The 127500-nt window shown below is 43.9% G+C and overlaps 8 protein-coding genes across 9 annotated transcripts in view; 2 read left to right on the top strand and 6 right to left on the bottom strand.

Moving 5' to 3' along the window:
- Positions 1–9859, bottom strand: part of LOC311312247 (ras-related protein Rab-3C-like) — a gene marked incomplete at both ends in the record, with an annotated part of 21447 nt that extends 11588 nt beyond the window's left edge. The window contains 2 exons of the mRNA XM_084442132.1: positions 8573–8782; positions 9836–9859. Of these exons, the coding sequence (XP_084298258.1) occupies positions 8573–8782; positions 9836–9859 (234 nt within the window). The remainder of the gene's footprint in view (positions 1–8572; positions 8783–9835) is intronic.
- A 10147-nt stretch (positions 9860–20006) lies between these two features.
- On the bottom strand, positions 20007–28318 carry ca9 (carbonic anhydrase IX; the record flags this gene model as incomplete). Its single annotated transcript, XM_084442594.1, has 12 exons — positions 20007–20114; positions 20533–20626; positions 20862–20885; positions 21227–21313; positions 22015–22138; positions 22615–22772; positions 23092–23158; positions 23306–23398; positions 23659–23801; positions 24064–24234; positions 25200–25225; positions 28182–28318. The coding sequence occupies 12 exons, from the start codon at positions 28316–28318 to the stop codon at positions 20054–20056; spliced, it is 1185 nt and encodes a 394-aa protein (XP_084298720.1). The 3' UTR covers positions 20007–20053.
- Positions 28319–38512: 10194 nt separating this feature from the next.
- On the bottom strand, positions 38513–49072 carry dcp2 (decapping mRNA 2). 2 transcript variants are annotated; one of them, XM_084442130.1, is made up of 11 exons: positions 48806–49072; positions 48290–48441; positions 47812–47939; positions 47586–47684; positions 47226–47378; positions 46946–47058; positions 42886–42990; positions 42410–42536; positions 41841–41930; positions 41604–41655; positions 38513–41474 (listed from the first exon to the last, which is right to left on the bottom strand). In XM_084442130.1, exons 1-11 carry the CDS (start codon positions 48856–48858, stop codon positions 41326–41328), a joined length of 1221 nt encoding a protein of 406 aa, XP_084298256.1. In that variant the 5' UTR covers positions 48859–49072; the 3' UTR covers positions 38513–41325. The 2 variants fall into 2 exon arrangements, with proteins under 2 accessions (XP_084298256.1, XP_084298257.1); XM_084442131.1 differs by lacking the exon at positions 41841–41930.
- A 2511-nt stretch (positions 49073–51583) lies between these two features.
- reep5 (receptor accessory protein 5) lies at positions 51584–55999 on the top strand. The gene is made up of 5 exons (XM_084441915.1): positions 51584–51736; positions 52041–52134; positions 53946–54084; positions 54846–55014; positions 55632–55999. Exons 1-5 carry the CDS (start codon positions 51619–51621, stop codon positions 55679–55681), a joined length of 570 nt encoding a protein of 189 aa, XP_084298041.1. The 5' UTR covers positions 51584–51618; the 3' UTR covers positions 55682–55999.
- A 1993-nt stretch (positions 56000–57992) lies between these two features.
- On the bottom strand, positions 57993–85198 carry chd1 (chromodomain helicase DNA binding protein 1). Its single transcript, XM_084441568.1, has 37 exons — positions 84951–85198; positions 83026–83113; positions 79925–80132; positions 79588–79713; positions 79281–79339; positions 79030–79179; positions 78557–78831; positions 78144–78369; positions 77827–77927; positions 77566–77744; positions 77060–77184; positions 76552–76768; positions 76131–76220; positions 75750–75940; positions 74778–74966; positions 73091–73253; positions 71316–71468; positions 69915–69986; positions 69624–69773; positions 69216–69364; positions 68675–68771; positions 66138–66233; positions 65681–65857; positions 64819–64979; positions 64658–64699; positions 64415–64548; positions 64124–64262; positions 63270–63420; positions 63046–63168; positions 62205–62348; positions 61705–61974; positions 61459–61590; positions 61032–61210; positions 59582–59681; positions 59381–59432; positions 58879–59125; positions 57993–58558 (listed from the first exon to the last, which is right to left on the bottom strand). Exons 2-37 carry the CDS (start codon positions 83076–83078, stop codon positions 58189–58191), a joined length of 5490 nt encoding a protein of 1829 aa, XP_084297694.1. The 5' UTR covers positions 83079–83113; positions 84951–85198; the 3' UTR covers positions 57993–58188.
- A 3893-nt stretch (positions 85199–89091) lies between these two features.
- Positions 89092–89664, bottom strand: LOC311312630 (transmembrane protein 217-like; the record flags this gene model as incomplete). Its single annotated transcript, XM_084442593.1, has 1 exon — positions 89092–89664. The coding sequence occupies one exon, from the start codon at positions 89662–89664 to the stop codon at positions 89092–89094; it is 573 nt and encodes a 190-aa protein (XP_084298719.1).
- A 5187-nt stretch (positions 89665–94851) lies between these two features.
- On the bottom strand, positions 94852–104546 carry st8sia4 (ST8 alpha-N-acetyl-neuraminide alpha-2,8-sialyltransferase 4). Its single transcript, XM_084442257.1, has 5 exons — positions 104477–104546; positions 101762–101899; positions 99772–100029; positions 98134–98427; positions 94852–95387 (listed from the first exon to the last, which is right to left on the bottom strand). The coding sequence occupies exons 2-5, from the start codon at positions 101869–101871 to the stop codon at positions 95108–95110; spliced, it is 942 nt and encodes a 313-aa protein (XP_084298383.1). The 5' UTR covers positions 101872–101899; positions 104477–104546; the 3' UTR covers positions 94852–95107.
- A 20896-nt stretch (positions 104547–125442) lies between these two features.
- Positions 125443–127500, top strand: part of pam (peptidylglycine alpha-amidating monooxygenase) — a 67961-nt gene continuing 65903 nt past the window's right edge. The window contains exon 1 of the mRNA XM_084441781.1: positions 125443–125573. The gene's annotated coding sequence lies outside the window, so the exon portion shown is untranslated. The remainder of the gene's footprint in view (positions 125574–127500) is intronic.

Genomic DNA, 127500 nt, shown 5'->3' with positions numbered 1-127500 from the left:
ATATCTCAGTAACGTTTTGATGCATCATAACCACATTAGGCACACTCATCGGGGACAGTCCCGTGACCCCTGTCACCAAGTCTATGTCGACACCTCGAACTCTCTAGCGCCACCAATCTGTCAAAGTTGGAAGTGCGTCTATTCTGCGTTTATTTGTATTCATTACTGCATCAAATCCTTGAGAAATTCTGCCAAGCTTAGAATAACAATAATTGCGCACCCTTTTGAGGCTACACTCCCAGCATCCGACTTCCATTCATACTGCTGTGCTATTGGGAATGTGTGGCACCAAATGGCCTCAAAGAAGTTATTTCAATTCACCAGGGCTTTGATGATTCACCGACAGAAGCAAATTACAGTACCAAGACAAAACCTGTAGATAGCATGTTTCCCTTTGTATTCACACAATTCCGCCCCACCTCCACCTTTGAGGTCATGTTTACAGTAATCATGATTCATTATGTCCTGGTGTTGAACTTGATGCAGTAACAGTGGCTCAGACTAGAGCCTGTTTGTCGTGGACTCTTGTTTTCATGGCAGGGAAAATAGTAAGTACTTGAAAGAGCCTATAGACTTGTTGATGTTGTTTTGGAAAGCGATGTATGTCATGACCAGAGGTTGGCCTCATTTGAAGAGTTACAGTACAGTACATTATATTGAATCGTGAGCCATTTGAGCAAAGATCGCACATAGATACAGACACCCCAATGAGATGGTAAGTGGATTCAGACCTCTGTTCTGAAACAGAAACATTGGACAGAGAGACAGAAGTCAGGCTGTGGTGTGCAAAGCTCAACTGGGACTCGAACCTATACAGCAGACACGGAGATGAGAGGAGGATGAGGAGAGATGAGGACACCAGACAGGGCAAATGGTTTAGTTTTTTTTAATGATCACCATGGCAGCAGCCAGGGGCACACTCTAATACCATCTGACACACAAGACAGTGTGTTCTAACCAGCTTTGACTTTGAACAACCTGATGAAACAAGTTAATGAATGCAATCCTTCAGCTCCAGTATTTACTATCCTCTAATCTCTTCCAGTCCACCTTCACCTCGTAATGTGTTTATTGTGTCTAGTCCTCTCATCAGACAGACTCTCCTCTCGTCGGCCGCACCAATGTGACCCGCAGGGGTGACGTGGTTGCGGGCACCGACAAGGTTGAGACGGGAGATGCTAGACAGTGACTGCTGCACTCACATGATCTCTACAAGGCCCGGGCTATAGCCACACTCACGTGATCTCTACAAGGCCCGGGCTATAGCCACACTCACGTGATCTCTACAAGGCCCGGGCTATAGCCACACTCACGTGATCTCTACAAGGCCCGGGCTATAGCCACACTCACGTGATCTCTACAAGGCCCGGGCTATAGCCACACTCACGTGATCTCTACAAGGCCCGGGCTATAGCCACACTCACGTGATCTCTACAAGGCCCGGGCTATAGCCACACTCACGTGATCTCTACAAGGCCCGGGCTATAGCCACACTCACGTGATCTCTACAAGGCCCGGGCTATAGCCACAATAAGGATGGATGACAACAATCCTGAAGGTGGAGTGGAGGAGAGAAGAGAGAGTAGAGAAGAGGTGAAGGTGAAGGTGAAGGGAGATAGGAGTGACTATTATGGAGACCTATCCTCCCGTCAGATGGTTTGATCCATTTGTATAATGGGGTTCTTAAATCTGTCAAAGACAGAGACAAATTGTAATGCAATCACTGAACATGTTCTGTGCTTCGATAACAGGACCAAGACATAGTGAAAACCGAGCTAGCCAAAGTGAACTTAACCAAATATAATATAATAATTGTATAAACCGTAAGTGCACACTTTGCATATTACATTAGGTATGGTTCTCCAGATAAGAAAAATAGATAGTATCTTGGAAAGAACGACAAAGGCCTATCTGGATGAAGCTCACAAGACTGCTACATTAGAAACATATCATTCAGACAGAACCCTCCCTAACCCACGTTCACCTCGATCCTTACGCAGCACAAAAGGAGCTAATCGGGCAAAATCTGTTTCCTGTGGGACCTGCTGCCCGTGAGTGAAGAGCCTCACCAGCGCTGCGGTCATTATGGTGATAAAGTCTCATTAGTTAATGCCCCCCCTCACCCCACCCTCCATCCCATCTCTCTAGCCTGGCCACACTATTAGAAAAAAGGGGCTACCTAGAACCACAGAACCTCCCTTTGGAAGAACCCTATGAAAATATCAATTTTTAGTTCAAGGTACAGTAGAACCATTTTGCCGAATGCCCGAAGCAGCGTTCGATTAGCCCAGCGTTCAGATTCATGTAGCCTGGCACTGCTCCAAGCCCGTCTGGCACTGCTCCAAGCCCGTCTCAACCACCAGGAGGTGTCTATTGATCCTACAGCTCGGTCACAGACCACACCCCCCTTTTCTCCTCATTGGACAGAGACATAAATTAGACGGTCTGCCATTGGTGGGCATCGAGATGGATGGATGAGGACAGATGGACAGACAAGATTGTCTTGCGCAGAGAAAGGGAGGAATGTAACTCGGGCAAGGAAAAAACGCTGAGAGACAAAATGGGCTGATATAGTGCCTGAGTGCCATTTTGAGATTTACGTTGAAAGAGTGAAGCTAATTTCTCAGGCTGACAACCCAAGGGTGGAGAGTAAGAGAGAGAGAGAGAGAGAGAGAGAAAGAGAGACAGAGAGAGAAAAAGAGAGAGAGAGAAAGAGAAAGAATAAACTTACTATGAAAGATGGTAATCTCAGTGGTTGAGCAATGAGTGATTGAGACAGTGTAGAAATTCTGTTGAATATAGAGCCTTATCAAACAAAAACTGGCCTCCAAATTCTAATGTTGCATTCATGTATGACTGAATTTGCTTGCTGGGATTATCTGAAGTGAAACTATATTCAATACTTTTGCCACCAGTTTTAGTACAGAATGGTCCTATTGAACTCCCAAACCCAGCGTAATATCTTGAACAGTCCCTAGGCTGCTGAACTGCTCAGTTTGAAATGATGAGGATAGACAGCATGAAAAAAAGCTTATACAGTTATGGAGCTGAAATTCCACAACAAAATGCGGTCTGAGAAACGGAGAGACGATCAGCCCCGATCAGCTCCCTCACGACCCATCCTGACTCGCTCTCCTCAGCTCTCCCTCTCCGCTACACCCTCCCCTCTCTACTGTATCGAATTTCTCTTCCCCACTCATCCACCCCCTTCCTCCCGATCTCCCTCTCTCTCTCTCTCTCTCTCTCTCTCTCATGAGTGCACGCCACCCCCCCACCCCCCCACCCCCGAGGTAAGACAACGGGGGTTATATATAGCTCAAGATGAATAGACAGTCACACTCTCTGCCAGCGTACAGCTTACCCAGTCTGTCAACGCAGGACTGGATCCTGGGCAGGAAACCTCTCTTTGAAGCATTTGGTTGAATGTGGTCGTCCCTTTGCTTCCACACACAATAGAAGCCTCCGGTAGGACGAGGCTTTGGCCAGGGTCATTCACCTCAGACAGGTCATGTGCTACTAACGGTTTTGGTCGAAGAACAAGTCAGTGATGATTTAAAAAAAAAAAAAAAAGTGAGCTGAAGGAGAATGTATTTTATAAAGTTATCAAGAATGCTATACGCAAATGTTTTTACATCGCACACTGAATGGTGTAATTTCAGCGACTCATACCCCAATAGATGAAGTGATATAGAACAGAACTGGCATTTTCATTTCTACTGTATCAAACCCACATTTTTAAAGAAAGAATTCAATAAGAATCCAGTGCTAGAATTCTATCAGTACCACACTTTGATTCCAAAGATGATGGAGCTGACGTTTTTTCACTGTGCTTTCTGGAACAAATCAGCCATCTTTGAACGGCTTAGGACCCCCTGGTGTTGAAGTTAAATGATGAACCAAGTGGTCAGTATTGGGCATGCCAGCTGGACACTGAAAGGCAGAGGTGATCTATATCTAATCACAGTGTCTTAAACTGGGAAAAAGGGCTTGGAGACTATAGCCACAGATGCCAATTGTTAGGCAATCAGGAATCGCGTTTAGGGGAACTAATGAGCTAAAACTGGCCTACATTTTAGCATTTGAATGTCACATTAATGGATGCACATTCAGAGGGGTTCATTATAGCGATTGACAGACATATTCCTAGTTCGCTTTGTCACTGAAATAAAGTGGTAGAGAATACAGTATAGAGACGTCCATGTGGGGTAAGAGGCCTTTTAACAACCAGACAACTGCTGTTTGAAATGTTACTTAACACTGTGTAAGCAGAGGATGTCAAAATAAATGCAGGGAGATTAAACAGGTGGGCCCAACATATACGCACACCTCTTTGGAACAAAAGATGCCTTCAGGAAACAAACCAGCAGCTCTGGAGAATGCCTGGCCCGTTGTGTGCCAGAGAGTAATGATGAGAGATGAGAGGATGATACACACACAGGAAGCTGCTGCTGTGCTAGCCCAGAGATATATATAGGATGACATATCCCAGAACAGTCAGCAGGCACTGGACTGCTAGAGCAGAACTAAGCGCTCTCTTTAGTTGGCTGACTGCCCCCCCTCTCTCCCTCTGAACATAGTATATACACTACAGTAGTGACCCGTGTTTCTGGGGATTCAACAAGACATGTTTGGGCATGTCTGCAGGTGAACACAGCAGTTGGAAGGAATCAACGGCTTGACAATGATTTGAATCAGGGGTGGTACTGTAATGCTAGGCTACGCCAACAGGAAGCAGGACTGCGCTGTGCCCAAGTGAAGAAGAGTGTGAGAGTACTGTATTGTTCATTTAACCTTTATTTAGGGTAGGTAATGACAGGGAGTCCAACTGAGAACAAGGTCTCTTTTGCAGATGAAAAAATAATCAATAATGGCTTATTGTGAAGGTCATTATTTCCATTTGAATTATTGTGGTACTTCAGCGGCTAGATACTTATTCTACAGCAGTCAACAAACCAAGTGTTATATCAACACAAATGGAATATGATGGTTCTGCTCCATATCTCACCACAGATTCAGCTTCAGTAAAAGTGATCTCGCCACCTTTTCAGCCCTTGTACCTTCCTCTGTAACACTCCTTAAAGCCACGCTTTCCATGATTATAGATGTGAAAGCAAATGAATGATCAATACCAATAACAGCCCCAGAGAACCACCAAACCCGATTCCCGACCCCCCACGTCCGGTAAAAGTTGTGTTACACTCCCCACAAAATCTGTTAACCGTCAGGGTAGGGCAACCCAGCCCCGGGGCAAACCACTAGGCTAGTTAGCCGGGTGCTAAAGCTTCTCAAAGATCAATCTAGTACGTCTGGTTCTACTCCACTACTCTGCATAGAAAGAAAGAGAGGTCCTGCACATTGTCCTCACTGGCAAACTCAAGAAGACAAGAAAACAACATTTCGGTCCACCAACCTTCGTCAGGTCCACTACTCTGCGCCACACAGCGCTTGCCCTCATGTGTCAGCCTGTTTCCATGGTTTCAGGCCATGCCAGGCCCTGGTGGCAGCAGCAGGGCCAGTCGGGCGGTGATAGTGAATGGTGAAGGGGAGCTGTGCCCAGACAGGGAAAGGTTGAGGGGTGCCACTGGTTTACTCTCCACTACCACTTTAATTTCCTGTCCTTGTCTGCTTTTGACGATGTTGTGAATGTGTTTGTGGACACTGAACCTTGTTGGGAGATTCTCGCAAACTGGAGTGGATGGGCTTTTTACTGGTCTTGAATCCTAATGTAGTGTTCTGAGTTGCAGCATGCAGTGCATGTTCATTTGGATGACTGATATCTTCAAAAAACCTTTAAAGTCGAACTGAAATGAAAAAAACATTCTGTCCCATTTTGGTTCACATAATTGGTCATAGTGTTCACCTATTCAACGATGTATGCCGAAAACGGTACACTAGGTCACGTGCAACGATGACAACAGGTACCTTAGATATTAGGCCAATAATCTCACAACATCCACCCGTCAATCAACGCTATCCTTCTATCGAATCTGTCTAAAGTTCTTAAAACCCGTCCACTTGTCAATGTTCCAATCAAATTCCTCTAAACACATGTCCCACCCTCATAGCTTGTTTGCGTCGGAAATACGTCAAACTACGGAAGTTAGATGATCTCAAACGTCCGTTTCAGTGCGACTTTAAAGACTATGCTAGATCCGGTGATCCTCATCATGCTAGACAGTAGTGTGAGCATTTCATTGTACATAATACCCTATTTTGTATATATGACAAATACAATTGTATTCTACTAAAATACCCATGTGAGAGACATCAACAACTGGCCTAGTTTCCAATGTGTAGCTACCACCTGGCTAATGGCATGCCGCCATTTTGTGCCAAAATAACACCAACATCAGTTGCAGTTTATGTCATATCTACTTGGTTCTATGGGGAGATTGGGGTAGCAGATTTATAAAAGAAATGTGTACTGTCTAGCTGACTGTAATGTAAACCTATGAATGGGAGAAGATTGTTTTAAGATGTTGAGGATTTTGGTTAGCGTCATGCATCCAATTATGAGCAAATGTGAAGAGCTGCACGTGTGTCTTGGCTTCCAGAGTGAAAGCCACTGTGCTCTTTAGCAAATCAAATGATTCATCCACTGACTACGATTTGGTTTGAACCTCAGTTTACTGTATAATCAACACAATTAAATATATTGAGGTTGGGGCATAATTAATGTTATGTCAGCATTTTAGTGGACATTCCATCCCAGATACTTAATAGACATTGATTCTGCAGGAGACAGTGAGCAGTCCAATCAATATGCTAAGTTGGTGTAGTGAATTAGCAGCAGGGTTAATTAAAACACAATGTGACCTGGGTCAGTTATGCTGTCGGGTAAAATTAAAAGCTCACCATGTCATGAAAAGGTATCATCTCATCAGTGAAGTAATTAGGCTTGATAACAAAAACATCTTGACTTTTGCGTATAAGTCAAAGTACCTGTAGGACTGTATAAGGATACCGCATCTACAGTAGAATAGTGGAAAACCCAGATAACTACACAACATTCTCTCTCCAGCTTTTATCTTTAAAAAGGCATTTTTTTGTAATGAGAATTGGTTCTGTAATAACTTTCCTGTTGGATAGAGATTAGTTCCTCTCCTAAACCAGCCTCACTCCTAGATTAGTTCATCTCCTAAACCAGCCTCACTCCTAGATTAGTTCCTCTCCTAAACCAGCCTCACTCCTAGATTAGTTAATCTCCTAAACCAGCCTCACTCCTAGATTAGTTCCTCTCCTAAACCAGCCTCACTCCTAGATTAGTTCCTCTCCTAAGCCAGCCTCACTCCTAGCTTGGGAAGAGACGACTGATGAAGATAACACAATGAGAGGGCTAGACAGAGAATAAGGGTTCTACCTAGAACCATAAATGGTTCTTCGGCTATCCTTGTGGGAGAACTATCTAAAAAACAGGTAAACCATGTAGGGAAACCACAAGGACAAATGAAGGCCTTTACAACATCTGCTAAACATCATACATCACACATACAGTACACAACACCTCTCTCAACGTGTTCTCACACATCCATACCGTATGCAGCACCTCGTTTGACATGCATGCTTTCAATCACACAAGCAGAGTTTGACAAGTGCATTGGTGCCATATTGCAAAGGAAAATAAATATAATTCCTGTCTGTGTTCTGTGTTACCATTTGGAGAGGCAATCAGTCATGTACCATGCTATGTCTGCACTAATACAGGGGGATGTCTCTCTCTGCCTGGGATCCAACATGACTCATCTACTGTATCCATCAATGTCTAGCTTAATGTACCACCTTTCAGAGGAGCTGACAGCAGACACCCACATGGCAAATGTCTCTCATTAACATAATCATTGGAGACAAGACCTTGTCTGATTGTAAAGACACAACGTGATTGGTGGCGTGCAAATTTCAATGTTAGGAACAATTTGTATGTTCCTTGCTGATCCTTGCTGTTTTGCCAAGGAAGGGGGAGTTTTCAACATTAGGTCCTCTAGCATTGAGGAAGCTGATTGGGGAAGACTACCAAACATGGATCATTCAGAGTAATGACACAGTTACCTGCTCTGGTCATGACAGAAATACCTACCTACAGTAGGTAACCTAGTAGGCTACTTTCAACACGACACACAGCCATGATCAGACAGCAAGGAACCAGAGCCCACCACGCCTTATCACACACCACCAGGTTAAAGGTGCTACAGATAACATTTGTGTGTAGATGAACCATTTAAAACGAACAACAACCAACATCCACAGAGCTTTTAGAAATGTGCAGAATAAAAGTACTGCTTTCCCACCCCAAATATGATTGATTCTGAATGTAGGGCTATCATTAAAAAAAATATGACGGGTCCAAAATTAAGTGTTTGAGGTTTGGTTACCAACTTCTCACTTCTAATAAGGCTTGTTAGCCAATAGTATTAGGACGTTGGTACAACGTGTAATCTCTGTGTCGGGAGCAATCAGGAATCAAAATACCCTGGCTCCCAAGCCTTGTTAATATTTCATATATTAATGATTAATTAATATGATAATGATTCATCTACATAAAAAATGTTATCTAATAGCACCTTTAAAGACTTACCCATATCTGAAGCTTGATCCGCTTGTCGTTCTTGTAGACTGTTTTCACTTTGAAATCAATCCCCACGGTGCTGACGAACGCTGAGGTGAAGGAATCATCAGCATAGCGGAACAGAAAGGAGGTTTTTCCAACACTGCTGTTTCCGATGATCAGCAGTTTGAACATATAATCAAAGTTCTGGTCCGAGCCCTCTTTCTGTGTTGCAGCCATCTGCAAAAACAAAGCCGGGGGTGTGTGAAAACCAATCGCTTCTCAAAGATTAGAGTGTCTGAGCTGACTACACCTGAGTCTTTGATGTCAGTATCTCATCATCAACATCCATATACACTTTTCAATTTTAAAGCTATGGGCGATGCTAAAAAATAAATAAAATAAAAGCCTATATATTATGTCAAAGCAACCTGACAACCCATGCTAAGCATCCATAGGAACCCAGCTGAAGCTAGCAAAGAGGCTGCATCATTCACATCAACCCTTCAGAATATACAGGTTACATTATACAGTAGTCTACCTTTATACAGGTTACATTATACAGTAGTCTACCTTTATACAGGTTACATTATACAGTAGTCTACCTTTATACAGGTTACATTATACAGTAGTCTACCTTTCACAACATTCTGGTCTGGTAGACTCTGCTAGACAAACTGCTCTACAAAATAATGGCATCTAAATTATACAGTTCTACAAAATTATACAGTTCTACAAAATAATGGCATCCGTCAAATTATACCATTCTATCACTGGAACAGGTGATAGAGTACAATATATATATATATAGTATTGAAGATGTTATTTATGCTTTAGGATTGTATGGTCAACTAATGTGCAATTCAAGATGTGATGCTCTAGGAAATCTATTTCATATAATTTGTTAAAATATTGTAGATAAATAGTCCTTCCTACTTTTAGTAAACAATTACAGTGGGGAATCAATTCTAAAAAGCACTCTCAATAGCCTACATAGATTTTCAGAATGCTTCACATGACCACCCCCACCCCTACATGGTGTCAGGGTGTGTTTTCACCCTTTATTCCCCTTATTTACAGGCTGTCTGCCCACATATCGACAGCAATAGAAATGTGCTCATATATTTATAAATAGGTAGTCGACCCCCACTCGTTTTCAATGTACGGTTTTATTCCCAAGGCAGTATCGCCAGATGCGCGTGATTACCATAATTGCTGAGTTCTAAAAAATAATGCACACACATAATAGGCGACAATGTCTGTATAAAATATGAAATAAAAACAAACTCTTACCTGCATAGGTGCGTCCTGGCGCATAGCCTACTATACTCAAAGCCAAACTGGTTTCCAATGTGTCTGATGTGATTTCTCGGATGGTATCTACCTCTCAGGGATGCTCGGTGCCTCCCTTGCCCTCTGGGTTTCAGATACCAAGCTGTCCGCTTCATTCAGCTCGCACGGGAGCGCGCACAGGCACGCGACTGCGCGCGTGAACAAACCTTTGGAGGATTGATGGGAAATGAAGTCCTTGATTTCTACAGTGGTTCAGAAAGCAACGTCTATGGGTTAGGGAAACATAAAACATATAGCACAGATGAGCCTATAAGCATCACTGATACCACACTCCCAACCATAATGCAATGTTAAAATATTTAAATGTGCAATAGTCCTACTAGAATTAGTGATCAATCTGTGCTTATGATGAAGTTTATTGCATCCAATAATAAGACCATTGACTTCATATTTGACAAAATCGAGCCGTATATCCCTACTCGTGCAACCACCTTTTGACAAGTGTGGGGCTATGATGTGACTTGATGAAGAGCTGTGATTGGGTTAACGTGTAGAGAGAGCGGTCATGGGTAGGTAGGCTATACCGGTCTGGTCATGGGTAGGTAGGCTATACCGGTCTGGTCATGGATAGGTAGGGTATACCGGTCTGGTCATGGGTAGGTAGGGTATACCGGTCTGGTCATGGGTAGGTAGGGTATACCGGTCTGGTCATGGGTAGGTAGTCTATACCGGTCTGGTCATGGATAGGTAGTCTATACCGGTCTGGTCATGGATAGGTAGTCTATACCGGTCTGGTCATGGGTAGGTAGTCTATACCGGTCTGGTCATGGGTAGGTAGGCTATACCGGTCTGGTCATGGGTAGGTAGTCTATACCGGTCTGGTCATGGATAGGTAGTCTATACCGGTCTGGTCATGGGTAGGTAGTCTATACCGGTCTGGTCATGGATAGGTAGTCTATACCGGTCTGGTCATGGGTAGGTAGTCTATACCGGTCTGGTCATGGATAGGTAGTCTATACCGGTCTGGTCATGGGTAGGTAGTCTATACCGGTCTGGTCATGGATAGGTAGTCTATACCGGTCTGGTCATGGGTAGGTAGTCTATACTGGTCTGGTCATGGGTAGGTAGTCTATACCGGTCTGGTCATGGATAGGTAGTCTATACCGGTCTGGTCATGGGTAGGTAGTCTATACCGGTCTGGTCATGGATAGGTAGTCTATACCGGTCTGGTCATGGGTAGGTAGTCTATACCGGTCTGGTCATGGGTAGGTAGTCTACCCCTACGGTCTGTGTAGAGTGACGGTAAAGCCCTTTTTCCCCATAAACGCAGAGGGCATTAGGTTTATGTTTAGGGTTGAATTAATGGTTAAATTAACTAATTAATTTAATTAATTAATTAATTAAACGCAGGACTCTGTCACAGACTCGAATCGAGAGTTTCGCTAGTTTTTTTCCGGGTTTTTTCTCTCCAAAAACAGCAGTTCAGATGTGTGCCAGTAGCCTACCAAATGCGTATGCTATTACATTTCTCGACGCTCTACCAACAAAAGAAACACGGAACTCGGCTGTCTGATGGAAGACCAAAGATTATTAGACTAAGTAGCCTATTGTTGACATATGGCGCCCTCTAGCGTCTATAGGGAGCATAGAAAATACAAGTAACAGGCCTAGAACAAATAAACTGACGATTCAATGATAGATTTATGCAGTAGGGTAGGCCTATTATAGATGTATGCAGTAGGGTAGGCCTATTCTAGATGTATGCAGTAGGGTAGGCCTATTCTAGATGTATGCAGTAGGGTAGGCCTATTCTAGATGTATGCAGTAGGGTAGGCCTATTATAGATGTATGCAGTAGGGTAGGCCTATTATAGATGTATGCAGTAGGGTAGGCCTATGCCTAGACACAATAAGACCACCGTCTTTAATCATGATGCATTAATTGATGAGAACATGCACATGCTGGAGATTCAAGTAGGCCTAGGTATGGTCCATAATATAAAGAACTGTAAGAATTATATAGTGTTGGTAGCCAAATTAAGTCCAGTCATGTGGCTTATGAATATTCTATCACCAATAAATGATCAATGTGTAGGATATTAGTGCATTTCCCTAACATAACAAACCTTGTATCGTCACAGGGTGATGCGTCACTGGAGGACTCCATCGACATTCTTCTAGAGGACAACAGCTCCAAGTCCTTCCACCATCACCAGGATAACGGCATGATAACCTTGTGGATGTCCACCATTTTGTCAGGGGTCTATGGGTTGTGGGCCATGTTTTGTATGCCAGGGCTGAAAGTACCCTTTCGGATGAAGGTAGCCACCCTCAATCAATGTTCTGATTGATTCCAACAGCATTGCATGGCAAGTACATTTCCTCAGCCTGGTCTGATGGGTCTGAAAATGAGACAGATGTGATTCTGAGTAGACTTGTGCATGTATGTGTACATTGTGTAGGTACCATTCTTGCCTTCAACCCCAGAGCGAACCATGAACGTTATGAAGCTTCTCCAGGGCCGTAAAGGGCTGCTAGCTGATCTGGGGTCAGGGGACGGGAGACTGGTATGTCTATAAAACTCATTAAAGAGGACCTATTATAAAAAACATTTGGGTCTCTGATGGGCCTACCCATACACTGTGAAATATATAACTTTTTTGTGGCCATCTGCCATCTGAAATGTCGATTTCCAGTTTTCATGGTTCTTGATTTCTGAATCAAATGTCTTTGCTACAGAGCTGTCCATGTTCCAGGTGTTGGAAGCTTCCTCAGTTGGGTTCAAGTGCACAGGCTTTGAGATCAGCTCTCTGCTCCTGGCTTATTCACCCAGCAGAGTTTGGTGGAGGGGGATACCACACACAAGAAAATAATAACGTAGCTCTGTCATGTCATGGGACAATTCAACACTCATTTTAGTTTATGTAAAAGAAAGACCTACAAAGGCCTTACAATTAGTAAATGTACTGTTCAGCTTAATGTACATATGATTAATAGAAACCATTTTACCATTTAATGTGAAAACGTTTATTTGTCATTTGCCATTAAATTAACCTGTATTATTTGAAATCTACCACATGATGGCGCCACAATTCCAGCTGCATGATTGGGTTAGCTAATGTTCTATTAATACATCCATGCTAACGTCACACTACAGCCCCAGAGCTGCACCAGACAGACTGATCTCCAGACACCTGCTGCATGGGAAGCAAGAATGGAGGAAGATGATCCGATGTGTAGCAGGCTACGCTCTCCTTCTACATTAAAGAGCTTCACATACACACCAGGTCCATATCACTGGTCATGTCTTCACATACACACCAGGTCCATATCACTGGTCATGTCTGCTGGTTAGAGCGTGTTCATGCAGAGATGGTAAACCACTAAGTAGGTATGTGAGTTACTCTGTAGGGAATGTCCATGTTGGCCAATGAGTGGCCCTTTATCCCTCCTTACATCCTTCCTTAAACCCTGAGCAAGGCCTCTCTTTCCAGGAGAGTGCACAGGAATGTGAAACCTTGTGAAGGATTTACCTGGAGCCCCTCACTGTTGTGGGCAGGGGAGACACAGAGCTCATTAACACACATCAGCCCCGTCCCGATGATGAGAGGATCTGCAGTGGAGAGAGAAAGAGCGCATAGAATAAGAGTTATTTTCATTCCCCGGCTCAAGGTGATATGTGATTTGAAACTTGTGGGCAAATAAAAAGCATACCCTTTCTAGCAGGCGATTTACCTGTAGATACAGGCTAATGTTGAAATAATACCTATATTCATTCATCATGCAATATGTTCAACAGCACAATTATGTTAAGCCTGTGGTAGAAAAACAGAGAACTGTATACTATTGAATACAATGGCTCTTTATTGTCAGATGGACATGCTCCTTGCTTTGCCCCAGAACAGGCTGCCTCTACTACAGGGTACTGGGCAACGTGTACAACTAGCTAGCCAGTTGATCAACATGATCACGCACCTCACAGCCCTCTGCCCGTCTGGATACACCGATATCCTGCTGATGGATGTGTGGGCCTTCCTTTCCTCTGGAGTCTCCCTGCCCAACCTATCCCTGCTCCACACACACACACACACACACACACACACACACACACACACACACACACACACAGAGCCACACACACACACACACACACACACACACAGACACACACACAGACACACACAGACACACACAGACACACACACACAGACACACACACAGCCACACTCATTGCTTACCCGCTGGATACTGAGTGCTGGACAGGAAGACAATAAAAGCTTGTCTGATGTTATTGTGTAGAAACATGTAGGTTGTATTACCAACCACTGCAAAATCATTAGTGGGGTTCATACTGTAGAAATTCTGTATTTAACTTAACAGTGTTTTATTTGTTGTGTAACAGCACAACACACACACGCACACATACTGTACACACTCTCTCTCTCTTTCTCTCTCTCTCTCTCTCTCTCTCTGTATAGTACAACACTGCAAAATGTCATTGAAACGCCCTTCTCTTCGAATGTCAAGTGTCTCTTACACCTTCACCAGGGTAATATTTGACAGGAGTTTGGCACCATCTGCAAAGCACGTCACCCTCTGTGGGCCTACACTGTTCTGTTCAGCTTTGCCTGACTGAAGTGCCAACAAGTTAGGGCTAGATATCTAATATCAATGTATCAGACACACTGGTATCACAAGTTTCCACAGTCACACACCAACGCATTTCTATGTTGCTGCATGTGACCTGTAATATCCAAATGTGCCATGCTTGTGACTTACTGTACTATTCAAGTACTGTATGTAGATATTTGACTTTTTTATGGCTTGCTCACTTCCTAAATATTCAATATTCAATTCAATTCATGATTCAAGTGTTATGGAAGCAAACTACCAGGGATTTGTCAGTGTGAACAATGGAGGGAGAACTGGAAGTGCCAGCCAGCGTTAGGCCAAGACGCCCTCTGTTCCAGCTCAGCCAGCGTTAGGCCAAGGTGCCGTCTGTTCCAGCTCAGCCAGCGTTAGGCCAAGGTGCTCTCTGTTCCAGCTCAGCCAGCGTTAGACCAAGGTGCTCTCTGTTCCAGCTCAGCCAGCGTTAGGCCAAGGTGCTCTCTGTTCCAGCTCAGCCAGCGTTAGGCCAAGGTGCTCTCTGTTCCAGCTCAGCCAGCGTTAGGCCAAGGTTCTCTCTGTTCCAGCTCAGCCAGCGTTAGGCCAAGGTGCTCTCTGTTCCAGCTCAGCCAGCGTTAGGCCAAGACGCCCTCTGTTCCAGCTCAGCCAAGCCAACAGTACCAGTTTCAGAGACTGGTTTAAACTCGTAGCTCAACTTGAATGAGTTACTAGCTGATCATGTTCCAGACATGTCAGAGAGAGCTCCTACCCTCTGTGAATTCACACACACACACGCACACACACACGCACGCACGCACGCACACACACACACACACACACACACACACACACACACATACACATACACACGACAGATTCTGGTTCTTCCCAAGACTCAACAAAGATATCAAGTCCAGTAGTGCATGCCCTACCAGGCATCTCCAGTTAGGTTTTTATTTTGTTGCAGAAAAACGGCAAGTGCTGTTGTGAAGGGTGCATCATGGTCCAACCCATTACATTTTGGAGCAGATCCGAAGCATGGGTCGGGTCTACGGGCCGCCCAAAAACATCCGGTCATTCACCTCCATTTGAACCAGGATTACGCAAAAACTACCTGACAGATTTTCATGAAACTCTGTGGAGGGGTGTACCATGGGCTACTTTATAACCCATAACATTTTGGAGCAGATCTGAATCACGGGCCGGATCCACAAATGCCCGGAGTGCACGGGCCGGAGCTCGGAGTGCACCGCATTGCCCCCCACTGGCTGTGACCAATCCAGTCGTTTTTGGTGCGTAGCCAACGCAGCTAGTATAGCTCCCTCCCTTACTCCCTTACTCCCTCCCTCCCTTACTCCCTTACTCCCGACAATGTTGGCCTGCATCTCTGTGTTGTATCCCGCTCTTATTGTGCTGGATTAGCATTGGAAGTATTGGGACTGATGTGTCCAGGTGACAAGACCCATCTTAATTTATCAGACATTATTTCATGTCATTTCAATTCACAGATATTTGAGTGGCATGACTAGCTTCCGTCCTACCAGTCCTGAACAGAAACAAGCCAGCCATGCACATAAGCCAGGCTGGACCTGGCCTGGTTGGACTAGGATTACGCAAAATGAAAACAAAACTTAGAATGAAGCCAGCTCCCTGTGTGAGGGTGCTAGACATGGACATTATTTTTTGGACTAGGATTATGCAAATTATGCTTTTAATGAAACTCGGTGGAGGGGTCTAGCATGGGCCAATTTAGAACCCATTCAATTTTGGCACAGAACCACGAAATGCATTCAGGGCGGAGGTCTGTGCTCTCTGAGCACCATTTCTAGTTACATTGTAAAAGGAAGGGTTACCCAAGTTCCCCATATGAAGAAATCTGTCAGGATATGATTGCAAATTACATTAGAAAATGTCACAACTTGGCTAATACTGCTGGGATTACTGTGTAACTCAGCTAGCCTACAGTATGAACAATGTTTCTCTGAAAATACGGATCTCTTGCTGAAAAGCTCACCTCTGTCTAGGTTTACATCATTTCTTGTGAACTTTTTCTACAGACAATTCCCACCATTTACAAGGTTCTTCCTTGTACCAGTGCAGCTACGTTCTCACTTCCACAGAAGCTATGCAGACATATAGGTTGTTATTCACCATATTACATCCTGTTAAAAGACTGTTCATGCAACCAACGCTGGTGGAGTATTTACTGCATGTACCATAGATAACGAGAAACATTACAGCTGGTATGTTCTTGCCTCCCTCCCTATGAGATCTGTCCAGCGGTACAACATGTTCAGTTCTTTTGCATGTCCCTGTGGGCTATAAGCACTTTATCTCTAATGTATATATCAGCCCATTCTCTGACATGGAATGTGGTGGGGTCAAAATGAAAGACAGTGGCGGCCTAATCGCTTCACTGATGAATTATAGCAAGAGAATAGAAAACATACACATGCTCCCAAGATTCAACCAAAGTTCACTAGTTCATGCATTCATTTCATTCTGCTGCTCTATGCTCCTGCAGAAATAGAGCACTATGAAGTAACCTGTTGTGTGTCGGTGTCCTATCAGTCACCTACTCAGGGTCTGGATGACTTCACTGCCTGAAGAAATCACTGAACTTACTTCGCTAATACTATTGGCCCCACCATGCCCTTACCTCATGTTTTAGTACAGTATTTGCTTTTTGAATTGTTTTTTTGGTCATATTACAACATTCTTCTGACCTTATGGTGCAAGGATGACAAGGGTGTGTTCAACTTACAAACCACTATGATGCATGGCGCTCTGAAAACACAACGCTTCTTCCTGTAAGGCACTCTTGTTATCTGTCTATGGTTGCGTTTGAAAAGCAAAATACTATACTGTAAATATTAAGAGTTTCGACCTAAAAGCTTCACTGCTGAATGCATGTAGGAGCAGCGTTGAAATATTTTCATTAAGATTTAGAGTAAGGATTTAGATTCAAGTTTTATTTTATATGAAGTTTTCATCTCAACTGCAGTCATCTGTGAATTGACCCATGTCCTGAAGATTGGCTCATTATGTTCAAACGACAGTGTGATAAAGATGGCTGAGTGAGGCAGTTTAATGTGTTTTTAATGGATGATGGAGTCTGCTGGTCAGCCTCCCTCAGGGGACTGACTGACCGGTCAGAGGATCAGAACATCTTATCTCATTGTAATGTTTGTTTAAAGTAAAGGAAACCATGATGCCATAGAAACACTGGACTGTCCCATATCAAGAGGTGATGAGAAGCTTGTCTTTCCTATGAGGTGATAATGACATGTCTAACTTAATGGACGACTGGGTTATAAAGTACAGATTGCACCTCTATGTAGCCTACTGTTATTGGCCAACCATTTAGATGACAAAATATGACATGGCATGACATAACTAAGTCTAATGTAAGTTATAACATTGTTACAATAGTGTGGAAAGGTAATAGATGCTTCATGTGGCTAATATCTCTGACGTTGCTATACGTTTATAATGAAAGAGTGGATTCTAACATCTTTTGACCAGTTTTAGTACCATGACTGTGGCGTGTGCGAGAGGTATTGGATCAGTCGGCCACATCTGTTCTTCTAACGGAGAACTATATTTCAGGTACATACTGTAAGCTCATGTGTGTCTGTTTTCTGTTACACCCATGTTAAGCGGCATTCCTCAGTTCACATGCAATATTATTTATGTTCTGTCCAGCTCGTGTGTGAGATAGTACACGTTCACAGCGGTGTCATCCCGTTCTGGCTTCAGGCTGTGTGATCCCCTCCAGGCCAGAACGGGGCTCAAGATGTCCTTCTGAAAACTCATCTTCTCACATATGGAAGAAAGGCATGAGCTTAGTCATGAACATACTAATACACATTCACCCCACAGGGATTATTAAAGTTCATATGTATCTGGCCATCAACAAGGCTTGTGTCCCCTTGCGACGCCCTATATACGCCCTGCGCTATATAATGCGCTATATAAATAAAGTTTGATTTGACTTGATTTGATCTGTACCCCTTGCACCACTTACACAAGACCTCTGATCGTTCCACATACCTTAACGGCACACACACTGCACACACACACACACACACACGCACACACACTGCACACACACACACACACACACAAACTGCACTCACTGTACTGTAGCCTACATAACACCGCTCATCCACCACACTTCACTCTGCACACTTCCTGTGCATACTCTCACCACACCCCATTCTGTATATAGTACATATACTGAAATTGTGCCTCCTCCTTTATTTTTTATTTTTAACAGTATATCGTAATTTGTACATTGCACTGCATTTTGTTAAACCACTCTGTTTTTGGTACTGTATTTGGTACTGTATTTGGTACTGTTTTGCACTGTCATGTCTTATCCTGCACCCTGTCCGATGTCGTCTACAACAGCGTATGCCTTAACCCTAGTCACATTACTAGTATGTGTGAACAATATACATGGCAATAAACCCATCTTGAGTCTTGAGTACTAAGGCATTTTAGTGTGCCCCTCCCGGTTAGTACGGAACCATGTGAATGTGTGATATTGTTTTCCATGGTCGTCACAGTAGCCTGCTGTATGTAGTACCCTATACACACCCAACTGAACACTATTATAAGTGCACCAGTATGGTGCGGTAGTTAGATATGTAAATGGAAAAGAGGTATATGTGAAGTGTACAATGTGTAACTAATGCTTAGGCTCTAATTGGAGTTTATTTGAACTGTAAGTATAATTGTAGATATACTAAATGAAGGATGATCCTTAGTGTCAAAATACTTTAAAATCCTTTCCAATACTTCAGCTTTTGATTGAATCTGCCTGGAATGGGTAGTGGGTCCGTTGTGACAGATCGGTCAAGCACAGATCATTTCAAATAGTATTTTGATTCCAAATAGTATTTTGACCCAGATCTGAGGCTGATGGAATCAATAGAGGCGGATGCCAGCACACATTTCACAACAATATGACACATTTATTGAACATTTAAAGATCCAATTGCACTTGATCCACCATTGTGGTAGGGTGAGAGGTAACTTTAAGCAAAGTAATGGTATAAGTGAAACTGTGATTAAAATACAGCAGAGCATATTGCTTCATAAAATATGTAATTGACAATAAATACACATACAATACTCATAGAATGCATTGCTTACTTTACATGAAATCCAACAGAAGCAATATAATGTAACACTTTCACTTGCAACTCAAACATTTGGAACCAGTAGACATCCCAGTCAAGGTTGCTGACATTCTGCATCAAAACGTCATTTTTGTACATCAAACAGGCTGCAGCACTACTGTATTTGAACAAAATAGTATTATTTTCACCTGCATATTACCAACATAATAAATAGATCAAATTGTACACATTCATCCATAAACATTTTCGGTGTCTGTTATTGTAACTATCAAATAGCTACTGTAGCCTGTGTTTTCTGCAGAATAATTTAGCTACTTCAGCAAGTGTGCATTCAGAACAAACACAAACAAGACATTTATTCTATGTCTAAGAAAACTTCTTGGTTTGGTGGCCAATATGAATTCTCTGCTGATATGTGTGCTTTAATTGGCGTAAGGAATACTGAATATATATTGAATCATCTCCATCTATGCCTCCTCGTTGGTTGCTGGCTTATAGATAACATTCTGTCTTGAATCCTTTTTCACACTGCAAGGAGAAAAAACACATGGGATTAGTCAACAACAGCATGTAAGTCGACTGTATGACATAACAGTAGTCAATATTGACATATTGCATATGCAGTGGCTGTAAGTTTGGTACAGAGGGTCTAAGAACTACAAAGCAAAACTGAATTCTGGATACTAGAGGAAACAGGATCAAGAAAGCAGCAGACCTGATGTTATTCCTCTACAAACAGTCTCAGATGAAGGCCTTTTAGTTCTGTCATAAGCAGCTGTTGCTTCATAAATACACACTGGAATCTGTCCATTAGTGATGTATTGACTCACAGGAAGCTGATGTGGTTTCTATGGAATATCTGCCTGACCAACGACTGTCATAATTGTAGGAAGTGATGGGAACCCCACCAGAAATGAGAACCTACTCTAAAGTTACTCTGGCTTACCTGTAGTACTTTTTCCGTTGATGGTATGCATAGACAGTGAATGCAAGCAAGGTGACGGCGAAGAGACCTCCAAAAGCTATGGCTAGGATATCACCTGAAAATAAAGAGATTAACGAGATTTTTACAGTTACCTTTACAGGCCAATTAGTTCAAAGTACTCAAAGTACTCGCTTGTCATGTCTTTTGGCTATGACTTATCGGACAGTAGTCAGTGACAGAGATCTCATGACCACATGCTACACATTGGTTCACTCTATACATCGAATGTAGGTCCTATATGTCATATACAGGTAGGTCACACTTTTATGATTGTTGGGGGGAAAACGTACCTCGTGACAGGTCTTCTGTGGAACCTGGAAGACAAACGGAGAGACATGTCAGATGACCTGACCCCAAACACAAGACAACCACGCACATGACCGTATAGATTCTAGAGCAGAATAGATGGCGTTGGACGCAAGTCTTTGTTTAACTTCAGATATGGACAATCTACAGTGCATTGTAGCGCACCGTCGCTTGCTTTACGAATCAAAGCACTGAAATGAAAAGTCAAGATGGAGAGTAAACACACGAATCCAATTAAGTGGAGGGTAAATAGAAATAGTGAGATAAGGAGAGCTTGGCTACCATGTGGCACCTGGTCTAATTAAAGCAGCGGTCTGTTTTAAGCCTTTCTGGGCGTCGCCTGGCTTACCCAGGTATCCCGAGGCGGCGGCAGGGTGTACTTTGGAGGGATACGTCTCCGTCTCCGTCTCCCAGTCTGCAGAGAGACCTACACGACCTGCACAATATCACAAACGGTCATTGTTTATGTCAATCCATTATGTCAGTGTTTGATAAGACGCACACTGATATCAGTCAAATTATTCCACATCACTGGGAGCTTTGAATGTATTTTGTGCCTTTTTATCTGGATGCTAAGAAGCATCCATAAATGAGTTGGATTCAAGAGACATCTGTTATGTGACTTTAACACCAGCATGTAGAGATCCATTGTGAAGGGATTTACTCATTTCCTCGTGAACCAAAGGTGGTGCCAAAGTTTGTGGGTCTATGTTATCATGTTGTGGGTCTATGTTATCATGTTGTGGGTCTATGTTATCATGTTGTGGGTCTATGTTATCATGTTGTGGGTCTATGTTATCATGTTGTGGGTCTATGTTATCATGCAACACCCCTGTCTGTCTATTTGTTGTTTCTTTGTCCTCTAAGTGAGCTAAGTGTTCCCACCACTCATTCTTGAAAGCACTCTTGTGAAACGTTTTGTTGTGTTGTACCTGTGTGTGTGTGTGTGTGTGTGTGTGTGTGTGTGTGTGTGTGTGTGTGTGTGTGTGTGTGTGTGTGCATAAGCGCAGGCCGCAGACGAATATAATGCCCACAAAAACACCTCAGGATTGTAAGTGTTGTGCAACGACTGGGCCCTTTCTAGGGATATGCAGGTTACTCATTATTTATGTCAGAAGGTGTGAGGAGGTCATTCACCTCTTACGATAGGCTCAGTGAAAGAGGCCAGAACTCGTCTCCCGTGAAGAAGCTGCGGGGCTCTGAAGTTCTTGTTCAGGTGTTGACTCTGGCCTGCCTTCAGAGAGTCCTCCAGGGCCGCAAGCTGAAAGCACACAGCTACACGTTTGGCATCCATGTGAAGATCCAACTACATCTGTGAATTAGTCCGGTCTTACACTGACTAGTCTGCACTTGTAAAGCATTTTTATCCAACGCTTCACAACAGCCTCTCATTCACCTATTCACACACCGATGGCGGCAGCTGCCATGCAAGGTGTTAGCCTGCTCACTGGGAGAAATTTGGGGTTCAGTGTCTTGCCCAAGGACACTTCAACATGTGGATAGGAGGAGGCGGGATTCGAACCGCCAACGCTACGATAATTGCACAACCCGCTCTACCACTGAGCCACAGCACCACATGGAAAGCTTATGTGAACACAGCACTCATCAGTCAGGTTGACGTTACTGTCCTCCACCCTTGGACACAGACATTGATTATGCAACTGGCAGTTGGAACAGATCAGGAAAACATTCGTACTCGAATCTCATCGCTTGGTCGCTGTTGTGTCACAACCATACCTGTCTCCTGGACACAGTGATGGTGTCGTTGAACATGGTCCAGTTCACGGTCTGGAAGCAGGGCGGAGTAGTCAGGGACCCGTTGTATCTATAGAAACGCTCCAGGTTGCTGGGCAACAGGTGGCGCACGTTGAAGCCTTGGATCTCAGTTTCTGACTCTGGAAAAAGAGTTCGACAGGTAATCACTACACAACCCACAAGGATTTTACAGTGCAGGCTTCATTTTTCAGAGTTCTTTTAAACAGAATGGCTCCTCACGTGTTTAATCTCAACATCATATTCTCGGCCATGTTACTTAAAAAGCATGCTGAAGAATTGCATTTTAAAGCAGCAGCTTGGAAAAACTAAAATCTTTTCTTTTGCTCAGTTTTGTAACCTAGAAATGAATAAAGGATGGAGTGGCTAAGGACATTCCAAGAAGAAATGTAGGGATAGAGTTAGAGTTAGAGTTAGGGTTAGGGTTAGGGTTAGGGTTACCTTCAGTACTGACATTGGCGAGCGCTGACAGGATTTTCTCATAATTTTCATTTTCATACAGACCAACCTATGTAGAAGAAAAATCAGCTTGTTTGGATGGTTGACGGTCCGATTAAATAAATACAATAAGGACAATATCGATCACTATGTTCTCGTGTCACACCACGGGGCACATTACTGTCACCTCACTGTCCTAATATTTAAGGTCCCTTACCCCAATGAAGCCCCCGAGGACAGCCAGCCCGTCAGGCTTGCTGGCTGCCTCTGACAGATCGCCATATTTAGAGTTGTAATGAACCACGTGGATCTAGGAAGGAAGAGAGTGAATGAGTGAGTGAGTGAGTGAGTGAGTGAGTGAGTGAGTGAGTGAGTGAGTGAGTGAGTGAGTGAGTGAGTGAGTGAGTGAGTGAGTGAGTGAGTGAGTGGCAATGAGCAAACGAACGAACGAACGAACAAACAAACATACAAACAAAACAAACAAACAAACAAACAAACAAACAAACAAACAAACAAACAAACGGCAGTATATCCACCACACCATCTAGCCTTCCTCCCGGCCCTCCTCACCTCAGCAGGGAAGTGGATGTTGTCGATGGTGTGTTCTGACCCAGGAACCTGGACGGTTCCCCAGTGGAAATGCAGCTGGGCGGCCAGGTAGGCGTGGTCGAAGCCGCTGACTATGCGCATGGTGCTGGGTAGACTCAGCTGCACTGGGGTACACACACACACAGGAGGGCGCGTCACACAACATGGCCAGTCTGAATGACCTCGAAAGAAGCCATCGTTCTTTCTGGCATCGCAGGTTACTATGTCAGTATATTTGATGAGGCTCCCATTACAATGCGCCATCAATCATGCATGTGTAATCATCGAATTCTTCTCTTTGATTTGATAAGATCAAATGATTTAGTCTGATCACACTCCGGTCCACCTCCATGTCACACTGCTGGCCTGTGTCGGCCATCGACTCACAGGTGTGTCCGTTGTTCAGCAGCATCAGCGTGGGTCCGTTGGTCAGGTCATAGCCCTCCAGCGTGATAGGGGGCAGTCTGCGGTCATAGATGGCCTTCTTGGGCTCAATGTTAATGGGAGACTGGGATGTTCCACTGCAGTGCTGGAAGTCTGCAGACCAGGACTCCTGATCTGTTCAGGATGGAGGAGGAGGAGGAGGAGGGGGGAGGGGGAGGAGGAGGAGGAGGAGGAGGAGGGGGAGGGGGAGGAGAGGGAGGAGGAGGAGGAGGAGGGGGGGGAGGAGGAGGAGAAGGAGGAGGGGGAGGAGGAGGAGGAGGAGGAGGAGGGGGAGGAGGGGGGGGTGGGGGAGGAGGAGGAGGAGGAGGAGGAGAGGGAGGAGGAGGGGGAGGAGGGGGGGGTGGGGGAGGAGGAGGAGGAGGAGGAGGAGAGGGAGGAGGAGGGGGGTGGGGGAATGATTAACGTACACAATGACACTCAGCAGTGTGACTTAAGTTAATGATGAAACGTACACAGACACACGAGTCCTTCACGCATGAAGTTTTCGCTGAATGTGAAATAAGGATGATATCCATGACAAAACCAACACTGATTCTGAATGGAAGCCAGTAAAAATGTAATATAGGTTCATTCAAAAAGGGATGTATACAAACAGCAGACCCCATCTGACAGCTTCAGGTATTGTGGTAATGATTGAGGTAAACATACTACACAGTTTGACATACTCCCCTCTGGTTGGTGCTTTAGAGGAACAGATATAAGAGGTCCTTGGTCCTCAGCGCTATCAGCCTCCTCAGTAAAGTACTGAATGCTGCTTTTTAATGTTCTTTTATTGGCAAATTTCCAACCTTGGTTGGACAATAAGGTTGTACCTTATCTTATCTTTGAAGCATTCTTTATCGGAGGACATTCTTGTCATCTCATATCAGAAGAGTCTAGATGTTGATTAAGACGCTGGCACGTGGAGACCATATTGTGATCTTTCTTGAAAACACAATCCTATCTCTAACTGCAGATCTGATAACACCTTCCATAACTATAAGACTTCATCTATGTGAGAGTTTCAAAGTTATACTGTAGAGGACAGGACAGACTTTATTACAGGTTATTATTCACACAAGAGAATAAGCAATATTTACCGTCATATCCCCAGTGAGCGTGATGGCTACCTGACAGAGGGGGAAAAAGAAGAAAGGAATCAGTGATTTGTAAGAAACACGAAATGATCTCACATTTCTGTGCATTCAGTAATCTTAAATATTACTGTATAACAAGTCGTTATAACAAGTCGTTATAACAAGTCATTATAATTTATTAATTAACAAGTTTAACGTTAAGTTCAACAAGACATTTAAAGTTCCACCCGTTACTATAAAAGTGGCAGGTATCAAGCAAGGCACTCTAGCTGTGTAGAAGATGATGACTCAGATTTTTATTAGATATCTTGTAACTCTCACTTAGACTGCACACAGTCCCCACTGTATGGTCCTGTGTGAATGTGTCCATTATGAAGCCTGCCTCTAAGCCTTTCCTAGAGGGGCTCAGGCAGAGTTGAGCGGAGGGCTTTCCTTGGGGACACACAGGTCCCAACGGCCTGACTGCGAGGACATGGGTCATTGGTAGGTTACTTGGCACCTTTCACTGGAACTACAGAGCAGGCTATTCAGGAATCCCAGAGTAACCAGGGTCTGGATGAGGGACTGTGGGGAGACAGAGCTGCATTTCAATTACTTTTCAGAAATTGTGAAACATGTGGTGACTGGAAGAGGGAGTATCTGGGGGTGTATTTCTCATTTCTCACTCATGTTTCCTGGTATTTTATGTGATGGACTGCTTTCCCTGTTGCTCATGGCAACAAATGAATGTCCGGTGATAAAGAAATAATGACACAAAATAACGATGCTGTAAAATACTTCTACAAAATCCAAGGTGTGGATTATAAAGCTAACTATTATGTGTTCAGGGACCAATGGTACTTAACGCTACTTACTAAACTACTTGAGCAATTTATGTGAACAATCCCATTCAGTTTTGAGATTAATTTATGATGATGATGATGATGATGATATACCATTTTCACTTTTCCTTTTATAAATAATGAATACCTGTTGCCAAACTTCAAGTAAATTAGTAGCTTCTCCCACTACGAATAGCCACAGGGTATCCTCCATGCGTTGGCAGCATATCATAATGTCAATATTTGATCCAAATATTGTGAGTGCATCTTTTTTTATTCAACCAACTCTGTAGTTCAATAAGACATTGATTGTGCGCGATGTTTCCGTGGTAGCCACGTGGCTCTGACGTGTTTGGCACAGTGTGAGGAATGACTAGTGAAGTACAGGATAGCAGGATATTCTGAATCACGACACATACTGCCAGGACACAAACTACATGTCTACGAAAACGTAGCTTCTCCCATGTGGCACAAACGTGCTGCGTGATTCAGAATATGCAGTCCAGACTTTAACCATTTACAGTTAGGCCATATCCCTTCAGTGTGTGTCAATGCCAGTGAAATAAGTTCTAGTAAAGTAATAAAAAGTAAGTATTTTTAGTCATGCCAACCCATTTCGAGATTCCTAGAGTTGTTGCAATATACAGTACAAGTAAAAATAAAGGTTTGAAATGAGACATATGCTGAGATCACTGCTTCTGTAAGGCGAGCACCTTGTCAAACACACAAACCTGCTGTGACACTTTAATACATGGGATTGTTTGTTGAGCAAGTTTCAGCTCTTAGTAGCCTACCTAGGCTATTTGAAAAACCATGAAATAATTCCCTGCTTTTATGGAATAGAATTCAAGCACTGCAATGACATCGGTGATTATGTCATTTTAAAATGTCCCTCTAGTCACTCAGGGTGAATCTGCAGTCAGTTGCACAATAAAGGCAGTGAGGTAACAGCCTCTCCAGCAGGGAAACGTGAGCCCAGAGAACATCCATATCAGAGATGATCCATCATCAACACATTAGGATTCAACCTGTTTCTATTATCAAGTCGTCCAAAAACACTGTTACTCTGCTCATACTGTCAGTCCCATGTGTTTGGATCCAGCCGTTTGAACGTGTATAGGGTACAGTATATACACTAACGTGTATAGGGTACAGTATATACACTAACAAGTATAGGGTACAGTATATACACTAACATGTATAGGGTACAGTATATACACTAACGTGTATAGTGTGCTATATCATTGCTGGTCTCTGACAGTCTGATGGTGCATGGTTTTCTACTGGCAGTACTCCAAGAACGGCATGAATCCCTGTGACTACAGTACGTCCCCTACTTTCACACGTACACACACACTAAAGCACACAGAAGAGCAGCTCAAAGGTATTTCATTACGGATCAGCACTCACAAGTGTTTTTGAGACGACAGCACGATAACAGAGCATGATGGACTTTGCTATATTGGCTTGACCGCGCCTGGGGGCAATATAGCCAAGTCTGTCTGTGTATGTGGACATCTCATATTAATCTGGATATATGGACATATCATATTAATAACCTCTAATCTCCTATTAATGAACTCTAATGCCATAATAGCATAGGTTCCTTATCAGAACAGAAGCTACTTGTGGGTGAAAATATGAGTTATTATGATAGGGAGTAATTAAAAACGCTGTCTCTTTTCTTCATGTTCAAACACACACACACACACTCACACTCAGCAACAGCTTTCTCTAATCACTCTAACCGGCTTTCAAACATGCTTCATGGTCTCAGGGGATTTTCAAAAGCCAGATTTGAATGAAATACAATGAATGAATTAATATAAATGCACAGTATGTACAAATGAACTTGATCAGCTTCTCAATGCATTTGAAAGGGAAGTGAAAAGGATTCTTGAAATGCTCGCATCTGAAGATCAACTTTCCTGCATTGTTTCTAAACGTACTGGGAAAATGTGATATATCAAATCTTGACATGGTGAAATACTAAGAATAGCTTAAACATTATCCTTTGATATAATAGACTATATATTTCTATCCCACTGTCCGTACACTCAGAACAGCACAGGTGAAACGCTGTTAGTTTGAATAGCGCCTGTGTACTGTGAGCAGGTTTGGGGCGGCCGTGTGTGAGCAGGTTTGGGGGCGGCTGTGTGATCACTTACCCTTGGGATGATGCTCCTCGCTCTCCTTTTCACTGCTCCCTCCATCCTCCTCGGAGGAGGTCGAGGCCGAGGAGGACGAACTCAGCACCAGGCCGTGGAAGAGGAGGACGGTGAGGAAGATCGTCTGTAACATCTGGAGTTCAGGCACTTTCTAGTAAGGACCTCTGGGGTTATTCAAGTTGTCAGTCTAGGTTGTCGCCCAATCAGAGCTGCAGGTCCTTGGATAAGTTGTTATCTAGGTGGTCTCTAAACCCGGGTCATGTATCACTACCCAGTCAGTCTTTCACAGGAAGATCTTCAGTCAGAGGATAGTCAGCAATAGGTCAGGTCAATCAGGCAGGTCATCAATAAATATAGCAGGCAATCTTCAGTCTTTAGGCTTCCGTCTTCAAACGCTCTCCTTCCAGTGACCTGTGTCTCCTCAAGACTGTAGTGGAGCGAACTGTAGGAGCTAGTCACCTGGGCAGGGCCTTAAATAGGCAAGGCTGAGGGCGGTCCAACCAACGTTCAGGGCCCCAGGAGCCACTCAAGGTGCCAGTCAACCCCCTCCTCCCCCCTTCTTCCTTCCCTCTCTCACCATCTCTTCTCCATCTCACCACCCCTGCTTTTCCTCAGGCTCAATCAAGGTTATTATAGTTAACGAAAACTAACTGAAAAACAAAAACTAGGTGTGAAAAAACATTTTAGTTAACTGAAATAAAAATAAAAACTGGGCTTTACAAAAAAAATGATAACTAACTTTAAAGAACGAATTAAAATAAACCTAAACATTTAGAGAAAATGTTTTTATTTTTAATCTTTTTCATTTCATATATAAGCCTAGTATTTTGGGTGGATATGAAATCTATCCTCCAATTTTTGTAGCTATGCCCCCGCGCCGAAGTAACTCCCAGTAGTGTGGGCCAGATGGTTGGCTTCACATGGAATGAACTCAGAGATCAGGATGGTCTCACGAGGCTAGCGCAAAAGAAAAAACAAACGAAACTAATACTGAAACTAATAAAAACAAAAATAAAACTAGGCATTTTCAAAAAATAAAAACTAAACTAGCAAACCCGCTTTAAAAACAAATTAAAACTAAACTGAAATTGAAAACAAAAAGTTAAAATGATATAAAAATCTAATAAAAAAATAAAATAAAAAAACTAATGAAGAAAGCAACCCCCCCCCACACACACACACACACACACACGCAGCCTTACTTGGTTCTATCTAATCATTAGCGTAGCCCAAGCAAGAATGTCACTCCCTCCTCTCTTTCTGCTTGTCCCTTTCTTTCCCTTTTCTCTCTCCCTCCTCCCCTCATTCTCTCTCCCTCCCTCCTTCCCTCCCTCCCTCATTCTCTCTCCCTCCCTCCTTCCCTCCCTCCCTCATTCTGTCTCCCTCCCTCCTTCCCTCCCGCCCTCATTCTCTCTCCCTGTCCTTATAGCCATGCGCAAAGCCCAGACCCGTGTTCTACACAACATGGGATGGGATGACAACATGACAGACACAGAGCAGTGCTATTCAAATGATAACCTGTCCTGTCTCCCCTATGTAGCACCCAATAGAATTCAAAACCCTGCCCAAAATATCCTTTTGGTGGCTAATTCAGACAGTGAGTAGAAGTGACTCTGATGAATCATTCATGAATCATTCCAATGTCTCTGTACACTTCACCAGGAACATTTCATTGATGTGCAACTTTTATCATAGCATGGATGTGTCTATGAATGTGTTCTAACAACCATAGGGGTTTCCATCTGTGTGTTATACAGAGGACAAATAAAAACACGTAACTTAAAGGGACATTACACCCAAAAATACCAACCTCCCCTAATGAGTGGAAAACATATAGAATCTTATCTTTATAATTCAGAACAAATCTTTTGGATTCACCTTAAGGTGGAAATACATCAAGCTGACGGTCCAACGAAAACAGGGGGGTTCTAACCGTATTGGTTTGGTCGGGCAGCATTTTCGGCTTCTGTCTGGAGCTGTCTGGAGATGTCGGGAGCCAATTACTCAGAGAAATCGACTCCCGAAATGTTGTGACGTCGGAAGGAAATGAGGCATCAGCAAACAGGAAGAGGAGGAGCGAGCGGAATGGGTTGTTGCAATATTGTTGCGGAATGGGTAGTTGCAATGAAGTTTATGACAAAATGAGAATACCCCTGCATTTTCAAAATATCCAGAGAATTTGTTGGCTAATAATACGGATTACATTGTTGATACAGTAGCCATGGCACTGGGAGGCTCTATTGAAGACATAGATTAAAGTATTTCCTGAATACATTTCCTGATTTATTCACAACTAGATAGTCTGACAAAAACAGTGTTCTAACTATCAGGCATAGCTGACTAAAGCGGTGTTTATGAACAGCGGTCACGTGTGTTGGTACATCAGAGGACCTGAGATTGAACCCGGAAGGTGATAGTGGAAACGATACTGAGAAGTGATGCAGTGACACCCGACAGTTACATAAACACCACTTGAGCCATAAACACCAATGAAAAGCTAGCGATCCAATGTCGTGGGTGGGCGGTATCTATACTGAAGAATAAGTTTAACCAATTCAGCTCGGTTACACAAGCACATACTTACTTTTACTGATATCAATAGGATTTATTGTGAGGTAGAAATTATGTTTTTTTAATGGCAATGAAATGAGGAACCGTTTTGATGCAGTGGAGACTAGAGAATATGAGCAACTGACTGCAAACTTTTAGCTTTTCTAAAACATGGTGGAAAAATTCACTTTTTCAGTGCTTGTGAACATACATTTGGGTCTCTGGTGGGTCGACTAACAGTCCGTTTTTGTGGGAAGAAAAATTCAGAAGACAGATTTGACTCCTGTTATAATGACAGAACAGAACAAATTATTTTTCTTTCATGCCAGAAACTGAAATGAAAAACTCAAAACTGAAGAAACCCTTTTAACTCTGTTTGAACACTTGAACAACCAGCTCATCTGACTGTAAGATGTAGCTTTACCAATGTACAGTATGCATGTTCAAAATGTACTTGCCATGACACAGTTGTCTACTTGGGGTTCTCTAGATTAGAATGTGTCCGAAGTGGAAATAGCAGCAGCTCATTTGCATTACAGATAGAGACACATGAAACGTCCAGAACAGAACTGTAAGTGGTATTGAAGCACGCTAGAATACTTCATCTGAGTCATATTTCCAGCTAAAATATGTAAAGCCCTGTTTTGGGGATGTGAGACTAGGAGCATAACAGGGGACCTTTAATATTCCTATAGTACATGTTCCATAGTCAAACTCTCATTATGGGCAGGTTACAGCTGCATCATGTAGTTGTGAATAAATCAGTTGAATTCACAATACATGTATGCTTTCATCTCAGTTTTCAATAGAGCTTCTCAGTGGCTTGGCTCTGGAAATACAGGCTACCATCCTCTTTATTCTCATTGTCTCAATTCTCACATTCTTAACTGTCACCTCGGTTGACAGTTTTAAGAAGAAGTTCAAAACTTTTAGAACCTTGCTTTTGATTTATTTTTTCTCACTTTTTTGCATTTTATTGTACTTTATTATTCTTTTTGATCTTACTTTTTTTATGGTCTTCTATTTTTATTATGTCTATTTTATAATGCACTACTTTTATTATGTCTGTTATTCATGTTTCTGCTTATAATGTCTCCTTTGCACTTTGAACGGGATTTTATGTCATAAAAGGTGCTCTATAAATAAAGTTTATGATGATGATGATTATTATGATTATTATGATTATTATTATTATTGTCTTATTAGTATTATTGTTGGGGCGGCGGCTGTGGCTCAGTGTTAGAGTGGGTCGTCCAATGATCGTAGGGTAGGCGGTTCGAATCCTGGCTCCTTCTGTCCACATGTCGAAGTATCCTTGCGCAAGACACTGAACTCCAAATTGCTCCCAATGAGCAGGCTAGCACCTTGCATGGCAGCTGCCGCCATTGGTGTGTGAATGTGTGTGAATGGGTGAATGAGAGGGCACAAGACATGGTAAATGGACTACACTTGTATAGCGCTTTTATCCAAAGCGCTTTACAATGGCCTCTCATTCACCCATTCACACACATTCACACACCAATGGCGGCAGCTGCCATGCAAGGTGCTAGCCTGCTCATTGGGAGCAATTTGCTTCCCTTCGCTCATTCCCCCTAGCCTTGTGAGAACATTCTGATCTTGTGAGCTCACATTCAAGATGTTCTTTAGACCTATGTTATGTAATGTACCATCACCTCTTGGTTGAACCCCACTCACAACACGTTCTCAATGTCCTCCTCATGACCTAGTGATTGATTCAGTGTGAACGTGGGGGTCAATCGAGATACAGTCAAATCTACAGCTGCCGTGTCTGTGAAAAGAGTTTCGAAACGTTCTGTCTCATTCTAAGATCTAGATTGTATAACTGTAGTTTCTTTGTTGAACTATTATGTAATACTTTTGAGTCGCAATATATTTTGTGGCAGTATTTTACCAAATAAAGTGAGTGTGAAAAATGGTAACATGGAATATCTTCCAATATGATATTGAGCTCATCCAGTCCTCTCTGGGATACTACCCTAACCCTAACCCTAACCCTAACGCTAACCCTAACCCTAACCCTAACCCTAACCCTAACCCTAACCCCATACTGTGTGTTAAGCAGGCATAGTTTCAATTGTACACTTTCAACCCTGATATGACGTAAAGCATTCTGAGGCAAAACATTCCTTATTCTGTCAAGGCACCTTCGTCATACTTAATGTCATCTGAGGAAAGAACTAAACTCAGTGGTCATGAGGTGAACTGGAACATTTGTCTTTGTGGAATACCTCACATAAGCACTAAGCACTTTGAATTTCCCTAGTGTAATCTGAAATCTGCTGTACAAATAAAGTGGCCTTGACTTGCCTGATATCAATGGCTGTCAGAGGGTGACGTATGAATCAGTCACTAATATTTGAATGACCCCAATGTCATGTCAATACTTTGAGAATTTCATAAGGTTCCAATGATATCTCTTATTTCATTTTTTGGGTGACAGAAAGGATTGAACCACTTAGCAACTAGTTTGCAAGTTACCTTTCAGACTGTAAAACAGGTGGTAGATCGACCACAATGGTTCATCTCTGGGAAGAAGCTTGTGTTCTCAACTTACCTTTTTTAACTCTCTCACTCTCCTTTTGATACTGAGGGGGTGACATGATTCAGGCTTCAGGTGTTTGAGAGGTCAAAGGAGCACAACCAGACATCCCTGTACTGCAAGAGGCATTCTGGGAGACACAGGCCATTAGTATAGTATAGCTATTACTATAGAATATATCAGTCATATGCAAGAACAGCCTGCAGTGCGTTTTATATCCTGCTTGTCAAAAAAAAGAAAGATTTAGAGCTACCAATCATTTAATAGAAATGTGCTTTGTTCTTTATGTAGCAAGCCCCAGTAGACCCCTAGCATCGCCATCCTTTGCATATCTTAAAGTCGCACTGAATTAAAAAAAGCATTCTGTCTCATTTTGGTTCACATAATTAGTCATAGTGTTCACCTATTCAACGATGTATGCCAAAAAAAATACAAAATTCTACTTTTGTTGTAATCTTGTAATCTCAAAGTATACAATTTCTTACTTCCTGGAAAATGGTAGGTCACGTGCAATGACGACAACAGGTACCTTAGATTTTAGGCCAATAATCTCACGACATCCACCCATCAATCAACGCTATCCTTCTATCGAATCTGTCTAAAGTTCTTAAAACCCGTCCACTTGTCAATGTTCCAATCAATTTCCTCTAAACGCATGCCCACCCTCAGAGCTTGTTTGCGTCGGAAATACGTCAAACTACGGAAGTTAGATGATCTCAAACGTCCGTTTCAGTGCGACTTTAAGCTAAAGGGAACTATGGGCTTCAGGATAACAGTTAACAAATGAGAAAGACAAGTATTTAAGGGTGATATAGATAATATTTTTATGTAGACTAATCTTTTTTTTTTATCCAACCACAGAGCTTTTATAAAGGTGCGGAATAAAAGGGAGAAATATAAGATCAAGATTAAGATTTCTTTATTTGTCACCCAGTGGTGATGGGGCGGCAGTCGGTGGTTTTTATGAATTTATCATTTTAAACATTCTGACGGGTCCAAAATCAAAGTTTCTCTGTCTGAGATGTCTGAGGTTTGGTTCCCAGCTGTAACAAGGCTTGTGAGCCCATAGTATTACGACTTGGTACCATGTGGTCTCTCGGTGTTGGGAGCAATCAGCAGTCGTTATTCTATATTGGCTCATGAGCCTTGTTGAGGTTTTTTTTAAAATTCATCATTCATCTACATGAAAATGTTATCTAGGCCACAGTGGTACGCACTCTGCAGAGCGCCATCAAGTGGGCTGCAGAGGCAGAGGTAGCCTACTGCCTGAAATAAAATAAAGCTTGGTTATTTACAAAGCTAGTTATTTTTATATCTAAATGTACTCAAGAATTCACATATAAAAAATTCAAGTTAAAATGCATAATTTCAATGACCAGTTACGTTTGAATATCACCACGGCAATCATATCCGAATGTGTTCAGCTAACATAGCTTGCTAGCGAACATACCCTCGGATGCAAACTTTCCCTCGCCTTCGGATGCAAAAAAGTAACACACCAGCCTTTTTTTATCTCATTTGGGAAGGTGGTCCTCAGAATATTTTTAACAATCAAAAGTGGGCCTTAAGTTACAAAAGGTTGAGAACCCCTGATCGAGGCTATATCAACTTTAAAGTGCCAAGGTTTATTAAAAGTGATTTCATATATGCCCCTAGTATGCTGACTTAATCTGGGCTGGGCCGGTAGTTTAGAGAACCTTTTGGCCGGATGGCGACCAGATTAATTCAGTAGGGATATAGTTCACCACCATAAGTGCAACAAAGTACCACAGCACACTCAGTCAGACAGTTTCACAGTGCACTGCTCACACACTGGGTGAGCTGTCCACACTGGAAAAAAACACACTAGTGATTAGGTAACCAGTATCGTACACACGCTCATACACGTGTTCCACCATCTAAGATTCTCTGCTAAACTCCAATCACAATCCAGCTCTCCTCGCCTGCAGCCCACCCTACTGTATATGGCTGTAAGAATATGGTCAATAATAAAGAAGGGTCCGCACTCAAAACTATGTTTATGCTCTTTTAATTCATGATGGTGGACAGACCTGACAGACGCGTTTCGGCTCTGCCTTCTTCAGTGTTTAGCCTCATTCTGTAAGAATATGGGGAACATAATTTGATAACAACTTTATCTAAGATTTCAAGGACCTTATTATTTCGATGAACAAACATCCTATCCTACAGCGCTAACTGGCGGTGACTAGTGCTATATGCTACAGAGTAAACTACTGCTAGTAGCCACCACCAGGTGCCATCGGCTACATTCAGAAAACAGCAGGTCAAGAAGTGTAGTTTGCAGCTAACAGCAGGCCTACCCCTTTTTACACAGCATAGCCCAGCATAACAAGTGTAGCCTACTTGGAGAGGAGAGCTTTTCGCTGATATGAATAGGATTAAGAGCTGCATTCACAGTTGTAATCTCTCATTAAATTCATCTGCTTTCCTGAAGGAAGTTTTAATGAATAACCCCCCCAACTGTCCAGTTACACACGACCCAGTGTAAGACTTCCAGCTGACTGAATTGGCCCGATGGGTTTTAAAGGAGCAATATTTCTGCCAAATTGCTGAGGTACTGGGTGGGGCAGGTGTTTGCAACATCATATTCTTCTTCTAGTAGGCGTGTGGCCATTTTGGTCAGTAAACATCTTGCATTTAGGTCCTTTAACTATGTTAAAAATAGCCAAGGCCGCTATGTGATTGTCAAGGGAGAACTTTCATGTAAAACTGTAATGTTTATGGATCTAAACTGCCCCCCTGGCTACTCCCCTGGTTTTCTCTCCAAGGCCTTTGCACAGTTTGCTTTACTGGCCTCTGAGAACTTGTCTGTGGGAGGGCACTTCAACTGCCATCTTAATCCGTCTCTTGATAAACCTCCTCCAGGCATCTCTTTAGTTTCAAGGCAAGCCAGGATGCTTACTTCTATAACGGAGGGACACGTAGCTCAGGAGGTATAGCGGACGGCTGGGGATCACAAAGTCACCGGTTTGATCCCAGCCTCCTGAGTGTGCCGGATTGTCCTTGAGCAAGACATTGAACCCCAAAATCGCTCATGTGCGGCACGGTGGCACAGTACCTACTTCTGTCACCTTACAGTAAGGTCTGTGGGCCTTAGTTTGCATGTTCTTCCCATGTTCGCAAGGATTTCTCCTTAAAGAACCCCAAAATGTGCAGAAGAACAGATTGCTAACGCTGTCCGTCCCTGATAAACATGGACAGGAGCACTTGTTTGGCCCCCGGGTGCGTCCCATGCACGCCCCCTACTGGCTGCTTCTGACTGCCCTTGAGGGAAGGACGTCACGCCCCCTACTGGCTGCTTCTGACTGCCCTTGAGGGAAGGACGTCGGGGATGGGTTAAGAGCAGAGAGAGGTTTCCTCAGTAGATGCTCTAGTCATTCGTGTGTTTCCGCCTCCCTGCACCATGTGTGATGTGTGTTTCACTCCATGACAAATAAAAGATGTTTGTTTGTTTGTATGGAGGAAGGGAGCTTCAACCCACTGACTCAAAGTTTTACTTTTTTTCTGCCCCCCACAAATGTCACACTAGAATTGATTACCTTTTCATTCCTTCATTCAAAATGTTTCTAGTTTTATCATTTTATCATTGTCTTATCTGATCACGCCCACCTATATACAGTCTATTCTCTTTCTGACCAAACCTCCACACGTTTCACTCCAATCTTTTTATCCCTTACCTTTGTCCAGAAACAGAAGTTGAACCAATTGCAGCAAAATAGCTAACGTTACAGGAATCATCAGTGTAACTGCTTTAGCCACTGACCGCTACAATTAATGTTATGGAAGCTGCTGCTAATTGTTGTGAGCTCATAAGCTAACTGGCTATCTCGCTCTTATTGTGCTGGATTAGCATTGGAAGCATTGGAACTGATGTGTCCAGGCGACAAGACCTATCTTAATTTATCAGACATTATTTCATGTCATTTCAATTCACAGCTATTTCAGTGGCATGACTAGCTTCCGTTCTACCAGACCTGAACAGAAACAAGTCAGCCACGCACATAAGCCAGGCTGGACCTGGCCTGGTTTTCTCAAACATTTTCTCAGATTTTCAATTTTCACATTGTTTTTCTCAGAATTTTATACACAGTAGCCTACCTCATAATGATAAAGTGGAAAAAATATATAATTCTGCAAATTAGAAAAAAAAAAAAAACAGTCCAAACCCCTTGTCTCTAGTGCACCCACAGGGAGCTGGCTTCGTTCTATTTGATTTGCTCTATCCAAATTGAATGGGTTCGAATGTGGTTCATGCTACACCACTACACTAGCCGGTTCGGGGCTTGAGGGTTTATATAGACAGGTGTGTGCCTCTCCAAATCATGTCCAATCAATTGAATTTATCACAAGTCGACTCCAATCAAGTTATAGAAGCTCAAGGGTGATCAGTGGAAACAGGATGCACCTGTGCTCAAATTTGAAAGTCATACCAAAGGGAGTGAATACTTTTGTACATGTGATTAATTTTTTGTAATTTTTTTTTATATACAATTGCAAAATTGTATATATCGACTTTGTCATTATGGGGTATTATGTGTAGGATTTTGAGGGAAAATTAATGTAATTTAATTTAATCCATTTTGGAATAAGACTGTTACATAACAAAATGTGAAAAAAGTGAAGGGATATGAATACTTTCCAGATGCACTATATTGGACTAAAGACTATATGGACTTGTTAGTCCACTAGAAGGCATTGAGTGGAGAGGGGAGTGTTGTGGAGGTCCCAGAGTCATGAGAGGCAGGGGGCTTTTACCACATGGGAACATGCATAATGGGTGGGGGACAACATGACAAGTACATGTTGATTTTTACATTTTAAAAAACTATGCTTGGTGTAAAACTTGAGCCCATCTGTCTGTCAGTCTCCCCCTGTCTGTCAGTCTTAAGAGGGCATATATGTAGGACCCCATCTCATCTCTTGCCACTTGAAGTTGATATTGAAGTTGAAAAGTCCTGGGCATAATATCAACTGAAACAAGCTATGAGACTCTCATATCTCCCATATCCTCAGGGAGTTGTTCCTATCAGATCAGTGACCAATCCCTCAGGAGACGACGGAAGCCCGACGCCGTTCTCCTCCATTACAAGACAGACCGATCAGATGCCAAGACATGAGGAAGAAAGAGGCCATTACTGAGGAAAGCAGTGTCTTTATAGAAAAACAAACAAACGAAGGAAATGGCTTCTTGGGACAGATGCAAACAACATGTATACTGAACCCCCTTTCCAAACTATTCAACTGCATGTTTTACAATTTCAGTGCCATGGAATAGAGCAGCTCTGGTATTTGGGGGAAAAAATGTAAGAATGACTTAAGAGAAATGATCTTAGCCGATTAAAGTGAGAAGTCAAAAAACTAATGAGCATATAAAAAAAATAAAGGATGTTTCAACTTTCTTAAAAAACTAGACAATTTCTGACAAGCACAGTATCTAAAATCAACAAGATGATAGGTAATGATAAACAAATGTGGTCTGTTTTAGATGCTTCAAATGCATCCCACCAATGCAACTAACCAATAAAAAAGGGTCTCAATGTTAACCAAAGCATAGCCCTAATTTTTCATAGTGCCATTCAGCCCGTCACACGTCCCATAACCAACATCCACCATAAGGCCACAGTCTTTGCCAGAAGGGGCTGACAACTTGGTTAACAACACAGGAAAATTTTGGTAGCACTTTATTCTATGGAACAATGCATTGTGTCCCCCTAGAAGATAATACTGTATAGCATTTCTGACATCTTACACAACTGGTAACTGCCTAGCTGGTAGACTGAACCAATGCAAAACAAGTCATTCCTATGCTTGTGTAATTACAACTTTACCATGCAACTCCCAAAGTCAATACCTGATTAATAAAAGTACCATGAAATAAAGTGCAATCAAAATTCACAAATAAGAAAAAAAAAACAGGTGGACAGAAAAAAAGGTATCAACTCAGTTCAACAGTGCACAATGTTGGTACAATGAAGTAGGCCTACCACACAAGCTCATTAGGTACAGTAGGAGAGCATAACTGAAAATCTAAAACCTTTATTTTCAGATAAAAGTGAAGGTATATAACTTTTCTCACCAGTATTCAACGATTTTGTTCCTGTCAAAGAGTTTGGTGGTACAATACACAAACCCCCCTCCCCCCCACCGCTCACTACTCTCAAATACTGGCACAGACACAAAATGTTGTGTAGGCTAGTGCACCACAACGACACTAGGGAAATGGAAGTTGTATTTGGAAGAGGCCCCAATCCAAAATCAATGGGTTTTACCGAAACATTTTGACAATCTCAAAAGGGGTTCCTGTTGACACTCAGATTGTATCACTACACTGGACCTACAAACTACAAAATGGAGCTGCATCATGACACACCTCTCTTACATGACATTGCTGTTGTGGACAGGTCGACTTGAGTAACTGCTAAAACCAATCAACTGAATTCTGAGGTTAAAATATAGTCCTCTATATTGAGTTGCTCCAAACAGCTTGGTAAGTAGCCCTATAGGTAAATTGACTGTCAAAAAGTCATCAAAAGTGACCGTGTGATCGCCGTTTCATTAACATTTTCTCCGCCGCCAGACCCCACGCTATTTCAAAATCCTGGACACATAAAAGTCCCAATTTACTCAGCATTTTCACTTTCAGAAGGGCATGACAGATTAAACACAAAGCTTGAACTACACTCTCAAACATCATATTGCTCTCTTTGGGTTGAATCCTTACATGAGATCTATAGACATAACTGGATTTTTTCACTTCAATGAATGAACGTGTTAACGCACACAGGTCTCAAGTTAGGATTTGGTCCCCTTTTTTTCTTCTTAGCCTTTGTCTTTAAAATGTCTGCAATATAGCCAGGAGAAAACAGATGCCAACTTCCCGCTAGTGCAGATCAGATGCTTGGTAAATCAAAGCCCTTGTGTGAGCCGTCTAGTTCACAGAGTTGTCTGAGGAATTTTATCAGGAGCTGCTCTGCAACTCTGCCACTTGCCTCCCACATCAGGCTAGCTGCACACAGCTCTGCTTAACACCTCAGACAGGCTAGCTGCACCCAGCGCTGCTCAACACCTCAGACAGGCTAGCTGCACCCAGCGCTGCTCAACACCTCAAACACACAGACAGGACACGTAGTTACCTCACAGTTATGTGGAGGAGGAGTTACTTAGAGCTGACAATGATTACAACTGAAAACAATTGCCTGGCAAGACAAACATCAGGCAAAAAAGGGTCTTGTTCAGAAGGATCAAACGTTCAGAACTTTGCAGGTAGAAATGCAATGTAGCAGAGTTAACACGCAGCCTTTTCACGCTGACAAAAAGTGATGTCTTCTTTCAACAGGCATAGTAAATGACTGTTCTGGAACGTTCCATCCTCCTGAGTATTGAGCGAGACCCAGCTCTAGTACTTTGTGGAGAAAGCGTAGTACAGTACCATTCCTCATCCTCTCTTCAGATCACACAAGCTGCCTAGAAACATTAATGGGGAGCTCACTTGATAGTGGTGAAACTGACCAAAGTTGGAACTCAAGAAGTTCATAACAAAAGACACAAAAACACTGATGAGCTAAATTGTCAGTATCATAATATAACTCTTGTCCAATATCTTCTTAATTCTCATCTTATATCTCATCTTCTCATTTATTCAATCGTTTTACATTCTGTGAAAAATTCCCTTGGTAAAAACAGATGTAAACGTTCAATAAATCCATCTGAGCCGAGTCCCAACTTGAAGATCATGCACGAAGCTCAAACTGTTAACCTGCATCTCCCACCGACCTTCATTCATGACTCACTGTTACTCAGACCTAAGTTACATGCACAATTCTCAAGTTGGGATTCAGCTCTGAATGTATGAGACAATGCCAACTAGTTGACTTTTTTGGGAACTGAATAAAAACGTCAAAAACCTTTGTCTGAACACGCTTGCAAACCTATTTTGTCTCAACAATTCTTAAACCCCCTGAAACTGAACTGAAGCATTCATTCATTCATTCATCTGTCTGTTGGCCATTTCAGGAGTCAAAGCATTTCATGATGGCCTCCCTGTCGAACTTGAAGTTGAGGAAGGACCTGGAGGAGAGCAGGTGTTGGCAGTCTCCGTTCGAGAGCGCCTGGTGACCGTTGGTGTCGGCGCTGATGGGCTGTGGTAGTGGTACTGCGTCTAAGGAGAGAAGGACTGGTTATTCAAAGGCCGGGGGAAGCAGCTGTAACATGTTCAAACATCTAAGTTTGTCAAATGTTTTAATAGCGTCTCATAATGTTGGTTCTCAGAATACCAGTCCTCCAATACCTGTGTCAAAGTTGTCCTGTAGTCTCCGTGGTTGAAGTTTCTTCTCTTCTTTCTGTAAGGAGGTAAAGAATATAAAATCCATAAAAAGAGCAAATTTCAAATGAGTGAAATGGTCCTACTAATATAAAACGTGCACATCCAAACTGTAATTAGACTTAATGACAATAAATAATATATAAAAGGTGCCGTTTAAATATGAAGCCATAATGGGACTGAGCCGACTAGAGGTAGTTTCACCTGCTGGCTACTGACTCCATTTCCATTGGCCTTTTTCTTCAGGTTGGGAGAATCCTGCCGTTTCTTTCCATTGCCTTTCACATTTGGATTCTATAAGAAAGAGCGCATCTTAGAGATGGTTTGGGACGAGGTATTCTTGGGACATTAACACCACCATCTCCTTCAGGACAAGAACCACAGGTGAAGAGTGGATTCATGTCTCCCTCTGCTGGCGATACAGAACCACATCAAGCTGATCCACCGGGACCTTGGACCTTGAGTGATCTGGTGCAGGATTACAATCAGGGCTCCAGACTAACCTTCCACTTCTGACAACATTTTTCAAATGCTCTGGAGCCCTGATTACAACTGCGTCAGTGTTGCCCAGTCCAACAACTACTGGTGTCCAAGAACAGCAAAACATGTTTACTCAACAGTGTCTGACAACTGTAGGGAAAAGTCTGACTCTATAGGGAAAGGTCTGACTCTATAGTCATACCGCTCATGCTGCAGGGTTCTCCCAAAGAGATGAAAAACCTATAGGCCACCCCCCCCCCCCCCCCGCGCCTTTCCCGGTAGTAGAGACCAACCTTGGCTTTGAGCAGTTCTGCGAGCTCGTACTGGCTCAGCTGTCCAAGGGGCTTGGGTGGTTTGTGCTTCCCCCAGGCCTCCCCAGGAGAGGCTTCAGCAGAGACCTGGGCTCGTCTGTGCTTGGACCTGCAGTCAACAAGGAAACCCATCTGCATTCATACAGTGTTGAAACCTCATATCCACATTGGTGAGGGGACTTGGTGTGATTTTCTTGACATCCGGGGGGTTAAAGAGCCATTAAAGTAATGCTTTAGAAGATGGACCACTAAGAACACCTCTGTTCCATTCTACATGTATACCAGTATAGATGGCACAATCAATGTGCACCATCAATTGAATGGGAATTCAACATTCAACACATGTACATTACATGTGACGAATAAAGAATCTGAATTCAATATTATTGCCCTGTTTGACTAAAACTAAAACATACTGCCACCATGGCTGGGTTACAGACTGTCTGCTGGAGGCTCACCGGGTTTTGTCGAGGGATTTGCATGGAGTGCTTCCATTAGAGGCCAAATCATCCTCACTGTCTGTGGAATCTCCCTTCAGCTTGGCGATCCATTCCCTGAGTGGTCTGGGGATGGACAAGTACAATCAATGACCGTGAATAATGAATGCATCCCTTACATAGGCTGATGTTAGCGAAATACGATACTGTGAGTGCAACTCTGATTCACCTGGCAGCCATATTGGTCAGTCTGGGGTGCGGACGCGGAAGTGCCCGTTGACTTCAATGTTAAAAGTTTGCTGTAAAAACACCACTTCAAGAACCAAAATAGTCAAAATAACAGGCTGAATACACTATCGGGGTTACAAACTCATCATTACCAGACTCTGATTGTTTTTCACTGCCGTTGTTTTCGTGTTTGGAAATACATGGAGGTGAATGAGCCATAGTTAGCCGTCAGCTGCATTCACCTCCATGTATTTCCAAACGCGAAAACAACGGCAGTGAAAAACAATCAGAGTCTGGTAATGATGAGTTTGTAACCCCGATAGTGTATTCTGCCTGTTATTTTGACTATTTTGGTTCTTGAAATGGTGTTTTTACAGCGAACTTTTAACATTGAAGTCAATGGGCACTTCCGCATCCGCACTCCTCATTACGTCAGACTGACCAATATGGCAGCTGAGGTGAATAAGGCGAATGGGCCTGCATAGACAGTGAGAAAGTCCTAGGATAAAATATGTTTGCATATTGTATAGGTTACTAGGGCTGGCCCGAGTTAATTCTAGTATTCCACTATTCGTTCTGTAGGTTGGTATTCGGAGCTTCGTTTTCTGTATTTTATTTCAAAAAAGCTTTGCAATAGTAGCTCAAACTACAAGTCTCGGTATTGGGGCCAATACTGCTCTCATGTACTGTCCCCATACTACAAACCAGTACCAATGTCGTCATAACGTTACACTGAGTGACCCGCCAAAGCACCACTGAACAGAAGTGGATTTCGGCAATCGAATCAAATTGATAAAATTCAAAACAAGGCCAACTCTGAAGTGTGAGGCAGGGACTAAACACCATGATAAGGGATCTCCATCCTCTCATGATCAGACTCAACACTTTCTATGCACGCTTTGAGACCAACCACGGCCAGACACCCGTGTAATGGAAATTCAGTATTATTAACATATTAGACCTTAGTTGAAGTAATGTATCAGACTGTGCATTGTTTTGGCCAGTAAGAACTGTCCTCTCATTCCTTGCATAGAGAGAATATTGTGCATCTTCTGTACTATCTTGTTTGTAGAACTGAACCTTGATTGTCTTCGCTCACACAGTCCTCGTCGCCACCCTCTTTGTTGACAGAAGGAGAGGGCCGTGTGAGCGAGGCTATTTCTAGTGTAGCTGGAAAGTTCAAAGGTCGACAAAAGGAAAATCAACAGTGAAAATAGGCAAAGCCATTTTGAAGCGACCTTTCCAGAAATATCTACGGGATGAAATCAGACAGGAGGAGAGGATACAGGAGGTGAGGAGATGGGACAGGAGGTGAGGAAATAATACAGGAGGTAATAACACAGGAGGTGAGGAGGAGACAGGAGGTGAGGAGGAGACAGGAAGTGAGGAGGAGACAGGAGGTGAAGAAGGAGACAAGAGGCGAGGAGAGAGGAGACGGGACTTGAAATGGTTTGATTCACCTTTGTTTGGTGTGTGTGTGTGTGTGTGTGTGTGTGTGTGTGTGTGTGTGTGTGTGTGTGTGTGAACCGGTTGGGGGGGGGGATTTGTATTATAAATGTTTTCTTAATGACGGACCTTTGGATTATTGGGGGGGGGGAAATTCGTGGACCTTTAGAATTTGTATTTGAGCACCCCTGATCTAGAACATCTAGTGTATATAGAATATCTAGTGTATATAGAATATCTAGTGTATATAGAATATCTAGTGTACATAGAACATCTAGTGTATATAGAATATCTAGTGTATATAGAATATCTAGTGTTTATAACGTAACCACATGCAAATGTCAATATAAATTCCCCCCCGGGGGCTGTTTATTTATTCATATTCATATGCAGCATGTACACAATCCATCCAGACCGCTATCTTTATACTGTATAGGAATGGTAACTGTTATACATCATTTGAAAATTGAGTATTGGAGTATAACTAATGAGCAAAATCTAGGAGTCGGCAGCAACATTTCACTGTGACTGTTCATGTGACAAATAAAGAAATGTTGAATCTGCATCCGCATGATTGAAGAGTTGCTTGTGTTTCCTCCCTGATGGGAGACTGTCCATCTCAGAGCAGCCTCCTTGCACCTGAGTGTGTGTGTGTGTGTGTGTGTGTGTGTGTGTGTGTGTGTGTGTGTGTGTGTGTGTGTGTGTGGCAGGTTGAGCACCTGCTCCGAGACCGAGGGGGAGACCAATATCCCTTCTGATCATTAGGAACAGCGAAAATGCTTCTTAGACAAATATCTTAACCTTATTGTAAGTTAGAAACGGCCTAACAGGCTTTGTAAACGTGGCTCAAGCGCATGGGTGGAGTTGGGGAGAGAGCTGGAGCGAGCAGCTTATTATGCTGGACTACACATTTAATAGCAAACAGCCCAAAACATTTTTTAAGCCATTTCAAGTTTTTTATTGATTTTGGTAGGCTGTCATCAGCCTCTAGTTTATAGTGGTACAAAATAGATCTTTATAAAACCAAATTGGAGTGGTTTTCAAGAGTTTATGGATGTAGCCTATAGGGCTGGATTTAAAAAAATAAAAAATAATCGATTCTGAATCAATGATTCAGTATTGATTCATGAATCCCAAAATGTAAATTGTATTTAATGAATGAATAAATAAATGAAGGAATGAATAGTTCAGTCATTCATTCAATGATTCATTCATTCATTATTTTTTTGAAATCAGTATCGATACCCAGCCCTAGTATTGATGTGTTGCATAACTTGGCAGTCATGTAATTAAGGTTACAGCTAAAAATAAAAATAAAACATTTTTAGTAACGCTAACCGAATTGATATTGAATCAAATCGAATCAAATCGAGATAATCGATTCTGAACCTTGTGAATCGGAATCTAATCGATTCTTGAAATTGGAATGGATACCCAGCTATAGCCTACATTAGAATGTAGAAGTGAAACCTACATGTCAGAACGTGAAAGTGAAACCTAACTTGTCAACTTGTTGGAAGCTTGACAAGCACATGATAGATTAAACCCAGATTAAACCCACACGATTAAATCATGAACAAATACTCAGCTAGCAAGCTAAACAATCTAGCAAACTTACAATCTACAAGTAGCAGGAGGCTAGAGGGAATATGACTGTCTACTATGCAATCCGATGGCATGGCACATTGCTCAGCTTGTCACTGGTAGGCTTACTAATATAGACTAGCTGTCCCCAAGCTTTTTTGCACCACGGACTGGTTTCATATTGATCGCGGACCGGCAATCCGGAGGGGGGGCTTTATTTATGCCGAGATTTGGACTGGACCTATGATTAGATCAGGCACCTCGTTCTTAATTATCAAAATGAATTGTGTATAATATTTAACGGTATCTGTTCTGTCATTCTTTTATTTCCCAATGAAGTTACTCATAGGTCGCTTGCTTACCTATTTTGGATGCATGACAGAAAGACAGACATCAATAACTCAGGTCACGCGGTGACACTGGCTCCCCGTGTGAGATTTGTACAGTACAAGCATGGGAGTTGAGTAGGCTACATTGTGGTAAAATGTCAAAAGGACAGTTAAACTTCTTCTCACCAGTTGGAACCATAAGGGCAGGGCCAAAGTAATTTCGGTGTCATTCTTCAAGACGTTTGTGCATTTAGGTGTATGAACATCGCTTTTTAACACTGGCTGCCTAACAAAGTTCCCTCATGGAACAGTAGAGATTGATTGCTGCTGTGTGCTTGATGTTAGGTTGTTAAAAAGTACAAGTTTCACTAGACTTTGTCACCTAAGAGGAGTCATCAGGTGTAAGCCAGTATTTTAAATATACGGCTAGGTGTAGTGTTACAAATACATTACAATTACATGAGCAGATGACCCCTTTCTTGAGGTACACCTACCTTACAAAAGGAATGGCCATGAAAAACTTGTTAGGTGCGAGTCCAAGTTTAGACCTCGGAGTCATGTCACTCCTGTGACACGGTAGTTTTTCAATAGGGAACCACTCAATGTTCTAGAGAAATACAGAACAATAAAGTTTGATTATCAGTTTGAATGGTCAGAATCATGTTCATTCTGCTTAATGGGGAAATTCATCATTTCAATCACAGTTTGAATCAGTCAAGTCAGAAATAGGATGCATATGAAAACAGGAAGTGGAGATGAAGTAGAAGAGTTTACCCTTATTTCCTTCCGGGTTTTGGGGTTAAACTTGGTCTCCTTAGATACCCCTGGTATTATGTACAATCTGGCCAACTGATCTATGATCTTCTGCTCGATGTACGTGTCTTTGCAGATACGATCTCTGATATCAAAGCCTGTCTCCTCCAAAACCTTTTGGGGATAGACAAATATCAGACAGAGCAGCAAATGCATTTTGTGATTCTCTGGTATAGTTCAAACAAAAATATGCTTGTCAGTTATACAACTATTCATACAGTCACTATTACGAAGACTAAATATATGCAGCATATAATCTGCCTTCGCAGAATACATTCAAAAGTAGTGAAAGTCAAACAATGTTAAAGGCACTTTACTCACTTCTCGAACAGCACAGTCATGGGGAGCCTCATCCTCGTTGACCTTTCCCTTGGGAAAGCCCCACCCTGACTTGGCCAAATATCCCTGAACTAGTAACGCCTGCATTGGGGGAAAAATAAATTATACTGTACAGCATACAGTTTATATGAGCAAGTCAAGTACATGGATAAGAAAAACATAGCTCAAAGTAGGCCATCGATTTATAGTAGCCTCCAGTATTACTTACGTTGTGCAGAGTCTCGTCTAGAATAATTGCACCGTAGGTTGGAACACCCATCTTGTACTCTTTCCATTGCTCTAACACCCTCTGTACATCCCCCCCTTGGGGCAGCAAGAATGGACAATGATTAAAAAGTGCCACGAGGTCAAGGAGAATATGTACGCGTTTGACGGGGCAAACAACAATGGGCTGGGTTCGACCAACCCAACCAGTTCCATCAGCACATAATAATGTCATCATGCATTGCATAAGTCACACATTGAACAGCACAACCGTTGGCAATTTCCTTGCAACAAGAAATCTAGCCCTAAGGGTATTTTTACTCTGTCGCTTTGGCTAAAACCAAATTGTAATTGTATATCTGACAAGGAGAGATTAGATAAAAGGCTAATTGCATTTACAGTAACTCTACTATTGCATAATCCTCCCATGATACACATGATATCCTGCTTTATTTGGTGTCATTATTCCCACAAAAGGATATCAGCCTTAGCAAAGTCCCTTATCCCACACTGAGGCAGTCCTGGTGTGTTCTGCATGCAGAAGTCCAGGTAGAACCAGTGGGCCAGCTCGATCTGGAAGCACACGCGGATGGCATTGTCCCTCTCTTCACTCGGGATGTGGAGGATGAATCGACTGGAGAAGAGAAGGAGAGATTGTGGATAGATTGTGGTGGTCAGCACAGCAGTGAGTCTCGCAAATTTGCATACCGTGAAGTTGGGCCCAAAATCTCAGAGATGGGTGCATGGACGTGGATAACCGACCGGTTCTATAGTGCACCTCGACAAAATACAGCCTAGACAGCTACAGATCAAACATGGAGGAGCATGCACCGGGGAGGTCTGTCTGCACACGCAGATCACCTTTACCAACCCCAGACAGACAGATCCCAATAGCTCTCTACGCCAGAGCCAGAAACACAAATATATTTCACAAAACGGGTGCTCAGCATTTCCTATATATTAATAAACGAATGGTGAGGTTGCACTTGGTGTTTTACCTGCAGAGGTCGTCCAGCACGCCGGTGGGAATCTCCGCTCTTCTTGTTTCCATGTTGCAGATAAACACATCCCGAGCTCGCGCACCCCTGAAACACACAGCAGCGCGAGCGCACTACGATTCCCGCGCGGTGACGACGAAACGCATTCTGAGCCGCTCAGTCTCGACGGTTGAATGTTCAAGATCCGTAAAAATATAACCCTAAAGCCAAACAAATAAATACATATAGTTAGCTTAGCTAACTGGGCTTAGCTAAAAACAAACTCCACCACCGCGTAATCGAAAAAAGGGCAGCTGCGTGAACGCTGAAGAAAAGTTCTTCATCCAATCGTAAAGGTCAGAAGGCGGGTTTAATTTAAAACACGGAATGACATTGGACCTTTGTGTTGCCTGTCAAAATCTATTGTCCTATCAAATTGCACAACTACTCTGTCCTATCAAAGTGCACAACAACTCGGGCGCAACTTAACTTGGTTGGTTGACATATCATGGTTGGTTGACATAACAAGACAACAAGGAGGATGCACTGGCCGTGTCCGAAATGCATACTACCTGCTACTTGCTATATAGTAGGCACTATATAGTAGGCATACTGCATACTATATAGTAGGCGAAATACAGTATGCACAGTTTTGATGTAGCATGCTGCATCTCGCCTACTATATAGCAAGTAGTATGCATTTCGGACACGGCCACTGTGACTGTAATACACTGTAGGCCTACACACCACGCTGCTGGACACACTGCAGTACAGTTCAATTTCTTAGGTCAGTGATGACCTAAGAAATAACCAGCAGCAATCACAAGAAATATGATTGCACATAATTTTAATTAGCCTACATTACAATGATTTAAGGGTTTGCAGTATCCAGCACACCCTTAAACCCATAAGTAAACTATGCAATCACCAAAGAAAGTAAGCAGAAATAGTATCATAACCTCATTGTTTACAATAATATTTTGTATTGACAATTTTGGCAATTCGTGAATCAGATCTTAAACCCTTTTTTTCTTTAGGACAAACACGATCATAACCTGTGCTCTCTGAAAGTTGAAGACTGACCACACTTGACACAGTCATTTTATGAATTGTTTGAAGTCGAAGTGGGCTACACGACAATAATGATTAGCCTACATTACATGATATTACATTACAGTCGTTTAGCAGGTGCTTTTATCCAAAGCGACGTACAATAATTGCATTTAACGTAGGCTAGGTAGTGGAGGCTCGCCAGAACTCACAAGTGCATCTTCTTTCTAAACAAGTGACTGCGCATAATCTAGTGCTGAAGCCAAAGTGCAAGAGCAGCACAAATATGAAGAGGAACGATCCGGGTAGGCCCTAGTAGCATGGAGCTATAGTAGGCTTATAGACTACTTCTCGAAGAGGTGAGTCCTGACCATGGATGTATTAATAGACCCTGACCCTAACGCTGACCCCTGACCCTGCGGGGAAAGATGGCCAACGACTCTGCTGTCCTGACGTCATTACGCCACAGCGGGACCAGGACAGAGCAGAGCCGTGACCGCAGGACCCAGGAGCGACGGGGCTAGCAGAGCATAGTGAGGGGGGTACTTGACAGGGGCCTGGAGGTAGGAAGGACATTAGACACGCACAGAACCTAGGGCTCTTTAAGTCTCAGCTTAAAACGCACTTGTTTTCACTGGCTTTTGAGGCCTGATAGCCTACATCCCCTGTCCTGTTTTGTGTCCTGTCCTTTTATTGTTCTGTGATTATGTGCACTTTATTCTGTTTTTTGTTTTAGTTTATTTTATATATTGTACAGCACTTTGGTGCAACTTCGGTTGATTTTAAACGTGCTTTATAAATAAAGTTGACCTTGACCTTGACCTTGACCAAGGAGCTTTTCCTTTTATTGCCCTGTCAGTAGAGTTTAAACCGGATACGAGCTGTTACAGGGAGCAGCCAGTGTAGAGAACAGAGAAGGCAAGTTGTGTGGGAGAACTTAGGGTGGTTGAACACCAGGACAGCGGCAGCTTTCTGGACCATCTCCAGAGGTTTAATGGCTGAGGCCGGGGCCCCAGCAAGGAGAGAGTTGCAGTAGCCCTAGTTCAGGCCGGAGATGACCAGGGCCTGGATGAGCACCTGCGATGTGCTGTGAGGAAAGGGCGAATGGTCCTGATGTTGTAGGATTTGCCTTTTCCTCACTGACTAAAGGGGTTCATCCAGGCTCTTCATCTCATGCCTGCACTACGACAACTCCCTCCTTGTTTCTTCTGATTATTCCTCCATATCCTCTGGTTTACCCCGAATTAACGCATAACAAAAATAATAATAACCTATTCCTTACATTGTTATAATAAAATATAACCCGAGGCCTATTCAAAATGTGAAATTATGCAAAGGCTCGTCATCTCTCGCCTGCACTAGCCTACTGTAACTCCCAAAACAAATCCAAACAATTAGTTTCGTAGGCCTAGGCCTACTGTTTTTAAAAGAGGCTGTAGTATATTTTTATACTGTATTATACTGTATTATATCAATACATTTGTATTACTCTCATGTAGTAATCAATTTACTAAGAATAATGAATAAACTTCACTTTAGGTAGAACTGTGTTAACTTAAGTAGTTTAACATCAACATCTGCATTTAAAGGAAAATAATTTAAAGGCAAGAAATGTCATTTAATTCGCACTGTCACCAAAGCCAGGAAGGGTGTGGCTGCAGACATCGCAGTGACGTATGGCCCAGCAGGTTTGTGATAGGGCTGGTTCGGTTGCATGGGTGTCGCAGTTCAATAGCCCAACTCCATCCACTCTCCAGCGCACAGGAATAAAACAGCCCGCAGCCATGGCACAGGGAATAAAAGAGAGATTTGAAAAGTTCCTACACGAAAAGAACCTAATGACAGATGCATTGTCAAAGATCGAGGCGAAAACCGGAGTGAGCAGGTCCTATATTGCAATCGGTAAGTGTTTTTTCTCCATTCCGCAAAAGGGAGAAGGGCACAAGGGATCCTTTTTATAGAAGGAAATGAGGGTAGGCCTACGGTGGGTCGGTCGTGGCAGAAAGCTTCTCGTTCTGTCTGACAGATTTCAAGAATCAAAATGTAACCGATTCGATCTCAAATGTATTTGATCATCCATGGCTATTTAATAGGCTATATTCATTTTTCTCAATATGCCTATGGAGACATCGCTATATATAAATAATGTGACTAGAACGGAAAATGTACCAATAATAATATTGGCATTTCTTATGATTATCTGCAGCTGTCACTGGCTTCATCGCAATCTATCTGGTTATTGGGTATGGAGCCTCCCTATTGTGTAACCTCATTGGATTCGCCTATCCTGCCTACATATCGTAAGTTTATTTTGCATTTTCATCCAGTAGGCCTGTAACAGCCCCCCGTAACAGCCCCCCGTAACAGCCCCCCGTAACAGCCCCCCGTAACAGCCCCCCGGTAACAGCCCCCCGTAACAGCCCCCCATAACAGCCCCCCGTAACAGCCCCCCGTAACAGCCCCCCTAACAGCCCAAATGTTCCTGTTGCCCCCCTCATCCATAGCGGCGAGCAATTAACGGAGCATGACGTCATCCTTACCGAGCCCAGCCGCCCTACACGCGCACGGAGCTACGCGCACACGCACGAACAATAGCCTCATCCACGGAATTATTTTATTCTAAAATGCTCATAGACTACATTGTCTTTCAAAACAGAGTCAGAGAGAAACTCAGTCTCATAAAGTGCACTATGAATCATTTACATTCAGATTGCCGGAAGGATGTAACCATTTTCCATCGATAGAAGGTGCATGACAGCCTATCAGCAGGTTGCTTGAAACACAGGATGTCTCAAATGATGTGGCAATAGCAGCATCCAGGGAATCAAATATTGCAGTATATTCTTCACTTCCATTATGTTGTTACTTCAGTTTACTGGACGATTTGAACACATCTGTGAGGAGGCGGTGTGTCCTTAAGGACATCCCCCCACTAGAATAGAATAGAAAGTTTATTTGCCATGTGTAAGTACAGGTAGGCCTACATTATTGTAATCGCTTGTCCTACAGTAGGCTATCTTATCAGTGCTCAGTTCCTCATTCCAGTCCTAGGTACTCAGCTAGGCATTTAAAGGTCCCCAGTTACTCGAGTGGAATTGGTCCCCAGTTACTCGAGTGGAATTATTACATTGTTCTGGAACTGTTAAAACCAAAAACAGAATATCAAATCAATACATTAAGCGTGTCTGAGGAGAGAGTTTAACTAACTCTGTTATAATATAACAATAGTATTGTCACCATAGAGATTAATACTGATCATCGGTATGCAGGTATGTGTGTTAAAACCACCGTTTTTCTGGTTGAGTCATTGCCTCTCAGTGTGGAGCGTCTGAGAAGCTCACACACAGTCTCCAGTGAGTGATATCAAATGACCCCTCCTCAGGCTAATGTCTGAAAGTGTCTCTCAGACACATTTACAGCTGTTCGCTCTGCAGTGGCTAGTGCTCACTAATTGCCGTCTGGGAATGGTAGGACCAAATTAGGGTGTAGTGCCTCTGTTGAAGAGAACTAGGTGTATTGAGTCAGTGTTGCAAAAGACTGAGAACAGAGAGGAAACCCAGAGATACGCATGCCTAACCACAAAAACCCAAGTGACTAACTTCAGTCTTGTAATTAGCTCCACATGTCTGTACAAAGTTCAACTGGGCCAAGGCCTAGAAACAAGGCCTAATGGACAACAGTTTTTTAAATTACATTCTTAATTTGTTTTGTCAAGGAATAGTTTTCGACCTCTAGGCCAGGCCTACTGTGGAATCATACAATGCAGTACTATTCAAAGATAAGAATAGAATGCTCTGACTCTCATTTGGTATTCAAAACATCGACACATGGAAAGACTTATAATTTGTACCGCGCTCCTCCCGCTCGCAAGTCAGAGTACTACCATGGAAATGTTGCCAGGCTGTATGGTAATCATTATGGCCATTCTTTACATAACATAACTCCATTGTAGGCCTAGTTAGTAGGCTACAAACGTGAAATTAAAGGTAGTCCATGTTTTCACTCGTATTTTGAACTAAACGTGTCAGTGTCGCATAGTGTTTTACCATATGGTCATATATGTACATGATATGTATCAAGTTAATGTGACAGACTCATCCTTTAATTCCAGGATCAAAGCCATCGAGAGTGCCACCAAAGACGATGACACAAAATGGCTGACCTATTGGGTAGTGTACGGAGTCTTCAGCGTGGCAGAGTTCTTTGCTGACATCTTCCTGTCCTGGTTCCCGTTCTACTACATGGGAAAGGTAACGCAGTTGTCTTCTGTTTGTTTGTCTTAAGCCTCCGTTCCAACGTACAGCTGTCGTCTAATCCTTCTTTCTATTTGATAAGGATTATAATTCAAAGGATGATAAATTATTGTAGCCTATGAAGTGATTATTACCTCCGACATGGACAAACAAATGATTTGGGGCACTAGACTATAATTCATTCGAGGTTAAAAAGGGAACATTACAGTGTTGCTGCTACTGCTATGACAAGGCACAAGGTAAAGTCAGACAAAGGAGGAAATCACATGTAACTTGTTTGTAATAACACAGGTTTTACAAGAGCAGAGCAAGAAATAGGAAATGAACACCAGCACACTGAAATAGGCTCCCTTGTGGTTGTATTCTATTCCATAAATAAGGTCTTCATCAGACATACAACATGTTGCACAACAATAAGACAGCAAGGGAACATATTGAAATGTGCAGATCATTATTTCCTATCAGAATAGTGTGGGCCTACCGGATTAATTTAGGCAAAGTAGTTGATAAAATTAGGTATAGTATCACAATCGGAAGTGTTTTAGCATATCTAAACTGAATCCCTCATCTCCTTTCCTGATTAATATCTTGTGTCGGTGTGCAGGTCGTTTTCAACAGTCTCCATGGCAACGGATCTCATGCCCAACCAGCCAACAGCGCATTATTGAAACGAGCGCTCGCTGAGCCATTTTATTCGTAACCGCATTTCCTGAAAGTGGTTTTGTGAGAATGGCCCTCTTGTGTGTCCCCTGGTGTAGTGTGCGTTCCTGGTGTGGTGCATGGCCTCCACCCCCTCCAACGGATCCGTCCTGATCTACACACGGATCATCCGCCCGTTCTTCCTCAGGAACGAGGCCAAGATTGACAACGTGGTGAAGGACCTCAAGGAAAAGGCCTCAGAGGCTGCCGACAAATTCAAAGACGAGGGTGAGGCTGTCTTTTTTTTAAATGTTTGCGTTGTTGTTTTTTCATATTCAAAATCCCTCTGACGTACTGAGAGAAAAAAGGGAACCTCTGTTCCAGGAAGCAATCTTCACACGGAATTTATTGACAGTAAGATGCCGTGTCAAACTAAACCTCCTATATAGGATTTCTTTGATATTCTCTTTGCTTTTGCCTTTCAATGCTGTTATACTCAACTCAACCCTTCCCTCTGAATAACGTCATTACATTTGCATCATCTGCTTTAGATGTGACAGGTTGGAGGTTGTGCTCCAGGTACACCATGTATGTGTCAGAAAGCTGATGATAAGGTCATATGTTCTTCCAACTGAGTTACTATGTGCGATTTCCCAGAGAAAAGTAGTTCTGCGTTGAAGATGGCTTGAGGGTATTCAGTTGAAGATGCTCATTGGTCTATGATTGGGACTAAATCTGGAGCTTGTTTAAAAGTGTAACAGAACAGAAACCGCGGTGCTCAGCTCTTGATCTACCTTTTTCATTCTCAAATATTTGCATGTGTGGGACTCGCTATGGTGACATCAACAGTATGGTTGGGCTGGGGGTGGCCTCTCGCATCTTAGTGTTATCTTTCTGCCCTGCAGCCAAGAGAGCCACAGCAAACATCATGTTCGAGGAGAAGAAGAGCACCTAAGTCCCTCCGAAGGAGAAGAGTTCCCGTTCAACAGCATCATCTCTGGAGTGGACTGTGTGAATCGACTGAATAAATGTTGCCTTGGAATTTTTTTATTGTTTATTTTATAAATTATATGGGATAGTCTCTTGGTCTTGCACACTTTGTCTGTAAAAGATGCAATAGATGGTAATGTTATCCTCAAGTGATGTAAGCCATTTCCCTGAGACAATTCAAAACGTTTTAACTTTGCGTACCTTTCAGCTGAACAGAGCCTGCGATGTGATCCTCCCTGCAATGCTTCATGTTCCCAAATAAAGAAGAAACTTGCTGTTATTTTCTAATTGTTTTTGTCCATCTTTAGTGGAAGTTACTACAAGGCTTATGAAAGATACTACAAGGCTTATGAAAGATACTACAAGGCTTATGAAAGATGATTTTCTTTGTGTTCCAGAAAGTAGATTTGTTTGATTGTTTACTTTAATCACTTGGGCTCCTTTTCAGATTGGATTCATCATGTAAATCTATGGTCTTTAATCCAGAGTAACGCTGTTTCAGATGCATGTTTCACTAGCATGTAGGCCTCTGCACACCTGCTGCTCTTCAACTGTCTGTTAACTATGTCAACAATATTGCCTTAATTATACCTCTGCCTTCGGCAATTACAGTAGCTCCACCTCTGTCAATACATGCGCTGTGTACAGTAGATCAAGCCTCCACTGAATGGCACCTCCACCCTAGTGCTTGCAACCTACCTTGCTACTGTAACTGCTCTATAACTTAAAAATTCAATTCTCCTGGCTTTTTTTCCTTCAGTGTCTGATTTAGCTGATCTAAATGTCTAGTGCTGCTGGCAGACTTCCTTGTAGTAAACTAGGGTAGGGTTGGATAGTAGCCAAAGCCAGGGTCTATAGAATAAGTTCAGACAGATGCATTCTGGGTCATAGGTCACTCTATTGTGGGAGTGGGAGGCAACACTGTCACCTGAGAACGTTTTATGACAAAGAACAGAACGTGACAATTTCCCTCAGAACACCAAATAAGACCATGTAGACAACTGCAGATTACAAGTGAGTACAGTGATTGAGTTTAATGACTTTATAAACAACTATATAAAACAATTATCTTAAAAATCCATGCATTTCAGTGTAAATTCATTTTGAAATATAGAAGAAATCTATGTACAACAGTGAGAACTGTAACAGCATCATCACTCACTTGGGCTGTTAACCAGAAATACACTTGGCTGCATAGAAGATTTGACATTATTGCCTACGTAGAAAACAAAAGAAAAAAGGGAGAAAACAGGATTTCTGTAAAAAGACTAGTTTATTGGAGATCTATCAGGTGCCGCTAAGGAGTGACCCTTCTGTTCGCCTACCTCAGGGGGTAGTAAAGTGAGTGCTTTCTGACTCCTCAATTCACTTCAGACATGTATTTACAACTGAGCATTAACAAAAGAGACAGAAACCAAACTACTAGAAGTCACGTGAGAGGAAAAGACCAATGGAATAATTTCCCCAAGTTTACCAAAGTTACATTCTGAATAGCATTTATCATTTAAGATTAATTGTCGTACGAAAACTGACTCATTAATACAACTGACAAAAAGGCCTGAGTTGATGGGGAAAGGTAGAGTCATAATATAACAAACCCAAAAAGCCTGAGAAGGAAAAAGCCCGTTGATTTACTATTTTACAATAATTTACAGTAGTATCATTCTTGAAAAAGACATTTTCAGTTGCTCCAAAAAAAATCCGGATTATTTTACAGCTGAGACAGAAATTAAATAATTCAAGCACGATGGGAAAAGGAGAGCAAATGAAAGCGATGGGCGTGATGGTCGGGAGGAACACTGTAAACGAGGTACTTTGGAAGAAGAGCCCGAGTCCTTCAGACTGCTTTAGACCAGACCCTCTATAATGTCCACTCTTTTAACGTGATTACCAGACAAAATACAGGTGAACTTTTCTTCTTGATTTAACACTTCATTAAATAAGCGAGAACCACATTAAGCGTGTGTGAGAGACAACAGTCAACAGCGGGATCCAGTGTCGTGGGAGAACGCGGGGCAGCACTCAAGGTCGTGGGAGAACGCGGGGCAGCACTCAAGGTCATTCTGGGTCCTTTTTCAGAGTTTAAAAAGAAAAAGAAAGAAAAATAGGCATCTATTTTTTATAAAAATAATAAAACCAACTATGCTGCGACACCTATGGCACAGTGCAGCTTTAACTCTTAAATACAAAAATATGTTATTTGTCTGTCCCCCCCCCCATACCCCCCCCATCCACCCACAAACCCCCTGCCCCGCCCCCTCATTGTTCCTGGGACATGTGGCGCCCCGTTGGAGTGGAGTCCACCGTCGCACTGAGCAGTCGGATGAGTGCGTAGTACAGCTTGTATGTTTGTTTGTTTAATCCACAGTCCCCCATAAGGCATTTCCTGTGTTCATGTTGAGTCTATGGCTGATACCTCTGCCGCTAGGCTAGTCCGGTCCAGGCCAGGCCAGGAGGCCCAGGCAGGTGCTGTTATGTCTTGCGGCTGCTCCAGATCTGCTCCGGCGTGCTCTTGTGGTCCGACGAGTACTCGAAGGGCGAGCGGTGGCCCATGGGGGAGCGTGCGTCGTAGGGGGAGCGCTGGTCGCGGGGGGACCGGGGGCCGCTGGCCGACGCCCGCTGGTCCGACTGCCAGTCAGAGTGGTAGCGGTAGGGGTCCCGCGACGAGGACTTGTGGTGGTCGGAGCCCGAGCGGTGGTCGGCGTGGGAGCGGTGGTCCGGGTGAGAGCGGTGGTCGGGGTGGGAGCGGTGGTCGGGATGGGAGCGCTCCTTGCTGTCTATCCGGTGGTCTCGGCCGGGGCGGTGCTCGTCCATCTTCCTGTGCTTGCTGTCGCTGTAGTATCTGAAGCAGAGGGGGAGGAGAGAGAGCTGAGATCATGTTTACCTCACAAGCCTGGTATTCCAAGGGTGAACTGGCATCTGAAACGCACGGCTATGACGCTCCACAATAGAATCACACTTGAGCTGTCATTTGCACTTGAAGCTTTCAAAACTGATAGTGATGGATCACATGATATACACGAAGCAAAGCATAGTATTAGTATAAAACATAAGACATTATGTAAACAAAAATGCACCGTGTAGCCTTGCATGTTCTTGTAGCCTATGTATGCATGCATATAAAAACAGACAACAAACCAACATCCTGGCCTCCTGGCTCACCTGCTGTCCTGCCGGTCCGACCTGTAGTGGTCTCTGTCTCGGTGGTCCTTGCCGTTGCTGAAGGAGGAGTAGGGCCTCTTCCTGGAGTCCCCCCCCCCGGAGGCCTTCCTGTAGGGGTCCGAGGGCGTGTGGCGGTCCTTGCTGCCGCTGTGCTCGTGGTAGCGGGACGGGGGGTGGTGTCTCTCCGAGCTGTAGCTGTCCCTGCTGCTGTCGTCCTGGTGAGAGTTGTCCTTTAGCCTCTCGATGTCTGGGGCGAGGAGCAGGAGGAGGACAGAGAGGAGATTAGACGTACAGACAGATGTGACATGCAGTCTAGTCACTATCAGATATGAGAACACGGTCTCAAGTTGAACACACCGAAGTCCTTTAACTTGTGGCCATGAATGCATGTATAAGAAACCAACCTTTCACTCCATGAAAGATTCACAACTGATTCATCAAATCAAAGGTGAGCTGGGCATGAACTAGTGTAATGTATAGATGGAGAGAGAAGGATCCGTACCTGCGTGTTTAAAGCCATGAGTATTTACAGTGCTAGTGTTCTGATCTGCTGCCTGTGAGAGAGGAAGAGACGACCCATAAACCACCGCAATCACAACACAATTACAGAGAGAGAAGATAAACAAGCTGGACATGTTAATCACAATGTCACTTCCTACGGCCGGCACTAAATCCTGAAGCCAAAACAAAGAGTTGAACATACCTGAGCATTTTCTTGCCTCTTCTTGATTGCATGCTTATATAGTTTATGCAATTTCCTTGCATCGAATTCTGTGAACTTTGAAACAAATATCCACAGGTTTCTGCAAGAGAGAAATACATTTTTGGTAACACGTTCGACCTCAGCAAACAAAATGTAGTACTTTGCCCTTTAAAACTGTTGCCCTTTAAAATACAGTGCCACACCACGAGATACTTTGTGGAAAGGGGTGAAATTGCGGCAGTTTGAAAATCTAGGTCAACTCAAATCTGGTCATGAGGAAATGGAAATGGCACAATAGAGCATCTCAGTGACTCATCATGTGCCCCGAGCGGAGTGTCACAATCCTTGGGCCAAGCCAGGACAAGATGGCCGTTATACGAGTCAAGTGAGGACCTGGAGAGACTTAGGCCCAATCCCAATACCCTCTCTTAGCCCTAGGCCCTAGGCCTAGGCCCTACCCCTACATGTTGCGTGTTCACGCGTAGGGTAGCGTGTCCCATTCCTTTTAGCTTCTAGGGCTCGGGGGCATATCGTGGGCTAGTGGACGTTCAAACAGCCCTCCCTCCAAAACCAGGGTTTTCAGATGCTGACTTGAAACTGAGGGGTAGATAAACTCACACGATGCTTTGTGAACCGAGGCAGATATGAAACATGGCTGCCGGTGCCGTGATAAACCCTGGGGGAAAGCCCAATATCTTCGGAAATAATCATAAAAAAAAAAAGTAAAATCCGTGGAAAAGCTTAGATTAATGTAGATGCAAAAGAACATGTCATTGGATTGTTTGGATAAAAGCGTCTGCTAAATGACTGTAATGTAATGTAATGATTGTTATGACACGCATGGCATTTCAGAAAAAAACCCCGCTATTTACAATGTCAACGGCATTTCGTTGCGTTTTGATGTTCCATTAAGTTACTTGTAGGCTACGGTGCAATGCTGAATCTAATCTAATCAACAGAACTTTGTGTAAACAACGATTTTTGAGTTTTTGAGTAATCCAGTACAGGCTATCATTTTTCTGCTCTTCCCTGCTCATCTGATATCAGTGCATTTCTACGGGCAGGACTAACGTTAACAGCTGATGTGTAAACATGCTTCCTGGCTGTACGAGTGATTAATCTGTCTTGTTCTGTCCTGTAATTTGGTCAGACGTGTCATTATAATAATAGTAATCATACTGTTACATCCAATGGACTCCACAGAAAATCAGGCAACTAATAAAATTCAGATTGAAGACGTAGCGAGTGGTGTCCCATTTCTTAGGTAAAGATTTCAACCCCTATCCCTTGTGGCTCCGCTCTGAAGGGCCACTACCCAGTCGAGGGCACTCCAAAACTAGGGGCTAAGGGGGGTATTGGGATTGGGCCTCCAGATCTAGGGGCTAGGGGGGGTATTGGGATTGGGCCTCCAGATCTAGGGGCTAGGGGGGGTATTGGGACTGGGCCTTACTTCCTCCACTGCTTGATCTGCTCTGGGTTGGAGTACTCCTTCAGGCACTCCGTGATGTGGTCTCCTATCTTGATGAGGCACTGGCGCGTGTGCTCCAGCTGCTCCCGCTCCGACAGGCCCTTCTCTGGACGGTCCAGCTGCTTCAGAGCCGCCTTCACCGGACGCATCCTCTCCTTGCACTGTGGGGAGAGGTGGACACGGGGGACACGGGGTTAGGGTCAGGTCTGGAGGCTCGGGGGAGACGGGGGTTAGGGTCAGGGTCAGGTCTGGGGTTAGGGTCAGGTCTGGGGTTAGGGTCAGGGTCAGGTCTGGGGTTAGGGTCAGGGTCAGGTCTGGGTCAGGTCTGGGGTCAGGGTCAGGTCTGCCATTTTGCCATTGAGCGCCCCCTGTTGGGTGTATCTGGTATTGGTTGACCTGTAGAACTCACCACACTGAAGGTCTTCTGGTCCAGTTCCTCGGACTCCTCGGAGATGGGCACCGTCTCCCCTGCTGCCGTGATGTGGACAGGCGTGTCAGAGGCCTTCTTCTTCTCTCGTACCTCGGCTTTCAACTCGCTCAGCTGCGGAGGAAGACCAGAGAAATGAGTGAATCTCAAAGGCTTGACGAGGGTCTCGTTCATCACACCACACGCCTTCGCTGGAATTGAAGCGACCACAAACTTTTCTTGTCTTACCTTTTCGCTGACCTCCTCCTGTTTGACTACGGGCTCTACGGGCTTGGGCTCCTTCTTCTCCTTCAGCTCCTTCTTCTCTTTCACGTCGCGGCTCTCCTCTTTCTTCTCCTTCTTCACCTCTTTCTTGATCTCCCTTTCTTTGGTGTCCTTGTCCTCCGGCGGCGAGGGCGCCTCCTCTGGCTCAGGCTCCTCCTCCTCTTCCTCCTCCTGCTTCACCGCCGCTCGCTCGGCCCTGCCCCTTCTGGGCGGCGGCTTCGCTGGGGCCGCCTCCTGGGATGGGAGGGATCGAGAGTTAAGTATAAGTTAAATATACAGAACCTGTTGGTATTCAAACTACCACGGTAACACCACTGGTAGTCAATCTGCCACGATAAAAGCACATGAGAAAAAGACAGTTGGTAAGGGAATGGTTTTCACAGATCACACCGAGACTACTGTTTGGATAGGAAGCCCTTTTTAATCAGGCACTGAGACGAGAGCGCCTATTCGGTTACAAATACCTTCTCCTCCTCAACGTGGTCCTCGTCCTCGGAGGTCTTCTCCGAGGGGGGTTCTGAGAACGGGCTCTTCTCCACCTCGTCCACCTTGACCGGCTTCACCGCTTTGTTCTTCTTGCTCCTTGGTTTCCTCTTCCGGGAGTTCGCCTGCAGCAACGCAAACATAAACACACTCTGCTTTAACCTGTCCATATGTCTGTATGTATAACTGTCTTTCTGGTCTCCCTCTATTTCCCTGTTTTTACTCCACCGTGTGTGTGTGTGTGTGTGTGCCGCACATACTTTCCAACTATGTGCGATACTCGTTTCTGAAATGAAAGTATGTATGTATAGGAATAACCGTTTTCCTGATCACAATCATTTTAATACTCCTGACAAGCAAAGCCAGTTTGGCCACTCAGTCCCTGCTTACCTAAGCGTCAGAGGCGGGGCGTGGTGCGCCCTCTCGCAGTCTTACGAGCGTGTGACCGTCTTACGAGCGTGTGACAGTCTTACGAGCGTGTGACAGTCTTACGAGCGTGTGACAGTCTTACCAGCGTGTGACAGTCTTACCAGCGTGTGACCGTGTGTTTATTTGCCAGGGGACGAGTGTGGAACAACAGCAGGCTCAAGTCACAGTCAAAACCCTGTGAGCGCTTGAAACACCATCTAGCCGTGCGGCAACGCACGCCACGGACACCGGCGATATCTCAGGAGCTCCTACTTTGAAACGTCACGATTGCGAGCGCAAGCTAAAACATTCTGAGGAACAGGTTATCTAACGAGGAACAGGTTATCTAACGAGGAACAGGTTATCTAATAGCCGGGTTTGAGACGGAGCGGTCCAGCGGTCAGACAGACGTACCGTGCCTGCTTGCCTCTGAGCTTCCTTCTTGGCCAGGTCCTTGCTCAGTAATTTGATGAGGTAGTCGGCTCTCGTCTGCAGCTGCTTGGCCTGCGGCTTCTTGTCGGGGTCGTCTGGCAGGAGCTGGTTGACACAGGACGCACAAATTAACACGAGAACGCTTTTCCCTCTTCCAACGCCCAAGTTCCCCGTCTTAAAGGGAGACCTCCCGGGTGGAGACGGACCTTGTGTGTGAGGTTGAGGTCGGGGTCCATCTTGATCATCTCCCAGCTGCCGTAGCCGTACTCGTAGATGCCGATGAGCAGGCTGGAGTCGTCGTCCTTCCCCCACTCGATGTCGAAGTGCGCTGCCTTGGAGTGGCATGGGATCGTGTATCTGGGGAAACGAGGGAGTCCAGTAAAGATCACTGCCGCCGCTGAACGCAGTCATAGGACTTGAGTGAGTGTTATGTTATGTTATTTTTATTTATAATGCGCCCCCCAACCAGCTGTTCCATCAGCCCGGGGCGCAGCCCAGGTACAAAAAGAGACAAACAAAAACAAAGGACTGCAAACGAACAGATTAACAAGAAACGCCAGGAATTGGAGAGTGGCTGTCTGCTGTCGGGCGTAGCGCTGCCATCATGCTTCCTAACAAAGCGCTTCACAATACAAATAACAGATAAAAAGGAAGAAAGAGCGACATACAAAATGCAATACGACAATTACCACATACAAAATACAGTACAAGGCAATTACAATGAGAGGGAAAGGGGGGGGGATGTGCGTGTTTGTGTGTGTGTGTTTCTGAGTCTGTGAGTTCAGTCCATGTGTGTGTGTGTGTGTATGCCTGAAGGCCTCTGGCTGAGGAGACTCGGACGGAATGTCTTAGCGATAACAGCAGGTTGCTATGGAGACGTCCTCGATCAGCCTCAAGACCAAAGAGTCTAGAGTGCTGGCTGTTATACTGTACTGGGGAGTAGGCTAACAACAGCCAAAGATGTTTGTATTCTGTCCACATTTTGAACCATACTGAACAACCTGAAGAGATGGATGAAGTTTGAAAGGAGCGTTCGAGGTGGAAGAGCGGGGGGTCTTACCTCTTCCTCTCCTCGGGGTCGGCAGGGATGGCCTTGTGGAGCGGAGCCAGCTCCTCCTCGTGGGAGATGACCAGCTTGGCGTTCACCTGGACGCCGGAGATCCTGAACGTGGGCCCTTTCACCTTCCCTCTCCTGCCCCCTAGTGGACAAAACAGACAGGAGGAGCGCTTTATTATCACAGCCCCAAAACAGCTGCCTGAAGACATCGGCTCATCACAGCATGTATCATATCATGATGGAGTTCTTATGTGATGGATGGATGGATGATAACGGAGAGATGAGGTGTGTGACCTGAGGTCTTCTCGGGTCCACAAGGATTCTCCCTGAGGGTCCGCAGACAGCCGTTGTGAACCGTCTCCGCCAGGCGCTTGAGGTCGTACTCGGACTTATCCACCAGCTCTGCGTCGCGGGCGATGGCGTCCAACCTGAGACGGGACAGTGCAAGTAGTGAGACGTCTTTCTGAGAGAAGACATTCAAAACAACAGCAATACCACTCGTGCCGTTTCAGGGGAAATATTCTAAACAGTTTGTACCTTTCCAGTGGTCCACCAAACTTCTTGTAACTCTTGATAAATCTGTGAAGACGAAAAAATAACAACGTTGTGAAGCCAAGACAAAAAGACCTTGACGCAAATTCCTCACAGACGAGAGAAGCGTTCTGGGGGACGGCCGGGGCGTCGGCCTGAGTCGGTACCTTCGGATCTCTGCGTCGCTGAAGCCCTTGATGTTCTCTCGAGGGATGGTCCGCGGACGTCCTCGTTTCTTGGGCCTCTTGCGGTCCGACACGGAGTCACTGTCCGAGCCGGAGTACCGCCTGTTCCTGCTCCGCCGCCCCTCGTTGCCGTTAAAGCTGCTCTGTACCAGAAAACCACCCCACGGGTAACGATCACACGCCACGGACATTCAACTGTGCATTGTGCACTGTCACCAGCAGACCTCCCGAAGTCCGATAGATACCCCTGTGTCTGCTGTGGATGATGTAGCATGTCCGTAGAATATTTTCTCTCCTATGATGCTTTTAGCCTCTCTCACTCTGAAATGCAATGTAATGTAATGTATTGCTTCATAAATGTTCTTAGCCGGTAGACAAACATACTCCAGGAGCTTGCTCCATCGCCTTGTTGAGAGGGGTCAGGGAAGAATTTTTACAGCTCACTTATCTGGCCCCCGGGTGATTACTGTTTTTTTGCTTCCCTCTGGAATATGTAGAGAGTGGGTCGTATGCTCACCTCCCTTGTTCTCTGTAAAGCGCATTGTGTTGCCTCTGGGTATGAAATGCGCTATATAAATAAAGCTTTGATTGATTGATTGTACTGATTTGAAGTAACAACGCTGTTAAACCATCAGTTACGAACAGCATCAAACGTTTAGAACCGTTTGAGATATCAGAACATCTACTATTAAGATCAAGCAGCGTTAATATCATTTCACAGTTTCCCACAATCACTGAGGACTTGAAACTCCAACACATGCGTTTCTCTCAAAGTGACATGCTTATATGTAGTTCCACGCCGTCGACAGCCCCGTGATGTTGTGCACTGGAGAGCGCCCCCTACCTGTTTGGCACAGTTCCTCATGCGCGGCAGCAGGTAGATCTCCTCCAGCTCCTTCTGCCTCTCCTCCTCCTCCATCCTCCGGCGCTGCTCCTCGGGGATGATGTCGTCCCAGCCCCGGTGACTCCGCTCCGAATCCATGTCCATCTCCTCCTCTTCCATCATGGTGAAGTTGGCCACCTGAGGGAGGTGAAGGAAGGAGGGGAGGGGTGAAAGGTCATGTCATATAGGTTAGATCGGTCACCCACGTTTTTAGAGGTCACCAGTTGATAACAGACCAACTTGGCAAACCCTGAATTGAGCATGAACTCTGATTGGAGAGAGCCGAGGTTGATGGCTTATCATCAGGTGAGTGGATAGGGTGTCAGGATCGTCCCGTTCATCTGGGCGTGTATTCCTGATGGATCTAGAGTCTTGTTGAGTATGTGAGAGCGGACGGTGGTGATCTGGAGATGGGTACCTTGAACTGCGACAGCAGCTCCTCCCCTACTGTGGAAGGGCCAGGGTCGTTATCCCTGGTCTCTGCTCTCTTCAGGATCTCGTCGATGTCCATCTCCTACAGGGCAGAAGAGGTCAAACAGAGGTCAAACACACAGCTGAGTGACAGGGTTTCATACAGTGATGAGAAATCACACAGCGACACGCATGCATACACACTACAAACACCAATGTGTACAGTGACAGGAACTGTACTCTTTTTATTCACACCCTATTGCTCCGGGCATTAGTCTCCAGACTTCAATCCAATTGAACAATTTTGGTTTGAAGTCAAACCAGGCCAAGTCCAGCCTGGCTTATGTGTGTGGCTGGCTGGTTTCTGGTCAGGACTGAAATAGCTGTGAATTGAAATGCAATGAAATAATGTCTGATAAATAAAGATAGGTCTTGTCGCCTGGACACATAATTTCCAATGCTTCCAATGCTAATCCAGCACAATGAGAGCGGGATAGCCAGTTAGCTCATGAGCTCACAACAACTAGCAGCAGCTTCTATAAGATTAATTGGGGTTAGAATAAGGGTTGGGGTTGGGACAGGATCTGACCTATGAGGCAAGGGGTAAAGGTGGAAGTGAAAGGATGAACATGTGGAGGTTTGGGGTATAGTCCCATAAAGTCATCCCCACCGGGTCTTGAACCCCGGTCTCCCAGGTGAGAGTCAAATGCTCTCACCACTACTCTGCTTATGCAGTGGAGATCGGCGGGTTGATTTTGGTGTGCTGGGACTACTGCCTCTTGTGCTTCCAACAGAGAGATGCAGGCCCACATTGTCAGGAGTAAGGGAGGGAGGAGTAAGGGAGGGAGGGAGGGAGAGAGGGAGGGAGTAAGGGAGTAAGGGAGGGAGAGAGGGAGGGAGTAAGGGAGTAAGGGAGGGAGGGAGTAAGGGAGGGAGGGAGTAAGGGAGGGAGGGAGGGAGAGAGGGAGGGAGGGAGAGTGGGAGGGAGTAAGGGAGGGAGAGAGGGAGGGAGGGAGTAAGGGAGAGAGGGAGAGAGGGAGGGAGGGAGAGTGGGAGGGAGGGAGAGAGGGAGGGAGGGAGAGAGGGAGGGAGTAAGGGAGGGAGGGAGTAAGGGAGGGAGGGAGTAAGGGAGGGAGAGAGGGAGGGAGGGAGTAAGGGAGAGAGGGAGAGAGGGAGGGAGGGAGAGTGGGAGGGAGGGAGAGAGGGAGGGAGGGAGAGTGGGAGGGAGGGAGAGAGGGAGGGAGTAAGGGAGGGAGGGAGTAAGGGAGTAAGGGAGGGAGGGAGGGAGGGAGGAAGTAAGGGAGGGAGGGAGGGAGGGAGGGAGGGAGGAAGTAAGGGAGGGAGGGAGTAAGGGAGGGAGTAAGGGAGGGAGTAAGGGAGGGAGGGAGGGAGGAAGTAAGGGAGGGAGGGAGGGAGTAAGGGAGGGAGTAAGGGAGGGAGTAAGGGAGGGAGTAAGGGAGGAAGGGAGGGAGGGAGTGAGGGAGGGAGGGAGTAAGGGATGGAGGGAGGGAGTGAGGGAGGAAGTAAGGGAGGGAGGGAGGGAGTAAGGGAGGGAGTAAGGGAGGGAGGGAGGGAGGGAGGGAGGGAGGAAGTAAGGGAGGGAGGGAGGGAGTAAGGGAGGGAGGGAGTAAGGGAGGGAGGGAGGGAGTAAGGGAGGGAGGGAGGGAGTAAGGGAGTAAGGGAGGGAGGGAGGGAGTAAGGGAGGGAGGGAGTAAGGGAGGGAGGGAGGGAGTAAGGGAGGGAGTAAGGGAGTAAGGGAGGGAGTAAGGGAGGGAGTAAGGGAGTAAGGGAGGAAGGGAGGGAGGGAGTGAGGGAGGGAGGGAGTAAGGGATGGAGGGAGGGAGGGAGTGAGGGAGGGAGGGAGGGAGTAAGGGAGGGAGGGAGGGAGTAAGGGAGGGAGGGAGTAAGGGAGGGAGTAAGGGAGGGAGTAAGGGAGTAAGGGAGGAAGGGAGGGAGGGAGGGAGGGAGGGAGTAAGGGAGGAAGGGAGGGAGGGAGTGAGGGAGTAAGGGAGGGAGGGAGGGAGTAAGGGAGGGAGGGAGTAAGGGAGGGAGGGAGGGAGTAAGGGAGGGAGTAAGGGAGTAAGGGAGGGAGTAAGGGAGGGAGTAAGGGAGTAAGGGAGGAAGGGAGGGAGGGAGTGAGGGAGTAAGGGATGGAGGGAGGGAGGGAGTGAGGGAGGGAGGGAGGGAGGGAGGGAGGGAGGGAGGGAGGGAGGGAGGGAGGGAGGGAGGGAGGGAGGGAGGCGGTGATGACCTGACAAATTCTATCCTAACTTCTATACTGGCTTCCAGCCACGCACAGAGAGCAGTCCACAGACGTCAACCCAAGAATCGAACAAGAAAAACATAGAACTAGAACTAGAACCCCCCCCTCCCGATAAGACTGTGTGATCGTGTCAATGTGTTGTTATTAAAGAATATAATTTTCTGCATGTTCTTTTTATCTTAAAATAAAGCTCAATACTTATTATCCTTCCTTTATATGATCTCTTTTGTTCATCTTTATCAGGGGTGTGAATCTGCTGCGTGTGATGATGTCAGACAGACCTGAGGTTCCTGCTCCTCCCCTTCCTGCTCCTTGAAAAGCTCCTCAGCACCAAACTTCAGGATGGCAGACAGCTCCTCCTTGTTGAAAGGAGTGGAACTGCAGGAGACGGAGAAATACAAGTTAAGATGAGAAAAGAAAGGCTGAATAAGCGCGCGTGTGTGTGTGTGTACGTGCGTGGGCGGATGTGTGTGTTTGTGTGTGTGTGTGTGTGTGTGTGCGTGTGTGTGTGCGTGTGTGTGTGTGTGTGTGCGTGGGCGGATGTGTGTAAACGTGTGAGTGAGAGGGACATAAAGACTGGCTCAAAGCTTGTGGAGGATGTGTGTGCACGCATGAGAGTGGGTAGGAATGAGCATGTGTGTGTGTGTGTGTGTGTGTGTGTGTGTGTGTGTGTGTTTGTGTGTGTGTGTGTGTGGGCGCCCCACCTGGAGGGAGCTGCGCCAGTGTGGAGGACAGTCTTCCCGGTCGGTGTGTGTGTGTGTGTGTGTGTGTGTGTGTGTGTGTGTGTGTGTGTGTGCGTGCGTGCGTGTGTGTGCGCCCCACCTGGAGGGAGCTGCGCCAGTGTGGAGGACAGTCTTCCCGGTCGTGTCCATCCTCTGGATGACCAGGTGGTCCAGGACCATCTTCTTCTTGGCTCTCTCGATGATCTCCTCCTCCACCGAGCTCTTGGTCACCAGGCGGTAGATGTTCACCTGGTGGACCACACACACACCTGGGGTTTGGTCATGAACCACAACACAGCCTCACCTGACGGAGGAGCTGATGAGAAGGTTGTGTTGCTGTAGAGACGCCGTAGGATCCCATGTTGGGGTCAGGTTGGGGTCATTTCACTAGTCTTGCATGATGCACAAGGTTCAATTCATGAACCGAACCGCCCCTCGATCGCTCTAACCGACACCTTTCATATGGAAATAGTTTGAACTCCATCCCATGAAATACGACGGCGCTGACCTGTCTCTTCTGGCCAATCCTGTGGGCGCGGGCCTGGGCCTGCAGGTCATTCTGGGGGTTCCAGTCCGAGTCAAAGATGACCACCGTGTCGGCGGATGCCAGGTTGATGCCCAGGCCGCCCGCCCGCGTCGACAACAGGAAGCAGAAGTCCTAGAAGGGGAAAGCGAATTAAGACTTTTTCCACGCGGTCCGATCCCAATCTGACCGTTCCAGCCCTCAGCAGGATCACAGAGTTGGGCTGCTTGGCCCGATGTGTGTAGCGTGAGATATAAACGTCCGGTGAGAACACACCTCAGAACCTTCAGCGTTGAAATGGTCCAGCGCTTGCTTCCTCATCTCTCCCTTGATCGAGCCGTCCAGTCTCTACAAGCACAGACGCAGGCAGGGTTAGGTACCGTCTCAGACGCAGGCAGGGTTACACCGTGTCCTAACTACACGCGACGCAAGCGAGCGTCAGCGACAAAATGCGTTCCATTGCTTTGTTTTCTGTTGTTATGTCCTAACTGGACGCGAGCGACGCAGCGTGAAGCAGCGCGACGTTTTAACTGCCCTGTTGACGTTCGCCCTGTTCCTATTCTCCTCCTGTCGCTCGCGTTGACAGGCGTTCGTTCTTTAACTGTCTTCAGTTGGGAATATAGACAAGTGACGTAACAGAACGGGAAATGTAATGGTTTCAGTTAGGACAGCAAGCGTGCGATGTTGCGTTCTGTTGCTCGCGTCGCAAGCAGTTAGGACACGGTGTTAGGTAGCGTCTCAGACGCAGGCAGGGTTAGGTAGCGTCTCTACCACCTCAGGTAGCTAGGTTCACCACACTCAAATACACTTGGGTGGTGAAGTGACGGGAGTGTAAACATGGGTGTGCTGGAGATAAAGAGTTTCTAGATTCTACACACTCAAAAATCCCTGGTAGAGAGTTAACGGTATGAACATTTCACATCACGATTATAGTGACCAAAATGATCAAAAACTACTGATACACACGCACTGAAATAATTTCACCAAGGTTTGTATTGAAAACCACCAATAAAATAAGCAGCACTATGCACTTTTTGTTCATAAACATTCAAATAATGTGTCTGGGAGACTGTTGCTGGACAGTATTTACAGTCAGTTTTTCAAAGCAAGGTAATCAAACGGTTTTAATGATCATTTTATCGCAATAAATGTAATCAGATTTTATCATGTTTTATCATTATACCGGTTATTGTTACATCACTAATCCCTAGGAGGTCACAGCATGAAACAACCCCATCTTTCCTCCCCGTGCTAGATGCTGATGTGTGATTGGGCGCTGGGCCCGGCTGTCGGGGTGATGTGTGATTGGGCGCTCGGGAAGGCTGTCGGGGTGATGTGTGATTGGGCGCCCGGCTGTCGGGGTGATGTGTGATTGGGCGCTCGGCCCTGCTGTCGGGGTGATCTGTGATTGGGCGCTCGCCCGGCTGTCGGGTGATGTGTGATTGGGCGCTCGGCCCTGCTGTTGGGGTGATCTGTGATTGGGCGCTCGCCCGGCTGTCGGGGTGATGTGTGATTGGGCGCTCGCCCGGCTGTCGGGGTGATGTGTGATTGGCCGCTCGGCCCGGCTGGCGGGGTGATGTGTGATTGGCCGCTCGGCCCGGCTGGCGGGGTGATGTGTGATTGGGCGTCGGCCCGGCTGTCGGGGGGTGATGTGTGCGGGCGGCGCAGCGTAGTGACCTGGAAGAGGAACTGGCGGCTCTTCAGGTACTCGGCCAGGATGTCCAGCATCCGGACCATCTGGGAGAAGATGAGCACGCGGTGGCCGCGCTCCTTCAGACGCAACAGCAGCTTGTCCAGGAGGAGCAGCTTCCCACTGCTACGGATCAGGTGCTGGAGATGAGAGAGGAGGAGAGGAGAGAAAGAGAGGAGAGAGAGGGGGAGAGAGGGAGGGAGAGAGAGAGAGAGGGGGAGAGCGAGAGAGGGAGAGGAGAGAGAGGAGGGAGAGAGAGAGGGGGGAGAGAGAGATGGAGAGATAGAGAGGGAGAGAGAGAGATGGAGAGAGAGAGAGAGGGGGAGAGAGAGAGAGAGGGGGGGAGAGAGAGAGGGGGAGAGAGAGAGAGAGAGGAGAGGGAGGAGGAGAGGAGAGAAAGAGAGGAAAGAGAGGAGGGAGAGAGAGAGAGAGAGGGAGAGAGAGAGATGGAGAGAGAGAGAGAGCGAGAGGGAGGGAGAGAGATGGAGAGAGAGAGAGATGGAGAGAGAGAGGGGGAGAGAGAGAAATGGAGAGAGAGAGATGGAGAGAGAGAGAGAGATGGAGAGAGAGAGATGGAGAGAGAGAGAGATGGAGAGAGAGAGTGGGATGGACAGACAAGGGAGAGGGGTACAAGGGAAGGGCACGCAGAAAGAGAGATTAGAGTTCCATCTTTGAGTATAAAGCACTAAGTTTCACTTCACATTTGCACATGTGCTAAACATGCGCGTGAATACCAGCCTGGGAGCCAGACTTCCTCGCAAAATAAAGCAGATGATTTCATCATGCAGTCTGGTCTGATTTCAAACCACCCACAACGATTTTTCAAGTTTTCCCACAAAATGGGGCACCAATCAGTGACTGCATTCTAACTGCTGTTCCGCCCCCAGCTCCTGATTGGTTCCCGTAGAGGAAATACAGGAGTCTGCTAGTAGAACAAAGCAACAAGCGCTAACGTTAACGGGAATAAACTGAGCCATAAGTGCAGTTATTGCAGAAATAGACTCAATAACAATTAAATAAACAAGAGTATGCACTAGCGGAGTTTCTCAGTGGAAAATATGTTTTCGACGTTCTTCTGACTGGATTTGGCAAAAGTTTGATCCATGTTTTGTTACGCTGATGGGCTGAAGGAGTTCGCCTGACAAGACAAGTACTCAGCATCGCGAAAACCTTTCTGCGAGGAAGTCTGTCTTCCAGGCTACATGCCTGTGCTCGACGAAGTTACTTCTGCTGAAGGAGTATTATCTAGTATGAGAACTGCAGCGAGATGACAGGAACATGTGATGGTTTGATCAAATGTATCTCAAACGCCATTTGTTTCATAGTAAACTAGAAAAGATTAATTTAGTGAAGGTACAAACTGCTGAAAGTAATCCATATTTAGCTTAGATAGCTCTAATGGTACTAAATATTAAGAAATCGTATTCATCGTTGAGACTGATTCCAGTGGTATGTGTTAAACAACACAAGTTGATAGACCATGGGGGTGGACTGGTACACAGCTCGTACTGCTGCTGGTGTTCCCAGAACATGAAATCCCAGCGCACGGAGGGTGGAATGTTTAAAGCAGAAACATGTGTTAAAGAGTGAAGGGGGGGATGAGTTCTGGCCCTTAAAGAGTGGTAAAAAACAGAAATGCAAGCTTTATAAAGACACCCATCCCCCAACACGCCCACATGACCATCTGCACGCCCAGCCATCCACTCACCCGGTCTCTCGCACGCTCGCAAACACACACACACACACACACACACACACACACCTGTAAGGCGTCAGCTTTGGTGTAGAACTCGTTGTCGTCCGGGGGCTTGATGAGGTAGCAGTGGTTGCAGCACTTCTTCAGCTCCATCATGATGTTGAGGAACCCAGACGTGCTTCCCTTGGTTCCCTTACTCAGAGCCTTGTAGTTCCTGGTCAAGATCCACCTGGCACAGAGCACACACACACACACACACACACGCACGCAAACACACGCACGCACACACACGCACGCACACGCGCACACACACACAAACAGTGTTAGAAGTGAATGGAGGCAAAGAGATGTTCTTTATAGGCTGGTATAGAGAGAGATGTTCTTTATAGGCTGGTATAGAGAGAGATGTTCTTTATAGGCTGGTATAGCTGCTGCAAGATTATAACAAAAATGTTTGGTAAGTTTGGGTAGCAGCTGATAAGGGCCACGTTCTGGCTCTTTTTTAATGTATGGTGTGGTCAAACTTCCCATTTGACACTGCACTTCCCTGGGTGCTGAGCAATACACCTGCCAAATATCAAATTCATACAGTGCCCGGTTCTCGAGATAATCGCGCTACACACACACACACACACAGACTAGTGTTGTCACAACACCAAAATTACAACTTCAATAAGATACCTGCCAAAAATATTTGAGCAGGATGCTGCTGACAAAAGTCCAAGGCCAATCTCTCCTAAATGCATGGTTGCGCAGCAATGTGAAGAGGAGGTCTCTCTTTATCTCATTTTGTTAGGATATTCTATTCAATTTGAATATGTTCTGCTATTCTAATCTGTTCTGTTATTAATTTATGCATTATAATAGTCAAAACACAATCTTCAAAGACACAGCAGCAACATTATATAATTTAGACAATACACTAGACTTCAAAGAGATTTTTAGGGATCATGCAGGTCGTTTGCATTAAGATAAAAAAAGGTTTGGCATGTTTGATTTTAGCAGAACTTCAAGAGAAAGTCTGATTTAAGACTCGGATTGCCACCGCAAACCGTGAGTGTCATCAGACTCTAGGGTTCTGAACGGACAAAATGAGAGGTTATTGTGGAATATCCAGGGTAGCCTAAACCAACTTGAGGTGGAGTGGAATCAAGTTGAGTGGAAGCGTCTGGTCTAGCAGGCCTACATCAAAAGAAACATCAATAATAATAACTTATGCTGAATAAGGAATTAGGCCTACTAGTTAATTACTAACTAAGGAATAGGATCACCCTAATTTGGAAATGTAGGCCTGAGACCTATGACCAAGATTTCCTTTGGTTGAAGACAGGCACCCCTAAATAAAATAAATTTGAACATTTTGTAGTACTGTTCCTGAATTAGTTCTTACTTGTAGTATAGTTTCTGAATTAGCAGTTCTTACTTGTAGTACTGTTTCTGAATTAGCAGTTCTTACCTGTAGTATAGTTTCTGAATTAGAAGTTCTTACCTGTAGTATAGTTTCTGAATTAGAAGTTCTTACCTGTAGTACTGTTTCTGAATTAGCAGTTCTTACCTGTAGTATAGTTTCTGAATTAGAAGTTCTTACCTGTAGTATAGTTTCTGAATTAGAAGTTCTTACCTGTAGTATAGTTTCTGAATTAGCAGTTCTTACTTGTAGTATAGTTTCTGAATTAGCAGTTCTTACTTGTAGTATAGTTTCTGAATTAGCAGTTCTTACTCGTAGTACTGTTCCTGAATTAGCAGTTCTTACTTGTAGTACTGTTTCTGGATGGCGCTCATCTCCACGCGGAGGATCTGCTCTACTTTGGCAGGAAGAGACTTCTCCACATCCTTCTTGACTCTGCGCAGCAGGAAGGGCTCCAGCTCCTTATGCAGGCTGGTGTAGCCAGAGTCCCTGCCTTTCCCATGGTCCTCCTCAAACAGCTCCCAGGAGTGGAACCTGGGCAGGGAGAAACCGTTACACACACACATGCAGAGCAGGGGAATGTGCATGCACAACTGTGTAGATAAACAAGAACCACCACACACAGATGTAAGCCAAGTTCAGACTGGATGCGAGAGTGTCGTGAAGCGTCAACACTCATGCGAGCGGGAGGCTGGCTGTTCACACCAGAAGTGCGTTTCTCTGTGTCGGTAACCAAACCACCCTGCTCCTCTGCACTTTAATCCCACGTGTTTACTCACGGCTCGGGAAAACATGGACCGGATGCCAAACTATCCTCTGCAGAGCATGAGACGCCACGGAGCTCTGCAACGCTACGTCGTCGGTGTGAACGTGAACACGTCGGTTAACATGGGCGGTGGAAGGCCTGCTGCCTGCCCGCGTCCAGTCTGAACCCGCTCTTCACGTGAATTGAAACCGAAATCTGATTCCTCTAGTCACCGATCTGTGCTGCATGCGCACGCGGAAGATCACAGACACGGTCTGAGTTTGACGAGTGAGGGCTGATTGCAAAAATTAACTCGATAGGTAAAATAACAGTGGGGGCGGAAAACAATGTGGGCGGTGTTAAAGTAATGCGTCGTCGGTGAAGACACGGTCCCAACCCTGAGTCACACTGGTAAGACTGACAACCGTGACAAGCCTATCGGAAATCACCCTTAGGAAGAAAGACTAGCAACCTGTACACCCCACACACACACACACACACACACACACACACACACACACGCACACACACGCACGCACGCACGCACGCACGCACGCACAAACGTGACATACTTCTCAGGCATGATGAAGTGCAGCAGGGACCAGAGCTCTTTGAGGGAGTTCTGCAGCGGCGTTCCCGTGATGAGGAGCCGGTGGTTGGACTTGAAGTCGATCATGGTCTTGTAGAGGAGGGAGTCGTCGTTCTTCAGACGGTGGGCCTCGTCCACCCCGATGAAGGCCCAGCTTACGTTGCCCAGGAATGACTGGAGAAAAACGATGAACAAACAAACAAGTTGCCGGTCACTGCAAACAGGAATACACAGGGTGTATACATAAGATAGCCATTCTAGGAATAATCTATGGAAATTATTTCTGCCCCTTTCAGACCCCTGCTAGAGTATAATGTCATGAAATGGCGTTTCATGGATATGGAGGAACATGCTGCTGGCTCACCTTGTCTTTGAGGAGGATTTCATACGTCGTGAGCAGGATGTTCAACTTCAGTCTCTTGTTATGGACGTGCATCCACTCATGCGTCCTGATCTAAAACGAGACAAAAAGACATCCAGACTGGGATTTAGTTCCAATAAGAGTCAAACAATAAATACAAAAATGACAAACTGAAGAAACGTCATGGTCAACTTCACTCCCTTCATGGGGCTTCATCACCCTTGGGTGCTTCATGACCCTTGGGTGCTTCATGACCCTTGGGTGCTTCATGACCCTTTGAGTGAAAAGCAACTGCTGCTGTTCACTTAACTTCAGTCCCATATTTACAATAGACCACAATGCAAGCAGATGCTATAAAAATGAATAAAACAGAGTACATGAAGAAAACAGAGATCAAAAGAGGAGTGGGTGTAATTTTGCGTACCATGCTCCTGCTGCTGATGTCCCCCAAGTAGACCACGATGTTCATGAGGGGGGCCCAGAGCTGCACCTCCCTCTGCCAGGAGGTGAGGGTGGACAGGGGCACCACCAGCAGGAAGGGCCCGTACAGCTGGTGCTCGTGGAACAGCCAGTTGAGGAAGCTGATGGTCTGGATGGTCTTCCCCAGGCCCATCTCGTCAGCCAGGATACAGCTGTTCCCTCTGGGGGCGGGGCGGGAGGGAGGTACGCAAACAACAACATAGGAATACTAGGATGACGAAGGTGAATGTTTCATCAAATTGTCAGAATACAAGTGTGAGGGAAATCCATATTTCAATGCTTTTAATGGATAAAAAAATTTATTGAAGTTCTAGATGAGAGTTTTATTCTATAGTGAATATGATCTATCAAATGCCTTCAGACCCCGCTCCCACCAAACTACAACAAGCAAACTGCAAAAACTGCATGGTCAAAAGCAAAAAAAATGCGTGGGTCAGGTGTTGTGGACGTACTTGCACCAGGAGTGGGCCATCCAGTTCAAACTGTCCAGCTGGTAGTCTCTGAGCTCCAGACCGTCCCCTCCGATGTAGGTCGGGTGTTTCTTCATGGGCATGAACCTGGGCCTCTGCTTCAACACCTGAGAGGGTGGGGAGAGAGGCCAGCGACACACAGTCGGACGTTCAAAACATTTCCCAGAGTTTAAACACTGTTCATGGACTGAAAAACCCTACCACATTAAAAGCAAAGCATCCCTCCCTCCCTGGCTTTTGTTGCCACATTATCGATATATACTTGACCATTTATTTAACCTAGCTTTTATTAATCTATTTACTGTTATTACATGTATTGGATAAGGATAGACAGCAGCATCAGTATGTCACTCATATACTCACAGCTTCAACAAATAACTGGAGGCAGAAAGCTGTGATAAGTCCTAATTAGACCCTAAACAATGTCACCCGTATTTCCTGTATCAAGCCACAACATGGACCTCACAGGGATTGGCTAGTTTTGTCACCTTGCAGTCTCTGGAGGGAATGGTCTTGGACTGGTTGCGGCTCATGTAGTCATCGATGCACCTCTGGAACTTCCTGGCTATGAGCGCCCCGTCCTCCCAGCTGCACTCGGAGTACGGCAGGCCCTGCCACTTGCACAGGTAGTCTGGGTAACCAGCCGCAGACTTCTGATTTGAATGCCCTGCAACCGTGAAAAATCACCAGTGTTATTGAAGTATTTTCAAGCACCGTGTAGAAAAGCTACTATCGTTCTGAGAGCTCACCGATGATTCTCTCTACTAGCTGATACTGTGAGTGCAGGTCGTCCATGAGCTCCTCCTGACAGTTGAAGTACTCCACGTCCTCTGGCGAGGCCGCCTTCAGCCTAGGAGGAAGCATCGTGTTCACATGGTGAGAAACTGTGTCCAGTCCCTCTCCCACAAGCGCCTGGGTTCTGGTCAGTACCAGCGCCAGATGTCTCAAATCTCAACAGGATCTCAACACAACATTTCCGGTAACACTTTCATGGTTGCAAAGCACTTTTCCCGCTCTACTGCTGGTAACCCTACTGGACCTCGGTCTTCTGGGAAAAACCTCTCACCATTTCCTCTTCTCCCCTTCCTTCTTCTTGAAGTTGTCCAGCTTCTTCATGCCCTTGACGTTCTGCAGCTTCAGCGAGTCCTCTGTCTCCATAGTGTTGTGGATATGCGACCAGTTCTTCCACTTGATGAGGTACTGTGTTTCGCCGGCCTCCTTGTTGGGGTTGAAGTTAGCGTTGGGGTCCCCGTCTGCCTCCACAGCGTACACCGTGGTGGTGCCCCCCGTCGCTGAGAGAGGGAGGAAAACCACCTTGAGTGACACAGTTCAAAGTTCAACTTCGAATGACACATCGCCATTTGGAGATTGGGAATATTGACGCTGGATAACATCTCCAAGAAGTCAATAATATCCAGGTGATGGATATCCTAATATCCTGAACCTAATGAACAGATCCCCCCCCCCCCACCTCCTCACCTCCTCTCCTCCCGACCCGTGACTCCATCACTTTCTCCAGGGTTTCGAACTCATCCTCCTCCGGCTGGGGCACATCTTCGCCCACCACCTCCACCAGGTCGTCCGAGTCGGTCTTCAGCTCCTCGTCCTCCTTGTAGCTGACGTTGACCGTGGCCTGCCGCCTGGGACCGCCCGCGGCCGCCTTCTTGTCATAGTCGTCATCGTCCGAAGACGAGCCGCCCTGGTGGGGCTTCTTCCTCTGGACACCGCTCTTCTTCCCGTTTCTGGCGTTCGCCCTGCATGGGGAGGGAGTGAGGGGCAAACACGTTGACAGTCAGGGAAGCCATGTTTCAGTATGGAGCCACTTCCCACTCGTCTTCCATTAGTGAGGAAATGTGACCTTTGAACTCAGTGTGTGGAGAGATCACAGTGACAGAGGCCGTCTGATCTGATGAGGTCATACGTCCCCAACTGGTCTCAGCAGCGCTACTTACTTGGTGGGGGGTTTTCTGCTCTTGACTTTGTGGCTGGGCTCATAGTCTGACGCCGTCTCGTCACTACGCTCCACTTCCTTTGCCGATGAGTCGGACCCGGAACCGCTCCCAGACCCTGACCCGGAACCAGAATCTGAACTAGATCCCGATCTGAAAATTCATGGAAGAAGGCTGTTATAATCAGTGCTCCTAAGTGCAAAGTGTGTAAAGTTGAGTAAAGTTGAAGAGCACCACAGCAACTGAGAACTCACTTTCTTTTCTTTCTGGATCTGCTCGAGTCATCGTCTGAGTCGTCACTGCTGGACGAATCCTTCGAATGTACAAAGGAAAAGTTTAATTAAGCCAGTAAGGACAAATGTAAGAATGTACTTCTCAAGGTGGCGTCCTTCCCAACATAAAAACTGCGTAAAGACAATTTTCAAGAAAATATAGACCTTTGTCGTGTTATTTTTTTGCTAGATAAATATCTTATTTTGCTATTTTTTATGGAATCTGACGCTTCAGCATATGTATCTTCTTAAAATTTGATGCGGCCAAGGGCGTGAAGTGCTAACCAACCTCATCTGATCCACTGTTTGAAGAGCTCTGTTGTTGCTGCTGCTGCTGCTGCTGCTGCTGTTGCTGCTGCTTCCTGAGCATAGCTGACCTTTGCACTGCTAGGATACTGGGGTTGGACTTCCAAAACTGAAACAAGCAGAGATAGAGAAGGATCACAGCTTTTATTAGTGAACGAACAAAGTTCTGTCAGTGACAACAAGACAACATACAAACTATATCTAAAGTATTTGTTTAACGTTTTGTGTGTTAATTTAAAGTTGACGGTATCAGGTTAAGCAAACACTGACAAATACACAAACAGATATTTGTTTGTTCTAATTATATCTCCAATCCATACCTCAGCCCCATCAATGTTTGCTTTGTTTTGTGGTTCATTCTTCTCCTTAGATTTCTGAGAGTCAGAATCTGACTGGCTACCGGAGTCGGAGCCACTTCCTGAGTCACTGCTCCCTGATTGGCTGCTGCTGCTGCTGGAGCTGGAACTGGACCCTGAGCCTGAGCCGGACCCAGAACCTGACCCAGACCCGGACTCATCATCGGAGTTACTGTAAAAAAAACAAAAAAACGTTCACATACAACAATTTTCCTTGTATCTTGTGAGCCAGGAAGTCCATAGGCTAACAACACAGAGGTGTTGTGTGCCACAACAGAACAGCACATGGAACACCACCACTGGGTAACACACACTGGGTGTACGAGCTGTGAGAGAAGCCTGCTCTTTCCTGGGAACGGACTAACCAGGTGAATCCTGCTGGTGGTGTCGGGTGTGTTTTCATGACATTGATGCTGTGTTCCATTTGGCACGGAAGTCGTGATTCACTTGATACTACTCGCAGTTTTAACTGGAACGCCCCTCAACTTGTTTTCTGGGCTTGTGAACTCGTACCACTCGCCCCTACCCCCAGTTAGCTCTGGAAGCCATGAACAAGATAGCAGCTTCCTGTGTAACGAGAGTTTTATTAGCATGTCCCTCTTATTTCTGTCTCATTAAATCAGTCGTACACACAGTATTCCCCAACTGTTATATAAGGACATGTTCGCGACCTCTTTTGTATGCGCAAAATACTGGGTAGTGCGTCATCATTTACTGGTTTGGCAAACAAAGCTAGCTAACATCCATCTTTGTTCTGAGCTGTTGTTGTTGTCTACTGTGTTGTTGTTGTCTACTGTGGGTGACGTTGTTCTCCGTCTCTCCCACCTCCCATCTCACCACTTCCCAGACAAGCGGAATGCAGCATGAGCCCCTTGATAAGTGGAGCAACATCTGAATGGATATCACAGTGGAGTTCTTCAGCAGGACAATGCCCCATGCCACAAGGCTGAGATCCATTACCAGCACATTTAACTGTTGAGAGCATTGGAATCAGCACAGGCCAGCAGTCCATGCCCTGAAAAACTGAGGCTGCTCTGAAGGGAAAAACGTCAAGTTGACTGGTAGCATCTCTACGCCGAATCACTCATTCCATCACATCCCACAGATTTCCACATCAATTGTATTGCGCTCTGGTGATTGGGCAGGAAACTGCATGAAGATGAATTCATTGTCATGTTCATGGAACCATTCCTTGACAGTCTTAGCGTTGTGGCATTCCTACTGAAGAACACACACATACACTGCAGCCATGAAGGGATGCAACTGATTGGCAATGATGTTCAGATATTGTGTGCTAGCAGAATCAATGATGTTCAGATATTGTGTGCTAGCAGAATCAGGTTTATTTCCAGGTATGGTTTTCACATACTAGAAAGTTGCTGAGGTCTGTTGGTTCATTCAGGCGTTGCCCAACTTTTATCAAGTGACCCGACATGAAAACACCCCCCACACCATCACACCACCAGGCTTCACATGCACGTCTGCCGCACACCTGATTAATTACTTAATCCAATCATATAGGACAGGAAATAAAGATGCCAAGTGACTTTCAGGAAGTAGTGGAGCTGGTGCACAGGGCCTATTTCAACAAAATAGCAAGCATCCCTAATGTTTCGTACACTCACGGTATAATCTGTCTCAGGCCTAAACACTGGCACTATGTCTAGCCTATGCACTGAGGATCTTTCCATTCTAAATGACTGGAATGTGAACACACAGCTCTCCCTCCTATGGAAGAACATGCATGTTTCATTGTCTCATAAAACAACAACAAAAAGCATATGTCCCCTAAAAGAGAGAACACACTAAAACTTCAGGATAGGGACCGTATATAAGCCTCATACACATCCACTAAACTAGACCATACGGTCCGACCTGCTGCAGGAATACTGAACAATAGACGCTGGTACATGCTTTCCACCTCAGGTGGAACTGCTCAGGTCAGTCACCTTCTACTAATCCGTTATAGTCTGATGATTACCAGCCGCACTGGAATGAAGAAACCTATAAAAACTTGCTTCCTTATCCTTTGGACCCTGGCTTTTGTAGTCTCAAACCTAAGTCCACATGAAAGTTAACAACTATTCAAAAGCAACAACTGGCAATGCTGTCAGTACCTTTTCCCTTACCCCTATACCTTGTTTATTACAAAAATAAGATGCATCAGAACTAACACTGTACAAATAAGGAATACAAAATAACACACATTTGCTCATAACTTAAGTAAGTAGCTGCTAAACAGGTTTTACGTGTTCAAAGTTTATACAGGAGTTGGCTTCTGTCTGCATGCATGGTAAATGCTTCATAATGAGGTTCATTTAGTGAGTGTAGTATAGAGTGAGGGTAGTAGAGTGAGTGTAGTATAGTGAGTGTAGTATAGAGTGAGGGTAGTAGAGTGAGTGTAGTATAGAGTGAGTGTAGTATAGAGTGAGTGTAGTATAGAGTGAGTGTAGTATAGAGTGAGTGTAGTACAGAGTGTAGTATAGAGTGAGTGTAGTATAGAGTGAGTGTAGTATAGAGTGAGTGTAGTACAGAGTGTGAGTGTAGTATAGAGTGAGTGTAGTATAGAGTGAGTGTAGTATAGAGTGAGTGTAGTATAGAGTGAGTGTAGTATAGAGTGAGTGTAGTACAGAGTGAGTGTAGTATAGAGTGAGTGTAGTATAGAGTGAGTGTAGTACAGAGTGAGTGTAGTATAGAGTGAGTGTAGTACAGAGTGAGTGTAGTACTGTATAGAGTGAGTGTAGTATAGAGTGAGTGTAGTACAGAGTGAGTGTAGTACAGAGTGAGTGTAGTACAGAGTGAGTGTAGTATAGAGTGAGTGTAGTACAGAGTGAGTGTAGTATAGAGTGAGTGTAGTATAGAGTGAGTGTAGTATAGAGTGGGTGTAGTATAGAGTGAGTGTAGTATAGAGTGAGTGTAGTATAGAGTGAGTGTAGTATAGAGTGAGTGTAGTATAGAGTGAGTGTACGGTAAAACATCCAATAGTAAGCCTCCGTGTTACCCACTTGGCAAGCAATTGTAAATTAAACATGGACAATTTGTTTCACCCACAGGTGAAACATTACCTTGACTCTCCACTGCTGTTGCTCACACTTTCATCTTCACTCCGTCCAGCCATGTTTGGGTCCAAATAAGAAAGGCTTCAGAACAATCCTGCAGCAAAACAAAACATGGCAATAATTAGGGACTAGAGTGAAAAGGTTAAGACGACATGCAAGCACGTGAATACAAGACACTGTATTAATACATTGTATTAGAAGTAAGGCACGTTATTCTTTGTTGTTATTCACCAAAACCAAGTAAAAGCTGTGGTTATGGGGTTCAAATTAATGAATGCGACAGTCGGTCACGTTAGTTCAAATGTAATTTCGGTGCTACAAGAAATGTAAATCAGCTGAGCACGACAAAAGACCACCAAGGAAACTATTCCACCGTGTCAATCTTAAAGTTATGATATGAACGTTGTTAAAAGTTGGGACTAGCTCTATCCTCTGCCCTGCTTTCCCTGGAAGCCATCAACTAGACCGAATGAGCATCATATAACCCTGAGTTGGGATGGGGAGACCCGTGGATGCTTATTGAGACATAAAACACAGATAATATCCCTGTAAGCAGCCAAGTAGCTGCGGTTATCCCAAGTTTAGGGAGAGACGCACAATTGAGACGCACAATCAGTCATGAAACGGGAAAACCGTGGTCGATAGACTTGAGATTGCGGTCGGATTTATCTGGGTTCCTATTTGGGGAACTGACATTTTGCTAGTAGCAGAGAGCTGGGTTAGCATAGTTAGCTGGGTTAGCATAGTTAGCTGGGTTAGCATAGTTAGCTAGTAGCAGAGAGATGGGTTAGCATAGCTAGCTGGGTTAGCATAGTTAGCTGGGTTAGCATAGTTAGCTCACTTATCAATACAATAACACACCTAGCTAACGTTAGCTAACGTCAAATAAGCCATTTACATTGCACACTATTGCATGTATATTGTATTATTGTTTTGACAACCTTGCTAGCTAACCAAAAAGACATTGTTACTGGTGGTTAGGATTTCTAGCTAACGTAGCTTTCGCAGTGATTACGGTAGCTAGCACCCTAGCTAGCTCTATCCACGTGAAAACACGCGTGAACACTAGGGGTTGAGGTTGGGAGCTAAATATGAACATTAGCTCGATAATTAATGATCAATCGTGCTGAATATCATCTAGATTCATCCTAGTTTGTTGTTCTAAGTTAGAGAAACGTTAGCTTAACTTCGCAAACGCGATTTAGCAGGCAGGCTAGCTGGCTAATCCCAACTGGGTTGTGGAAAATGTTCCAACGGCTGCATTAATAATTCTGATACTAAACTTCGAGGGAATGTGTGGTAATGTTTGCGATTATCAATAATCCCATGACATAAAACAACTCAGATTAACCAGCTTCATCATGTTTTAGTTTTATAATCAACCTTTTCCCGCACTCTCAAGCTAACGAGTCAGCTCCCTCGTTGCTAGCCAGCTAGCTCCAATGCTAGCCCCAATGCTAGCCCCAATGCTAGCCCCAATGCTAGCTCCAATGCTAGCTCCAATGCTAGCCCCAATGCTAGCCCCAATGCTAGCTCCAATGCTAGCTCCAATGCTAGCTCCCAATGCTAGCTCCAATGCTAGCCCCAATGCTAGCTCCAATGCTAGCCCCAATGCTAGCTCCAATGCTAGCTCCAATGCTAGCTCCAATGCTAGCCCCAATGCTAGCTCCAATGCTAGCTCCAATGCTAGCCCCAATGCTAGCTCCAATGCTAGCTCCAATGCTAGCTCCAATGCTAGCTCCAATGCTAGCCCCAATGCTAGCTAGCTAGCTCCAATGCTAGCCCCAATGCTAGCCCCAATGTTTTCATCCCCAACCAGCTCACTTGCTAGTACCGTCTGTACTTCCCTGTGTACTCAAGCTAGTGAACACCTGAAACAGTACGCATCTTAGTACATATATAGCTAGTTTTTGTTTAGCTTTTGTGTTTACCTAGATGGCAGACTGGTCCTCCCGTCTCCACCTCGCTGGTCCTTTTCTCCTCTAATTCTCTGTAGCTAGCAGCTAACCACCCAGCTAGCTAGCTGCTCCCGGGGAGAGCAGCCCCGACCGATCTCTCCTGGATATCGAGACAAGTTTCTTACGTTTCTTCCTCCAGGTGTGCGAAATATAGATCCTTCTTTATTTTTTTACCGTAGATTAACGATGAAAATGTTGTTTATTCAACTGCGATTGTGGAGTCCCAGCCTTCTAGCTGAGGGTCCGACAACAACCGGCCTCCGCCATGACGCCGTCGAGTTACACTCTGGAGAGACTCCGAGGGTGGAAACCCCGGGTCTGACGCAACGAGGACGCTTTCCACTCTCCCTCTAAAACTACCTGAACATCTACAACTACCTAAACATCTAAAACTACCTAAACAGACTATCTCCCTCTAAAACTACCTCTACAACTACCTAAACATCTAAAACTACCTGAACATCTAACACTACCTAAACATCTAAAACTACCTAAACACATAATCTCCCTCTAAAACTACCTGACATCTAACACTACCTAAACATCTAAAACTACCTGAACATCTAAAACTACCTAAACATCTAAAACTACCTAAACAGACTATCTCCCTCTAAAACTACCTAAACAGACTATCTCCCTCTAAAACTACCTAAACATCTAAAACTACCTAAACATCTAAAACTACCTAAACAGACTATCTCCCTCTAAAACTACCTGAACATCTAACACTACCTAAACATCTAAAACTACCTAAACAGACTATCTCCCTCTAAAACTACCTAAACACATAATCTCCCTCTAAAACTACCTAAACATCTAAAACTACCTAAACATCTACAACTACCTAAACATCTACAACTACCTAAACATCTACAACTACCTAAACATCTAAAACTACCTAAACATCTAAAACTACCTAAACAGACTATCTCCCTCTAAAACTACCTAAACAGACTATCTCCCTCTAAAACTACCTAAACATCTAAAACTACCTAAACAGACTATCTCCCTCTAAAACTACCTAAACATCTAAAACTACCTAAACATCTAAAACTACCTAAACAGACTATCTCCCTCTAAAACTACCTAAACATCTAAAACTACCTAAACAGACTATCTCCCTCTAAAACTACCTAAACATCTAAAACTACCTAAACATCTAAAACTACCTAAACAGACTATCTCCCTCTAAAACTACCTAAACATCTAAAACTACCTAAACAGACTATCTCCCTCTAAAACTACCTAAACATCTAAAACTACCTAAACATCTAAAACTACCTAAACAGACTATCTCCCTCTAAAACTACCTAAACATCTAAAACTACCTAAACATCTAAAACTACCTAAACAGACTATCTCCCTCTAAAACTAACTAAACATCTAAAACTACCTAAACATCTAAAACTACCTAAACATCTAAAACTACCTAAACAGACTATCTCCCTCTAAAACTACCTAAACACATAATCTCCCTCTAAAACTACCTAAACATCTAAAACTACCTAAACATCTAAAACTACCTAAACATCTAAAACTACCTAAACAGACTATCTCCCTCTAAAACTAACTAAACATCTAAAACTACCTAAACATCTAAAACTACCTAAACATCTAAAACTACCTAAACAGACTATCTCCATCTAAAACTACCTAAACACATAATCTCCCTCTAAAACTACCTAAACATCTAAAACTACCTAAACATCTAAAACTACCTAAACATCTAAAACTACCCAAACATCTAAAACTACCTAAACATCTAAAACTACCTAAACATCTACAACTACCTAAACATCTAAAACTACCTAAACAGACTATCTCCCTCTAAAACTACCTGAACATCTAAAACTACCTAAACATCTAAAACTACCTAAACAGACTATCTCCCTCTAAAACTACCTAAACATCTAAAACTACCTAAACAGACTATCTCCCTCTAAAACTACCTAAACATCTAAAACTACCTAAACAGACCATTTGATAAAACTACCTAAACAGACAATTTGATAAAACTACCTAAACAGACAATTTGATAAAACTACCTAAACAGACTATTTGATAAAACTACCTAAACAGACTATTTGATAAAACTACCTAAACAGACTATTTGATAAAACTACCTAAACAGACAATTTGATAAAACTACCTAAACAGACAATTTGATAAAACTACCTAAACAGACAATTTGATAAAACTACCTAAACAGACTATTTGATAATGGTGAAAAATGACACGGTGCCCTATATGGCAGCGATTAATGGTCTCTGAATGATCATTGTAGGATACTGTAAGAACATTATTGACTGTATCTCTTGCCAGGATTTGAGCTTTCCAGGGATTAAGGTTTACATGTGTCCTAGGTGCGCACTGCACTGGACACATTTCTTAGAAACTCGAGTTGTTCACAGCAACACCATTTTTTTAAAACTAATTTTTTGACCTTGTAGCATGCATATTACATGTAAAAACCTACTCTTCTCTGAGACAAAATACTTGTATGAAGCAATTTAGTCCTAACCCATAAGCACAACTTTCTGACACTGAACTAATTTTGTTAAACACAAATGCTAGAGTAGTATAAAATAGGCCTACTGGTTACCAATTAATACTAAATATTTGTATTGCAAATGATCAATATCTGGCAAGTACCGTTGAGACAGGTGGTGTTAACAACTGGTGCTGGTACAGACGAGAGAAAAACCCCAGCCCAATGGCTGTCAAACCCAATTTGTGCCTGGCAGGCAGGGAAATTATAAAGGAAAATGAAAAGACGAACAATGATGCTCTGCACAAGTGTTATCTTGGGACCGCCATCCACTATTGTTAGTCTAACAACAGGTCACGTGACATGACCTAGATTTCTTGGACTCTAGCTCCCCTTTTGATGTACTATGTCTGATGCAGCTTTTGTGTGCCCTCTCAGGGAATCTTTACAAAGTCAAATTAGTATAAATTACCTTTTATGTAAGAGAGATCAATTATGGAGTAACACATAGGTCTGCCACTAATTATATAAATGATGGTTGATATGAATTGGTTGAAGTTGAATGTTGATTAACTTGAATAACATAAGTGCAGCTCTAAGTTCATACTCTGCACTCACTGAAACATCACTGAATGCAGCTGGTGAAATAATGAACACAGGGTTCCAGAGCACCTTTTCAGAAGTTAAAATTCAAGCATTTTCAAGGACCATTATCAAGAATTTTCCCGCACTAGGCTTACTTGTCACTATGAACACTGAAATGTTTGAGTTTGCATCCGTTTCTAGCAATCATGTTCACTGTCATAATCAACAAAATAGCATAGTTTATTTGGCATATAATGACAATACAGGTGCCATGTACAATGAACTGGTAGCTGTGCCCAACATAGGGCTTGAAACTATGGCCCTGAAATTAAGTCTCTCTTGCTCTACGGGCTGAGCTAGCCGGGCTATACAGTACAGATACTCACCTGATACTAAATCAAGCTCTATTTGTATTTCTCAATGTCTATTGTATGCAGGGCACAGCAGTGGTAGAGCGGGTCGCCGTGACCGTAGGGTCAGCGGTTCGAACTTCCAATCAAAACTGTACTTAAGGATTTTTATTTTGTACTTATAAAAAAAAAAACTCCAGTTCCAATATCAGTAGACAGTGAACATAAGGATCAGAACTGATTGCAGTATTTATATTGTGTTATATAGTATGTCCAGATTGAACCAGATCAGCCCCAACAGATTCTGTCCTACGGTCCTATTATGAAACACATTCCCTAGAATAAAAGTATTGAGACAACTGAGTTTTGCAATAATGAATTATGTATTATGCATGTATTTTGAGAGATATAGGTTGCATGTCACAGAGATAGTAACATACAGTATAGTACAACAGTACATTCAAGCTACTCCTCAATGTTATACTTTCTGTAGGTAAGCTGTTGGTAAGATGACATTTCTTCATTTGAGTGTCTAAGGGGACACCTGTGAGAAAGAAAGAACCATTTCAGTAATACTGAAAAATAATGGAACATCTGTAAGCACTGTAAAAAAAAAAAAAAAAAAAACCCAGCAACAACAAAAAAGTTTGTCATGTTTCTCACATGCCAGTGTCTTTCTGGGCTCGCCATTTCAAACTCCATCATCAAAAGCCTTGAATTTCAGACGAAGCGCCGGCCCGCCTGGTGTAGCCCCCGGAGCACCTCCTTCACGCTGCCGAACCCCAGGCCGACGCTGCTCCTTCTGCACCTCCAAACCAAATGTGATTACAAAGGCCAGCCAGAAGGGGTCTCCCACCAGCCTGCACACGATCCCACACCAAGCCAGCGGACTCAGCTTCAGCCCCACAGCCTGCATCTCCAAGTGGATTAGAGAGGTGACCACCAACAGGGTTATATCATACAGAACCAGCCAGGACACAAATCCCAGGATGCCAAAGCGCCAGTGGGCCCATATAGCTCCCAGCAGACACACCGACAGCAGAAGGGTGGTGCTCTCCAAGGCCAGCAGGGAGTAGTAGTAGTCAAAGCATAGCTGGGGCAAGAGTGGGGAGCCTGTTGCATTCACAGTCTCCCTGGCTATGCGCAGATGACCAGTCTCAAAGACCATCTGCATGATGCCCACCATAATGAAGTACATTCCCCCCACTATGGAGCCCTGGTGAGGGGTCATGCCACACAGGCCAGAGGACGGGAGCAGTTTCATGGTGACCACGAAGGGAGAATAAGCAGGAGGGAGAATGAGGAAACAGAGCTGGCAGTATCTGCAAAGGGACACAGCGGAGGGGAGGCAGAGAAGTTGGAAAAATGAGTTAGTGTTAGGCTTGTCTCATTCAATCATCACAGTTCAGAAACCATCAGGTTGTAAGAATGTCCAAAGCCACGGCCTCTCAAGAGCATAGCCACACCACTGATGAGTTAGCTAACATAGGCCTAACTTACATTTCATATAAAGTAGCAGGTTAGCCATGTGAAACATTACATTAATAGTTAAGTTAACGTTAGCTAGCTACAACCGAGATCGTTAACTGAGATAACTGGGAGACTAGCTAGGTTAACCAACGTTACACCAACCACCTGGTATGAAACTGTTTAATGATTAGTCTTGGCTACTTTATACACCCACTAAATTACTGTCACATCCTATTGATAGCTTAATAGGAAAGGGAGCTAACGTTAGCCAGCGTAACTAACAAGCTAACGTTAGTTAATCCTAGCTAGCTAGCTAGTTAGCTAATGCTTCGTGGTACATTGTTAGCTAGCTAACGTTAGCTTGCTCAACGATCACTAGCCTACGTTTAAATTTACTCACTCATGCAGTGGGGCTCAAAGTCTGTTGAGGTGGGTTGACTAGATAACTTGCTAACTTCCACCGTTATACAACTGCTCCTGTTCTATTTCAGCTATGTCTGTTGACAACCGTTGTTGGGCAGCCATCCAGCTAATCTACACCTAGCACACAGCTAATCTACACCTAGCACACAGCTAATCTACACCTATCACACAGCTAATCTACACCTAGCACACAGCTAATCTACACCTAGCACACAGCTAATCTACACCTAGCACACAGCTAATCTACACCTAGCACACAGCTAATCTACACCTAGCACCCAGCTAATCTACACCTAGCACCCAGCTAATCTGCACCTAGCACCCAGCTAATCTACACCTAGCACACAGCTAATCTACACCTAGCACACAGCTAATCTACACCTAGCACACAGCTAATCTACACCTAGCACACAGCTAATCTACACCTAGCACCCAGCTAATCTGCACCTAGCACCCAGCTAATCTACACCTAGCACCCAGCTAATCTACACCTAGCACACAGCTAATCTACACCTAGCACCCAGCTAATCTACACCTAGCACCCAGCTAATCTACACCTAGCACACAGCTAATCTACACCTAGCACACAGCTAATCTACACCTAGCACAAAGCTAATCTACAACTAGCACACAGCTAATCTACACCTAGCACACAGCTAATCTACACCTAGCACACAGCTAATCTACACCTAGCACACAGCTAATCTACACCTAGCACACAGCTAATCTACACCTAGCACACAGCTAATCTACACCTAGCACCCAGCTAATCTACACCTAGCACCCAGCTAATCTACACCTAGCACCCAGCTAATCTACACCTAGCACCCAGCTAATCTACACCTAGCACCCAGCTAATCTACACCTAGCACACAGCTAATCTACACCTAGCACACAGCTAATCTACACCTAGCACACAGCTAATCTACACCTAGCACCCAGCTAATCTACACCTAGCACACAGCTAATCTACACCTAGCACCCAGCTAATCTACACCTAGCACCCAGCTAATCTGCACCTAGCACCCAGCTAATCTACACCTAGCACCCAGCTAATCTACACCTAGCACCCAGCTAATCTACACCTAGCACCCAGCTAATCTACACCTAGCACCCAGCTAATCTACACCTAGCACACAGCTAATCTACACCTAGCACCCAGCTAATCTACACCTAGCACACAGCTAATCTACACCTAGCACACAGCTAATCTACACCTAGCACACAGCTAATCTACACCTAGCACCCAGCTAATCTACACCTAGCACACAGCTAATCTACACCTAGCACACAGCTAATCTACACCTAGCACCCAGCTAATCTACACCTAGCACCCAGCTAATCTACACCTAGCACACAGCTAATCTACACCTAGCAACCAGCTAATCTGCACCTAGCACCCAGCTAATCTACACCTAGCACCCAGCTAATCTACACCTAGCACCCAGCTAATCTACACCTAGCACACAGCTAATCTACACCTAGCACACAGCTAATCTACACCTAGCACACAGCTAATCTACACCTAGCACACAGCTAATCTACACCTAGCACACAGCTAATCTACACCTAGCACCCAGCTAATCTACACCTAGCACACAGCTAATCTACACCTAGCACCCAGCTAATCTACACCTAGCACACAGCTAATCTACACCTAGCACAAAGCTAATCTACAACTAGCACACAGCTAATCTACACCTAGCACACAGCTAATCTACACCTAGCACACAGCTAATCTACACCTAGCACCCAGCTAATCTACACCTAGCACACAGCTAATCTACACCTAGCACACAGCTAATCTACACCTAGCACACAGCTAATCTACACCTAGCACACAGCTAATCTACACCTAGCACACAGCTAATCTACACCTAGCACACAGCTAATCTACACCTAGCACACAGCTAATCTACACCTAGCACACAGCTAATCTACACCTAGCACACAGCTAATCTGCACCTAGCACACAGCTAATCTACACCTAGCACACAGCTAATCTACACCTAGCACACAGCTAATCTACACCTAGCACACAGCTAATCTACACCTAGCACACAGCTAATCTACACCTAGCACACAGCTAATCTACACCTAGCACACAGCTAATCTACACCTAGCACCCAGCTAATCTACACCTAGCACCCAGCTAATCTACACCTAGCACCCAGCTAATCTACACCTAGCACCCAACTAATCTACACCTAGCACACAGCTAATCTACACCTAGCACACAGCTAATCTACACCTAGCACACAGCTAATCTACACCTAGCACACAGCTAATCTACACCTAGCACACAGCTAATCTACACCTAGCACCCAGCTAATCTACACCTAGCACACAGCTAATCTACACCTAGCACACAGCTAATCTACACCCAAGGTATACTCTTTGTCATAATTCACAGGTGTTTTATTATAGTTTCAAATTTTCATGACTTTGTCAAAGAATTTGTTCCAAATGTCTTCATACCATTGATTTCTGTTTCTGTTTGTGAATAATCGTATAATAATAATAATATGTAATTTATTATATAAATAAAGTCTTCCCCCTCCAATTGCCTGCGAGCAGGGAACTCTTGTAATAGCTGTGGAGTCGGGCTCTTCTCTCTACATGCTTCCCAGAGCTGTTCTAATACCCAGGACCAGTAACTCACACCCCGTTGTCCCAACAGCCCAAAAACACCCTATTCCTTGTTCACCAGGCTACAGTACATATGTATGTATGTACAGTACATATATATATGAATATTATTATATTCAAATTAGCATTATTATAGATGTTTATACAGATTGTATGTACGGGTATGTACTCTATGTATATATGTACTGTATGTTTCTATGTATCCAATATTTAGGCATATTGTGTATAGATTTTTTCTGCTTCTTGTAATTTCTCTTGTCATTTCTCTATTATGTATATTATCTATCTATTCTGCTCTAGCTTTCCCACTGCTGAAACCGCACATTTCCCCCACGGGATTATTAAATTAAAGTATATCTCATCTTACTGTAAATCATGAAGAAATCAATTTACAAACTTTATTATATTTTTACAAAAAGACTTTTCACAAACATAGAAATCAGACATTGTACAAAATGGGGAAAACAATTAAAGCTTGTCAAGTTTGCAAAAGAACTGGTATCAAATTTTACTAAAAAGAATGAAAACATACTACATTCAACACCTGATAGGATTGACTCAAAAGGACATGTATTACCTATAAAACATCACATTGTATAAATCACAGATGAACAGTTAAAAACAAGGACAAATATGGCAACAAAGCAGAAAAGGCTCCTCATCCTTCAGAAGATGAATAAATAAGGCTTTACTATTACAGTTCACTGATGACCGTGGTCAATACAATAAGTTAAAGGCAGCAGGCCTGCTCAATGAGAAAATGAATTCAACCTTATGTCTCATTATTATGATAGCCTACAGTAAATGCATCAACATTCATATTGACTTGACATATAACTTATTCAATACCATGTATGTACATTTTAAAAGTCTAGGTCATAAAACACAATTTACAAATTATCTGCCATATACCCAATTTCATAAGAATTACAAATTCCTAAACAAAGTTTGGGGTTCATTACTTACACCATCCTCTGCCTCCTTACATTCAGAACACCAAGACGCATTTACACAATCTCAGCTGTTAGCAACAAGACTTTTCTGAAACCCAAGCAAAAATGAATATCTCTAAATCAGTCAAACTTGGTAAAGACTTGATTAAACTCTTTATTGAGCATACATGGCTCTTCAAGAGGCATAAGCTATCTTTTCTAACATTCATTTAATGACATCATCGATATTAGAGGAAAAATGCATTACATTCAAGCCTATTCAAGAAACTGACAAGTCAGTGGTATGAATATAGATGAATACAGTACATAGGTTTACTAGTGGATAGCATGAGCCTACAGTAGTTCAAATATCTTATATATCAAATATGCAAGAGGTACTTCTGTGTGAAATATGACAAATTCAAGAGTGAGACTGGTTGGTAACTTTGATTCCTGTCACAGAGAATAATCACACAAATGTATGACTGCCACACAAGAATGTTTCCTTAGAAGATATGTCTTTTAGACTATATTAGATATTTAGACTTGCCATGGCTACATTTGACAATTCATACTAGTGGTACTGATTGGGTTACATTTAGTTGTGTTGAATGTCTGAGTTTTACAAAAGGTGTGTCCAGACAAATACATTACGCATGAAAGAGTAATCGCTTAGAAACTGTATACATATTTAAAATGTATACATTTTCTAACATCTAGACAAATATAAAAATACTTTTGCCCTGAGGCTTCCTAATTTCTATAAATTCATCTTAGAAGAACACAATTTTGAAGAAAGTTCAAACAAAAGACCACAATATCTTTGGAATCAAATGTGTGGAGCCTTTTTCTCTCTCACAAAAATCCAAATTTAATCACTGAACGCAACTTGTATCCCTTGTTGTCTCTCAAACAACCTTTGAAATGGTCCATGAAGAAAACCATTGCATCAATTAAATCATCTCATTCAAGTTGTTGGTTTCCTGATTTCAAGTTTTCAATTCCAAACCAAACATTCAAACATACACAAATCCCAATGACATTCTTTGTTTTGTACCTTTATATTGTTCATTTCAAAAAAGGCACACTACTTTTGTAATTGTCCCAAAAACATGAATAAACAACTGTTCCTCAGTCCATGACTCTGCTGTCATACAGCCTCCTTAATCTTCTGTTAACACAATCAAACTGTCAGTTATTCCACAAAACAGCTTCTCAATCAAGGAGAGCACCTCAAGGTGTGCACTTAGAAGTCGTCAACTTCAGCGCGCCTTTGCTATGTAGCATTTTCAGTGTTTTGAACTCCAGTGGCATCCTGTGAGGACCTGCGTTGGAAAAGTAGCGATACCTCAGCATGTCATAGTAGTGGTACTTCACCACGTTTCCATCTGCGTCCCTCTGAAAAGGCCAGAATCCATACAGATGGATCTCGTTGCAAAAACGAGTAGCCAAAGTATACATCAACAATCCGGTGCTGGGTCGTTTGATATTGATCTTGTTTGTCAGCCAGTACCTGGAAAACAAAAACCCAATGTTTACTAAGCTTTGCTGGGGCAATTGAGCTACTTGTAATACATACAAACTCTCTACTGCCCCCACAATAGTCCAATACAATAGGTTGATCCTGCTGGAGGCCTCGTTGTTTTCATGTGGATTGGCAGATTAGACTACCAGTTTAATGGGTTGACAGTTTGTACTGAAGTTTTATGTTCACGCTGAAGGCTTGTATTCTGTGTCCTCTGGGGCCTCGACACATTAATGGATTCAGAACAAAAAGGGAAAATTCAAGTGAGCTTCACAGCAAGCAACCAATGAATTAAAGAACAACTGGCAGTTTAAATTCCCAAGACAGAGGAGTGTTGAGGGGAATACGAATTGAGTGTTAAAAGAAAAAAAAAGGAGCACATCTTTAAACATGTCGTGCAGGTTAAGCAACTCTAAATACAACTGGATTAAATAAATAGTCATTGTTATTTGTGTCTGCATTTGGTATGATGTCGGTACCATGAACAACGCCTCTATTGAACTGGTCAATGAAAACGTCAGGAAATAACAGCTTTTAAAGAAATCACTGGCTAGCTTTAACCCAAACTACTCATTTGGAATAAATGGTGAACTCTAAAAGGCAGGGCCCAACTGTATACTCTTCTTTGTTTATTTAATGAGCAGTCCAAACGAAAAGGGAATTAAGATTTGTGTCTATTTAGTCTGTGTTCATGGACCTGCTAACCGTTTCACACACCCTCTTCAACCAAACTATATTTAGCACTGAGGCTGGGCAGCAGAAAGATTTAATTGAAAGAGCATGGTGCTCGGCTGCTATGGCAACTCACAAGGACATCGACTGTGCCCTGAAAAACCAGTCACAGACCATGTCCCGCCCCCGGGGGCTTGGCACGACACGCCATCTAACCCGCAGGCCAGTCAAGTAATCAACCAGTCAATTGGATAATTAAAACATTGGCCATTCGTAACATGAGCTCGACAGATTAACGAGTGACCTTCAAAAGGAACCTGTCATCAAATCAGGAAGGGAGCGCAAACTCACGCTGCTTAAGAACTGTGCATTCATGAACATGACAGAGATCCAGTCAGGGCCAAACTCAGAATCTCAAGAGTGAGAATGCTGATGGAGGGTCGGGTCCACCCTCTCTCTGAGCGCTCAGATGGAAACGGAGTCGGCTGCATGTGTGTGCGCATCTAATAGCTGTCCGACCATTCGATGGGAGTGATGAAATCGCTGGGTGGTCCTCTCTCCCCCGCTGGGCCTGTGGTGACACACAGACACGCTGCAGGTAGCCAGCCACCCCCCCCACCCCTCCATGCCCCCCCCCCCTAAAGGGGGTGCCTTTTGATTGTTGAAGGCTACAGTCGGGGACAGTTGCTATGGTGTTCTCTCCTAGTACCTGCCAGATTCACAGTGTTTATTCCAAATTGGACTCACTGGGGGGTTTTAATTGTCAATGTGCGTGCTGGGAATATTATTTTAGCCAAACAAACATACTAGTGGAGCGGTTAAGATAGTTTTTTAGGCAGAATTGTTCAGTTGGTGATACTAGCATGAAAATTGTCACGAGCAGTCTCCATGGGTCACTTGACAAGAAAACGGCTTTAGCCACTTGAAATTTCAAGAAGGCTGCTTTTTTCCAAGATGGCCACCACCAAAACGCCAGTTTCTCCGCCATCTTGGATTGGATCTCTTAGCTGTTAACACCCTATAAGGAGACATACACCATCAGACCAATTGGACGTACGGTTTATGAGGATAATTATATTATATTTTTACATGTTCATCATTTGAGAACGTACTGAGCTGTCAAGTACAATCAAATGTAATAGACTACAAGTGTACTACAAGCCATGAAGCTATTTTGGAATGAACAATACAACTGTGTGTGTTGGCTTACATGCGTGTATGTGTACTTATGTGTATTGTTGTAGAATTTCTCGTTTAATATGGGTTAAGAAGCAAAACAGTTCAACAGAGTTACCAGAATTTATTCATCCAAGGATGGTTACAAACACTCGGGTGGCTTCTGGTCAAGCAACCTGCAGCCAGGCTGCTTGGTTTAGAGAGCGCCAGGGCAAGAAGAGTACTCCCCCTTTCCTGCCCACAAATCTGGACTTTCAGGTGTATGTCGTAACGTTATTACATGTATATGCATATAATATATGTAGTAATATGTAGAGAGTGGGTCGTATGCCCACCTCCCTTGTTCTCTGTAAAGCGCATTGTGTTGCCTCCGGGTATGAAATGCGCTATACAAATAAAGCTTTGATTGATTGATTGATTGATATAGTCGTGTAGCCTGACCATCAGATTGAATTCCCGTTTCGTTTCATTTCATCCCTCAGTCTGAACAGCCTCGCATTGCAGCAGTTTTCAGAGTTGGGCGGTGAAGGAGTCCTCAGTGATTAGTTCATCCCCCAACCAATCACATTGTGCCGTTTAATTCAAAGGACGCATTTTAAGGACACTAATTGGCCTGATTGGAATTCCAATTAAGAGATCACTCTGAACGAGAGACTTTCCAGACCCTGAATCACATTTAGAAACTTCAGATTCAGGGGCTGGACCCAGGCTTTTCCATGTTGGCAATGCACATTACTATGCATGGAGCACGTTAGTGTGCATGGAGCACGTTAGTGTGCATGGAGCACGTTAGTGTGCATGGAGCACGTTAGTGTGCATGGAGCACGTTAGTGTGCATGGAGCACGTTAGTGTGCATGCAGTAGTGTCCCCCCCCCCATAACTCACCCTCTCACCGCATGCATGAGCCTCAGAGACGGGTAGGCCGTCCTCACCCGCAGGCTGCGCTTGACGATGAGCTCGTTGACGCACTCCACGTGCTTCTCCCCGCCCTTGACCATGAAGGCCGGGATCCACAGCACGCTGTCGTTGAGCATGCGCAGGCGCCGGACGAAGCGCTCCGTGTCCGTCTGGTTCTTCAGGCCGCCGTAGGCCCGCTGGATGACCGAAGGGTTCATGGTGGTGAAGTCCGACCTCAGGCCCACGTCCTTCGCAAAGTCCACGAGCGGCGCCAGGTTACAGCTGTGCCCAGCCGGCAGGGTGGAGGACAGAGAGAGAGAGAGAGAGAGAGCGACAGAGGAAGAGAAAAAGCAAGGTGATTGAAAGACAGGGAGGAGAGAGAGAGAGAGAGAGAAACATGTTAGGTTAGGGGATACAGTAAGCACAGTGGTTTTGTTGACCTTTAGGCCAATAGTAGTGTTAGTGACCGATTAATTGAGTGCACACAATAACAAATGCTTAGCACTCTCAGCTTTGATGAATCTCAGAATCTAATACTGAATCTCATGCTTTAGCAAGCTAGCAAACTCGCTTAGCGCTTTAAATTGGAAGAAAGCATTTCTCCAATGAATGAACACACACACACACACACACACACACACACACACACACACACACACACACACACGTACACATTTGGTTTGGCTAACAGTTGGAGAGAGATTACAATACTGTATGTTGCATGTCACAAAGAAAAACAAATGAACAGGCAGATTGCTTTCCAGGAGGGAACTGCTTTTGGGACATGTTGGCAACAGCCTGGACTAGATAATTGCATGCATTGAAAAATACAGTTTTCAGAATATGAATAATGTTAAAATGGAGATAGTGACAGCTTGTAGCCCTGTTTCCGTAGCCAGATATTTATCCAGCAACAAGCCCTGTGTAAGCGAGGTGTAACAGTGTGTAACAAAGACCTTGTTGCTCTTACCTTCAAATCCCCCCAGCTGACTGTCAAAGCTAGATTCAGTGTTTACATCCACCCATACCTGTGTTTGTGACTGTCATAGATAATTAGGCTATTTATAGATCTGCCCCTAAAGTATGTCACTAGACATGATATATACATGTAACCACTATTAACGTACAGGTAATCTCATCTCAAGCCATTCAAATCCCTGTTTAGGTTATGAAAGTAGCACTGGGTAAGAGAGAAACCCAAATGAATAATGAACTACGCTGTAATGGGCTCATATTTTATAGGAGCACTTGACAGGAGAGCGATGGCATCCACACGTTTAATTTAATGCGGGCTGCGGATGCATATAAAACTTAATGGCATCCGTTAAAGGCATACAGGATGATTTGAACCGAGCTCCTGGCCTGACCCAATATTTGCCTTATATCCATTAGATAATGACAGCTAATATTGTCGTTGCCTTGAGTGTTTTTATGAATGCATACGTTCTTGAGGTGTTAACCAACTGCTATCGACACTTTGAGAAGAAGAACTTACACTATGGCTATTGCCCGACCCAGCTGTAGTCTCTTCCTATGGAATGTCATATAGAACGTCAATGGCGTAACGCTGCTAGAAAGTCCTTCCTCATACAACAGAACACCCTAGAGAATGAAAAGGAGATTTACCGTATGACAAAGTCATGGCTGTCAATCTCCTTCCCGCAGCCGCTGTTGAGAAGCACCCCAGAGTTGCCGACCACCGCGCAGGTGTTGAAGCGCTTGTTTTTGAGTGGCGAGACGTCAGGTAGCAAGCTGTGCAATGTCTGGGAGACGTTGAGCGTCCGACGTCTGTCCAGGACGTAGTGGATGGTGTCCCCGGGTTTGAAACTGCTCTTCACCACTGAGACATCCCTTTCTGCATCCAGGAAACGAAGAATGTCCTTCCTGTAAGAAAGAGAGAGTGACAGGGCAGTTTTATGGCTAAAATAGGCATCCTCTAATTGAATTGTCTTGAGAGAGCATACCTTTTATATTCAAGGCAGAATCCAAAACAATCCTAAAATGGCTTGACAATGACCTTTAGCATTCAACCACTTTGAGAATTCTGATAACTTTTGCTTACGAAAGTTATAAGAAGAACCTTTTCCAGTGTGTGTACAGATGGAACAGAGGTGTATGCTATAAACTCAACATGAGTTGCTTCAGTCACATTGTTGGGTGGCAATAACCTTTCCAACGTGCTCTAAAAAGAAAAAATCAACGAGAAACCAAACACACCGTTTGTTCATGTTGCTGCCACTGCGTCCTACACATGCTAGGTTTCACATGCTAGGTTTCACATGTTCTCTGTTCTCCTGTTTAGACGGACCTCTACAGGCCATATGTATAACATATCTACAGCGCCAAACACTTCTCAGAAGTCTAAAGCTAGACAAGAGACAGTGCCCGAAAGGTTTCTCAAAGTGTTTTGACCAGAAGAAATGCCGTTGCAGTGGTTTATCTTCAACATGTGACATGTCTTGATGTAGTAAGTAAGCACAGAAAAAATAAACATGATGAATGGAGCAAACTGGCCTACATTACTCAAAGTTAGTTAAGTAGCTATATATTGATTGGTTTGTGCCACCATACAAAAGACTGCATATAAAGTCCTGAAAACACTCAGCTAAATGAACAAAAAGCCTTGTGTTGCACAATAATGACAGGTTTGCCTTTGAGCAACTTGCCATCGCACAGTCTCCAAGGACTGTGTTATACTGTAGCCCTACTTAGACAATTCCCTAGACAAAGAGGAAGAGAGAGAGAAGGAAGGGGCAGGAAGCTATTCTTAGCATGGAGAGCGCATGTGCCCAATGAAAAAGAGAAGTCGTTCCACCATAAAATGAGGCAGACAGTACATACAAATATGAGCTGAAATGTCAAGACCCTGATATCTGCACGTCTATGACGGAGGTCAGACAAGTGACCTCTGTCAGACAGACACTCGTCTATAATTGGACAAGAGGGACACAAGAGAAGAAGGGTATTTCTGATGGGCTGCCACGAAAAATAGGGAATTGTACTTTTATAAAGATGTGTTGTTGAATATAATTTCAGTATTACTTACTATTTGTGATTTATGTTTCATACTACCTGTGACATGCCCAATACTGGCAACCGTGACATCCCCAATATTGTTTTAAAGTAGCACATTACCTGGTAAGGATTCGGCATCAATGTGTTATTGAATGTATTCAAATTGGATTACAATTTGCCTACATCCTCTAGTGATATGGATGTTTTGGTCCAGTCCCTGATCCTCACAATGTAGTGTAATGGAGTGTAAAGCAAAGCAATGAATTTGAGTTCATATTATGTCAGCTCTGACATTGGGTCACGACACTCACACTGTATCCACCAGACCCCTCTCTATGTACACACTCAGAGCATGGTGGTTACTGCTACACTCTCTATACACACACTCTCAGAGCATGGTGGTTACTGCTACACTCTCTATACACACACTCTCAGAGCATGGTGGTTACTGCTACACTCTGGAGGCAAGTGGACTAAATCATTCTTTAAATGATTATCTTGTTGCCTATGGAGTTCTCAGCAATGCTAGGAAAGGTATCTTCCTCTCTCAATGCCATCCAGTATAATACAGCATCAATGACCACACAATATCCTTACCCACCTTATCATGAGGACTAGGGATGAATTGACCTTCCATCCTTCAACGCCCACAGGCAGTGGGAGAAAGGGCCGCCCTCTCCTGCCGAGGCTTTTCTCCGAGCCGTTCACCATCAATCTGGAAGTGCTAAAATCACCATCGCTGGAGAGAGAAGAGGACATAGAAGTCTGTTATTTAACTAGAAAAAACACTGTGAAATACTTGATTTGGAGCTCTTGATTTAGAAAACACAGAAGAAGAAAAAAATGACACCAATGGAATGATCCCCAGAGTGCCAACTCTGAGATGAGAACACACCTCTTAGCTTTCCTGTGTTTGACCCAGATCTGGTAGTGGTATCATGGTATAATGCCTAGTAAACACTCCTCACACAGTGGCTAATCTAATTGTTTTAATGTGACGCGACTAATGAGATTTCTCATTGAGGCAGTTGTAATAACAACATAATTAACTGGTAATGAATAACAGAGTGGTGGCCTAATTCACAGTCAAAACTAGTTTGAAAGAACATTTTATCTTTTGCGCATGTCGGTATGTTCTCATGTATTCTATAGAAAAAGGTGCTTCAATGAATTTCAATTTTCCATTGTTGCATTTGGTCTAGCAGAGCATAAGCAGCGCGTTGCATAATGGTCTATTGTCCTTGTTTTGTCCACCTACACTTGGCACACTTAGACAAGTGTGTGAAGAAGTGCTTCCTTTTTACAGTAACTTGCGAGAGAGGGGAAATAATTACCACAGGGAGTGTCCTCCAGCGAAAAGTGTGCGCCAATATCTTGAACAACTAGGGCTTGGAGAAAGACACCGTTAAAACAAGCATACTTTTGTTTTGTTTTGTCTAGGGGCACCTCCCCTTCGCTGTCCTGACATGCCATGTCACTAAATGCTTTGCCTCTGCGAACAGGGCCTGCAACTGTTCTCAGATTTCATCGCAGAGACGTCTGAATCAGGCTAACCCCTGTGACTCCGCAGCTGGGTCACTGTCAACGCATGATACTTAGTGAGAAAGAATGTGATCCATTTAGTTTGGCAAAATCTCTCTACAGTGACGTACTCGAACAGAGGCCTAGGGTATAGAGAGGAAATCCCCCACTGTCTGAAGAACTTTTAGCAACAAAGAATCACCAACAGATTTACTGTTACTCATGCACACAACCACTGAGGGTACTTCCTATTCATTGTACTCTGCCTCTTTGATAAAGTACTGCCTGGTTAAAATGTGCAGTGAGCCACTCCAAGTCCAAGTAATGAGCAGTTAAGTGTCCTGATGCCTGGGAGAGATAGCAGTTGTAGGTTGTTTGTCAGACTGAGGACATTTCCTGTTGTGATCCACATTTCAAAGAGGAAACCACAGGGTTTAGCACACACACACACACACACACACACACACACACACACACACACACACACACACACACACACAGATACAGTATAAAGTGTGTGATGAAAATCAGCAAGTGCAAATGCAAACCACACAATATCTTACTACCAAATTAATTTTGACTGCCATGAAATCTGTGGAATGAATTAGGGTTACTTGCCAAAAATAACTTTGGCAAGTAACCCTCTTTGTCATACGGACACTCCGGGATATGTCCTTTAAATGAACCTTTCAACTGTGACTTTTGAGAGTAAAAAAGCTGGATGATCTCATGTTCAGACTTGTTCATACAAGGTCACACTGTTCATGTTCCCGTAAACAGTATCACACAAGGTAGAAATTGTAGTCTATAAATAATATATTAGCTACAACCTTTTTAACTGGCTATTGAGAATGTATGATAACAATAGTATAATTTACTCAATCCACACATAGGTGTTAAATGTGAACTATTTTTGACATCTTTAGGCTATACCTTCCCATAAAGTCCAAGTACTGCACTGACCTACTGCTTGGACCTTGAAAAGCTGAACCTAAATTGGTGGTGTCTCACAATGTGTGTGTATGTGTGTTTGTGTGTGTGTGTGTGTGTGTGTGTGTGTGTGTGTTAGTGTGTGTGTGTGTGTGTGTGTGTGTGCGCGCACACACAAAGGCTGAGTATGGGTCTTGAAAATAATTCCAATTGAGTATTAGATATATCTAAATAGTATCCAAAATTCTCAACTACAGACAAACATTTTGGCATATGTATTGGCTATGTGATTTTGCCCCAGTTTGTATGCCTGAGGGCTCTTGAAGGAGACAGTCGTCTTCCTCACTGACACAGAAGCACATAGAGAGAGAGAGAGAGAGAGAGAGAGAGAGAGAGAGAGAGAGAGAAGAGAGAGAGAGAAGAGAGAGAGAGAGAGAGAGAGGGAGAGAGAGAGAGAGAGAGAGAGAGAGAGAGAGAGAGAATTCTAAAAATCTCCTTCAAGAATCCCCAAACATACCACACTACTTAAGTGAATAGGTACAAGGATCCGGAAAAGAATCAACTATGACTCCCGGTAATTGCGAGTGACATTGTGATCGCCGGTTCAGTCCAAACAAAGGAAATTAAGCGTCCATCCCAATACAATACCATGGGCTGGACCATCCCAGAAGGGTCCAAATGCAGGACATTACAAAGAGTCGCCTTTATAAATTTAAACTAAGTCCTAAAACAGTAAATGCATCAAGAAAACGCTTTCTTGGTCATGTCCTAGACTCTAGAAGCAATCTGTGCACACGCCTCATGGTAGACCGGTACCTGAGCCAGGCTCTATTAACCATATCAATGGCAAAAGAACGTATCGTACCCATTGAGTTGAGCTTCCTGATGTTCCTCACTTCTAGTTATTTCTTTCGTCTTGTAGAATATCAGAAGGATGCTTATAGTGCAAATAGTCCATCGTTTCCGCGTGAGGCGCACCATCTCGCTATTCAATTCTGGGGTATTTCACTGAGTAATTTCTTTATTGGCCACATTCGTCGACTCCGAAGTCCTGTGTTCTTGTGTTAAACGCGTTACTCGCACAGCAGCTGCACGCCATGCCCATCCTACAAGCCCCGCTTTGTGATGGACACACCGACTACCCAATCACTTCTCTTCCTTTCCTACACGCAAATATCCCTGGCTGTCTAAACCAATGGGCCTCGGGAGGGGCGTCAACTTTCGCTTTGAAGTTATGTTTGAGATCAATGGCAGACTGAGCCCGGCCAGTCGGAAAATGTAACACATACAATTGTTGCAGGCTGAAAGGGAAGAAGCACGGGTCTGCCTTGCTGCTGTCCGAGAGAGGCATGCTCACTCCGCCATACACGCTGTCTCATGGACACACTTCACACACGCAGTCAATGGGGCGGCTTTTGGATAAGATTTGGTAGCAACGTGTTGGTTCTAGTCTAGGCTACATGTGGCTCTAGCCTAGGCTACAGTGAACATGTGGCAAGGGATGGAGATGGCTTGCAGTACTGTGGGATACAGTAGTTTACAGTAGAAATATATGTGTCATGTTCTCCTTATGGTTGAGATGTGTCTGCCACATGTCTATAAACAAACCAGTCAGCGTGTAGTGTGTAGGCCTATGCTCTCTGTAGATCCAACAAACCACTCACTGTGTAGTGTGTAGGCCTATGCTCTCTAGATCCAGGAGTAGGAGCAGATGCCAGGATTGCAGATTAATCAGAAGATGGTTTTGAAGCCATATAGTTCAGGAACAGAGATGAGGGATTGCACCGTGGAGACAAGCTGACCAGTTGCATCACAGCCCTAGTATGTCAACTGCTGCAGCAACGAGCGCAAAGCACTACAGCTTGTGGTGAAATTGATCATAGTAGGTGGTCGGTGTTCCCAGCCCTACAGGACATCCAGGCGCTGCCTGAAAAAGGCCCTCTGCATCAGCGTGGTCAACAGCCACCCTGGCCTTGGACTTCACCACCTCCCCTCTGGCCACCTTCCCGCTGAACCTGGAGGAATTGACCAAATATGTGGAAAGTATTATTCCTAAAAGAGAATGAGTGAGTAAAAAATAAAATGATAAATGTAACATTTCATACTGAAAACGTGTTGCGACATGGCATTTTTGGATTAGAGATGTCTGACTGGAATAAAAGGTGGAAAAAATGATGTCAGGTGAATGAAAATGAATAAATATGCTGGTAGATGAGTTTGGGGAATTGCTGGGATAAATGCTGAGTGAATGTAATCAAAAATGAAATGTACAAAATGATGTAGAGGTTTCTCAGAAATTGAAAACCAGATGCTACAGTGCAGCCCACAGCCATCTTCTTTATCACACAGCCTGAACTTGGGGCAGGGCGCAGGGGCGCCTGGGGCAGGGGCCCCCTGAAAAGATATGACATAGGGCCCCACCAGTGGTATAGGCTCGATTTGAACATTGGGAGGACACAAAAAGCGAGGGGGTTTGGTGGTCCTCCCCCAATATATTTTGAGGTCACACTCAATTTCCTGCATTCTGGTGAATTTGTATGCACCAATTTGAGACTTCTGCATCAGTTTACGGTGGAAATGTGTTTATTTAAAAGAAAACTAAATTCAGGCACCAGGTGACAATTCAAAATATAATTAAATGAATTAAGGCTCTAAGGCATTTTGTATTGTACAAATATTTATTCTCCTGTAGCCTATCTTTCTAATTTAATATTCTCCCTGATGAGTCAACAGCCTAGGTATGAATCGTAGCTAGCTAGCCAGCCAGCTTGGCCATAGGCTAAAGTTAAGGCAATGTTACCAGTTTGTTAGCTAACTATTGCAAACCAGCAAGTGTAAATTTCAGCCAGTTGGAAACCATCAAACCTGCAATACAAAAACGTGTGTGTGGGGGGGGGGCAAATGGCTCTCTGGATATTTACTTTTTGCCAAAATCAAGAGAAGAAACCGTTAGTTTTATCAGTACATTGTACAATGACTTATATTAATGATGATGATATTGAAAAAGTGTACCGAATGTTCTAATATTTTTTTTAGGGCTCCTGTCAGTCATAGTCACATGATCATCCTAACTTTTCTCCCCCATACGGCGCCACTGACTTGGGTTAACACTTGCTATGAAGCATGTAATGAAAGGAATTATAATGTTGAGACTTATTCAAATCACTCATAATATCAGTTTAACTGAAATGAGAAGAAAGTTATCTACACACAAGCCTTACAATGGCCTGACACCTGACCTTGGATGGGAACAGCATTCCTAATTAAAGGGAAGAAAAACAACACTAGTGTACAGTGGCACTAGATTAATGTAATTTAAGTAGGAAATCAAGAGATAGCTGTGAAAAAAAAAGATTTTCCCCCTAACATAGCTCTTAACTAATTAATGTTGGATATAATTCTCATCAAACTGATTAAAACTGTATTGTTTAAGATAGAAAATGTCATTCGTCCCTATGATAAATGAAGCAACATCATTAATCAAAATGAATTTAATTGAGTCACTAATTATCTTGAGGTTTACAAATTGAATAGAAAATCGGTAGCAGGGCCAGCTCCTGGTTATATCACCAACAGTCACATTGCTGCGATATTATTTTAATTTCGGGTCCATATCAGACATCTCAACATTTTATATGAACATTTATTTACCAAGTAGACTAATTAAATGAACTAATAACTTTTGAAATGCAGAGATAGGAAAATACTTAGGAACACACTGCCTTTTGACATGGATAGTACATAAAAAAGTGCCTTGACTATTTACAGAAGTGGGAGTGATGAGGACATGGGTGTGAGACATGAACCAACAAACAGATGGGAGGAAGGATTGCGTAAAGCAGATAAGATTCAGGACGTTGATCCAAACAAGAGGTTTCAGTGGAAGAGTGGAAGGCCAATGACGAAACAGAAGGACACCTGAGACTGAGGGAAGCTGATGGTGTCTGAATAGAAAGGACACCACAGATGTCGAGCTGCTCAGAGAAAAAAAAGCTGGCCCAGTCTTTTTTAGGGGGCGCCCCGGGCCAGAGATACATGTGGCAGCGGGGGATGGATGAGCAGGGAAGGGTTAGATTAATTTTGAGATCCGAGACTGAATGGAGAGAGAGAGAGAAGGGATAAAACAGGAGAGACAGAAACAGAATGATGGCTAGTAAATTCAATTAAGGGCATAATGGCCAGAATGAGTTCAGGAAGCAGGATGGATGGATGGCAGAGAGAGAGAGAGAGTGAGAGAGAAGAAAAATCAAATTCCTTGCAACAGCAGTCGACTGGTTCCTTTATCATTTTCAGCGAGGGGTGTGTAATTGCAAGTGTCTCATCCAGGAATTTACATATGAAGCCTGCTGTGGCTCATTTCCTACTATGAATCAAAAATGTGTTGTATGTATGTACAATATATATATATATATATATATATATATATATATATATATATATATATAGCCTATATATATATATATATATATATAATATATATACACACACACGCACACACACACAATGAATCAAAACATATGTTTTTAAACCAGGACATAGATTTCAAGAACCATCTTCATTGCTGTTTAGGTCTACATGTAACCAACTATAGGTTGAATTCCAGATTGCCTAAATTTCACAAAGACTTTTTTAACCTGCCAAGCTAAAGCCTGAACGGTCTAAGTCTTAAGATCTCAGGCAAGGTTACTCATCACTCAAGAGTGAGTAAACAGACCAGTCTAATTGCCCACATGGAGAGAATGCAGCTGTACTGTCAGGCTGGCTCTCAGCAGGGGCCGACGTAATGAGAGATGGGAGGTGAATGCGGCGGTATAGAGACAGCCCAGACTCAAGTCTATTGGAAAAGCAATAACAAACCTGCCCACTGAATAGGGGAAGCACTTTAGCAAGAGTATTCTCATTACAACACCACTGGCACCTTTCATACACCCTTTTAAAGAAATGTTCTTGCAAGAACCTTATCTGAAAAACACGAGCTGTTGTAATCAGTGCAACACATAACACATGGATTTAAAGTGGCAGCTGGTATTGTGTGCCATCCATCATGAGGGGGACATAAGTGTCAGATGTAAAAGTTTCACTGGTAGGAGGCAGACAGACTGTGGATGAAACATACTTTTACACAATGTGGTTTCTTACTGTATTGTTGTGTGAATGGCATCCTATTTATTTTATTGATGGAACAAACACAGGGTATCTAGACTTATTTCTGAGGACTTTCATACAGGTCAAACATGTTAATCAAAGCAGAGAAATCTCTATCGTATCCTGATATGATTTAATGTGGCTGCCTTATTATAGCCTTTAATGCTCAATGAGATAACTTTTTTATAGTTCAATATTCACCTTTACTTGCTATTAGTTTATGAATTGGCCGTAGCAAGACCCCAAAATTGTTTTCATGACATGAGACTGCATGAGACCCTGTGAATTTATTATTTTAGTATTTCGGTGTACTGGCTAGTACACTGGCGGGAAATCTTAAGGTGGAAGTGGAAGTGATGCGTTTTGCGTGTCACAATATCACGAAGACACTTTGCCACGCAAATTGATCTACATGCACATAAAAGAAAGGAGACTGGTATTTACCTGCATTGAGGCCATCCTTCCAGAAAGTCCATTGAAGTAGCTACAATCTTCCAATCCAGTCTGCTCACATTTGTTATCATATTTTTTGCCCATCATTACAGCGAGTGAGTGGGGAATTGTGGGAAGTGTGGTTCTTAACCCTGAAAATAAAGTGACAACATTTCGAATATTAATTGGATTTTCCCTATAATACTAGAAAGCGCAATTTCTCAGCTTTCAGCAAGTGTTGGAGTGAGGAATTTTTTATATTTGTTAGATTTTTTTTTTAATATTATTAAATATTTGTTAGATATTTTTAAAATGTTGCCGGTGACGTGGTCGTATTCAAAGGGTTAAGGGGAGACACTACAGTTGAATAGGATTTTTTTTCCTTTTACGGTAAGTTGGCGGAAGGTGTGCGTAACTCTACGCACTCCGACCCTCCTTTAACTACGATAAGCACGTTTCTGGAGAAAGGGGAAAACGCGACTCCGATGGCAGAGGGATGAAACTCGGGAAAGTGTGCGAAACACATGACATATTGAATAATAAATACATCGGTCACTGCAAGAAACCCTCCAATGTGTCACACAGTTTAAACGGAATCAATCGCCTAAGTGAACATGGGATGATTGTGATACGCAGCGTTTTATAAATCAGAGATTTTTTTGTGCGTATATTTTCGTACTTACTTAGCTAAGCAAACTTAGTTACGTGGATTCTACGCAACGTTTATAAATGAGGCCACTGTTCTTTACCACAGTAGGTTATTGTAAGATCTGTCATTGATTGGTGGTCAGACCAGTTTCTTATAGGAGGGAAGAAAGGGTAAGGATTATATTATATTATATTAGATTCAAATTTATTGTCATTATACAGCACAAGTACAGCACAACAAAAAGAAGTTTAGCATCTAACCAGAGTGCAAACGTAACAATAAAGTGCAATAACAATACAGTACAATAACCAAAAGAGTACAGTAGTAGAGTGGAACCAGAACGGCATTGGGCGTGTGAACCCACGACCCCGGCGGTGCAGGTGCATTAGCGGGCGATCCCTCCACTGAGCCCATCGACCATCTGCAGAGGAGGAGGAGGAGGAGGGGGCATTAGTGGGCTAGAGATGGATACTTTATTGATCCCTTTGGCATTTCAGCAGTTGAAAATTACAGAACGGTTGGAAAGAAAAGAAAGACTAGATACAGAGTAACAAAAAAGACACTATGATAAGAGGGGGGGGGGTAGCAGCATAAAGAGAGGGATATCAGGGACTATATCCCACTGAGCAAAGACACGTCTTAAAGACGTCTTTTAGATGTCTTTTTCGTCTTTTTCGGACGTCCAAAGACATCCAATTAGGAGCCAGAATGAAAGTTTTTTTAGATGTTCAGATATTGAACCCGTTCTGCACGTCCACAGACGTCTTAGAGGGGTCCAAGCCAGACGTGTGAATATTGAGGGGGTCCAGCAGACGTAAAAATGGGGTTCTGGACCGACGGACGTTATTAAGACATGATCTGAACGTCTCCCTGACGTTGTGTGTTTGCTGGGTATACATCCATATGCACAGTGACTGTGCAGTATAGAATATAATAGGGTAAGGAGACAGGTTTTAATTAGGACACATGAAACACTAGGTGGACCTGCAGGGAGGTGAGGAGACCGCAGATGGATTGACGATAGGATCAATCTCGTAGGCCCCGATGTAGTCAGGTGCCATCTTCGTGGGGGTAGCCTGGAGCGGGAGATGGGAAGTGGAGAGCCAGACCCTCTGGCTGGGCTGGTAAACCAGAGCTGGGATACAGCGGCGGTTAAAACCCCATGACAGGTGCGCTCATTGGAGCGGAACAGGGTAGTTTGGATGGACTTCCAAACCCGGCGGTACCAGCAAAGGTAAGCCTGGATAGAAGGGACGGTCACCTTGGACTTCTGGAGAGAGAACAGTGGGGGATAGTAGCTTAGATAGCACTCGAATGGCGACAGGACGGAGGTGTGCTGGTCACGGTGTTGAGTGAGTACTTGACCCAGGGCAGGTCCTTACTACAGGAGGACGGGTTGTGGGCTGAGACACAACAAATGGCGGATTCCTGGCTCTGGTTGGCCCATTCGGTTTGGCCATTAGTGTGCGGATGGTAACCAGAATTGAACCAGACTGTGGCGCCGATCTCCTTGCAGAAGGCCCGCCAAACCTGGGAGGTGAACTTGGGTCCATGATCCGAGACCTGTCCCGGGCGAGTCCACGGAGACACTAGGCATGTTGAGTGAGCAGCTCTGCCGTCTCTGCCGAGGACGGGAGCTTGGGGAGAGCCACCAGGTGCATGGCCTTGGAGAAGCGGTCCCCAAAGATGAGGATGACCGTGCTGCCTTGAAAAGGAGGAAGACTGGTGATGAAATCCAAGGCGATGTGAGACCATGGGCGGCTGGGCACAGGGAGGCGGCGATGAATTCCTGGACGTCGGCTCCCATGGGCCACGAGAAGCGCCTGCGCAGGAAGGAGAAGGTACGGTTGGGGGCGGCTGTAGCTCAGTTGGTAGAGCGGGTCGTTCAATGATCGAAGGGTCACCGGTTCGAATCCCAGCTCCGATTGTCCACATGTCGAAGTGTCCTTGAGCAAGACACCTAACCCCAGAATTGCTCCCAATGAGCAGGTTAGCACCTTGCATGGCAGCTACCGCCATTGGTGTGTGAATGTGTGTGTGAATGGGTGAATGAGAGGCCATTGTAAAGCGCTTTGAGTGCCGCTAAGGTGGAAAAGCGCTATATAAGTGCAGTCCATTTACCATTTACCATTTACGGTGTACACTGGGATGGCTGGCAAACTGTCTGTGGAGGGTCGTTGCCTGGATCGGGCTGGGTGTGTTGAGCTTGCTTGGTCACTGCCTTGATGTTCATGGAGATGACCCCAATCACTCTGGAGGCAGAGAGGATGGTATCAGGTGCCTCGGCTGGTCTCTCCGTCGAGTGGAGACGAGAGAGAGCATCAGCACTCACGTTATGGGAAGCCAGGGTGGTAAGTCAGTGTGAAGTCAAATGGACTGAGCAACTGAGCCTGGAGGGAATTCAGGCGCCTGGCTGACCGGATGTATGTCAAGGTTTTGTGGTCCGACCGGACGAGGACGGGGTGTTCTGCGCCCTCCAGCCAGTGCCGCCACTCCCGAAATGCTTCCACAGGTCGGTGCCGGGACAGCACACAGACAGATGAGGCCCAGAGGAACCAGAGGAGGCGGAAGCGAGAGTACTGGACCATGTTAGTCAGACAGTTAGATGGGGAGTCTGTGAGGTTGAGTCAGATAGTGCAGAGTAGCTCTCTCGACGTCCACTATTCACGGAGAGAGAGGCTGGAGTTTGTGATATAAGGCGTCTCTCTGAGTGGCTTGGAGCTCTGAGGTTCTGCATTCACTGTCTAAGATTGCGCTTTGATCAATAGCATCACTCCGAGTGAGAAGCAGAGCGAATGTAACACAATGGTCAGAAGTTATTTTGTTTTCCAGCAAAGTTAATCATGCTGTTAGATGGGGAGTCTGTGGGGTTTTGTCACAGATGGCAATAGCGCTCCCTATATTGCTAAAGATATATCAATATCAAAGTGCTGTTCGACCACATTTCAGATTTTGTTAGATTTTTTCAGTTGGCCTCAGAATCTTAGAACAATCCAAAATTCTGAAGCCATCAAGATGAAATGACATGAATCCAGATGCTGTCAGATCATCTGTTGCAATCTGTTACAAGTCCAAAGTCTTTTTGTGGAATGACTAAAAAAGCAAACATTTTGAGGTTTATGTGGTCAAACAACACTTGTCAGATAGTCATATTGATATAGCTGTAGCGTTAAGATCCAGGTTGTTCTGGCCGCACCAGGACAGCAGCTGTTCAATCTCCCACCTGTAAGGCGGTGATGCGCTCTGCGGAGAGGGTGATCGGCCGCGCCCTGCCCTCCCTCCAGGCCCTGCATGATTCCAGGGCGCTGAAGCGAGCCAAAAAAGATCAGGACCCACCGATCCCACCCGTGCTATGGCCTCATCGGTCACACCGGTCATTAAAGACTAAAACTGTTCGACACAGGAAACGTTTTTTCCCCACGGCCATCAACCTTTTAAACATGGCTCCCCTCTGACTCTCTCCCCTGCCCCCTACAACTTTTGCACTAAACCGACTTTGCTATAACTCTTTGTAGTCCAATTGCACTACTACTCTTTGCACTATATTTGTATCACTGCACTTTAAAAGCCCTGTCATGCACTGTCCTGTCCTGTCCTTGCACTTGTCCATTGTTGTTTTGTTGTAAGTACCACAGTGTCGGAAAAAAATCCTATGTTTGTGAAAGTACAATGGCAATAAACGTATTCTGATTCTGATTCTGCAACCAGGCAAGTAAACCTTTACCTCACACTTTCAAATGCACAGGGTGGAATGTTGGATTCTGACTGATAGCAAACTCAAAGATGATTTTCTCGAGGCAATGGTTTCTCGGACAGTTTATATAATCAGATACATTTTCCTCATCTTTGCATGATCGGCTGTCTCCTCTGCTGTCATAATCATAATGTTTTTTTTTATTTTTAGATCAGGTCAGTCAATACCACTGAGTGTACAATTATTCTTAGGTGAATGTTATTGTTTTCAGTTTGAAGCGCTTCCAACTCCACTATCTGCCTTCCTTGAGTCTCCTCTTCCAGCAGTCACGGGCGTCACTCATTCCCAACACATCCCTCTCTCTCACTCGTCACTCCTCTGACACTCAACCATCAAACACCAACATTCGAGAACAGGAGATAAAGGGGAAAGCTATGAACCATATTCTGTGTGTGTGTCTATGCTCTGTCAAAAGGAATACTTGCATTATTAATGTTTCAAACAGAATGAGGGATTTGATGTTGTTCATACAGGCTAGTTGTAGCCAGATGAAAGACACCCAGCCCCCATCTCTCACTATCAATGCATATTTAAGCACATGGTTTAAGAGAGGTTGAAACAGCTGTATGGGATGATTATGACTGAGCTTTTTCTTATTTACTCAACTCATAATCCATAGCCTGAGTTCAACACAACCTGACAAGCCTGTTGTGCATCCTAGTTCCAATGATATACTCTTAGACCATTTTCAGGAGTGAAATCCTACCAAAGTATTCAAGACGAAAATGTGTGAATTCTCTTCTTAAAAATGAGTGAGCTATCGAATATCACACACACCAGGGTCACCAAATGAAAGACAAACAAATCCAACCATTTCATAAGGGTCCACAGCTGTCTCGCCAGAACCCACTCTGCTGTTGTGTTTTCACAAGTGTTCTTCCTAGTGAGCACAACTCTAAAGTTCTTGCTGGAACTTATGAAACATCTCTGTTGTTCTGGCCCTGGTTCTGGGTAACTACCTGCCAGTGATCACCTCCCAGCTCATACACAACATTACTTTCAACTTTGTTGTTGATGACAGATGAACAACAACAAAGTCATTGCAGCACACTGTTAATTTGATCACATTTTCAATAAATTTCAAACCCTCAACTTTGCATGTCCTCACTGTTCACATTAACAACAGGAATGTGTGTGAGAGTGTGTTTCAAGGACTAACCACACCCACCACCCATTAACATTGGAGAGCTAAAAGCTGACTAAAAAGTCTTTGTGAGGCTAGTAGCAATACATTGAATTGGAATAGTCGGGGTTTGTGGGCGATCATTGGTTGACTTTGTTGTTCAGGGAGGTGATCTGTATGCTGATTGGTTGCCTACAGTACATAAATTCAACAGCAAAACTGCTCTATACTGTATGTACATTAGTGTCCATATTTTGAGCTGCAAACAATTCCTTTCATAAGTATCTATGAATGGGGAATGCCGTGAGAAACACCCCAAATTATGCTGTCTGTGTGTTTGACACTTGAAAACAGTTCCTCACTTTTTTCCACAAGGCAACCAGGCTCTTAAACTGCACACTAATGGCCTGCTGCCTGCCTGCCTGTGACACAAACACACTCAGGCTGTGCACACACAAACACACACTAACATGCAAACAATACACATTTGCACTTTTCATGCACCTGCACTTTACACACACTTTAACTTTTCAAGTTCAAGTTCAAGGCTTTTATTGTCATGTGTATTTATAAAATACAATGAAATGCACTGTTTTATTGTTCTTGTTAATTTACTGTTCGTTTTTAATATTATTATTATTATTATTATTATTATTATCATCATTATCATCTTGTAAATTATTATTCTGTTGTTGCAGCAAGGCTAAGGAGCCAGAACCCAAGCATTTTACTCTGTACTTGTATGAAGAATGTAACAGTAGAGAAATCTTGAATCTTGACTCTTACGATTGTACTCTTTTGTCAGAAGCTCGGAGTCCACTCGACTGTCTACACATCATCTTGTGATACGATCTGCTTCCACAAGTACAATATCCTCTCTCACTACAGAGAGAAGCTCTCCGTGGTTAGGCATTGATCTCCGTGGTTAGACATTGATCTTGTATTGGAGGTCCTGGTCGACACTGTATTCTAAAGTCATAAATCAATTTATGGTTATGAAAATATTTCCAGTTGAATCTGAGAGATCCCCTACCAGTTCCTGGACATTATGTAGTAAATAATAGCCTAGTACACTATCGCTGCACATTCTCTGGAATAGTATTGAAAAGGAGAACAGCACAATTGCAGCACTTCTATGTCCCATTTGTCATGTCCTGATTCGATATAAACATACTGTACATCACAGCCTGTGTTCTGCTTCTCCTCTCCTGAAAGATGGATAAACAGTGATCCATTCATCTTCAAATGTATTTTCTGCCCCTGCCTACCATGTTATTTCCATATTATAATTTTTCATTCACCCCATCTGTGAAAGTGTAACCGATTCTATATGGAGAGTGATGAACCACTCAGAGGCTGAGGCTTCTGGTGTCTGTGTCTTTGAGAAAGAGCTTAATCAGGACTTGACAGGTTTCTGCCACTGACAACACCGTTTTGAAAAACATTCTGTTTGGCTGATGACAGGGATAATATTTGTTGTCAAATCAACACAGTGCTTCAGGGTTAGATTACAAACAAAAAGAATGCACAAATAATAAAAAAGAATATTGGAAAAAAACATATGCACATAGAGAGTTATCTTTATAATCTGAACTTCACAGTCTTTACACAGACATTAGACATTAACTTGTGAAAATAAAATCAGGCCTATGGGCGTTACAAAGTTAACCCAGTGCATCTCCATTCTAAACAAGTGACTAAGAGCATCATCTAGTGCTAAAGGCAAAGTGCAAGAGTAGCCAACTAAAAATACAATAGGTACTTAAGAGGGAGCATCTTGGTAGTATTTCTTGAAGAGGTTTAGAGCCTCCGGTGGAGGATGGGCAGCGACTCTGCTGTCCTGACGTCAGTGGGCAGTTCATTCCACCACTGCGGGGCCAGGACAGAGAAGAGCTGTGACCGTGGGGTCAGGACAGAGAAGAGCCATGACCGTGGGGTCAGGACAGAGAAGAGCCGTGACCGTGGGGCAGAGAAGAGCCGTGACCGTGGGGCAGAGAAGAGCCGTGACCGTGGGGTCAGGACAGAGAAGAGCCGTGACCGTGGGGCCAGGACAGAGAAGAGCCGTGACCGTGGGGCCAGGACAGAGAAGAGCCGTGACCGTGGGGTCAGGACAGAGAAGAGCCGTGACCGTGGGGTCAGGACAGAGAAGAGCCGTGACCGTGGGGCCAGGACAGAGAAGAGCCGTGACCGTGTCGATCGACCGCAGGGCCTCGGAGTGACGGGGCAGCCAGCCCTGAGGTAGTAGAGCGTGGTGGTCAGGAGGGGATTGACCATGGCCTGGAGGTAGGAGGGGGCTGTTCCTTTCTTTGCACTATAGGCTAGTACCAGAGTTTTTAACTGGATGCAAGCTGCTACAGGGAGCCAGTGTAGAGAACGGAGAAGGGTTGTTGTGTGAGAGACCTTGGGGTGGTTGAACACCAGGCGAGCAGCAGCTTTCTGGACAAGTTCCAGAGGTTTAATGGCTGAAGAGATGATTTTTGAGGTGAGTAGGAGGGAGCTGCTCCTTCCATTGCCCTGTAGGCTGGTACCAGAGTTTTAAACTGGATGTGAGCTGCTGCAATTTGTTTGGAGAACCACCATCTGTTTCGTTGAACCATGCATTCTACTTCACACAATATCACATCTTATCAATTTGTTATAGGACATGCAAGAATAACACTACTTTGAATAACAGAACTTTGAGTCCCAACTGAATCCTCCCAACTGAATCCTCTAAAAGATGCATCCTTCATGCTTCCTTTGTTCCTTGAGGTAATCTCTGATCTAACATGACTGAATATAGGTGGAAGCATGTGTTCTCTACACATCACTTATTCTTGCAATAATTAATTCAGTCTTGTCAGATCAAAGAAAGGGAGGCATGGAGGGTAAATGTTTAGTACGTTCAAACCTAGGCCTATTCACGAACAGTGTGCGCATGTGCATTCAATCAACCAAATTTAAATCGCTGCCATTTGTCATCTGGCCCATGGCAGCTGTTAATAAATGTGGAAATATCTTCCCTCCCAATCTCAACTGCTGCATATCCATAAAGGTTGATTAATGGATGACACAACAGCCTGATTTCCTCTACCCAGTAATCAACTGACTCTCCTACCTAAACGTCATGTCCCTTGCTACCCACTGGCCAGATTAGCAATTATATCTGTTGTCTTCAGCTGTAGATGGGCTCATCCGAGATAAATATGTCAAACGTCTTTATGTGTTGTTGTTTTTTTTATATATATTTTTTTAAAACCTTTTAGTGTCAGTAGTAGCCAAGTCTACAGTTTCAGGAAACTGTTCCGTGCCTTGTTCAGACAAACGTTAAATATGTCACATTGGACTAGGATGGACTGCAATAGCAAGACAAGACTTGCAAATAAAAATACTTTTAATAAATAAATAAAAACACGGGGGATGAAAATGAGGGTTACATACTTAACGATGGTTCTATGAACTAAAGGACTATACTATCTAGACTGTAATTGTGGCAGCTATCAACAGGTTCTTGCTGTTAGCCTCTGAGGGACCTGGTGCTGGCATGTGTGGGGATGCTAAGAGGCCACTTGTTCCTGCATCCCTTTCCCTTTTCTATCAGATTTTGGCATCAAACTAAATGCTTTCAACTGCGTTCAGTGCACAGTGTACCTCTCGCTCTCTGTATGCAGCTTGTTGATTGAATTCATTATCATCAATACAATAAAATCTATTAAAATAAAATCTAAAATCTACAAAAATACAATACAATGTACAGTATGTGGTCTGTTTCTATGAATGTTTCAATTAAGAGAGTAATAAAATAAGTAATTGTGATGTGATGTAGGTTAGGGTATAGCCTATTTCCATAATAATATGCTTCTGGTCCATGATGGCATGATGAAATTCTGGTGTGGTACAATAATTGCCCAGGTTTGCTCTAAGCTATAATTAATATTATTTGTATGCTTTTATCTGTTTGTTTTTTTTATGTTTATTAGAGAGAATTAAATGGAGATTGTATGAAAACCAGTATAGCAACAAGATAAGAGAATGAAAGACTCATAATATTATTAACACTAATAACTAACTAACCACTGGCATGAATTAATAGTACAGTATGATGCTGTGCATAGCCACCTACAGGTCATGTTAATATTCAAGTTTTATAGGTACAAACAACAGTTATTTTTCACTTTAGTACAGTAGGCCTACATCCATTTGCTTTTGAATTGGATCTATTGGCGAGTTCATTTAAGCTTGAACATGAATGTGGTAAATTTAACACTATTGATTGATCTTCTGACAAATAGGCTAGGCTGCTATTAGGCTGTACTATTAACTTTAACATATCAAACGAACGTATTGTTGACACAGGCTTATCAGCATTCCAGACAGTTTATCTAGGCATGCCAAGCCTGCTCTTTGGAATATGTAGAGAGTGGGTCGTATGCCCACCTCCCTTGTTCTCTGTAAAGCGCATTGTGTTGCCTCTGGGTATGAAATGCGCTATACAAATAAAGCTTTGATTGATTGATTGATTGATTGATTGATTGATTGATTGCTCTTGCCAGTTACTTTTCTGAGAGGGGCATGATGGCAGTGCAGTGGAGCATAAGCTAGTCAGTGATGAGACTGAATCCAAATTCCATGGAAACATGGAATTACAGAAAACTCTTTCAGAAAATTGCATCCACAACCACATCTCTACCTCAGAATGAAATGACCAGACACTCGCATCACAGTGATAGACATTATGAGCCCTATTTCCACCACTCAGGTTCCTGATTGAGGTTGCTTTACTTCAAGAATTGAAAGTGGACAGTTGGGGTGGATCTCATGATTGCTTATGAAGATTATTTAGTATGTCTAGGGTAGCCTATACCTGAAACAATACCCCTGGACAGTTATTCCTAGCTGCCACAAGGGAGAACTAACCCTGCACAAATACACCAAGTTATGATTATCATTATGCTTCTTATCATATTTATATTTACATTCTGAGCACCTAACCTCGTCGGCCTACTTATTTTGAACACGATTTAGAATTTTAGTCCCCAAGGATGGTCTATGATATAGAATGGTGTGCCAGTGACTGTTATTATGGTTGGCATAACTTTTGTGTGGATGCCCACCTTACAACTTTTATACCCTTGCTTCATACGCTTGTTAATGTTACTTGTCACCTATTTTCAGTTAGATGAAGATAGATCTCAAAGCCTCACGGAGGGTAGTGTTGCTATTGGGAATATGGCTGCCACTATTTTGATCTTAATTACAGTATCTCCCCTCTCATTCCTTTTCAATCATATCTACTCTCAAAAGACATGTTACCTTGTTTTGATTTAGGTCATCACACAGGAAGATGACTCATGATACAGTGTGCTTGTTCCATCTTAAGCTTGATGGTGTGTGTGTGTGTGTGTGTTTGTGTGTGTGCACCTTCATGTCTGTCCACATGCGATTCCAAGGGGATAGAATAGACTAGGTATGCACACACACACACACACACATCCTGTAATGAACCTCCAGAGGCCCACAATCGATCACCACTGCAGCCTGTGAGTAATTCGGCGCCTCTCTCCCCCACATCACATGAGTGACAGCTGGTAATGAAAACAGAGAGCCCTACCCAGAGAGAAACAAGACGATGCATGGTGGCCATGAAATCACATTCATAGAGAGCGAGGGAGAGAGGGGGGGGTGGGGGTGGAGGATAGAGTAGAGAGAGACAGAAAATGAGAAAGGGAGAAAGGAGAGAGCAGGGTAAAGGATGGCGAAGGAAGAGCATGAAGAGCCCATTCTCTTGTGTTTCTTGCCAGTGTTTATTGCAATGAAATGAAAGATTCAATTACTTTACAGTATATGGCAGCAAGCCTCAAAAAGAGTAGGTCATGCACAAGAAATGTATACGAATTTAAACAATGCGCACTCTGCAGATCATACATAAAGACTGAAATGCATACAGTATATCCATATGATTATATGCATAAGAATATAGAATATGCTTGCTTTTCTGGTAAGTCTGTCATATTTCGAACAGTCCAGCAAAATCCCTAAATTATATATATATATATATCAAATGTATATGTATATACAACTTATATTATGGTATTTTGAGGTAACCATCTGTGAAAATGTGTAGTGAGTGAGCACTAACCAGTGAATACTGATCTACTGTACTAATAAACTACTGTATACATCTTTTCTCTTTGACACACTTTTCCCTTTTAACACTCAGTTACTCCTAAAAGGAGATGAGATAATTCTATTCAAATGGGACAGAGGTGTGATGGAATAGGGAGCATGCAACAGTCCTATTCTCTTGAGTCCTCTGATTGAACACCGACAAACAGCTAAATCAGTCACCTTCAACTCAGTTGCCTTTTGCTTCCACGCTGATGCCATTTATGTGACTGGCGAGGAATTATAATAGTGTCACCATGGTTACTTTGTTTGTGATTGACAGGTGAGTGTACAAGAGGCCTTTATCAGGCTGAATTCTATCTAGTAGACTAACGTATGCATAGGGGAGCAGCAACACCATTCAATCAGCTTATGAGGGCCAGTAAACTTGATCGATTGGGCATCGTTGGATTTTGGATAATAGAATATGAGAAGTTGCAGACTGAGGAACTGCTGAAGCTGCTGAAGTGAGAATAACAGTTTAAATGGGCAAACTGTGCATTGATGTATAAGATGACATTCTCTTGTAAAAACACTGGATGCTAATGGTTGTTTTTTTAAGTAATTATGCTCAAATCAATTTGAATTGCATCCTGGCAGTGCTTAAATCTGTCATTAAAGGTCTTGATTAAACCTAGTTTAATTAACCATTGTTTCAACCTGGACTTTAATAGTCATTTAAAATGTAGTCTCTCATTTAATTTAATCGTTCAGGACTAAATTAAACCAGGTCTAAATCAGTTGACACGGCCAATAAGTCTGACTTTGCAGAACTGGAAATGACAGCATGTTCTGTACAGGAAATGCTAAAAGAATCTGAGATTACTGTAAATGTTTATAAGAAAGGAATATAATTTACAGTAAAAAAGTAAATACCAGTATGTAACAATTGGAAATAAAACTCGCTATATTACAGACTGATATATGAAATAGCTCCCCGAATGAATGGCAATAGTATAAAATGTATGAGTGACAACACAACTTTTTTTTAAAAAAAATATTTTTGCTAGATTTGTTAGTCCGCAATTAGACATTTACTGGATCTGCATTTACTGGCAGCTTTTGGAAATAATATCAAGTAATTACCAGTGCATTTTTTGTGTCTTTGAGATATAAACAAATTAATTAAATTATGTTAATTATTTTTAACAAACATTAGCACACATTATAAATTCAAAACATTCAATAGAACATATGTAATTGAAACAAGATTCCATCCTGTTTACTGCCTGTCATAGGCTGTAAAATGAATGAAATGGACTATTGTAATGGATTTTAACTGATCTAGTCAAAAAGGATTTGCCAAGATTTGCTCAAACAGGTAAAGTCTGGTTTATTAGAAAACATACGAGCGCAAGGACTTCAGGACAACGCACATGAGTGGTTCATCCAAAGAAGTGCCGCCTCCTGTCCCTGCGCGGCCTTATATTCAAGCAAAACACAGGCATGGCGCTCCGGGATGTGATTGGCTAACCCATTATACGTCATATTAAATGGCAGGCGTCATCAACAGTGGTCGAGAATACAGACACGTGACATGAGAAAAGGCGGTAATTTCTTGAAGAGACAAAGGGACAAAGGGACAAAGGATGGTTATTCTAGAGTAGACAGATTTCTAGGTGTGTGGACCTCCTGGAGGTCATCCTGTCATGAATTAGGTTAGCACAGCTATGTGAAAGGTTGAGGGAGGTGGTGAATTACAAAAGGAGGTGATGAAACTATAATTTCTATGACACTATAACAAACAGCCACAAGATGGCGATGTTCCTCTATTCTAAAATCACATGAGTGCAAAGCTGCTTGAATGCGGTCTGGAACGGTACGGTCCGTCAGAGGGCCAGTGACCACAGAGCTTTATTTGTTTGCTTTTTATGATTCTATTGCTTGTTTGTTGTATTGTTCACTGATTGTTGTAACCAGGGGCCCATTGTGAATGAGATCTTGGTCTCAATGGGCTTGCCCTGGCTAAATAAAGGTTTGAATTGAAATGTAATACATTTAAAAACTCTATGTATCATATCATATCAAATAACCTAAAATAGGGGTAGAGGGGTTGTGTGGGGTAGAGGGGTTGAGTGGGGTAGAGGGGTTGTGTGGGGTAGAGGGGTTGTGTGGGGTAGAGAGGTGGTGTGGGGTAGAGAGGTTGTGTGGGGTAGAGGGATTGTGTAGAGGGGTTGTGTGGGGTAGAGGGGTTGTGTGGGGTAGAGGGGTTGTGTGGGGTAGAGGGGTTGTGTGGGGTAGAGAGGTTGTGTGGGGTAGAGGGGTTGTGTGGGGTAGAGGGGTTGTGTGGGGTAGAGGGGTTGTGTGGGGTAGAGGGGTTGTGTGGGGTAGAGAGGTTGTGTGGGGTAGAGGGGTTGTGTGGGGTAGAGAGGTTGTGTGGGGTAGAGGGGTTGTGTGGGGTAGAGGGGTTGTGTGGGGTAGAGGGGTTGTGTGGGGTAGAGGGGTGGTGTGGGGTAGAGGGGTGGTGTGGGGTAGAGGGGTTGTGTGGGGTAGAGAGGTTGTGTGGGGTAGAGGGGTGGTGTGGGGTAGAGGGGTTGTGTGGGGTAGAGGGGTTGTGTGGGGTAGAGGGGTGGTGTGGGGTAGAGGGGTGGTGTGGGGTAGAGGGGTGGTGTGGGGTAGAGGGGTTGTGTGGGGTAGAGAGTTTTTGCTCATATCATGGGAACTCTGGATTAAGATTGTAGGTATGATTTATTCATTGAGAGGACCGATGGGTAGTGAGCAATATCCAGTCAGAGGTTGCTACGGTTCTGTGAAACTATCCAGAACTCATTCTCCTCAGAGACTTGCATACTAGGCCTACTTTGTTATTTATCTTGTATCACAGTGTATTAAACACTCAATTATTTCAAGCAATATAAAGTACTAATGATAATACACATATATCAGTGTGTGTGTGTGTGTGTGTGTGTGTGTGAGTGTGTTTGTGTGTGTGTGTGTGTGTGTGTGTGTGTGTGTGTGTGTGTGTGTGTGTGTGTGTGTGTGTGTGTGATACAGGATCACATTTGGCTCAATGGCCCTCACAGATGATTTCCCTGTAGGGGCTCCTTATTGCTCAGAGGTTTGGAGGCGTCCAGCTGCATTGACTGCCTTGTCTTCTATGTTTTGATAAAGTGACATCACTACCTTCCCCAAGACCAGCTGGAGGCAGAGCATCACACAGTGATGATAAACATCCTAACGGCAGATAAACATTCAAACTGTAATTACCTGAAATTTCAGGAAGGTGACAATTGAACCCCATAGCCTTTTCTTAACAGTTATAAAATAAGACAGAATGGTTTAGGTTGACAAATTATCAAATACTAGTACCCCAATACTTGTACCCCAATACTAGAACCCCAAAGAGTAGAACCACTGATATCCAGCTGGTATGACGGGTTTAGACATAATAGTCCACTTGAGTATGAATTCATAATCAAACGGTATGCCTAACTTTACTAATTTTGCCGAGAAAAACATCAGCCATCAGTCAAATGATTTAGGAATGATACGCAAAGACTGCTAAAATAAATAGCCTGTTCAACCCATAAAAGTTTGAATAAAGGATTTCCTACAGTTCCATATCACTTCTAGAATTTCACTTCAATTTGAAGATGCACTAGTCCCTAGTGACGAGGGAGTGAGGTTCAAGTGAAAAGCTGTCATTTTGAAGGCCTTGAACGCATGCAGTCTCTCTGGTCCACTGTTTATCTATCTGCTGTCACTCACTGGTGATGCTGTTTCTCGTCCTCTGGAAGAAAGACTCTGCACAATCTCACAAACATGCCTGACAACAGGGTTACAAAGAAGCCCTACTGGGAAGAGCTGTTACCACATTTTGGAGGGGAGTCTGATGAGGAGGCTATCTTTAGAAAAGAGACAGCAAATTCAACATCAAGAAGGGGGGGGGGAACATAGCAGCCTAGAAATCCTCACTTTCACTTTTATGCCAGTATAGATTCACTGCTCGTGCACATGTGCACATACACCCCCCAGAGATCGAGCTGCTGTGCAGCGATTATATTATATTACTTATATTACTTGTATGCTGGATGTGAACTCTGGGTCTTATCTAACCCGGTCCAGTGAGGTGCTCCTGCTCAAGGTTCCCAGAGCTCGTTCCAACCTGGGAATGACTGCTTTTACTGTCACTGCTCCAAACTCCTGGAATGCCCTCCAAACCCTAACCCTCCAAAGCCCTTTTAAAATGGCTACCCTCCCTTCCTTTGGTCATTTTAGAACTATGGTTTCTGAATTTTGCACATCTTACTGTAATTGTCTTTAGCTGTATTTCTTGTTCTGTTCTTATTTATTTTAACTTATTTTACTCTATTTTCATGTTGTGCTTTTAGTGTTATTATTGCCTTACCTCTGTTTTATTAATGTTTTATCTCTGTACTATTTTATCTCTTTTACTCGTCACTGTAAATGAGGGCAACCTCAGTGTCCTTCGAGTTTAAATAAAGGTTATTGATTACTTTGGCCTGGCAGTCGGTAGTAACTTGGGGGTGGTTTGATTGCTTTGGTCTAGGGTAGTATAACTTGGGGATGGTTCGATTACTTTGGTCTGGCCAGGGTAGTATAACTTGGGGGTGGTTCGATTGCTTTGGTCTTGCCAGTATAACTTGGGGATGGTCACAAGAATGTGACAATATGAACGATGTGCATCGATGGTGTCAGGAATGTACGTGACGGCTTGAACGATGTATAAGTGGATTACATTTGTGTTTTAACAGGTAATATGTCTCTCAGATGACTGAATGGGGATGTAATGAACTCATCTCGGGTTTGTTTTGGGGGTGGAAGTTAGTTGCGACTCTTCTGTCAAACCGAAAGAACATGGAAAAAGTTTTTGTAGACGAAATTAATCTCTTGGTTTTAGCAGCTATCTTAAATCCAGTAGTGGTAATTAACAGTTATAGATAAGTTATTAGCTAGTCAACGTTAACAAAGAACGTTTTGACGTTTTGTGGACTTGAATAGTCAGCAAAGCACTTAGACAGCAAGTAGCAGCTTGTCATGACGAGTTTAAAGGGCTTGTTTTGTTGTTGTCTGTCTAGTAGGATAGTTTACACTCGCTAGTAGGATAGTATTTGCTAGTTTACCATAACTCGCTAGTAGTATTTGCTAGTATTTGCTAGTATTTGCTATCAGCAGCACTGGGACAGCTAGTTATTGTTGTAATAAACCAAGTGTAGTTTCATTAACACGACAACGTTAGCTAGTAACTGAACTAGTGATGGCTTGCTAACTTGGCTAGAAGGTCATGTTTAAAGAGATGGGGTAAAGAGATGGGGTCGCCTAAGAGATTTGAAAATAATTATAACTTGTTAACTTTGTTAATAATTTGGTAGCCTGCGGCCAACATGACGTTTGACGGGCTGGTTTCCAACCTTAGTTATCCTCACCTCCAGGGCCGGATGACTCCATCATCACGTGATGCTCTGTCTGTTGTTGAGAGGAAGAGACGGATTTATGCATTTATTTAAATAATTTGGATGGATGCGCAAAATGACAGGTTATGGTATATGATATGATATCATATGATCCAGGGTAGACCAACTTGAGGTGGAGTGGAATCGAGTTGAGTGGAAGAGTCTTATTGAAAATAAATAGTCCTAGTGTGGGCGCGACAGTGGTGTTGAAAGCGCATTTAGGCAGAAATATTTTTAATTTAAGACTTTTAGCCTAATTTGTATTATTGTTTTTTTTTGTTATTTTTCTGAGACCAGGTCTCATAGAGATGTACCCTGCTTACAAACAACAGTGCAATTTAGTGGCAATTTAGTGGCAGAGTACAGAAAAGGGGAAAAGTCACAATCTGGACTGTTCTTCAGCTTGTGTTGCAGTTGGGTTGTATTGAGTACTGGGTTAGGGTTAGGGTTACTGTATTGAGTGTAGCCTAGTAATAGTTCTAGTAATAGTTCTAGTAATAGTTCTAGTAATAGTTCTATTAAATAATAGTTGTCATGGAGTGTTTTAATGGAACACATGGCTTGAACACGGAGTAGCGCAGGTACTGTACGAGTGTCCATGTGTTCAGTCAGCTCTCCACTGGACTTTTTTTTTCTTTTTTCTTTTTTACAAGCTCACAATTTCTTGTTGCAAAACCTTCCCAGTGCACCCGCCCCCCCCCCCCCCCCTACTGAGGCTATTCAATTCCCCTACTGGAGGTCTCTATTTCAAATGAGACTCCAGCTTTAATATGGATTCATTATTATGGTAATAGACTCTCTCCCTTTCCAAACTGTTATCATTTCCTGGATTGGACAATTTAATTCAAAGAAATTGACTCTGATTGAGGAAGACCCAGTTCAAACAGTTGATATACAGTCAATTTCCTGTGAAAAGAAAATTCACACCTGAACATTAGAGATTGTATAGTGTAACCCATTGATATGCCACCAGTCAAGCCCTTGAGTTGTATGGGAAGGCGAAGCTCAGCTCTGGCTCAAGCATCCGGCTCGGTCGCTCAGGCAACCAAACAGCGCTTGCTTGACTTGTGTTGCGGAGCGCACGGAACGGTTACCATAGTTCCCCCTACAGCCACCAGCCAGTCTCCATGAGAGATGATGTCAGAGAGCGCGCTGAGCTAATTCTAAGCACCCCCCCTCTCTTGGCTCTCCTCCTCTCCTCTCTCTCAGCCCCCCCCCCAGCTCTCGA

This window comes from Borostomias antarcticus, assembly GCF_949987555.1.
Source record: "Borostomias antarcticus genome assembly, chromosome: 8".
Taxonomy (NCBI): domain Eukaryota; kingdom Metazoa; phylum Chordata; class Actinopteri; order Stomiiformes; family Stomiidae; genus Borostomias; species Borostomias antarcticus.
This window is presented reverse-complemented; position numbering and strand designations above follow the sequence as displayed.

Coding starts and splice junctions, on each gene's coding strand:
- dcp2 (XM_084442130.1), bottom strand. CDS start 48,858: ATGGAAACAAGAAGAGCGGAGATTCCCACCGGCGTGCTGGACGACCTC. Junction 47,685..47,811: donor TAGACGAGACTCTGCACAAC/GTAAGTAATACT, acceptor CCCCCAATGCAG/GCGTTACTAGTTCAGGGATA. Junction 47,379..47,585: donor ATGACTGTGCTGTTCGAGAA/GTGAGTAAAGTG, acceptor TATCCCCAAAAG/GTTTTGGAGGAGACAGGCTT.
- reep5 (XM_084441915.1), top strand. CDS start 51,619: ATGGCACAGGGAATAAAAGAGAGATTTGAAAAGTTCCTACACGAAAAG. Junction 51,737..52,040: donor CAGGTCCTATATTGCAATCG/GTAAGTGTTTTT, acceptor GATTATCTGCAG/CTGTCACTGGCTTCATCGCA. Junction 55,015..55,631: donor CGACAAATTCAAAGACGAGG/GTGAGGCTGTCT, acceptor TCTGCCCTGCAG/CCAAGAGAGCCACAGCAAAC.
- chd1 (XM_084441568.1), bottom strand. CDS start 83,078: ATGGCTGGACGGAGTGAAGATGAAAGTGTGAGCAACAGCAGTGGAGAG. Junction 69,365..69,623: donor GGATTGGCCAGAAGAGACAG/GTCAGCGCCGTC, acceptor GTGGTCCACCAG/GTGAACATCTACCGCCTGGT. Junction 64,549..64,657: donor TTTGGTGGACCACTGGAAAG/GTACAAACTGTT, acceptor GTCCCGTCTCAG/GTTGGACGCCATCGCCCGCG.
- st8sia4 (XM_084442257.1), bottom strand. CDS start 101,871: ATGGTGAACGGCTCGGAGAAAAGCCTCGGCAGGAGAGGGCGGCCCTTT. Junction 98,428..99,771: donor AGCCATGACTTTGTCATACG/GTAAATCTCCTT, acceptor GGCTGGGCACAG/CTGTAACCTGGCGCCGCTCG. Junction 95,388..98,133: donor CTCATGCATGCGGTGAGAGG/GTGAGTTATGGG, acceptor TTTGTTTTCCAG/GTACTGGCTGACAAACAAGA.